The 144179-nt window shown below is 43.2% G+C and overlaps 1 protein-coding gene across 2 annotated transcripts; it reads left to right on the forward strand.

Moving 5' to 3' along the window:
- Positions 1 to 1332: 1332 nt before the first annotated feature.
- SPATA13 (spermatogenesis associated 13) lies at positions 1333 to 120684 on the forward strand. 2 transcript variants are annotated; one of them, XM_069202239.1, is made up of 13 exons: positions 1333 to 1632; positions 6371 to 8169; positions 38554 to 38910; positions 42422 to 42566; positions 67480 to 67613; positions 69446 to 69622; positions 72500 to 72685; positions 78569 to 78748; positions 80328 to 80560; positions 88117 to 88246; positions 90067 to 90439; positions 114428 to 114502; positions 116648 to 120684. In XM_069202239.1, the coding sequence occupies exons 1-13, from the start codon at positions 1596 to 1598 to the stop codon at positions 116827 to 116829; spliced, it is 4008 nt and encodes a 1335-aa protein (XP_069058340.1). In that variant the 5' UTR covers positions 1333 to 1595; the 3' UTR covers positions 116830 to 120684. The 2 variants fall into 2 exon arrangements, with proteins under 2 accessions (XP_069058340.1, XP_069058341.1); XM_069202240.1 differs by lacking the exons at positions 1333 to 1632; positions 6371 to 8169; positions 38554 to 38910; positions 42422 to 42566 and adding an exon at positions 62113 to 62460.
- Positions 120685 to 144179: the final 23495 nt, after the last annotated feature.

The following is a 144179-nucleotide window of genomic DNA, read 5'->3' on the forward strand; positions in this document are numbered from 1 at the left end:
AACAGCGTTTGAAATGAGTTCTTATTCTGTCACACATGACAGTGAAAGATGAATCTTAGACTAGGTTAAAGAAGATCTGTGTCTGATACAAAGTTGGCCTTTGTGCTAGAAGGCCTTTAGCTGGAGGCACATTTGTGCTGTTTGAACAAATGCCGGGAGTACTGGTCCCAAAAATCAGTGTGGTGCCGCCTCCCCTAGCAACAATCGGCTCAGTGTGAGCACTGATTACCTCCCCCTTCCTATTACATGGCTCTATCTTATGAATACATAGTATGCCAGTTGCATACTTACCTATACCCATCTTCTTCCTCCATTTTATGATGTTTCCCACCTCCCTCCTCCTACGGCCTTCCTCTTGAAGGAACAACATACCATTCTATTGCCTCCTCCTTCCTCCATTTTACGAACACATAGCACAACAGTTGCTAGCCCCCCTCGAACTTTCCTATCATGGACACATAGCACAGCCCTCGCTTACTTCCAGCCTCCTTTCTCCAGCGTTATCTCCTAAATACATAGCATCCCTGTCTCTTCTTCCTACCCACTACCTCCACCTTAAGAATGGATGGCAAATCAGCTTCTAACCTCCCACCCATTCCCTCTCTCCTATAACTAACTACATAGCATACTCGTCTTTTACCTCCCCCCACTGGTGAACCCGACTAACTTCACAGTGGTTGCAGAAGTGACAAACTTCGACCAGTAAAGGCACCAGATCAAGAAGCGCCATCTGTTTTTTACTGGATTTACCAGAATGGCATGCCAGTGCGCCATTATTTATAATCAGTACGAAATGCAAATTTGAGATTGTAGTAAATGCTATGATACTAAAACTAGCAAAGACTCGTTCACAAGTTGAAAAGTGTCGGTAGTCCCATTAGTTAAATCACAGTGATAGTAAGAGTCCACAATGGTTTTAAGCCGACACACGAGGGTAGCAGTTGCTACCCCTAAATTGCGTACGTCTCATTTTTTGCCATCCCCTATGGCCTGTATCTTGATGTTACTATCGTGACTGTGTGTAGCATCTCTCAGTCTCTCCACTCCTACCTCTCTCGTGACAGCATAGCGCCGCCCCGTCTCTATCACAGCCTTGGCACTACATGGTCCCTTTCGTTTTCCCACCCTCTATTTGTACGAGTATAATCTCTAATCTCCAAGTGCTAACTCTTTCATTTGCATTTACAGCCGCCTTCTAGCTCCCGCCAGTCTTGTGCCGGCGCAGCCTCATTTGCACTTGCCGGTGCGCCCCTTCCCCCTCCAGCCAGCCCCCACCTCCCTCTGGCTCTGGGCAGTGATGCTTGCAGGCGCCTCCCCTCCTGCAGCTCACTTCTCTGGCTATTGCCTCAGTGTTGCGGGCACCTTTGGACTGTGGCTGCACTTGCCGAGCTCCTGGCTGGCTCTGTGCAGGTTGTGGGCGGCTCCAGTGCCGTGTGAGAGTGGGCGGCTCCCGGACAGGTCTCTGTGTTACGGTCGCCTCTCGCCGACCGTCCCCGGGGACGTGATGTGGATCCGCCGCTGCGGGCCGGGGCACAGCCGCTCCCGGGGTAAAGCGCTGCCCGCACTGCCTCCGGTCTGACCCCCATCTCCCGGGAATGGGACCGCCCGCGGCACCGGCGGAGGACACGGCAGGTAGGGACCAAGGACGCGGATGAGGGGCGGGGGTGTGCACCTGTGCTTGGAAGGTGCGGTATTGTGCCAGATATATTTTTTACAATGTTAACGGTGAAGTTGTGTTTCATTGACTTGAGTGACGCATGATTAAAGAGGGATAAAGTTTAAAACAGTTGTCAATTCTCTACATGGCTGACTAAAAGGAAGGGGGTATTTTATTCCTTCTAAATACTGAGAATCGATAGGTCAGTTCGCATGGCTGTACCCTTGTGGAAGTTGTACAGGACCTTCAGCCACAAGCGTGGGAATCGCGATGATACCGCCTCGAAAAATATTTTGAGTATTTGTTTGTAAACTGCTACCACAAGACAGACATTTTCTCTGAAAACGTCCTTTCGAGAACAGGTGGTTTTCCGTGCAGGTGGAAGTATGTTGCAGGATTCTGGCCTAATTTAACCACACTTCATTTCTCAACGAGCCCGAAAACTTTCAACATGAATTAGGCTTGACACGGACCAAGCCCATTAAAAATGTCTTGCTGCACAGTGAGGTGAAGGTTTCAGCGAAGGATTTGGTATTACATTGGATGGCAAAAATACCTCTTATCTCAATGCATAGACACCCCAAAACTGTACAGGCACTACGTAAAACAGATTCAGTGTTTACAATGTCGTCATATTTCTGTTTTCATGCACTCACCAAAATGTAAACATCCTTACAGTTCCGACGGAATGTTGCTTCTAGCTAGTGATTTTCAGTGCTTGATAAGGACTTCCTAGTGTTTCTTGCACAATAACTGGGGCCATCACCTCTGTGGATGTGCTTAGCACAGATATTCTAACCCCTTGTCTCTGGTGGCGAACATCTCTTATTGCAGCGTTTGATACCATACCGACGTTTACAAACAACCGTTGTTCACTGTGCCCACAGTATAACTTCCGCAAATGAATTAACGAGGGTATTAAAACGGAAAAACACGACCAGAAAACATTCAGTGCTGTATTTTGTTTGTGCTTTTTGGTAATTTCATGGTTGCGCGTGCGGTGTGTGCACTTTCTGAGTGCTTGGACTACATACTAACATGTACATATGCCTATTCTGTAACTGAATTGGAAAATTTTACATTTCCCTCTCTTTTTTCACGGTGAGGCAGGCTTTAGTTGGCCATTGTCCTCTTTTCCAGTTCTCTCATAGAAACCCCAGCTCGTAAATGGCACTTGTCCACCCCATTCAGCGAAGTGCCCATTCTCGGGGTGCGTGATTTGAAAGGGCCTGTGTCTGGGCGGCTCCCCGCCCTTGGGATGTGCCCGGGGCCGAGCCTGAGAGCCGCCTCTGTCTGCTGCCCCCACGCTGCGCCGCCGCGTCCTCTCCAGGGCTTCGCTGGTTGCTAAGGGCCCGGGCTGCACTTCCGGCTTCCGCACGAGAGCCCCCAGGCGGGCTCCCGGGAGCACTGCAGGCGGGCGCCGTCACAAAGAGAGGCTGCAGGGAGGATTCCATGGGTACCACTGCCAATTAGCGTAGCCGGCTTCTCATGCAATGGGGACTTTATCCCCGAAAGATTAGCAGCCTGCTTAATAATAAAAGCAAATCTCCGTGTGCATTCAGATGCGGTCACTGGAGTGCAGGGGACACGCAGAGGTCACCCGGTGGCTTATTTATCAACAAGCTGCATGGTTCTCCCCATTGCATTTCCAGTCTGCTCATCTCTGTTCCCAGCAAACAAACATCTACAGCGAAAACTTATCTAACGTTTAGACGCTTTCAAGCCACTGCCACTTTAGTAGATACATGAACTGAGGTGCAGGGGAGCTTTATCCAGGATCACATGGTTTTAACCAAGCAGGGATTTCTGGACTCCCAAACAGAAAAGTAAAAAAAAATTCATCTTGAACCTAGTGACACTCTGCATGTGGAGGAGTAGAGATGGGAGAAAGATTTTCACGTCTATAAAATAAAATCATGTATTTAATTTACAGAGTAAATTGTAAATATTATCAAATATCCCACCACCATGCAAAGAAGACGACTCTTAAGGCACACTGACTTTTGATTCTAAAGTTTGATGGGAACAGAGTGGGTTCAAAGAAACCAAAAACACATTAAGTTTGCTTTATTTTTTGCATGCAAGGAAAAAAAACTCCCTTAATAAATAATTTCTTGAAGCCACATTTGATACACTCTTTCTTTAAGAAGGCAGTTAGGTATTGTACTCCCCTAATCTCCTCACAACATGACTTTAAGGCCAGCGCTCCCACTTGAAAAAAAAATGTTCCAACACCTCTGTCCCAAAAGGTGAAAAAATAATTTCTTGAGGTCACATTCGGTACACTCCCTCTAAGTAGCAGGTAGATTTTTCACATCCCTTATCCTTTTGTGGTGTAAAAATAGGGCCATCACTTCCACTTGCTTTTTTTTCCAGCACACCTCTCTAAGAGGATGTCAAAGTGCCTCACGTGATTTTACGGGATTTTCGGGGATGTCAGATGCAAAGATGAACGATGTTTTTGAGTTGAATATCCTGTACAGTCGTTGGGGATTACCATCAATTGTGCCTGAGAGCATATGCCAAAGATTATCAAAAACTGCTTTAAATCACTTGTGATAATTTCCACATTAAGTTCCTTTCAGGCAAAAGTCACATATTTAGTGTTCTGAAGAGATGTAATATCTCTTGAAAAGTCTGCATTTCCAGAGCTGGAGTGTTTTCACGTTACTTAAACATTTGAGGCAGCCCAACAAGATCAGCGAGTTGACTGATGAAATATAATTTTAGAACCAGATTCAATAAGTAACATAGCGTGTGTTTTTTTTTTAATGCATGTTCGTTTCCCAGGGCTTCTGAATGCTGGATAAAGCATTTCATGTTACCCAACTCAATGGTACTCATATTGGCATCAGTAGGATGAACAGCTGAGTGAACTTATGAGGTCAAACAAACATCACTAGACTTGATCCACTAGTCCACTGGCCCACCACAGCAGTTGGAGCGTCTTGTGTTTTTGAATGCACAAGGTCTATCAGAAAGGTGATAAGTGTGTTCCTCAAGAGGGCAGCATTTCAGTGCTAAGTATGGCTTAAAGAGTTAGTCTCAAGGGTACAGGAAGAGAGTTCCATAACCGGTGCATGTCCTGCTGAAGGTAGAGAAGCAGAGAATTCCATCCCAAAGCATTGGATCGGAAGGCCTTAGATTTATTTGCTTCTTACTATCCCATGAGCCCCATGAAGTGTTTAGACAGAATATCGCAAGCAAAAATATGGTGTCAAGATTATTGAAGGCAAAAATATTGTGAAGAAGAATGAAAGCAAAGTTTTACTACATATAACACCACATAAATGTACCTTGATTTTATGTGTGTGTGTAAATATGTATATATATATATCGTCGAGATACGTAAATGTGGAGTTACCTATTTGCACTTACCTTCTCAATAATTTGGTCATCGATATTTTCCACACAATATTTTTGTCTCCGATATTCTGCCAGTGATCTGCCCCCAGAGATGGTCTCAAAACCTTGCTTTGACCCTTGACAACATCACATGGTCAACCTTAGCCCCTAACATCTTTGTACTTCCTGCCAAGCTCATAGGGTAGAGCAAGGAGTGGAAACTGAAGAGAGTAAACATAGATCCTAGAAGCATGCTTACTTTCAGCTCCTGCCCCTCTCTGAGGCAAGGGATAGCACCTGTCAATTAGCAGTTCCCCAGGATACCTCTACTAGACGTCCATGTGGATTGCTGGTTTGATACAGCCTTTGTTGCAGTATTGCACTTGATATATGTTGCAATGTTCCCTCTGCCTTTGCTGCTTGGTTGGTGCTGGCAGTCACCCTCCGGAGCAGCACAAGGCTTTGTTTACATAGCAGAGCTGGCAGTTCTTGGAAAAGGTTATATTTGCTGATCTCAGAGGGGCTCCTAAAAACACAGATCACTCTCAGAATGTGCAGTAAATGCTTGACAAGAGGTTTGTTTGTTGGCTGGTCTATCTCTGGTCGTACCACCAGGAATGGGTCAGCCAATGTAGCCATTAGGAAATACTGCATTATGTTTTGTGTTTGAACGAGTGTATGTGCAGTGGAATGTGCTAAAGGTAAAGGTGATCATGCAAGGCACGTTTATGGGATAACAAAAAACGTTGGCTGCTCTTGGTCGATGAGCTGTTTTGCAGACTAATATGCTAAGAATGGTGGTGCAAAGTCCACCTACATTACTGCCTGGGCTGACTGAAGTGCAATAAGACGTGGGATATTTAGAGCCCATGCAATATTCGTCTTCAAATTCCCTATTTGGGGCCGTTAGTGGGATTTTGAGAGATCTCAGGAATGAAAGGGGATTCAGCAAGGCTACTTGTGTTTTACCAACTGATGAAAAGACAAATGGCTGCACCGTTTTATATTTGAATGTTTTTTTTTTTAATTCGTAGAATGCAAACATCCATCCTTGCATGAGCTCTGTAGATTTATTTTTGTGGCGTATGGGGGGGGGTGTCCTTTAGACCTGCAGGACCTCATGGGAAAGTTAACATTCAGGGCTTCAGGAAGCACACCGCCACTTTGAGACAAGCAGACGGGAATCTGGTTGCACATTTTGCAGACTTGACAAAGGTTAGCCGTAGTCGTTTGTACAGGTCACATGAGGCACCTTTGTTCCTTTATTACTAATGTTCCTTGGTCTTGCACAAAAGAAGCATTCACCTTTGTCTGTGACTTGTGTGAAAAAAATACTAAACTCACACTTTGTTTTCTTGTTGCAGGCAGTGCATCTCAAGGGAGATTTCCACCCTCTCAGTAGATGCGACTTCGCAATCAAAAAAGGCACAGCCATTGAGGTGACGGAACCCGGGTCCCTGGATGAAGAAGGCCTTGTGGGATCGAGCTATAGGGCCTTGTCTCCGAATGCCTGTGGTGTGGCCAACATGACAGCATTTCAAAATGTTTGCAGGAACGGGATGGCTGTCACCCCTGTATTTGCCGACAACTGTGAAGCAAAGAACACATGTAACATGGCCTATCACAGTGTAGCGGGTGACATCATCAATCTCAACCTTGCGGATAAAACCGCTCCAGATGAAAAGCTTAGCCCTTCTAGATTAGGGAACATTTTCTCAACTCCTCGAAAAAGAATGAGCCCCCAGGGTGAAAGGCCACGCTCAGTGCTTACGACGGGTCATTCTTCCACTTGGAATGCTCTTTCCTCTCTTAAAAAAATGGGATCGTTCAAAAAATTGAAATCATCTGTCCTTCAGGGGATTCAGACAAGGGATAATGCAGATGTTTTGAAAGAGGGTGAGATTGGAAGTCCAGGGCATCACATGCAGAATGGTTCGTCGGTGAATGTTAAGACACTCAACCGGCTTTCATACCCTGGCTCTTTCCAGGGCTGTGATAGTGCTTCAGACAGGCTGGCCTCTGATGGTTCTGATGCTGAGGACTCTGAAGATACTTTCTTGAGGAGCACTCACAGATCAAGAAGCATCAGACGGGCCTACGGAGTGGGACGTATAAACTTACAGGATAATGACAAATCGCGCAACCAACAGACCTGCACCCAGGCCCGGTCTCCATCTAGTCCAGAGGCGAAGATCTGTGAGATTGTTGTAAAAGACCCAGAAAACAACAGAATTATTTACAGAAGAAGCAAAAGCACAGATAATTTGAACTTTCTAAAGAAGAGCTCGTTCAAGCGGAAGTCTACCTCCAATCTCTCGGATACACCTGCCACCAATGAACGATTGACACCCCAAAGGACCACGAGCACTTCTTCTACTGACTCCGATAAAGTCAATGGGAACTCTGGGAGGCAGACAAAGAGGTGGAAAAGTCCCATTCGTGCAAAAGATTTTGACAGAGTGTTAAAAATTGTAAGCAATGTTGCAGATGTTCCTTGGAAGAGAGAGGGCTCCAAATGCACTACCCCTTCTCCTCCAAGGGCAGAAAACAACAGGACAAGGCTGAACAGTCAGTTACATGATGACTATTCACGCAGGGTTTCCAGCAGCACTGAAAACGACAGGAGGAGGGGTGTGTCACCTGCACGCAGCCAACATTCGCCTCATCCTGAATCTCCCTCCGTCGTAATTCCATCTTGTGATCAGAGTCTTGGCGTGGGCACTGTAACACAGGTACTTGCGACTGATGCCAAACTGGGTAGGACAAATGGCGAGACTGCAGCGAGCCCCTCGATTACTATGAGTTGCATGGGTCCATTTGCCAATGATGCATTCCACCCGCCCAGTGATGATCCACAATGCTGTATACGCTCCTTACAGTTTAGCACGCCAACAAAACCCTCCATGTCCAAACCTCAAAGCCCAGTTGTTGAAATATCACAGTGCAATATTCCGCGTAACTGTCCCAACCACTGCAGCACTTTGTCTCTGAGCTCAATGGAAAGTGAGGAAAGGGTCGAAGCCCCGCTTTCAAAGCTTGGGAAAATCCCCAGCTATTTCCAGGATCCTGGGACCGCTACGTACTACGATGACGCGAATGAAGATAGCGGAATCAGTAGCCACTCCCAGCTGAGCCTGAACCTCACCAATGAAGAAAAGAAGGAAGAGGTAAGGTTATATTGTCAGAGGTGGCTGTGGTTGACATAAGCTGTTATTAGTGTAGGCGGTGAGTATTTTTGTTTTTTTTGGGGCGTTCTGTGGATTTTTAGAATTCTATGAAGGAGCACATTAGTAGAAAGTTAGGGGATACAGCGTGTTGTGCTCCTTTTCCGTGGAGAAGGAGACAGGTAATTTTGAAGTGGGCACCTACCTCGACTTTCGCTTATCTGGCCTCTCCCAGAATCCATTGCTCATAGTCTAACCGAAGTCAGCAGAATTAAGTAACTCTTGGTTGAATTTCTTGAGCTCCACACAACGATTTGTACGCGAGATTCTATAGATCTTCTAGGTACGGAAGCTTTCCTTGTTAAATTTGCAAATTGATTTTAATACACTAGAATAAGAAGGAGCCTATGTGACTTGATAAGTGTATGTGTAATACCACCATAGTAGAATTGTTTTGTCTAATAAAAGGCGCGGAGAGATGGACTTTGAATGGACACAGCTGCCGCTGTTCAAATAACAGCATAGGGCTGATTCACCCGTACCATTCACGGTGACCTCGGTTTAGTGGAGTGCAAGTGGTTAACTTGCAAAGCGTGGGAAAAGGGTACTAGGGCAGAGAGCAGCCAATGGGCTCATTGATGCGAACAGCTTGTACTAAAGAAGGAAGGGCAGTTACATTAACTTTTGGGCGATGTGCCCACAGGTGGTAGAGGCAAGCACTCCATAGTGTACTTGTAAACACAGCTCTCACCCACGTGGGCAGCCATCCAGCAATTGTACGGCCCAGAGTGCTCCGGGTGGCTAATATAGAAGTGAGCAAAAAGGTCCTGCAAGCCAAGACTTACCTTTAGCTTGGATCCCTGTGCAGCACCAACAATGAAAAGAGATAGAGTTGTAAGGCCACAGGTGCAGCAAAGGCTAAGTTTCACGTGGCTCTTTTTGGGAAGCCTCCTGACACAATGACATCGGTCGTTCAGAGCCAGTCTGCACAATAATAGAGGTGCTGGCACCAGTGCTTAGTTTGTAAATTAAAAGGTGACGGTGCCCAAAGCTCTCCTGAAACACGTGGCTGCTGCAATTAAGGGGCATATTTATGAGCCCCTAGTGCCACTGAAGCATCACTTTTCATGGTGCTCCGGTGGCGCTATGTCAAGCGCCACATCTACAAGGTGGCGCTAAGCCAAATTTTGTTGCTTAACACCACCCCTCCACATGGAGCTCTTTGCGTGGAAGGGGCGTGCAATGGGTGTTACTGTGGGTGTGCAACAGCAACACCTATTGCATTTTGCCGCTGCCTCAGATTTACGAGCTTTCGCAAACCTGAGGCAGCGCCAAAATCTAACACCACACAGGGGTGGCATTAGCAAGGCCCAACGAGGAAGAATACTTTTATTCCTCCTCGTTTTTTTCTTTTTCTATGTGTGCTGCATTCTGCGGCACGCATAGAAAGAGCAAAATGCTAGAAATTATTGTTAATGTGCAGGAAGGCGACCCTTCCTGCACATAAACAATAATTTGAAGATGACGCTTTGGCACTTCTGTGTGTGCTTCATCGTGCAGCTTAAACAGAAGTGCCAAATGGCCATTATTGATTGTTTATGTGCAGGAAGGGACACCATTCCGCAAATAAACAATCACACCCCTAAACGCAGACATCCTTGGACTATGGTGCAAGGTTGCATGTGTTGGCAGTGGCAGCTCTGTTTAGTGCCAGCGCAGGGGACAACACAGGGGTGCACCATCTTCAGTTAAATATAGCGCATCTCTGCGTTGTGAAAATGACGGGGGTGGCAATGCCAATTTTGGCTTAACATCGCGCTCCGTCATTTTCCTGTAAATATGGGCCTAAAAGTGAGAGCCCTGAATGCTGAGGCAGCGTAATCCTAAAGCCATCTGGGGCCTCTTTAATCTATTTACATCCACTCCCTGCCTCCTCAGCTCACATTTGCAGCTTTCTCCCATTGAGACGCTATTCTGTCTTTCTTTCCTCTGTCTTTCTCATATGGGTTTCTGCTCGCTGTAATTGCCTGATGCACAACAATAAGTGCCGGCCTCAAAAATAAGTGCTGGTGCCCCCCCTCTGGCTCAAATTAAGCACTGGCTGGCACACAGTTTCCACCCCACAGGGTGACATTTTAGCTGCCTGTTAACGTATACCGACGCGAACGTGCTGTATTTTTAAGGAACTGGTGCCAGATGCCTGGTTTTGAGCACTGCATGGGGAGCATATTTTTAGAATGTGAGTGAAATATGCTCGGTACCCGTCTTTTCTATGATAAAGGCATATTTCAGATGAGTAGTCACGTTCTAGTTACAGTTGTGAAATGGGTGGCATTGCTTTGCACTTATTTGTGATTGTCGTTCGCAGCCATGTAGAGCAGCGATCTTAAACTTTTCTTTGGGCTTACTGTGTGCCCCTAATGAATCAATACTTGAAACTGGAGACCTCCAGACTAAGCAATTCTTACAAGCTGAACCTCAAAGCAATTCAGAAAAATACTGAAACAAGAATACATTAAACAGACACACACAATATCAAATATTTCAATTAAAAATATCCAAAAGTTTAATTTTAATGGGCTGACGGAGTGTTTTAAAATGTAGTGCTGTTTTAAAAAAAAGGCGAAGCGGTGTACTAGATTCTATCATATCACTTTGCCTTTTTTGCCCCTAATGCATGCTTTTTTGTCGGTTCTTACCAGTGATAATTGAGCTGCTAATCTTCCACACTAGATTATGTTTGCTGTAGTTGCACTGCCCCCAGGTATATATGATATGTAAGAATCCCAACTTATTTTTGACACCAGTTTCAAATCCACCAAAAGTTAAAGAACATTTTATATTTCTCAATTTTACATTTCACTTGTTATGCATAGTAGCTCCAATAATCTGCTAACCTTTACTTCTGACCAGTTGCGGGCCCACTGAGTAGGCTTCGCCGACCCCAGGTTAATAGCCACTGATCTAGAGCAAAACATCCTGTGTATGTCAACTGATATGCAATATGACCCAGTGATCGAATATGCTTATTGGACTCCACCTGATGCTCGTCGTTACAGATACCGAACTGTTCGTTGACTGAGTGCAGTGCTCTACTCCCATCTACTGGTAACGTGGGGAATGGCACAAAGAGAGCTTTGTAACGCTCATAAACACGCACAACATTCTCTGCACACGTTCCTACTGGAATTTCGTCACACGGCCTGAAAAAGCTGGAATGCAGAAATTCACAGAGTACGTCTTCCTTTTAACTTCTGCAAATTCGAATTATGACTTTGAAAATGTATTTGTCCGTGAAAGATTGTCAGCGCAATCGACTCCATCAAGGTCTAGGTAGAATATAACCCATCAAGGTCAATCACACCCCTTGATGGGTATGATATTCTACCACATCCTATAACGCGCGTTTGAGCTCTCTGGCTTTACTCCATTCTATGAATGGTCCTGTCTAGATTACCTGAACATCCAGCGATCACAACAGAGCATCCTTTTTAGTCCACGCAGCAATAAAAAAAGACCTCATACAAAAGGCTACCTGCGCATATTTAAATTTAGTGTTGTTATAAGGTATTTAGTAACGGTGGGCTGCACACTTCCAACAGACGGTGTACCAGGAGCGTCCTTTTCACATTATGGACGTAGTGGTTTGAATGAAGTTGGACCCTCACACGATCACACAGTGCCAGAGTCTTACGGAGTTTCCCCTGACCCAGTTAAGAAAAACTCCGTTCTATTTTTGTTGTGAACAAAGTTATATCTTCTCTTATAGTCAAGTCACTTAGGTGCAATACGTTAATTGCAGTTTATTGGATAAGTCACAGAAAAGTTGAATACACACACCTTGCTTAGTAACATTACTTGTGATATGCACAGTTCACAGACGTATAACGGATAGGGCAACGGAGCCTTCTTGTTTGGGTTCAAGAGGATGGGAGTTCTATTGAAGTATGTATACTTGTTTACCGCCGTCATTTTGGCCACTGGACATTTTGTAAGGTGACTGACTGGCGGAAATGGGTTACATTTTAAGGTCGCTGGTCCTCCAGTAATGGTGGTGTGAAGTGCTGCAGGGCACGTGGCACTGAGGCAGGACTTCCTGTGAGACGTCTTGGAGACAGCGCTGCTGATCGTTTTCACCTTACTCTGACACGTTGATAATGTTTGGGTTTGACTCAGCCTAGTAAACTTGGGGTACGAAAGGGGCTTCTCTGGGGTGCCTCTGCAGTGGTGTAGCTAAAGCCCCAATGAGAGAAGTTTATGGACCCCAAAGAAAATATCAAACGCTTTACACTCACAAACGCCCGCTCCCTTCAAGAGCCTCCTAAAATTACTTTAATAACAAGCCTGTAATGTGTTTAAAACGACAGATTGTAGTTCCTCTTTAAAGCTTATTATTTATATTGCATAACTGTAAATCCCACAGTTCCTGTTCCCAGGAGTGATCTGACACTCTTTTTATAAACCAACATTAAAGTCCCAGAGACTGTTTTCATTTGGAGAAAGGAAAAGTGCACAGAGCTCTGGAGAAGATTTTGAATTAGGGATTGTAGTACCTTTTTTTAAAAAGAATTTGGGTGTAAGCACTGATTTTTAGTTGTGAAGCATTGGTATCTTTCTTGTAATTTGTCTTCAATCCTCAGTGCCTTTGTCCTCCTGGTAGGCAGCATCCAGGGAAATGATGGAAAGTTCACAGCACCCCACTCCCAGCTGTGTCTCACTCCAGCAAACACCCTCTTAAGCTATTGTTGGTATGTAAATGTATTCACCTGACTCGAGATATTGTGAGCAGGGCAGGGTTAGTGGAGGGCCACCTCCTCCTGGACTGCCTATGACTTCCCCATCTTTGAACCAATTAGCCATGGTTTGGTTTCTAATTCTGTCAAGTCCAACTACCCCAGTCAGACCCAGTGGCTTACAAGGGCGGCCAGTTGCAAACAAAATAGGTGGGGTGAATGGCGAATATGTAACCCACTGCCAGGCACTAATTAAAACCAGCAGTGCCCGTAGGCTCAAAGTCAAAGTTCTCAATCATGGTCTGTTTTAAACGGTGTTTATAACGGGCCATGATTGAGCGCTCTGGAGTTGAGACTGAAGGCACTGGCGAATTTCTCACAGTGCCCATCAGTGAGTTAAATAAAATAAATAATTACTCACCCACTGCTCCTCTTCGTATCTGTGGCCCCTCCAACACTGGCAGCAAACTTTCAGAGCCTCGTCCAACTCCCCTTTCCCAGTCCTGGCGCTTCTCATGCTGCTAATGTAGCATGAGAGAAGCACCAGGATTGGCTGGAACCTGCTGGAGTGATGATTATTGAAGCACTGGGGAGCCTGTGCATTCTCTCCACCCAGCTCAGACAGCTTGGGTTGGAGTGTTTAAAGTGCGCATGTCAGGCTGGCCGTCGCAAGGCAGCTGGCCAAAGTGACATAGTGCACACTATTCCTCTCTGCTGCTGCCCCACCCTAAGACTTTGCTGCTGCCAGCACAAAAAATAAAATGGCAATAAATCTGTTTTATTACCTATGTATTTTTCGTGTTTCCTGCTCTCCAGCAGAGGGGCGACGCACCTGCGCTCTCATGGAGGCACCGCCACTGTTAAAAGCCAGAGAGAAAATGGTTCTGCTATAAGCAGGGCAAATGGGTCCCTTGTCCTCCAGACGAGGAGTAAAATACAGCCATAATCCAGGTTCAGAGTGCCCTTGTTGACCATGGGCCCCGGTTCCACTGTTGATAACTACGCCATTGGTCAGGCCCGTGTCTACTTCCTTCTTCTCAACCACCCGCCCAGACCCCTCAGGTGTACGTCTCTGTCCGGTGACAAACAAGTGTTTGGGGAAATTCATTACATTCACGAGGCTTATATATACCATTCTCTCTCTAGTTTTCTCCACTCTTCTGTCAGCTCCGACTTTCATTTTATTCTGTCTTCTTTAGCGGTTTTAAGTCACGTTAGAGCATTATGCAGAGTGACTCAAGCTCCTCGCATAACAATACATACACCACGTCGCAAGGAAAGCTGCAATACAACACACTAACACAGATTGTATTCGTTTAATTCAAGGTATTCCTCCCTTGAGGCCTGCCTCACACCTTACAGTAACGGAACTCGAGCCCCACCTTGTGGCAAGTTACGGGTACTGATCTATACAAATCTGCCTGTTAGCTGGATTCCTGGTTTAACTGTTACTCTTTAGGGTTTTCACTCTGCTTTTGTGTGGGACGTTACCTGTGCTTTATGAGGTAAACTGGCATATTGCAAATTACCACTAGACATTTCATGAACTATTAACTTTATATTAAGGAAAGGGCTATTTTCAGGATCGTATGGGTTCCTTCCCTTGTTTAATTTGTGTGTGTTTAACAGTTGTTTGAAAAGTGTTTTTCTTCTTTTCCTTAGTTTCCATGAAGCATACATCTATGTTGTTAACCTGCTTGCATTAAGGGCTATAATTACTACTTACTGTTTGCAAAATACTGGTTAGAACGTGGGACCTTTTTCTTTTGCAAATGCATTACCACCTCCTTTAAGCAGTCGGTAAAACTTCAATGTTTTGCAACCATAATTCAGTAAGAAAAACTTTGATACATAAGATACTGAATCAGTATTGGAAATCGACGTTTACAACATGCCTCTTCCACATACCAAATCCGTCTCCATTCAGGATCCCATTTTAGGAGTCAGAAAAACCTTGCTGGCTCCTAAAAAGGAATTAGTACATAAGAAAATGCATTTTAACTGTCACAACACTAAATTGGAATGGAACAGCTGTTAAAGTGCGTAGCACATCTGGCCTTAAATTCTTTATCGAGTTACATGTAGAGAAAGCTCTAGTTTCTGTGAGGGGCTCACCTTACATAACAGATTGACATTCCCCATACCTACATTGTGACAGGGTAGGTGGGCAGAGAAGCAGGTGTTACAAAAAAATATAGAGCATTGTAAGAATTCAAAGACTAATAAAATCATTAAAACGCAACAGAAAGTAAACAGAATGTAAGCTCCAGTTATCACTTCATTCAGTATTTAAAGGCTCTTTCTAATTTTTTTTCTTACTGTGGCAACTCAATCTTTTACCAAATGCAGATAGGAACATGTGATGTGTTCTTTATAATTGAATGATGTCTATTTAAAAAATATACAAATAAACACATATGCAGCCGATATGCAGATGTAGAGTATTTGTTATTGCTGTTGTCTAGTATGGAGGTGTGATCTTCAAGGCAGTAAATGGAGTTTTCTCACATTGGTTGGCTCTAGCATGGTAACATCATTGATCTGCTCTTTGAACTGTTGTAATAAATGTATGGGTGCAATTTGATCTTTGATTGGTGCACTTCAATGACATGCTTTATTGGGCCACAAGTATTGCAAGTAGCACAGTACACATATTTGTAAATATACATATATGGTGAACCCATATGAATGACACAAAAGTAATTGCATTATTCACTGCTTAAAGGGGAGTTTCAGTTATTTTTGTAAAATAATTATGAAATGCAGCTCCCCAGTGAACGCACATAAGGAAAGTGCTTCTGTTCATTTGCTATTCCTTCTTGTTATTTCCTTAAACAATGTGTTCTTTCTGGTGGCCTGCGGCCCACAATACTGCCTGTGTTTATTATGGATGGCCTTTATTGTCACTTGAACAGATTACAGAAACTACTTCAATGCTGAACTTGGAATTTGGGGCAGACTGCTCAATGCTCATGTATGTACGTAAATGGTATTTACAAGAACCTAGCCACCAGGCAGCAGAGTGCAGTGCATGTTCAGTGACAAGCAAAATTGAAATAAATGAGCAAGAGGGGATGGAGCTGTTGAGGATGGTTATTGTGATGTAGTGTTCTTTAAAGAGGTGAGTCTTCAACTCTTTCCTAAATTAGGGAAGCATTGTGGTGGCCTTGTTGGATAACACATTGTTGTTCCAGATCATGGATACATGGATGAAAAAGGCCCGCTGCCTTTTTGTTTTCTTTTTTACACTTCTTAGTCTGAAGTCTGCTGGTGTTCTGGCTGTGGGTGTGCCAAGATCCACCAGAGATGGTGAACTGGTCAGCAAGATAAGCGGAGGTGCGGGTTGTGATAACCGTGCAAATGATGCTGCTGGTTTTGAACATGGTACAGCTGACAAGGAAAACCAATGGAGTTTCATTGGGATGGGGGTGTTAATATCATATTTCTTCAGGCCCCGGATGCCCCTCAGGGTACCATTGTGGCATCTGGCAGGCCATGGAGTAGGGCATTACAGCTATCCGGAAGCAAGAGTATTGGGGCTTTAACGGCAGCTCAGAGTCGCTTTCTTGAGTAAATAATGTGACTTTCTATGGAAGAGTGAGCTGATTACTGGCCATCTTTTTATTGTTTTTAGAAATGCATTCTCTAGCTGTGAGCTTGGTGTTCAGGGTGAATCTAAGTGATTTGGCATTCTGTGAAAGTTAGCGTTCAAAGCCACCAAGGGCCATGTCATCGAACCTGGTTTGTACTTTATCATGTTTATTGTTCTTGGCAAATAACAGGAATTCTGACTTGTTTGGGTTTGCTTCAGGTAGGCGTTGGACATCCAGGTCTCGTTGATGTGCAAGCAGTGTTTGAAACAGTGGTGAGTTTCAAGTGAAGTTGTGTAGCATCAACATCCTGGTGAATCTTTTTTTTTCTGTTATCTCTGAGTAGAGCACCAAGTGGCCCCATGAATAGGTTGGAAATGACAGGAGACAGTATAGAGCTCTGGGGGACTCCACAAGTGATACTCATCTTTTGTGACCTGGACGTGCCCATGTGAAAAATATGGTGTAATTTGGGAAGGTAGGAGGTGTGCCCTAGTGGAAGGAGATGTAGTCAAGAGATAAAAATGACTTAAACACCGGGGTAATTAATTACCCCACCTCTTACACTTGTCCAAATGTTTTTTCATCCTATATGTCACTTGATTTTGTGCCGAAAAAATTGTGACATTTAACATAGCTGATAGCTGCGTACTGTAGAAATAGGAAATTACGATATTAAAAAAACAAAAACACTCATTTTATGTGACCTTGAATCATACTACAACTCCTATGGATGAAGAGCACTCTGTCTTAGGTCCATCACTAGATTAGCTTACTAGTATAATCACAAAGCTAACTACCAACACATGCCTACATACTTGTATTGATAATATGCCTTGTCTAGCAGGAATTTTGCTGCCATTGCTCAGTCCCATCATGGGTTAGTATATTTCCATGCAGGCACAATGCAGTCTTACCCAATTAAAAAACAAGCATTTAGAATGCAATAGGTCTCGCATATTTTGAACAAGTTGTCATCTTTTGACAACAGTGCCCACGAGCAAAAACAAAAAAAGAAAAACATTAGTTGCATCTGAGAAAAGACGACTTAATAAAATAGAGTTAGATTTAAAAAATAAAACTTTACAATTCTGTTTGTCCTGCTGGGCAAATTTTTCCCGTCACAAGCCTTCTGTTTGTGGGGCACTGGAAGTTAAAACAAAATAGTACCTCAATCACGGGGGGAGCACCGGACGGGCACTAATTAAGTTGAAATCAATTAGTGCTTGATCCTGGCTCCACATAGAGGAACGGAAATGATGCCAGACATGTCTTAACGAATTACGAGGCTGCAAAGAAGAGTGCCACACAAACCAACGAATGGTGAGCAACAGGCCCTTTACTGAACACAACAGCGCCTCGCAAACGAGACCCAAGTGCACTCATAGGCTCGACCCTAAAAATTGTGATATTTTGCTCACTTCCACCTAGTGTCATTTTAGATCTGACTTTGCAGCACATCTGTTTGTTTGACGCATTGTTACCAATTCTTCAGAATGTACATAAAGTGGACTTGGGCTCTTACCACAGGCGTATTTCTCCCACCTCATACTGTAGCTGTTTTTGTACCATTCTCTCTGCTATGGATTGATTGCAATGCGGAAGAGAATATTTAGGTTCTGAAAAGTACACTGAATCGTAACACATTAAATTGTTTAGCCTGTAGATGCACTGTCGACAGAAAGCAATTGTTCTTGCTTCATTTTTCACTGCGTAAGGCTTCTTAAATAAATATTTTAGACTGGCCTCAAAATGTAAGCCAGGCGGTTTGCTAGTACTTGATCTTGTCCTGTCTTCCCATTGGTTTCCTCCAATCAAGCATGATGTTTTAGTTTGGTTTGTTTATGCTTGGTATATTATTTTTTTCTTGAAGCACAGTGTGGTTTTACGTTATTGCAGTGGGTTGTTCTATTGCCACATTACAACACTAAACAAATTAGCAAGTTCTGATATGATATATATTATCTTAATCCAGTACATTGTGGTTTTGCCAATTTCTCCTATTTAACTCCTGGTCCAACATAACATATTTATGCCATGTCCCATGCCTTTGTAAGTAGTAAATCCTTCTACACATTGCCTTGACTTGTATTCATTCAGAATCTTGTCTGTAGCTAGAGCAAGGTCACCAAAGGTGCTGGGTTTACTTATGGATCAGAGCGCAGGGGTTTCTTGCCATTTTGCCCTGAAAGTGTCCGTTAGTTTCCAGAAGGATGACCACTTTGGATTTGTGTTCTTCTCGTGATTTTCAAAGAATTGATGCTGAGTTGTGTGTTGAAGGGTCTTTCCACTGCTTTACCCAGTATGTTGCCTTAGCTTTCCCTCCGATTTGTACCGTGCATGGTATCAGCATCAGTGAAGATTGGTTCAGGAGATGATTCTTGGAGCTGGGAAGAACTGAGCCAATACTTGAACTTTTAAAGCCATAGCTACAGCATCCCAAGCACTGGGACCCTCTTTGTTTCTGTAGCACTCTAGTTAGGGGTTGGCTGGGCTTTTCTTTTAGGAACGGCTGTGCTGATAGTGTTGGATATGGCTGATCTTGGGATAGGGAAAATCTGTGAATTACAAGCATAGTGAGACCCAGAGTCAAACAATTGCCAGAGATACGCTGAAAAGGGGGTGTCAGGTGGGCTTCATAAAAGGATGCAGTAGCATAGGAGTAAGGCACACAGCAGAAAATTAGAGGTGTGTGTAGGTTGAGCTAAGGGGTGTTTAGGTTGTGACTGATGCAATAAGGAAGTGGAAGTCACTGGAAAGATTTAAGATTGAAATGTCCGATCACGAGGCGGTCCATTGGACCAGAAGGAAGAGTATTAGGCGTAAAAGGTACCATGTTATTGTTTCCGGCCCAACAAATTTAATAATAATATCAGCCCGTTCTCATCAACCAAAATTCTGGAATTGAATTTATTTATATTGTAGTCAGCCCACTGTTAATTAGGGGATGCTAGCACGGGGATACAGTAAAGAACACAGATTTGTTTTCCATGTATATAATGTACCTGAGACTAAACACTATAGACGATATATGCCATCAATAACCACTATATTGTCTAGTGCAGTGTTTCCCAACCTTTTGACTTCTGAGGACCCCCACTTTATCAGTGCTGAAACCCAGAGACCCTCGCTGAATCATTATTGGAATCCGAGGACCCCCAATGAATCATTACAGAAAGCTGGGGACCTAATCTGTTAATATTATTTAATTTTCTAAGCAGTCGCGGACCCCCTTAGGAGGCTTCGTGAACCCCCAGGAGTCCCCAGACCACAGGTTGGGAACCGCTGGTCTAGCGTCACTAGCACAAAGTGATTACCAAATTATGTGACGTATAAATCGTTGCAATACCAAAACACTGAAGAGTGACTCTGAGAATACTCCAGTAATCTCAGCATGGAGAGAAGTGGCTAATTTCATACAAAAGGGCAGAACGTTAGTGCGGGGTAAAGTGGTGTTGCTGGGTAGGAACTGGGAAAAGAGGGCATAAAGAACGGTGCACAGGTGCGAGGCAGAGGGGTCAGTCCCAATAGAAGGGGGCCCTAATTACACCAAGTACAATAGAGGGTGAGTATGTGTCCCAGATCCCAGTTAAGAACCTCATAACTGCGGTGCAGTGTTAAGACGGCACTCAAGATGGTCTTAAAATTAAGCCCAGGTGAAACTTCAGTTACCCACCGTAATTTACATGGCTCAGGAATTTGCTTCATGCTTCTTATATGGAATTCACAAAATGATGCCATTATGTGCCGCCAAGCTATTACACACATTCACAGCAAAATTACAGCACAAACAACACGAATGAGCTGGTGCAGCTGTCATTCGTGTTATTTGCTTTTTCGTCACATTTTTTTTTTTTTATAGCACAAAGCGCATCCTACTGTCCAAAATGTCATAATTTCATTTTGTGTAATTCTCACAACATTTTACATGATTGCATGAATGTCATGCAGCCCTACTTAAAATATACACATTTAAGGTAGACGGGTACAACTGAGTGTGCAATATGTAGTCCTCTCCAAATTTACTGTGCCCTGCATGAAGTATAGTCCGGGCCACTGGAATTATGCAATTGTGCACCTGTGGTGATTTTCACATATTTTATGGATCTGCTGTAGTTGCCACATAATCCATCATCTGTCAAACAATCTGCTGATTTTAACAAAGAAAAATTGTTTCTAACTCAGACGGTTCAAAAGTTACTAAAAATGCAGCAACACGTGTTTGCTGCTCAGTAGAATGCCCTTTGCTAAGCTGGACTGGTTATTTTTATGTAGCTCTTTGCTACATTTGTTTGTTAAACTGGAACTAATAGGGTGTAACTAATGCCCATACAGTGTTACCAAATGTAAAAACGATAAAGTAATAAAGTTATACTATTACAAAATGTGCTGCATTATGCCGTATAATTTGGATTTACTTGCCCCATAATTTACACAACCCTGTCGCGTAATTTTGCCCTCTCCTGCCGCATAATTCCAGTGTCCCTGAGCATAGTGCTGCCTCGAGTTAAACTAAACTACATGCTTTTGAAAGTAAGAGAAGCGGAACGGGTGCAACCCTGACTGGAAGTCAGAAAGCAGGCTGGAGACTGACAGGAAGTGTCCAATTTCAGAGTGAGAGGAAACGCAGAAGCTGTGTTACTTTGATGCTGTTACTGCTCGTCGTCCCGCTCATCTGTCACGTGATTGGATCTAGGGCCGTGCTATGTTTCCGGAATACATGCCCTGCGGAAGCGCTTCATGCAATCGAGTTCTTTACTTTTTCTTTGGGGACTGTTTCTAAAACAGGCTGCCACATTTCCAGTTTAACTCATTTTGACACATATACACAGAGAGGAGTCCGTCAATTCCCCGGTTTAATTATTTCAAAGAGGGCCTTCCTTAGAGTGAACCCCAGTGCTATCAGTCATGGCTGCCGGGCTGACAGCTATTCTGTTTGACGCCATGGGGGGATGTAAAAGGGAAAGGTCCGTGTGTTGTTTCTAGGTACACACCGGACCCTGGAGCCCTACAAACCGCCATATGTAAAGTGCATTTGGTAGCATACTAGTTAGTGTTAACTTAATTTTTATGTAGACCATGAAAATAGATGCATGTAAGCTGAGTACATTATAAAAACGAAAGAATACAGATTTAAATGTCAAATGGATGGGCTCTGTATCGTCCTGCTTTTCATTTATCCCGTCATTCAGTGTATCTTCAATAAGCTGTTTTGCTTTGTCAGAGATGTGTCTCGCAGGGTCTGATAGTGTTATAGAAGAACCGAGGTACAAAAGAAGTATTCATTTCTTTTAATCCACAGAATCTTCAGAAAAGCAGATGAGAGCAGCCTGCAATCTGTTTTTATTACAACCTGTTTGTTTTCATTTATACTGCCACCTTCTTCCGGGAAGAGATTCCGGTTATGCTTCTGTTTTGTTTGGTACTTTAAGTTTCATTTTGTCTCTTTTCGTGCTTCTGTTTCTTGGCTTCCTTTCTCTGAGATTGTCATTTAATTTTACTGAAAAGTGTGAAGCTTGGGAACAGAAGTTGCGCCGTGATTCTCCAAGATTGCTCTGTGTGAGTCTCCTTAGACTGTTGTGTATTAATCCATGTGTGGTTTTTCCACACGAAGCTCCAGGCGGTGGGAAAGTGTGGGGGCATTGTCCCTAAACGTCACGCTTTTTTCAGAGTTGTCCCTCTATTGTCCTTGAAGAGCCCTGTCATGGATTCCAGCTCTTCAACCACAGCATTTTCAGTGACAGGTTCAATTTCCTTCTCTTCACAGCGTGTTAGATAAAATAGTGTCAAGTTCCACGTTTGGCTCTCGTCACACTAGTTAAGCTCCACTGGCTTGCAGCACTGTAGTTGTCTCGCTATACGTGCTCGGCTGCTTTCATTTGCAAATGTTCTGTCTGTGCTGCTTTTGCTCAACAGAGCTCATCCAGTAGGAACAATGTTCATAGCAATAAGTCAGAACAATACATCATAGGTGGTTAAAAAGTGGTTGTGATAACGAATGGGACATTATACTGACAGTGTATTATACATATATTTTCACTTAACATCACAAAATTAACAGCGTCGGGTAGATGAAGTCGTTTGCGCATACTCGCACAGTGTTTCACCAACTGTCAGTATTGTGACCCCATTTCCTGTTTCAAAGCGGTACAGCTTCTAGACCACAGCACGGATCAGGGTAGAAGCAGTTGCGGCTCGCTGCACTCTGAAGGGGCGGGGTGGTAGCAGTGTACGGGGGGGGGAAGGGGCATTTAATAAATACATTAAAAAAAAAACATACCTGCTCCGCTCCTCTTTACCTCATCACTGCAGGCAGACATAGGCTCCCGGCCTGCCCTGTGGCCAATCCTGACGCTGCTCAGAGCAGCGTCAGGATTGGCTGGGAGTGACCAGGCAGGGCGCTTCCAGGCAGACTAGGGGCCTCTGCCTTTTCTCTTCAGCCCTGCAACACAGTGCCAGGCTGGAGAGAGCACAGTGCGCATGTGTGTTTGGTCGGCCTGAGGTGGCCTACCAAACACACATGCTCATCGTCGCCATCCCACATTGTTACGCCCCTTTCACATCTGTTTGCAGCGTCTGCTGCTGGTGGGGGAAAGGGGGGGTGGAGGGGGAGGTTTTCACTCCTCCGTCATAGCAGAGGAGTCGTCGCTAGTTAGAAGTTAAAAGAGAGTGGAACCTTACAGCTGGTCAAGAGAAGCCCTGTTGCCTGCTGGGGCAGAGAAACTCTGCAGAGAGCATTTGCCAACTTTCAATACTGCTCTAAATGCTCGGAAATGCTTAAAATATGTAATACACCAATATATTTTCCAAGTATTTTGCTTGAAGGTGTGTGTGTGTCTGTGTGTGTGTATATATATATATTACAGATAACGTGCTTGTTGTCTACCCACTGACAAATAAAACAGACAGTCGTAACCAGATGCACTCCAAATTCAGCAAGTTTAGATTGTCCCTATTTACTAAACTAGTTTTGCATTTTGTTTGGTATGGGGCAAAGGGAGCGCTTATTTAGTCTTGAGTGTTTGTCTGCACCTATTAAATTGTTTTCAGAAACCATTAGCATGCGAAATAAAAACAACTTCCAACACAAGGACACAGGAAAGTAAACTTGGCATTGAATATTATAGAATGTGATTTACTGCTACAGTGCTGGCTTTGCTGGGACCCTGGTTCTGTGCTCCCCAGTGTGAGTTAACCACTGTGGAGCACAGCAGTACTCTCAGAGAGACAGTCAGTTTTACTACACATCTTATCACTCAAGTGACACCTACTGATAGTATCTTCTGGGGCAAAATTCATGTTTTTGAATCAGTAGTACTTGTTAAGCGGGAGCTTTTTACCCCGAAGAGTCTCAAGGTGCTGCGGGTGCTGCTGGCATCGTCAGGCTGCTGCTGACGGTCAAAGAGACAAGTTTTAAACTGCTTTCTGAAGTGCTTCAGGGAAGGGGAGGTGGGCAGGCGGAGGTCGTTCCAGGATCTGGCGGCTAGGCAGAAGAAGGACAGCCCTCTGGAGCTTTTGTGGCAGATGCTGGGGACATGAACTTGGACGAGGGAAACTGGCAACATTTTGCCAAATTGAAACTGGCATAACTTAGCCGCTGCCAAAAGACGAAAAGAATTAGTTATTTTTACACTAACTCCCTTTGCTTTTAACATGGGCATGTGTCAGTGCCTAATCGTAAACCCCTCATTTTCCCATATATCCACCCAGACCACTTGATACTCAGAGTGCTGGACCTGTTTTACTCTCCATAATCAGACGAATACTTCCACAGAATTTGAATACATTGGTGCTTATGCAAGCCTTTACCTGCAGTTCCCTGGTGAAACATAACCTGTTTACATAAATGAAACACATATTTCTATGTGGAATATAAATCAGACATGTCCAACATAGGTTCTCGAGAGCAGGTCACTGTTTGAGATAGTCATTCCAATTATGTATGTAAATGTATGATATTTTAGAATGATTTGTATAGCACCCCCATCTGCAATCTTATTGCGCTGCATGAGTGCTTGTACCTTCAAAGTATTATCACCCAGATTCCATTTCAGATTGTAGTCTCATTTCTGGTTGATTAAGGAGAGTCATCAGTGGTGGAGTTTGGTTTATTTGTTATTATGCAATATCTATGTGCATAATCCCTTGTGGACAAATGTGGTGTAAATCATTTATTTATTTATAATTTTCCTAGAATCAAGCAGAGGTTTATATATTTATTAATCCCTTTCTATTGCACGGCACAGTTCATGTAGACCTAAAACATGTTATTGTGGCACCTTTGCTGGAGAACATCATGTTTACTTCTCCATAATCGTGATACACCACATATCCAAATTTTGTCCAACTTTATCTGTGGAGGCTTACATATACATTGCTTGTTACCACAAACGAATGTGTGTGGCATCTCACCCCTTTGAAAACAGGACAGTTTGTATTAAAATGTGTCCGACATTAGGGAAATTGTGTTCTTCTGGGCTCACAACTCCATGTCCAATCTTCCAGAAAGTCTTGAACTGGTGGTGTCTCTGTCGGTGGCAGCGGCAAAATTATGCCAGTTACAGTTTGTTTAGAAACCAGTCTCCTAAAATATGACATCTGTGAAACCCTGCCTTTATCATATATTGGTAGTGTATTGTCACTGCACCAACATGCATTATGGTTGAATTTCAGGGTCTAACAACGAGCTAATGTCACAATGCACAATAAAATAATCCCTAATTTGTGATAAGTAAAAGTCTTCCTCTCTTTCTCACGCATTCACCCATATGCCCCCACTCCCTCACTCTCTTTCACTTTAGGTGGATGCATCATGTTTGTTGCCATTGAATAGGATGCAGTCAATGACTCACTGGAGGCGGAACCATGTTCTGCCACTCCTCCACCATCGACCAAAGATTGCATTTAAAACTATAAAAATGGTTTATGACATCACAGGGAGAGTTACTAGTGACCAAGTTAATGTTGTTGCTTAGAATGATCTGGTCTGTGTGTTACGGCGCTGCAGTGTCCTTCGCGCCCCTGGCAAATCTAAACGCTACTGCTTAGAAAAAAGCCACACACTGTGAGGTATATTTTAGACCGACATTTTATATACCCAGGTCCTCAAAACCTCTTGGAATTTTGGGATCTGATATCTGTGTGAAGGACACATTGATGGACCTACCAGTCCTATGCTGCGAATTGTGGAGAGAAAGTTTTATTTACAAAGTGTTGGTTGCAAATGTCTACAACAGTTTGGGCTGCCAAGAAGATCCTAATGCATAAACTCATCAAGTATTTATAGCATGGACTCAGGTGGTTGAAATCACAGCATACACACCCTTGTCACACTATCTCCAGTAAACCATGAAAAAACTCCAAGGTTCATGACCTACGGACTGTGCCCTCCTGCAGTACCCCAAAAAACATGAATCATGATTTCTGTCGACGCAGGTTCCTCATGTTTACCTGATGTCACTTCTCGTGGAGTTTCCATAAAAGAAAGTTCTTACTTCTGCAATACCAGACTTTGCAATCTTCAGAGGAAGCCTTCAGTTGTGAAATAGAGACATGTCACTTGGAGGCTGTCGTACACTATGAGGAGGGGGGCTGGGGGAATGCTGCTAGCAGAACATGGCAAAAAGATATGTTGAACGTGCTTTCCATATTTCATTACTCTAGTGGAATATGATTGATAAGGAATGTAGGACTGACACGCAATGTATGTGGCCCTGTCATGTAGATGCCATATGTTTACAGATTGTATTGTTCAATGATGTTTTAACATGTTTTATGTCCGTGGAATCTGTTTGATTTCAGATCCCCTAAATCAGTGCCTGGCGCAGGTTGCACTTAAAACCAGAATCACACATAAATTATCTGATTTATAGAGAACAGGCGCTCCCCGAACCAAAGAAATGCAGCTACACAGAGCCGTTCAAGTTTTTTGTTGTATATCGCAGACAGGTTTCTTAATACGCAAACCACTCACTTGAACAACGATGCCATGCACAGTAAACACGCACCCAGTGCCCATTCACCTATCTCCATTTCATTTAAGAAGCACAGCGGAAAAGCCAGGCTCATTCCCCACATACACTCAGCTTTTCTTATAACTGGTAAATGCAAACACTGCCTTTTTACTACTGAAACCGAGACACAATTTATCAGGTAATTGAACCCAGCTTTCATATTCAGAGACGCATAACATTAACTCAACCGTACTCAAATGTAGAAACAACCTCACAGGCAAACAAAACTTCTCCTTGGGGAAAGTTTTGTTGCAAAGCTTTTTCACAATGCATAGAACGCCGCCCCCATATTTTATTGTAATAGAATTTTTATAGCGCTTACTACCCCTGACGAGGCGTCGAAGCGCTTTTTGGCGAGTAGCAGGCTACTCTGGAACCCAAAAGGAATTAGTGGTGCAACCACCACCAAAGGCCATCTGGCTTGTAAATGAATGTAGAAATGTAAATGTTGTTTCTCGATTTAATGCTGTAACCGATGCGACAAAGTACACCAGAAGTTTTTCGCTGTATTAGTTAATTGACCCACAAGAGTACTTTTAAATACACTCTTAATTGCCTTTGTAAATTAGCTCCACAACGTCGAACTCCTTAACATGAAGTGCCAAAATGCTGTAGTTCTTTCTGCTGGTGTCCTGACTTAGAGAGCTGTGCAGAGGAGGGGATGTGCAAAATGTGTATAAATTGCTTTTATGTTATAACTCAAAATTAAAAAAAAAAATAGATGTAATTACGTGAAATGCAAATACGTAATTTAGAACAATTTTAGAATGAAAGGCTGCCTCATATCAGGTTTTGACATGAAGAAACATTTGGTGCTAAGAAATAGCGCACAAAACACAAGCGCCACAGCCACTCAAGCTGTGTTGTTCCTGTGGTATCATTTTGGCACAAATGGGTGCATAAGTACTCAATGTGGCATAATGCCATAATTTCAGGAATTTTGCATAACAAGCATATCACGAAATTACTGAATTTACATAGGCTTAAATTACTTACATTTGATCAGTGCCCTGTATAGCTGCTGTGTTGGCACCGGCTAATACCAAAATGCATCTACGAAGAGAAAGAAAAACACTATTCTGTACCTGAAGTTGTGTACATACAATGAACATCCCACAGGGAAATCTAGTTGAAAGATCTTAGTCACCAGGGATTAATTATTTTCAAACAGTTGACATCAAATATCCCATAGCTGCTTGACTGTGGGGGTTAACAGAAGTTGGCAAGTGGACCATCCTCCGTTTTCCATCCACACTTTACTCATGCACCATGCATTATTATTGAGCCTTGCCACAGGTTAAAATGGAAAATGATTGGGCAGTGACAACCGAGAGGAACACTGCACTAGTATATCACTAAATATCATGCTTTATTCACTTTTTTTATAAAGCATCACTGCTAGTCTCTTATTCTGCTAGTATTCTAACAACAAATCGATCAGTATATATTCTGTGCATTATGTGCATGATGGTTCTGCATATGTTTTATGTGTATCTTGTTTCTTTTGTTGGCTGAGTGTGTTAGGAACAACAGAGGCCAACCTATTTTGCACTGAAAAGCATTCTTGCTCTTGCTGGGTGCAGAGCACATACCAGTATTCAATAAAGAGGCCAACTCTGGTTGAGGCATACATGATTCCAGAGATTGCATAAGTGCAGAAAACGTTGTACCTTGACCTGCCTTAAATAGTCTTTCTTGACCCCTCTGAATTAATGGCACACAGCTGAGAAGAGAATTGAAAAAACAGAAAATCCAATTACAACTTTGCCACGTTTTGAGAAATGGTAATATCATGCATGGCAGTTTGTGTCTCCTTTACTATAGACATCACTATAATATCTGAGACATTTATTTCACTAGCAGTTACTGTATAGCTGTGATAAACAACACAGTGCTCCAACTTTGTGCTGCGGTTTGCGCTAAAGCACTGCTTAATTTGTCCTTGTGCAGAGCACCAACACTTATTTTTGGGGGAGGCAACACTTATTTTTCTGCCTCAAGCATTTACTGCGAGCAAAAGACACATATGGGAAAGACAGAGGAAGAGAATATTGACAAAAAGCGTCACAACTGGGGAAAGCAGAAAGCTGCAAGAGTGAGCTGAAGGGGCAGGGAGTGGCTTTAAATGGGTTGAAGAAGCCCGAGATGGCTTCAGGATTACGCTGCATCAGTATTCCGTGTTTGCACATTTAATTGAAGCAGCCGTGTGTTTAAGAGAAGGGCTTTGGGCACCAGCACGTTTTTATTTACAAATTAAGCACTGCGCTAACGTGTTGATCTGCGATGTAGTTAGCTCGTGATGCATTCACAACAGTGCCATTTGCCTTGAGTGTTGTCAGTGTATGAAGCTATAATGACTCTTGATGTACTGGTTGACAAAAAAATAAATTATTGATGTTCTCCAGCAAGACTTTAAAGATATTCACCTATTTAAACTGATGAGCTGTCTTACATGATATGCTGTTAATTAGGAACCAAAGACAACAGAAAAACAGTGACCAGCCTACACACCAAAAACTGTGTACTTTGATCTCCTTTTACCAACTAGCACCAATGAGTAGTGCTATAAATACATTCTTATTGAGAATTAATTGTGTTCTCTTGTATGAGTACAGTGCAAACCACCAATTGCTGTGTACGACATAATAGGGGTGATAGTAGATTTCAGGTTCACCCCTGAGGAACTCCTGATAGAAAGCAAATGTATATTATTAACCCAGTGGTACTCAATTCATCGATCTATCTTAGAAGGATGGAAGGCTGAGTGGATCTAACGAGATTCAATCCTTTGCCCGTGCTGGTGGAGCAAACACAGATCTCTGGGGGTGAAACATTGATCCAGTGAGCCACCAGACCTACTTGTTAGGGAGGTAGAGTTCAATCGAGAAAACGGCTGAAGCCTATGTGTGGAGGTGGAAAAGAGCATCTCTGGTACATCAATTTATCACCTCATCACTGAAAATGTACATGCTTGTTCTATAGGAAATTGTTTCTCTCATCTGTTGTGATTCGCTGAGACCAGACCTGTAGGTCCAAGCATATGCACTGTGTGAAAGATGAAAGGCACTGCGGCATCAGTGTGACTTACCGCTCCGAGTTCCCTGCTGTGATTAAGTACTCCTCTCTCAAGGGCCTTGCAATTTGCAGATGGCTATTTAACTACTTTGTGCACAAAGAATAACAGAACACATGTAGCGGGGGCAGATTGCAATACTGCTTCTATGGGAACATCGTCAGGCTCCCTCTGGCACATGCAGCACCGTTTGCTGAGCTGCTGCCAACGTAAACTGATTTTGAATGCCCTTTCCCTCTCTAAATATCTTGTTCTGCAAATTACCAGTGTCGAATTTGTTCCCCGCTGCCTACTTTCCTTCTGTTCCTTTTTTTCCTATCATCGTCATATTGCATTTATTATTGATCATGCCACCTCTTTCAAATGCTGGAGACTGCTTGTGTGGAAGTTATAGAGAAGGTATAGATTTTATGAAAAAAGATGTAAATGATGGGACCTAGATGATAGCAATTTTTTTTTGTGAAAGCAAAGCACACACCTTCAAAAGTATTTTTCTCCAGCACTGAAATGAGTGCCAAGGGCGAGTTTCCGTTTCAACAGCCTCACACCTGCAGACCTTTCTGTAAGACGATGCCACATCTCTGGGCATATGTTTGCAGTCATAAGTTCTTAGTTCTGACATTCATCAATGGCTTCCAACAGTACTGACCCTGACTTTGGGGTGGTAATCCTAATAAAGAGATAGCAGAGGGATGAGTGGTGTGTTAGCAACGAAGAGTCTTTCCTTTATTGTTTATTGTATGACAATTTGAAATATGAGTTATTGGTACGTTTGTGGCTCCAAGAGGACCCGTAGCTGGATTTTAGTGAACGATGCATGAAGCAATGTTGTAGCACAGCTCAGCGGGTTAACGAGTCCCTGCTAAATCAGTGATGACCAATGCCAACAAGGTCGACTCTGCCTTCCATCTCTGATGTTAGGCTGATAAATCGAATACCAGGAAATTGGGCTATAATAATACCAGCCATTTGAAGAGTTTAGAAAAAGAAAAGAGATGTGTAAAGGAGTTTTTAGTATAATGTTTGCGTGCCGACATCTCATCATGCTTGCCAAACACTACCTTTGCGTTGTGTTGAGTGTCTAAAGCGACAGCTGGGGAAGTGTGGGCTACAAAAAGGCTAATAAAATAAGGAACGCTCCTTCCGAAGCCCTGTGCACGTCTGGGGCAGGGTCTTACCAAGATGTGCGGGAGAGCAGTGGCCGTACGCTTAGTGCTTGATGGCACAATGTCATTTGCTGTAACCAGGCTGGCGCTAGTTAGGAAAGAAGAACACGTGGGTGGCAAACATGGTGGCGGTGCCTGTGTTCATACTAACTATTGCCCTTGGGCATCTATACCAGATAACGTAGAAACACCAAACACAGAGTTCCGCGAGTGGAAAGCTGCCTGTGTGTGTGGGAGTATCTACACGTGGATGTTTCCATACATACTTTAATATGAACATTATAATTGGCTGTTTTGTGGCTCCTTTGAAGTCGAGGAGGGTATTGCAGCTGACCTGAGCACGTCTCAGCTTCAGAGTGTAAAATTCACACCCAGTGAATAAAAGTACATCCCTGGACTAGAGATTTAATTGAGTGACGTAGTAGATGACATCAGCAGATCTTTTCAAAGCAAATATGCCTCTGTGAGCCCCTCTCCCGACAAATGTCCCTTGGGTCACGCTAAAGCTTGGTCACGTGTGCCCATTGTCCCTATTTTTAAACAAGCATTTGCAATGCAGTGGGCCTCGTGTTTGCTTGAGTTAGAGTTATTAGCGTTGTAAATTTTGAACTGGACTTTTCTTGCAACATAAATTGAAAATAAAATGTAAACAGTTGACATAAGCAAACCGATTCAAAGGGTCACCGTTGCCATGAGCAAAGGAGAGACACAAAAGGAAAAAGAAGTTTGCTCACAGTCAAATTTATTGGCAAAAGTGCAATTATCCATGTAACAGGATCGGTGGCCAAGGCACAGAACCACCCCAAGGAGGGACAAACATAAAACATTTACCAACTAAAACAAATGATTTTAAAAGCCCAGATACATACCAACACGTCGGAAAAGCAGCGCTTATGCGCTTCTATGCTGGACCTAAAAAGGCTCCAAGGGAAATACACAATGGTATTGTCCTGTGTCACTAATATATTCCACTGCCAAAATAATGACAGAATTGTGTTGGAGCGCTTACAAACTTGTGCGAGTGAAGAAACATGCTGTCAGAGTTGTAGTTTGGTTTGCTCACTGGTCTTGGGACAATTGAGCAGCGCCTAAATTTATATTTTTCAATTAATAAATACAGAGTGGCAAGGGAAGGTATATTTAGCCTTCATAGACTTGAATTTGACGTTTGATTCTGTTAACAGGTCAAAGCTTTTTAGTATTATGATGGGCCTTGAGGTAGAGACTAGTATTGTAAATGTTTAAAGGAAGCTTCATTCAGATGTGACCACTAGTGTAAGATTCAGTACAGCTGGGAAGACCACTGAAGACTTTAGGCTTGATAGAGGTATCCGCCAGGGCTGTGTTCTGGCCCTTTTTCTTCTCTCATTACATCTCAAAGGACTGAAGAAACATTTGCTGGATCTCAGTGTTGACTCCCCACAGGTAGGCAATTGCAGCACACTAGCACTGATCTATGCTGATGGTACAGTTTTATTGGCCAGAACCTCAATTGCTTTGCAGTGATTGTTATATCAGGGATGTGCTTTTATGGGCAGTTTGGATTTGAGGGTTAATCAGGCAAAAACACATACAATAGTCTTTGCACATCGGAGTAAGAAAAACAAGGTTTTTAGTGTGGATAGCTCAAAAATTAGTAAAGTTCCTTTGCATCCTTATTGGGAGTACTGTTTGATGACAGCCTTACCTGGGGCCTTTTGAAAGGCTCTAGCGCAGCTGCTTTGGCGAGAAGCACAGAGGCAGTCCTTAGCTTCATGACTGGGTTGGGCAGCAAACCTGTTAAAGAATTATTGAAAAACTATAAGGCAAAGTATTGCCCAATCGCCACCTACGGGGCTAGTATATGGACATTATTGAGAACCCAGGGCTGGAGAGGGTCGAGAACAGGTTTATAACAAGCCTTTTCAATGCAACGGGTCTCGCATTCGCTTTAATTTAGAGCTATTACCGTTGTAAACTCCTAACTGGACTTTTATTGCCACACAAATTAAACAGAAAATAAACAGATAAAGTAGTCCGGAAATCATGCTGAAAACATCAAGCCTCGTAGGTTTTTAGTAGTTTACCGGTGCTATGTAGGTGAGTTAAACACCGGAAATGCATGACGTATGCATGCCTTTCACAAATGAAAGCAAGCGGATTTTAAAAGGCAAGTCCATGAACCAATGAAAGTGACTGACGTGACATAGGTGTGGTTGGAAGCCCAAAGAGAGATTACAGGATGGGACGGAGTGTTTTGCGCTCGCCCATAAAAAGACTATTAGCCAGTCTGAAATCCACCAGTACCTATATTTGACACACTGATGGTGGGTTAGGGGATGTAAATTAGCTGGTGAAACTACAACCGCTCTTGTTATGGTTGAAGATATGGACCAATGATGAATCCTCAGTTAATGGGACAGTAACAGCTGATTGTCTGAAATTGGAACAAAGGCTTAAAAATACCCTGGATTTCATATATACATAAGATCTGTACCAGCTTGGAATTAATCAGTCTTTTTGAGAACCTGGGCAATTACTTGGCCAGATTCTCCAAATGATTGAAATAAATGCATTTAGCTAAATGTGCTGATGTGAGAATATGTAATAATTCTGGCAAGACCACCGTTTTGGCACATGCCCATATTTGTGCTAGTCCTGGTACTGAGTCTTATTTAAACTGGGTCAGCACTACATATCATAGATTCTTGTTGAACACTGTACATTTCCTTGTGGGTTACACCACACAGGGTTTGTGGCCAATTTACCTGTTTACCCATGTGAAAGTCATTCTGCACAAAGCAGGTTGCACTGTATGCTCTTTTGCAAGTTTTATTCTTGACTGAGAAAGCTGCTATTTTTAAAGCAGGCCAATCTTATACAATGCAGGGCTGCTGTATAATTTTTACAGTCGTTGCTAACAGAAAGGATACATGTTCAACTGCAACTTTCATACAGTGTGCTATAAGCACATGGATAGCAAAAGTATTCTGAATTATCAACTTTTTATGAGTATGCCTGTCCTACTATTTTTTTATGTTTTACATTTATAAATTATGCATCTTTTCAGTCATGGTTAAAAGCGAGGATATGTTCTTCAATTGCAGTTTTCATATGGCGTGCTAACTGCAAATGTCATGAATTATTAACTATTTTTATTAATATGCTTGTCTTATGATTCTATTAATGTTTTTAAAACTGTGCTGTACATTATGCATATTTTATTGTGCATTATGTACATTTTAAGGTGCACTTTTATGGTCATTGTATGATAAAGATTTATGACGGACTGAACGAAACTCTGTCCTCAAAGAATATCAGCATGCTTTCAGGTGGTGTAGCCATCATTTGTGCAGCAGGCGCACTACCAATGAGGCCATTGCTGTCAATTATGTCCCAACCAAAGGGGAAGCGGCCCATCAGTTAAATCAGGAGTAAGCCTCATCCTGTCAGGAAGAATATAATGGAATGGAAGGTGTCATTCATCTTCTTTATTTGATTAAACATTGCTTCTCTGCTTCTATTCTCCTTTTCGTTTGTTCTTTTGTATACGGATAGTTTACAAGAAGTGTCAGGTTAATTTTGGTCTGCATTCAGTGTTCTGCTTGGTTGAATAGACCGTAATGGTCCAATTAGTTCAATGCAATCAAAAGCACTACAACCCAGTGCTTAATTTGTAAATAAAAACGTGCCGGTGCCGAAAGCTCTCCTGAAACGCGGCTGCTGCAATTAAATGTACGAGCACAGACTACTGAGGCAGCGTAATCCTGAAATCATCTCGGACAACTTTAATCCATTTACGGCCACTCCCTACCCCTTAAACTCACTCTTGCTATTGTCTCCCTTTGTGGTGCTTTTTTCGCTTTTTCTCTTCCTACGTCTGTCTATATGCATTTTGCTCGCAGTAAATGCTTGAGGCAGACAAATAAGTACCGGCCCTCAAAAATAAGTGCCCGTGCCCCACACCGGAGTCAACAAGCACAAATTAAACCCTGCTACAACCCAAAATGCATTAACCTATCACACGCTATGTGGGAACGGATCACCTTCACCTCAAAATGCCCAAGGGCAGGCTGCTGGAGTCCAGCAGGACTGTGGAAAGAGAAGACGGTGTCAGCTGATGTTTATACCCGCTCTCGTGCTGCCCGAGACAAGACCAACACCTGGGTGCTCGGTGCACCGCTCAGCGGCTGGCGCGAGGCTCACACAGCGCGCGAGCTCAGAGTGCAGGGTCAAAGTACCAGTCGAGCTCAGTTAATGAATGCTTCTCAGGCAAACGTCACCTCCTCCTAGGTGCGGGGTCGTCCTTTACCAGGAAAGGCAGAAAAACATCGAATGCAGGAACCCCAATATGCCTTCAGTTTCCTGCTTGCTCTTTCAGTGTGTGTGCGGGACACCAGTTCCGGTCTCCGAAGGCGAGGTGGGTGATTTCAAGGATACTATAAGCCGGTTAAGAGTTTCTTCTGGATATAGCGGAAGGGTTTACAATAGATTTGACAAAGACAGTAAGTGTTCTTTTTTTCAAGTGCGTTGGCGTTTGGGAACTTGTAGCAGCTTTTATAAAGGCTGTCTTTTTTTTCGCCATGTACTCTGTGGCCCACCAAGTCACGGAATTGTCTCTTGGTCCCGAATTATCAGATGCTAGTACCTCACTTAATTGATTCATAACAGGAGCCTGGCCATGCCGATGTCAGGCAGTGCTCAGCCCCCTGACCGGTTCTGTTTTTTTCACCTGACTGCTTTACTTTCATGGAACCAGCACAACGAATGCCTGGACCTGAATGTCATCTTTCCGTGAAAGGCGAAAAATCGTATAAAAAAATTGTAAGCATCCATTCCCCACAAGACATTTCATGCTTTGGCCTGTTTTATTGGAAGGCTGTCTAGATTGTCACACTTTGAATATTGGCAATTGAGGAGGGAAAAGTAATTGTGGTTTTTGCATCGGAGATATGGATGCTATTCTTTGTCAGTGATTGATTTGCTGAAAGTTTATATCCTGGTTAATGTATAAGTAGGTTATCTCCCTCCAGTAATCTGATTTTTATAGAAGGCCAGAGTCCTGGTCTTCTTTAATTTGTTCGCGGTATGCACCCACGGGCACAGAGATGAGTCACGAAGTGTGCTTTTACTGTGAGGTAATGTTTGCATCTACACACAGACGCCCACACGCATAAGCTTTCGTATAGAGGAGGCACACATGCATCTCCTCTCCATATAACCATGCGGAAGTACATTCCGTTAGGAAATAGGAGATTTTAACGATTTTCAGATTGTGGAACCAGTATTAAAACAATTGAACGAGTGTGTGGCTCACACCACGGTTGTCTTCCATGTTGCCTCTAATTCCGTTTTTGCACTCAAAAGTAGCCCCTGCGGGGGTTTACCTCGTGTAATCTGACACTGGTAGCTTGCCGCACACACATCACAAACATACTTCTCCTGTGCATCCACAAACCTAGGATAGATTCACCAGGCCCACTCGCAACACAATTATTCTCTTATGGGTCCACAATCATCCAATCACAGTCATTCGAAAATTGCCAGCTTTCCTAAATTGTCCAGAAACTTCATATCTAACGGTAGAGTTGAATAAAACCACAAGGAGGGTGTGGGAAAAGTGGGCCTTGAACTCTTTTATCCACTTTCAGTTTCCAGGAAAAACTCTTTCTCGCTGTCTCCCCGCTCTCTCCAACACCCACAAACCTAATAAAGTGTCCACAGTGACAAGAACAGACACGTAGTATTCTGATTACTTTATGCACTCACTTTCCTGGAAAAGGGTTTATCAGTTACTTTATGTTGTGACATTATCTGTTGTGTTTTCCGACGTCACAGGATGATCGTACAAGTCCCGTCAGTAGTACAATTAGTCGCCTACAGTTTAGTCGGGCTTCTGACCCGGAGCTGTTCCTCTGTAGTTATCTGGGCCTGTTTACTTTGCTGCTGTTTCCAAACAGTGAAAGGCACCATGCTAAGCCCCACCTGTGAGATATGATGATGGGATTACTTCATGCATCTCCTCGGGTCTCTAGACTGATTAGGACTTTGAGGAGGGCCAGCCTTTGTTTTTAGTGGATGCAGTAGTTTCATTCCTCAGAAGGGCCCAGGGTTCTTTCTGGCTGTTCAGGTTAGCTCATCACAAAAACATCAGTATCTAAGTCCATGTCCAGTGTACGGTTTCAGAAGAAAAGGGGCATTTGTGTAATGCCATTTTACAGTAACCCATAACGGAATGAGGCTCCCCTCCAATCTGAATTTACATTTGGAGTGCCGCATTGTAATTCAGAAGGCTGTACCAAGAATGCGACTACCCTGGAAATGGTTCGAGGTGTATTCCATCTCAGTGTAACCTCCCTTTCAGGGCAGAAAGGAGAACATAGCACCGCAGTATTTTGTGTAGATTTTGGTGAAGGTGTTTCTCCTCAGGAAAAAAAAAAGAAAAAAATGTTCCTTTGCGCCGGGGAATTCACTCCCACTGTAGGTATTTCTCAGCCATTGATTCAAAATTGGAAACCATGTGATTGCCCAAGGAATTGGATTGTAAACCTGCCCCAGGTGCAACTTTCTATTTTGTTTCCTTGAGGAGTTGGTAAATTCCAAAAAGTAGTAAATCTGCACCATCAGGTACAAGTAAATCTTCAGGAGCAAATTTATTATTTTGTCACGAATAGGGCCCGTTCAATTGCTACCTTTTCGTCCTTCTGTATTTGCTGCACATCCTTTCACACTAGTGTAGAATGTGTTTCAACCAGTAGCTGGCCACTTTGTCTAAGGAGTTAAAGTACACACTAGTTACGTTACTTCAATTTTTATTGCATTGTTAATGGAAAAATAAACCAACCGGTAACAGAATGCCAAGTGATACGAGTTGAAGGGCAAAGTCTTGCAGCGCAAGACACCTGACGTGGGACATCATGAGTGCTCTGCATGGAGAGCTGTACAAACCATCCTCTTCCAAAGCTCCTTCAGGAGCGAACGCGCAATGCATGTGTCAGGAAATCCAAAGGGTTTTTTTATCCCAGAACTTTTTTTTTTTACTGGTGATTGGAGCAGATTTTGTCAGCAACTAAGTAATGCTGCGCGTTTTCCCTGTGATACACTGCATTTTAGAACCTCTATTAAGGACGTATCAGTTGTATTCTTTTAATAACATATGTTTTGTAGCATATGTTTTTGCAACAATGTGTGACTATTCTGATTTGTGGATGAGTACAAATTATGAACATACCATTTTGTGGCTCTTAGACATTATGTTTCATAGACATTTTTAGAGAAGCAAACATAGTTGAGTCATGCTGCAGCTCCCAACATACCTCTTGGTATAAAAGCCACATTTGACCTAAGAGTTCATTATTCTTGTTGATGTCAGGGTTTTTGGGCAAAATGAGTATCATTCCGGCCCCTCGTCATTCTTGAGAAAAAAAGATACATATCAACATTTTTGAATGTTGTTCTTACTTTCCAAAGGAGACTTTGTTCTTATGTGTATTGGCCGTTGACTGCCCAGTATGGTGCTGGAGAGAAACTTCTAGAAGCATTCATACCACCATATCTTAAATGAAATAACTGAAGGAGCAATATCTACAGAACCTTTACCATTTGTTCAGAATATTAAACAGCACATAGCCTCTACATTTTCGAGTACTGACCTCCAGGAAGCAAGATTTTTCATGAGTTTTATTTTTAAAAGGGAAATGGTTGTATGTTTTCTCATTTGTTTTGCAGTTATGTTTGCCTTACAGCTTTACATACATTAGCACATAAACTAATCCTAAATGTCTGAATTGCAAATAGCAGTGTCTCGTCTGACGTGTCTGCATTTACAATAAGGTTACCAGTGAAGACTGGAGGAAATCCTCATCTCAGGATGAAGAAGGAAGCGATGCAACCAGGATCGCACCAAGAAGGTGGAGCTCGGGTAAAAGCCGTCCTCGGCCTCGACCCCTCTCAGACTATGGACAGCTGGCCTGCAGAAGCTTCTCCATCCCAGAAGATGCAATTGCTGCTAAGTGCCAAGAAATGGACAGTGTGGACAGTGAAAATCCTCTCAGGTCAAATGTATGCGGAGCCCACGTTTCTTCAGGGGGCAACCAAAGACTCTGGAAAAGACGTCCAATCTCTGTCATAGGTGGAGTCAGTTTTTATGGAACTATCCAGTCGGAAGAAATTGACGAGCTGCTTACACAAGTAAGATCTACGTGGCAGCAATAAATCGTACTTCTACTTATCTCTACCAGCTTGTAAGATTCTCTGGATGTCTTTCCCGTTTTTCTACTTCGACTGTTTAATCATCATCTTAAACCTCATAATAAAATTTGCACGGTTTAATCAAACTAATATCTGATCTTCAACTTTCTCTTTCTGACAGTGAAAACTAACACACTAATTATATTTTGCATGGTACTGTTGTTACATTTCAAGTTGACATTATCAGAACTTTTTTTATTTCTTCCTACTTTTTAAAAAGGTGAACTTCATTTTAGTTTTGTCACAAATGATAGTTCGTGAACATTACTTAAGTTCGGTGTCTACAGTTTAATGTATATCCCACAATCCTTGCATCTATCAGTGTATAGAATTCAAATATATTTTTAGCTTGATGTCCATGACAGATATGATTTTAGGATCAGGGCAGGATAAGTACAAATATTTATGAAAGCTTTGAAGTAGGAAAGGCCATATGCTGTGCTTTCTAGAAAATGCTTGAAACAAACATTGGGACAAGATTAGTGGCCGGAAAAGATGACCACTTCAGATGGATCATTGCAGTTACAAGTTGAGCACCTTCTATATATTCTCGTATTACGATATGTAAAAGTAACTGGTAATGTGCACACAGATCACTTTATAGTTGAATACTTTCTTAGACATTTATCTTGGTTTGTCATTTGTTGACATTGTAAGCTTAGTCGTCACCACCTGATTTATGTCACTGAAGTTCCCCAATTTTATCGAAAAGATGCCTTTAAGTTAATATTTCTGTGTCTTTAGAAATAAGACAGATACATATAAGAAACACAGTTTACTTGACGAATCCAAACAAAAGACCCTTGCATAGTAATCAGCAATTCACTGTTTTTCTGTTTTTGTATTCACTTATACACAAATAGTAGATTGGTTTCAGATTAAAAGTAGCCAGAATTTTAGTCTAGGCCGACATTGTTTTTCAGACACAGGTTAGCCAAACCCACAAGGACTTTGCAGTTCAGAATCCTGTATTAAACATCTAGGTCCCTTGTTATAAATTATGCCTCTAAGTACAGCTGAGCAGTATCTCACCCCTTCCTTGACGTCTCTCTAGTATCCCCATCACCAAAGGGGAAGCATAAGTGACAATATCCTTTCCTTACCAAGTCTTCCACGGTCAGTGTACTTCATTCTTCATCTGGACATTCAAACAATATTGTCCCACTGACCCCTCCGCTTCTCCATGACAACCCTTTTGCATATTGACTGCAACAACAAGACACAGAAGGTAGTCAACAACATTTCCATTCTTGCAGCGCCCCTGTGAAACTCCATGTTCAAGGCACCCTTCTCTGTTGGGATGCAGATACCATAATACAAAGATGTTAAGTTTGGGAAGAAGCCTTGAACATTAGGAATTTTCCTGGTCATTTGAGTGAATATCAGCCACTGTGGGCAGTTGCTGTTAATGGAATTGTCCATTGAGAGAAAATCGTCTAGGAGGCACTCTTGAACTATGCTTTGCTAAAAAATACGATTTTTGTCTTGTAGTCAATTAAATGAGGATCGTATCCATGATCTTAGATGGAGTTTTTGTGAAGGGAAATACATATGATACGCACTAGCATCTGGTGCTTTAAGTTTCCTTAATGTAGAAGTAGTAGGATTTTAGGATCCTATGGAACATGCAAGCATAGTGTGTATAAAAACAACCAAAACCTGGTGTTAGAGCTTAAAAGTAAAAAAAAATAGCACATATAGCGTTTGTGTCACCCTAATGGCAAGACTGTTTGTAAAATGGCACAAAAGCCTCTTATAGTACACTGTAGAACTTTCTTTGGGGCAAAATTAAGTCCTTTCAGACACTTGTCGGTTCTGAAAAGCCAAAACAACAAGCCACAATTCATTGGCTTCCATAGATTACATTGTTTTTAAATTATGACTTCCAGCATTGGACATACTCTAAACATATCAAGCATTGAGATTTTTACCTTCTCTGTCTCTTTAATATCTCGGTCCCAGTTCTCTCCTGTCTGTACTGGGAGTCATTCAAAATCCCTCAGTAATCCATTTTTCTCTAAGAATTACAAAAACATGAATCTGGACGATTAACTATTACATCACTGTTAACTCCTAATTGTTTATTATGTGAGCCATTTACACCCAAAATTATACACAAGTAAATGAAGCGACTTGCAGTGGAATTTGATGTCTTTGATCACAAAAAGGGTGAGTGAAGCTCAGGGGTAGTGTTGTTAGTAACTCAGATGACGTCCCACTCCATCAGTCTTCGGGCTGTGGTTGTTCACCCTTCTCGTGAGCCTCTATGATGAGGGATTCCCTGGCACTGTTATGTCTAGTAACCTTCAGGATAAAGCAGCAATGAATTTCTGCTGCACTGTGGTGTACAGTGTCGGCTTGATACATGTTCACTAAAAAGAATCAGATACAGGGGCTTCTGATGTTAGCATATTCAGTGTCCCAAGCCTCTTATCAGTGTCATTATTCCAGGTGGTACGGAAAGGCTTATAAATGACTGTCCACGTCTCTTGAGTGGCGTTGCTCATTGGTGAAGATCTGGAATCCAGCCTGTGCTGCCTCTATCCTTAAGTGCCGCTGACTATAAAGAACACGTCTTCCTGTCCTGGGTGTATGGAAAGCCCCTGACTCTACAGTGTCAGTGATCATTTGATTGGAAAAGTGAACTGTCCCTCTAAAACCTAAAAATGTGCCTGTGGTGGTATGTGTCATCTGTTTTATTTTCATGCCACCAAACACATTTGTTAAAACCATGCATGGCACGATTTGGCAGCACATATTAATGGGAAGCCAACATGTTTCAGTGCCTGATGGCATATTCCTCAGTGCCTGTGGACCAAACGTATCAATATGGTATATCCCCGGCTAGGATTTCTTGGACCTGCAAAGTTGCAAATAAGACGGACATTCTAAATTCCCTCTTCCAGCTAAAACACCATCTTAATCAAAAGACAAAAACATTATAGCACAGTATTACTTTACCTGCTCACACCAACAATAAGACATACCACTAGGCAGCAGTGTGTGAGTAACTGAGATGTTGTGCATTCACTCTTGATAAAGAACTCCTGGTTAAGAAAAGCAAAAAACAAGATAAATAATTAAAGACAAATTGGGACAATTGTTTTTGTGAAAAAGAAGAACAGTAACTCGGAATACCTTACCTTAATAATACCCATTTTTTCGACATTTGAAGCACAAAAAAACATGACCTAGCTCACATTGAATAACAAGGCTTTCAGTTTACATATGGAGCTCACGATCAGGTGCATTAACCACTAAGCTGCATTACCGCTTGAAGATTGCCACTTAGTGTTATACACATGGTGATACTTAACCTTTGTCATCATGGGAGACCAAATAAGTCCCATTTATCAGTGTTGTTATCTCTGGATGGCCATGCGACTTTGTGGGAACTCCCACTGTTTATGTTTTTTAATGCTGTCTTTTTTGACACTTTTTGTTCCTGTAGCCAGCAACACGGCCTCCTGTCCCAGCCCATCAGGTGCCACCATATAAGGCTATTTCTGCTCGATTCCGGCCCGTCGCCTTCTCTCAGAGCACACCCATTGGCTTGGACCGAGTAGGTCGAAAACGACAAATGAGAGCTTCCAACTGTAAGTGTTGCTGATCTGAATACACGGTCTTTGCTTTCTGTTCAAATGCTTCCACTGTCAAAATCACTTGCAATATTCTTGTACTGCAGGTGTTAAAGTGTATGCGTACTTCAGAGAAAATTCACGTTCATGTTCAGAGGCCATCATTCGCTTATTTACTTAATTATTTAGAAGTTTCACAAAGTTTTGTACATCATACTTTGGGCAGTTTTAGTGTGCGGAATCAGTGAGACTTGCAGTTTCCTATCATGGAATGGGATATATAAACATAGAGGGAGATGATGGGATCAGAAAGGATGTAAATAAAGGGCAGAAATGGGAACCTTACATCTTAGGTCAGGACCACAGTGTGCTTGCATTCACCGTCAGACTCCAACGTGCCTTCATCCCTCCAGATATCCCTCACAAATGATGTGGTTTAACCCCTCACTTGCTTTAAGACGGGAATGTGGAGCCATTACGTTAAAGAGAGACATGCAGGGGGTGGAGACTTGAAAGAATCTGTGACGATTGATGCTTCGACCATGGCAGCAAAAACTGATCCAAAAAGTCTGTATTTCTTCAATAATGCAGTAGGATTGCATCTCTCAAACCCCTCAAAGGCAACTGATTCATTCTTGAGTGAAAAAAACAACTTTAGTGCAAGGTTAGATCTTGAAAATCACATATAGCTTGTTTTGGACATTTACCCAATTCAGTGGCACTCATGCTATACAACCAGGATGGAAGTGCTGACTCAAGTTGTTTGGGGCATGATTCTGTGAACTGTTGGTCTCTAAGCGAACATTGCACTCACTCACCTGTCTTACCTTGCCAATGGAATTGTGCTCTTTGTCTAAACCCCTTAGGACATGGATACTCAAAGTACGGCCCGCGAGCTGCATGCGGCCCCCGACCTTTACATGTGGTCCCCTGGGCAACAACAGGAGCACTGGGCAGCTGTTTACTCGACTCAGCACTAACAATACAAAATATTAAATAGACAGTAATTTATGTCAAGCATAATTGGTGTTACAGAAAGAAAGTAAATAAGGAGTCCCGTGCTTAACTTTGGAAACACTTTCTTTAAGGCATCTTGCAGCAAAAGTGTCAAAATATGACAGTCTCTTCAAAATTCAAAAAGTGTATAACCTTTTTAACTTAGTACAGTTTATTAAATCAGAACTTTGAGAAGTATTCATTTAAAAGTGAGTTTCCAAACATGAATTTAGAAACATTAAATCTTCTACCTACCCTGGCAACACCGCCAATAGTAAACTAAAGAGGCGAATCAGTTGTTATGTGCACTTTTTTGGGTGGCCTGAGTTCCTATTATACACAAACAACATTAGAGTTTACACTGGAGCAGGTTTTGTACAGCGCACACCATGACATGTATTTCCAGGTCCTCTTAAATGTGATAAGGAAGAAAAAAGTTGGAAAGAGAAATAAGACAATTGCCTAGGATCACACGTTGGGAAAGCGGGGAAGCCAGGGTTAATCCTAGGTTTTCTGGTTTGAAATTGTTCAATTCAACCACTAGATGTATATCCTACACTTTGCCTACACCTACCATACCTCCCGTCCCCCCCAGCCCCTCAGGCACATCACAGACTAAAATGTTTGGCCCCATGTAAAATGTTTGCGAGTACCCATGCTTTAGATTAAGAAATAGTTCACCTCTGCCAATTTCCAGAATAGGATTGGGATTCTAATGTCTATTGATGCAGCTCTTATTCATGTTTACAAATTATTTAAAACAGGTATGTGCAGCTACAAAAATCAAAAGCAGCTGTAGAATTGAAAAACCAAAAGAACAAAAATGTAAAAAATTTACATGTAGTTGTTTTAAAGCACAGATCCAAAGTAACAATTATTATGTGCTCAACAAAAGCTAAAGCAAAGAGATTGCTCTGAGTTGGCCTACAACCAAAATCAGCACAGAAGGCTTGCTGAGCTAGGTGTTTCATCTCTTGATGCACTATAATGTAATTCCATGGGTCTACTAAGCATTATAATTAGCATATCTATAACAAGGATGTGCAATGCAATAGGTGTTGCATTTTCTTGAGTTAGAGCTATTGACATTGTAAATTTATGACTGGACCTTTCTTGCCACATACATTGTTCAACCTTGTCTCATAATTTTGTATTTTACTGCCATGTTTTGGTGGTCACTGGCAGCTACTGACATCCAAAATCACAAGCCCTTGAGGAGAGATGATGGAAAATAAGTTTGGAAAAGTATTTTATTTTTATTTTAACAGAATGTAGTCTTGCAAGCATTCTTGCCTCCTATTTCAACAAAGCGCTAATGAAGTTAACAATAGCAGAGCAGACTGAGAAGATTTATGTCCCCAATAAAGGAGATAAGCAATGCTCTGTGTGTGATATTGTGAGTGCTGGCAGGGAGGGACCCTGGAGGAGAGACTCCAGATGTGAGGCTAAGCAGGTTTCACACCATTGCTTCTAGGTTTAGCTGCATTATACCAGAAAGAGTTTATTGTGGTTTTTGTGAGCAGTGAGCTAAATGACCGGGTGTTTCTTTTGTAAAGTAGGCTTATTTTAGGAGCCAGAGATGAGGACAGCACTGGAATAAAGCCAAAACGTATGTCGGCGACATGGGAGTAGGTGGGAGGAATGGAAAGCTGCAATAAAACGCAGGCAGCTACCAGCCCAAAAAAGGGAGCACCAAAGAAATGCCAAAGCAGTCTGTCACAGCCACAGAAAAAGAAACTCAAGTGGAATAATACAGTAGTTGGTCACTGCTCTGAAGCAGGAAAAGGAGGGGGAAAAAGGAAGAACTGACCACTAGCGAGCAAGATTTTTTAAAGGACACTGCAACAAATGAAATCGCTTTAAGCCATAAAAGGTATATTAAAAGTATACTTAAGGTTGAACGCTTAAGTTCGACCTAAACATATATACAAATTGGTCCCTATGTGGGACAAAAATTGTGAAATGAAAGGTATATGTGAAGAAAATTATTACTGTTACCATGCTCATGTCTGCTGGATGGGAGCTAGAGCTGAAATAGCCACTACGAAGTCATATTACTGGCATGGTTAGCCATCTGAATAATCTCCCCTCCCTGCACCGGTAGAGGCAATTCATGAAGTCCATTGATCACCACTCATCTCTCTGCTTAATGCACAGTCTAAATTCAATAGTATTAGCATTGTGCAAAGATAAATTATAACTCTGGGTGTTTAGCTATCTGAATATCCTCCCCTACCTGCACCAGCAGAGACAATTCATAAAGTCCATCTATCATTACTACTGGATGCATAGTCTAAATTCAGTGATAGTAGCAGCACCTCCCCTCTTTTCCCCCTTCACTCCTGGGCGCCTTGAGACACTCACGGGGGAGTAGTGCGCTTTACAAACTCCTGATTGATTAATTGGTAATAGTGGTGTACAAAGATTAATTATAACTCAGACTACTGAGCTATCTGAATAATCCCCCGCACTACGCAGTAGAAACAGTTCATTAAGTCTATGTATCATATCACTACTGGATGCATGGAGTAAATTCAGTGGTAAGGAATTCTTCTAGGCATTGAGTGGTTGTTCTGTTTGCAATTGTTTGACTGGTGCCGGAAATTACATGTCATAGAGCTGCAGCTCTGGAATTGGTCCTTATGTAGATATAGACTGTGAAAATATTGTTCTATGAATGCACTGACCACCTCATATCTATCTGCAAACTTTATGCTACAAAGTTTGTCCTGCCTTCTGAGGTGTGCGTTTGAATGTTGACGTCTTCTCTTGTGTGCTGCTTCTCCTGCAAACCTGACCACTGTTCTAATCAGCCCACAGCATTAGTGAAGCGAAGAGTGTCACTTTCCCTTTTGCTGGTAAAAATATTGTGCCCATACAGTCCATATCTGTTATTGTTCAAAATGATTTAGGCTCAGGTTTGGTTTGCCAGGAATAGGGCTTTTTGACCTTTGCTGGCATACAGCACCTGCCTCCTGCAGCTTTTAGCACTCTTATTCAGAGGTTGAACAGGCCAGGGATCTTATATTGGTTACATTAAGTAATTTGTTATAAACATTTCTTATTTGTGCTTCTTTTCCAAATTAAGATCGCAAAGTATGGCAACAGTTTGCAAAGGGAGAACACTTTGTTTTACAGTGAAATTTGAGATGGCATCTGTTCCCTCCACTCATGCTCTCTGCTAAATTTTACAGAAAAACAAAGTTTTTCAGATGATATGATCAGATGGCTCTACCAGCTAAATGCAGTATGCACGGAGAAAGCCACTGGTAAATGATCATAAAGAATTTGATTGACAAATCTTACCAAAAATGCAAACGTTTGGAAAGTGCTGCACTCTGCTGTTTGGGGGACCCTAGGATCACTATAGGAAAATAATATTTTCTTCATTAACATCTTTTTCTTTTGAAAAAACAAGGTGATTGATGGAATTAATCTCATCCACCAGCAATTGCTCAGGCGGCATCCCAATCCATGGTTTATCACCACCATGCCACCTTAGTTTGGACCGAGCCATATGCAAATCAGTCTTGATCCTAGTCCTCATGGGAAGAATACAGCCCAAACTGCCAGGCCAGGTCCTCCCTGATCCGGAACACAAGAAACTCAGGACTGGTTTCATCCTTGTTATAGGCTCTTCAGCCAGGTATAGCTTGGTTCCAGTGGCACAATGATCCTGGGACCCAGATCTAGGCACACCTGGTGCACTTAGGGCACCAAATGCAAAAATGACAAGATGACAGATGGAATGCTTGACTTAATCGTAGCCACTGACAATTGTTCAGTCTGCATCCTAATCCACCATTATTTGCGCACTATTCAGCCTTTGTACCTAGCCATATGCAGATCAGTCTTGACCCTGTTACTCATTGGAGCAGTACAGCCTGAACTGCCAGGTCAAGTCCTCCCTGAACTAGAACACAAGCAACCCAGGGCCAATTTTGCCCATGTCATGAGCTCTTGAGCCAGGCATAGCTTGGTTCCAGTGGCACAGTAAGCCCGGGACCCACGTCTGGGCATAACCAGTGCACCTAGGACGTTAAAGCAAAAACAACAAGGTGATTAATGGAATGCTTGAAATAATCTCAGCCACTAGCAGTCGCTTGGGGCACATCCCAGTCCATTGTTTTTTACCCACCTTGCCACCTCAGTTTGGACGTAGTCTTATGCAAATCAGTCTTGACCCTGTTTGTCATGTCAACAGTCCAGCCAAACTGCCAAACCAGGTCCTCCCTGAACTGGAACACAAGAGTGATCATGTCTTATAGTGGTTTCCTCTGTTGGTAGGGTTGAGTAAAATTGCACTTTTTGAGGCAGATATTGTTTAATTGCTTGAAGAACTTGAGCACATGCCAGAATAAAAGTCTATATATATCGAGATTTACAGGCTTCCAGTGCACACTTGAATCACAGATGAAGAATGGTTGCAATATGCATCTATGGTTGTAGCAAGTTTTTGTAAGGATGGATTTAAAATTTCAGCTGTTGGAGAGCTCTTGTTTGATGAGGTGATGGCTGGTTCTTCTTTGAGTTTGAGCAAGAACTGTGGAAATCTTTGATAGGCACTAAGTAACGAGTTGATATCCTTCGATCCCATGCACCCGTTCAATCAAGAAAATCTTTAACCAGAGCAGAGTTCAGTCCAGACCAGATAAAGTATTTGATGCACATTAACTACAGGGAGTGCAGAATTATTAGGCAAATTAGTATTTTGACCACATCATCCTCTTTATGCATGTTGTCTTACTCCAAGCTGTATAGGCTCGAAAGCCTACTACCAATTAAGCATATTAGGTGATGTGCATCTCTGTAATGAGAAGGGGTGTGGTCTAATGACATCAACACCCTATATCAGGTGTGCATAATTATTAGGCAACTTCCTTTCCTTTGGCAAAATGGGTCAAAAGAAGGACTTGACAGGCTCAGAAAAGTCAAAAATAGTGAGATATCTTGCAGAGGGATGCAGCACTCTTAAAATTGCAAAGCTTCTGAAGCGTGATCATCGAACAATCAAGCGTTTCATTCAAAATAGTCAACAGGGTCGCAAGAAGCGTGTGGAAAAACCAAGGCGCAAAATAACTGCCCATGAACTGAGAAAAGTCAAGCGTGCAGCTGCCACGATGCCACTTGCCACCAGTTTGGCCATATTTCAGAACTGCAACATCACTGGAGTGCCCAAAAGCACAAGGTGTGCAATACTCAGAGACATGGCCAAGGTAAGAAAGGCTGAAAGACGACCACCACTGAACAAGACACACAAGCTGAAACGTCAAGACTGGGCCAAGAAATATCTCAAGACTGATTTTTCTAAGGTTTTATGGACTGATGAAATGAGAGTGAGTCTTGATGGGCCAGATGGATGGGCCCGTGGCTGGATTGGTAAAGGGCAGAGAGCTCCAGTCCGACTCAGACGCCAGCAAGGTGGAGGTGGAGTACTGGTTTGGGCTGGTATCATCAAAGATGAGGTTGTGGGGCCTTTTCGGGTTGAGGATGGAGTCAAGCTCAACTCCCAGTCCTACTGCCAGTTCCTGGAAGACACCTTCTTCAAGCAGTAGTACAGGAAGAAGTCTGCATCCTTCAAGAAAAACATGATTTTCATGCAGGACAATGCTCCATCACACGCGTCCAAGTACTCCACAGCGTGGCTGGCAAGAAAGGGTATAAAAGAAGGAAATCTAATGACATGGCCTCCTTGTTCACCTGATCTGAACCCCATTGAGAACCTGTGGTCCATCATCAAATGTGAGATTTACAAGGAGGGAAAACAGTACACCTCTCTAAACAGTGTCTGGGAGGCTGTGGTTGCTGCTGCACGCAATGTTGATGGTGAACAGATCAAAACACTGACAGAATCCATGGATGGCAGGCTTTTGAGTGTCCTTGCAAAGAAAGGTGGCTATATTGGTCACTGATTTGTTTTTGTTTTGTTTTTGAATGTCAGAAATGTATATTTGTGAATGTTGAGATGTTATATTGGTTTCACTGGTAATAATAAATCATTGAAATGGGTATATATTTTTTTTTGTTAAGTTGCCTAATAATTATGCACAGTAATAGTCACCTGCACACACAGATATCCCCCTAACATAGCTAAAACTAAAAACAAACTAAAAACTACTTCCAAATATATTCAGCTTTGATATTAATGAGTTTTTTGGGTTCATTGAGAACATGGTTGTTGTTCAATAATAAAATTAATCCTCAAAAATACAACTTGCCTAATAATTCTGCACTCCCTGTAGAAGAAAGATCACATTGGCTGGAGCAGCTGTTATTGGCTGCATATCATAGTTCTAAGCCTGTAGCTTATTTTTCAAGCAAAGGTGTTTTTTTATGCAGCTAGTGTAGCTTTGATTGTTGACAGTTATTCTTCAAATGTACAACAAAAAATACTTTTGAGTTTATCTGGCAGGATTTCAAGCTAAAGCATCCCTGATTCTCGAGATTGGGAGGAAACCTGCTGCAGTTGTTGTGGCAGAATCTCCCCTTTTGTTGCGGACTGGCTGCATTGGCATCAGTGGGGACCTTGTTATATCAAGTTATATGGCACAACAGAGGTGCTTGGCCTGGAAATACTGCTGGCTGTTTACAGTTTGCATAGGTGAGTTTCAATTATGTGGTCTTGATAACGAATAGATAATTGGTATGACTTGTTTAGGCCAACAGAAGGGGTTTGGGAGGTTTTGTTGAACTTTCTGGTAGAATCATCAGATTAATTTCTTGTATGAGTCTTTTGATGTAGTCAGTAGTCCTCTGTGTCAGAGGGAAGCTGATGGGAAAAGAGTGAAGTTGTGAATATCTATCCAAAATATGAAGTTGTCTAGTATAAAAGTTGTTCAGCTTTCTTGACCTATGTCCTAAGGAGTTTAGTAAACAAATCTCAGAATGCCCAATATGTTCCCACGCAGCAGTAATAATACGGACTGGGGTTTGAGGGAGTTGCAATCTGAAAGCCGAGGCTGAGGTCATCAGTGTCATGAAGCGGAAGGCTGAGTGCAGTCCAGAGATAAGAAAGTTGGGTTTGCATAACACAGAGGAACGGACCACTTCTCATAATGGCTATTTGTAGTCGTTAACTATATTAGCCCTGTGGTATTACTTGGTTTATCAAAGTGGCACAGTTGGGGGTTTAGTCAAGTTTCATACTAGAAGAAGCAGTCATGGTTGTGTTAGAGATTGGTACAACTTTTGAGAGAGGTGCACTCATAGGGAGGGGCTGCTACACACGTCGTGTCGGTTTGTAAACGCATCTCCTGATTTCAGATCAGAATAAAAAAATAAGTGAAGTCAAAGCTTGAGAATGCTTGGAAAAGTTCACATTTGATAGAGTTATTGGTCTTTCTCCAATGTATTTTGCTTTTCGACGAGCAGCTGGCAACAAAATATGTTCTTGTGTACCTAGTGTGGGAGTTCTCTACGATGAGGCAGTGCCGTTTAAAGAACAAAATGTCCTCTGGTGTTTATCGCTTTAAATATTCTGTACCCTGCCTGGAACAGCACGGCATAGGCATGGATAGGCAGCTATACTGCATTGCGGCTGCATTCAAACGCATCACAGAAAAGCTCTTTTTAAGTGTTTAACTCGATAGCCTTCCAGCCTCCCGTTTTCCACTGTGTGATGTGTTCACATTACCTCGCTCATCATATTCCTTAGTAACCCGAAAGGACGTGTTGAAGTGAAATAGCAAAAATACTAATTATGTTCAGAATAATGCCAGTGTGGGGTCTGGGAATCACGTGGGAGAAGTAATTATTGTCCTGTTCACTTGAATGTAATTATACATTTATGCCTACGTTCGTTTAAAAATATTGATAAATGGTTAACATGCCACAGAGCCTTGGTTCCCTGTTCATTCTCCCCAGTGAAGTGGTTTAGTTGTTTAAGTGAACAGACCTTGCATAGTATTACTGTAATTATTTTTATAAAGTAAAAATGCTCAGAACAATTCCCCTTCCTGTAATTCTTGCTTCTTGACATTCTCATAAGGAAGAGCACCGTATCCCATTGAGCTGAAAAGGTGGTTTAATCTGAACAGTAAGACCTATAGTCTAAAGAAAGGAGGGGAATGTTGGCAAACTCATGTTTTTCTGTGCTTCATGTTTTATATACTTTACTATTTATAGTGTTTCCAAAAAATGTACAGGAGTTATGGAATGTACAACCATTTGCTCCTATTTTTGCACATGGGCTGAAAATATGAAAGTCCTTACTTTTAAGTGGTTTGATTGCTACCTTAATGAATGTTTAGGGGCTGGACACGTGCACTACTAATGGGTATTCACTGGCGACCCTGCCTCAGGTGATGCTGGAGTGGACTATGGTCTGCAGAAGACCATCACTCTCCATCAAAAAGCATAGTAGTCAAAATCGTAACCCAGGCCTTGAAGACGGTGGTATGGTACAATGATGTGTGCAGATTTAGTAACTTTCTCTATGTGTGCACTACTCTCACCCTGGGCATCAGTCTTCAACACAACCTTAACTACTTATGATACTGTAGCAGCAATATAACGTGAACAGAAGTACACATTTTTAGGTATAGATGCCGCTGCCCTTAAAGAGCCCTACTCACGAATTACAATTACTTTTGGCATTTTTTATATTTATTTTTACCCCTTTGTAATAGATGCACATGTATTCTAAAGTGCAGTGTTCGTAGTGATAATGAGTGCACATCAAGGCTGGTGGTGCAAAGCATTCAAGGGTCAGTATTGATTTGGTGCAAGTTGATTGTAGATGCATTGTCTGGACCTCTTTTACATCAGGGATGCATAGCGATTTTTATTGAATTGTATTTTAGGATTTATTTAGCTTTTTTTTTAACTCCGCTGTGGATAACCATATCACATTTTTGGATGGATAGCACATTAGATCTTCAGGAGTGTTGCTTTTGTTATAATTCTAATTGGGAATCAATTAGGTGTTGTGCAGGAGAGACAAGATAGGTGCTCTTATCTAGTGGCTCAGTCACTGCCACTGCTTGAGAGTGAGGTTTGAAAGCCAGACATGCTATAGTTATAATTACCTGGCTTTCGTATTTTACTTTGCAGGTCCCACCTAGTGTTTCACTGATTCTGTTATGCTAGTGGGCCGGGCGAACGAGGCAGGCATATACCTGAATGTTCTGTATTATAAGTAGTCCAGTTGAAAGCCAGTGTACAGGGGTACTCCCAATATATACGCAGCTACACAATACTAACGTAGCCAGAGGGGCAGCAGGCTGCTTTGTGTACAACAAAAAAGAGAAGCAATCAGAGAGGCCCCATTAATATATATGTCAGTGTGCATCAGTCATAGATCGTGGCACATGAGTGAAATGATTCCCAGTGGGCAAGAGTGGGAGTTGACCAGTAGCCGTATACAATTATAAACACAGGCATGCTGCCTACTGCTGGTCAATTACACTTCGTAAGCAAGAAAACACCTCGAGGAGTGTGAGCAAGGAAAAACCTTGAGGAGCAATCCAGGTGGGCAACCTGAGGAAAAACTGCACAATATTTAAAAGATTCGGATTCCACCTACTCATGCTAGGCCAAAGGAGGCCACAGAGTTGAGCAGGGGTTTTCACCCCAAACGCCTCTCATGTTTCCAAAGGTTTCAAGATATAGATGAGCACCAGTTGGTCTAGCCCAGGGGTCTCCAACCTATTCTGGAGTGAGAGCTACTCCTGATCAGTGAAAATCATTGTGAGCTACCGATGGCTAAACAACTTGTGCCTTATTACCAAGCAACCCCTCGCCCAGCTTCATTGACTTTAAGTCCATAGGGCCAGATACTATGGTTCAAATAAGATAATTTGACATATGGCACTATGACCTGGCAGCCGTGTGTCAGTGAGAGCGTAGTCTGTGGGGATGTATGAACGTGTGCATATGAATGGGATATATTTGTGTGGGTGACTGAGAGCCTGTGTCATATGTACTTGTGGCATAGGACATACTTTCCACCATATGTGTCATGTTACATGTGTGATACAAACATACAACCATTTTGTTTAAATAGGACACATTTAAAATGCCAAAATGTTCATAATGTGGAACATTTTTCTGCACTTTAAATTTCTCCCATATGAAAAATGAATGTATTTTCAGTAAGAAATATGGCACAGTGCTTCTACTGGACACTGGGAGCAAAAGGCTTTCCGTTTGTAAATGCAACACTTGAAAAAATGAGAAAATTGAAATGATAAGTACATTTAATCATAAGGTAATTTTTCATTTTAAGTTTCTCAGATGTAAAAGCATTGAGAAAAATAATTTTGTTCTCACCTCCAATATTGAGTTGCGAAGGACTTTTATTTAACAGTTAAATACCTGGGTGCTCAGTTGTTCACCTCTGTGCCCTGGATCATAAATCTGACTCCAGCACTGCTTATCAGGTCCTGCTATCTGCAGCCTGATGATAATAATGTAAATTAAACACAGCCTTTCCTTAACTTTAAAAGGAAAAATGTGACCCTGTGTTTATTTGAAAATGAACTCCAGGCTGTGGACTACTCTGAAGGGGTCTGAAAGCTATGTATGGATAGCTGGGGAATGACTGATTATAGACACCTGGTCTAGCCAGACTGGCAACCTGCGTGTGCAGGGAGGTGGGGGTTAGAGACAAGTACTTGGAAAGTGGCTGCTCTGACAGCACAAGAACAAATCAGCAAACCTGTGTTACCCTTCTGGCCTAACCCCTCCCTGCAAGCCCAATATGTTATTTTTTATACTAGAGATTCTTGCTGTTTCTCCTTTACAGGAAGAGGTATCCTCCTGCTTTTATGAATTTCCTCTCAGGCAGTGGCCTTTGATGTAGTCAAATGTAGCCAAACGTGTCTGTTGCAATTGTAACCATTGAGCCACTCTGACTATTGGCCTGAAGCAGCAAAAAGTGTTTACTGAATCTGCTAGACACTGCAGATCACATCCGCCGAGGGAAAGTGGAGCATTTGCTTGCCTTGTTCATGTGAGAATTGTATTCTTGTGTTCTTGTAGTTAATATTTTTAGGAAAAATCAAGCTACCACTCCTACTTTATAGCTGGTCGCATGTTTCAGACTTGCCTTTCTAAGGGACTGATTTAGATCTGGGCGGTGTTACCACCAAGCCGCGCTAGCGGTAGGCCCGAGGAGACAGTCAAGTCGGCAGTGTTCTACCCGCCGTATTTAGATGTTACAGTCTTGCAGGCAGTGTACTGGCGGGGTTTGCTGACGGGGGGAGACAGCGGCCGCACTCAATGGACTTCATACAAAGGCAGCAGCTATCAAAGGGACACATACACACACACTGTCCCTTAGCCATGGGTGCACCCCAGCACTAAACACTGCACAACTCAAAGACACAATTAGTCATTGTTAGTCTAAACAACACAACCCGTAAATGCCAAAAATACACATTGACACACATCCATGACACAACATACACACACACACACCATTGACACCACAACCAAACACCACACAGGCACAACAAACAACACAACTTAACACTCAGCTATAAAAACACCCTCTCACACCCCCACACCTCAATCAGCCAATTGCATCGCATACACACATACATGTACTGACTCTCACACACAACTCGCAGCACAGCATGACCGGTACGGGTCCCTGCCAATGTGCACACATAACACAGCTAATAGGTGTGAATGGACCGTCATTGTGGTGCCAGCATTAACTTGCCAAAGAATACTAGCACCATAATGACAGTTGTGTATGTGTGTGATATGTGTGTCTACCAGTGCGTCCCCACCCGTGTCTATCCCACTCATGCCCTGACCTATGCATTTCACAGTGATTAAAAAGGCTACTGTGACATGTATATGTATCTAGTGGTCCCCACCTCCAGTGAAGTGTCCACCCAGCATAGCCTGGAAATGCAATGTCCCAACCTTGTAGTCTGTCGATGGGGGGAGGAAGGGGCATTCATTTTTTCTCCATGGGTCGGTGGCAGCAGTGAGGGTAGGTGTTGTCCAGTCAAAGACAGGGGTGGAGGAGTGGGGAAAAAGGTGTGTTTTTATCCCCTTTCCCCTCAATCTGCCAACTATGGACTGGAAGTCGGACCACCTTGGTGTGATAAGGCACATCTAAATATGCACGGCAGGAAGGCTGCCTGTAGGCACGCCAGTATCCCCTTTTCCATTCCCCACCATCGACGCAGTCGAGGTTTCTTGGAGGAGGCAGCAGTTCAAATGCAGTCTTTCTTCTGTGGGACCGCCAACATCTAAATACGGCAGGCAGACCATTGCGGCGACGAGCGGGTTTACAGTTGAAAAGCCGCCAATATCTAATCAGGCCCCTAATTTCTTTGCACGTAGTCTTATCCTGCTAACCTTTACTGTTGCAGAGATATCACCCACAGTCACCATCGGAAGTTCAAGAAGGTTTTGTCATGGAAGAAATAACTTTACTTACTCGTAACTTTTACTAGAAATGCCTTGGTTTCAAGATTGTTAGTTGGCGCACCATGAACTACAGCAAAATAATGGAGCAAGATTTTGCACTAAACTATCCCTGGTTGTAGGCCCTTGACGATATTGATCCGTGAGTCAGATGTAGTGAAAAGTCCGTGATTTTTTGTTGTTGTCATAGTTCATATTGGCACCTTCTCTTCTAATTTACCACTTAGACGCTCACAGAGCTAGTGGGATTTGTCAAGATCACGTGGTGAGCCATTGGAGAACATCCAAGCTCAAAGCACAAGGCTTGAACCACTACAAAGCGTTTCATATTTTACGAAAACTAATCACTGTGTACTTTGTGAAGTACCATAATGATAGCTTTGAAAATGCTTTCCTGCATGTTGTACGACACTTACGAATCAGTCCACGATAAATTGAGAAGGTATCATTAAGTGGTCAGAAAATTGGTATACAGACGTTTGAACTGAAACCCCAGCTTTCCCACTTGACCTGCAGGTGCATATTTTGAATATGTCACTGCAAGACTACATGCCTGTTTTTGTATTCATTGTTTTTCTTTGCACGAAGTGACATGCAGCAGTTATGAAAATTAAGACATGTTGATACTTCCAGAGTTTTGTGCCTGCCCGTTTTTGAATATTCACAGATATTTGAATCAAGAGCCAGCCATAGATGAAATTCAAGGCAAACTTTTTTCAGTTTTGTGTTGAGCAGAAGGGCAGGCTGCTAAATCATTCAAACTCCATGCCCCTGGCTCTGGCAGACATACTGCGACAGTGAATTAGTTGTAGTCAAGCTCCTGGTCATTAGGACCAATGCATAGCTGTTATAAGGGAGCACATTATAATTTAGGATGCAGGCGTGTAACAAAACCTAAGCATCCCCTGCATTTTAATTTGGAATCACCCCTCACACCCATGCGGACTTTCAAGGCAAAATTAAAGGTAGCTGAGGGCCTTCCTCCACCAGGAACCCCTTTGTCGAGGGGCATCCAGGGCCCAGTGTTACACCGCTGTTTGGATCCAATATTGTCCATTGTAAATCAGGGTGCTGTACATTACCAAAATGCTGCATTTTGATGGGCTTCTAGCTAGTTATTTGCTACACAAGAAACAAATAGCTAGTACCTGAGACAATTCTCATTGCAGTATCAACCTGTGTATCACGATGCCTTCTTTCCACAATAGTTGCCTGTGGATAAAGAATAAGAGCGTTTCCCTAGCTCATAGAATGTGCCTGAACTGGGAGCCAAGCTGCTGGAGAAGACAGCTTTAAAAGCATTCTCTTTCCTGCAAAGAAGCATAATGCACACATGAATTGTTCACAAGTTATCAAAAAATCCCTTTCCATGACTTCGGTTATACATTTAAAAAGCTGCCAGCCTGTGAAAATTGTGTAGTCCTTTGCATTTTTTACTGTGATTAAAATAGCTACCTGATTGTTTTGTCTTATTTACAGTGCAACTTGTTTTTAAAAATATCTTTGACTGTCGTCGTTTTAAAAGTCAACAGGAAGCCATGTTTAAAGACAATGATTATATATTTGTAAACGTGGTTTATTGTTTCCTTATACTTACCGCACGCTAAAATTGATTTTGAAGCCAGTAGAGAGAGATGAAACCATGGACAAAATCCAATGAGAGAAGTAAAAAGAAAAATGAAATTTCCAAACGGCAGCTGGATAGCTTCACTGTCCATCTGTTTATTTTAAATATGCGATATATCTGCACATTGCTTTCTGTGCCTTTAACAATTCTATACCCACACATTTAAATGAAAGATTAAAAAGTTTTCTCTATCTACCTAAAAGTTTCAGGTTTACCAATAATGGGTTTTCAAGCGACAGAAATCAAAGATAGTCTTTGGAAACAGATGTGTAATGTGAATTGGGGACTTAGATTGGGCTATCTCTAACTATTTTTATCACTTTGAAAATATATTATGCCATAAATGACTAAAACCTTGTACATTTTTAAGCAGCTGTTATCATATCTGCACTAGCCCCTCAATGTCTATTTAATTCATGTTGCGCCTTACAAACGTTTAAAATCTAACAGCTATTTTTCCACCAACATGTCGCCTAGGACTACCTCATTTTTTTATTTGAATATAGAATGTTGACACTCTAGCCTTTTATTACATCTCTGTGGTGAACCCACAGTGGAACAATGACGGGTTGCTGCTGTACTTAAAAATGCATATTTCAATCAGCATGATAGACTCTTTTTTTTCTCAGATGGGCAAGGAACATTTTTGAGGATTAACAGAAATTGTGTCCTAATTTTAGCATTCTGGAGTACTAACCATAACTTCTACAACAAAATGATACCCCTTATTGTATTAATTTACTGCAGACTCTACCTTAAGAAATTATGGACTACATTACGAGGTTGGCGGGCCAACCATCAGCCCGCCAGCCCCATGGAGAGGAGACCGCCGCAGAGCTGGCAGTCTGCCCCTCCCACGCCGATTATTAGGTTTCTACTGGGCTGACCAGGCGAACATCTGAAATCAGAGGTTTCTGCCAGTCAGCCCAGTGGAAACTGAGTGGCGACAATCTCGTTGCATAGAGGGTGCTCCCAGCACCCTCTGAAGACACTGTCTGCCATAGCAGACAGTGTGCATTCTGAGGGTGCTGGACGGAGGGCCCCTGCACTGACTTTCTGCCAGCCTTTTCATGGTGGAGTCTCCACCATGGAAAGGCTGGTAGAAACTGGACTCGTGATCAGCATGGCAGTGCTGAAGCGGCGCTGAACTCATCACCTCCGTGGCTGAGCATGACTCCAACCGCCGCCGCCCCCACCATCGGGAACCTTGTTCCTGGTGGTGCAGCGGTTCCCTGGCGGTCTGGCTAGGGTTGTAATGTGGCGATGGGCAGCCGCACTACAGGCGGTCCAAACCGCCCCCACAAGGCTAACCGCCAGCCTCGTAATGAGGCCATGTGTCTTTCTACAGCTCTGGTTGTAGCAATATGTCATCCATTGGTGCTTCATTTTTGTAGTTGCTCATTCAAAGACTGCAAAGATACAATACCAGACTTCCAGGTCACCTCAATGAAGCTCAGCTTTGTTTGCTCATTTCCAAGCAGGTGCTTTTACTGTACTTTTACAGGTAGTGAAAGTAGTGTTCTATAACAATAACAGGGCTGTCACCACCACAGCTGCTTTAAAAGCACTCGTGCCCATTTTCTCTGCATCTTCCCATGACGGAATTAGTTGCTGGCTCATTGTCTACTAGCTACTTTTGTAGAAGTTACATTGGCTTAGTGTCTCCAGGTTACTTAGATTACTTAGCTATATAATAAGAAGGTGAGGGGGAAGTGGTTAAAAAGAGCTCATGGAGCCAAGGCAGGTCGCGGGGACTGCGCATGCCAGTGCAGTTCATGAGATGCAGGAAGGAGGCTCACAGCATCATGCATGACTACTCGTAAGCTACACCTCAACAAAACCTCTGTTTCTGAGATAGGCTGTGCATTATGTGTAAGAAGTAGAGGCTAGGGTCCCGAGCACATAACTGACGCTGCACTGACCTTTCCTCAAAACATGTGCACAGGGGCTTTAACCGAGTGGTGCAGCTGCATTTTCATGCACTACCAGCAGGGGTGTAATAAGGAGCAGATCACCACTTCTTAAAAGGCATTTTCTCCTACCTCAGACTCACCCTATATATTTTTTTTAAAAAAGGCCTTTTGAAGGTCCTTTTGAGTGGGATAGTCACTCACAAAAAATATAAAATGCCCTGAAACTGTACATTTAAAGCTGTATACAATGTATAGTCCTTACAACTGTCGGCTCTACATTCCAGTTCCCAAAAGGGTGATGTTCTTGTTAAATATGAAGAGGAATCCATTGGTTTCTGGGCTTTGTCGGCTGTGTTTTGTATCTATTCTTTGTGTTTTCACAGTTCAGACAATATTGGTGCATGTCTCAGGTTTGAGTTTGCGTCTGTGATATTGAACAGCTGGTGTGCCCATTGTTTACAGCAATGGCTGTCATTTTGCCAAGTAATTAGAATTACCTAATGCAGTCTAAACACTTGCTAGTTGGTGATCTAACACACTCTAAACACTGGTTGTGCCCCCTAACTGTAGGTACTAATATATTTACCTATAACTGCAGCCATCTACACTATTTGTGAGTCTTGGCTTGGGTTATCACTGTTCATATAATAGTTAAATCAGCCATTAAATCGTCATAGGTCAGGTGTTAGTAGAGTATTGTAAAGCTGTATGTTTAACAGACTACCATGTGGAGGGAGGTGTCATTGTCAATAGTAACAACAGAAGAACGAAGTGTTGAGTTTTTCATGTAGCTGGCAAGGTAAGGCGCTAGGGCTAGCTGAATTCTCTTTTCTTGTTTTATGGAAAGAAGCTGATGTTGGAAGTTTTCTTTTCTTCTTTAATTAGGTTTTGCCCAGGAAGTGAATAGTCACGCATTTTCTAATGCCTCGTATGCAAGCCGTGAGCTGAGATTGTTTTGCCTCTGATTACTCTGCAGTTAAGTTGCTTTCCTCCTGCCTCCTGCCATGGCAACTGTATTCCCAAAGATTTCTTATCTTCGTTAAAAAGGAAGGAATTTGTAGAAACCCTGCAGACAAAATTAAAAAGGTCATTGTTGGTTTTTTGAGATGCGTTTCCTGCTCATTGCCTTTGGGTGCCGCCTTCTAGGAAAGATATGAGTCTGTTCCTCCTACGACTTCCATCTGTTCAAGCAGGATTTTAAGCAGCACATCGTGGTTCGTGTTGTCGCGTCTGCAAAATGAGTAGGAACGTTTCCAGATCTCCAAGAAGTGCAGCAAGTCTATGACACTTCTGGTGTGGACTTTTCTGTAACAGGCGGGTACTAGAAGCCAAGCTATATTGGGCCAGGAATGTTGGCCTAAGTCTAGGAGATAGAATGATAAAGTTTGATTACCTCATTACTGCTTATTTTACTCATGTAGCACAGTCCTCTTTGATGATTCAGAATCCAGATTAAATGATACTCACGGTGCAGAACGTGCAGCCGTAAATGATGTGCAACGACCAATCTCATGCTGTGCCTGAGAAGGTGCAGCTGTATTTTAGGAGTATTCCTGCAGAACCGTTCGCACGTTGTGTCGTGAACGCGAGGGGATTTGTGAGCAACGCCACTGACGCCCTTTCTGATTTCATCAAACTGAAACCAAGTGACTTTGCAGAGATTGGTCACACACACTTTGTGAGCAAGGAACTTTTCTGCACATAGGGGACTTTGCACTGGAGGATAGTTGTTAGGGGTCACATAAACACTATCCACTTCCACCAATTCCAGGTGCCAAATTGTAGCCATATTTTTCCTTTTTATGGGCATTGCATGTAAGTGGCCTTAAGCGCTCTGCAGTTAAAACATATATTTATACCTACTGTAGAGAAGTTTTATGAAGCGCTACAGATCATCTAATGCCACAAAACCTGCACTACTAAAACCTGAGTTACTGGCCTCTGAAAAGTTTTACCACTGAAACAAATTTTTATGTCTGGAATTAGCCAAGGCCTTTTGAGTTTATTTAAATGACATGCATAACATAGGGCTTTCATCTAACTCCCTTCATTCCTTGTTCTGCTTTTGTGTCATTCACATTTGTATTCCGCCCATTACAACATGCGCAAGATGGCCCACTATGGGGCAGTGGGCCAGTCTACAACCTGTGGCTATCTTCACTCGAACTTCATTCTGCCATGTCTCAAGGGGCACACCCACATGCAAAGCAGGTCCCTTCTGGTGCGGAGGTTACTTTGGCAAGGTGTGTTTTATAAGATGAAAATAAAATTTGCGATTTTAGCCAATTTGTTTTGGATTTTAAGATTGACAAAAGCCTGGTAGCTTGAGTAATAATGACATTTTACAAAAAAATGACAAAGCAGGCATTGACAATCGAAAGATTGCCAGCCAGCGCCAGACGTGTTGGTTTTACCAATGCTTCTTAAATTTGCATATAAACCTCATCAAATTAAAATTGTTTTTTATGAGCTTTTGTTATAAGAAGACTTTCAGTCATTTGACCAGAAACCTAAAGCATGAGCTTCCAGACGTTTTTTTCAGTCTCTAATAAAGTTGTTCGAATGTTCTCTTCGGAGAGCAGCGTGCAGATGGTCCTTCTGGCAGGGGAATAGCCCACGCCCTGGCTGCCTTTTCACTGATGGTGAAATGGTGAGTGCACATAGACGCGGATTGTGCTCGCGCTTCCTCCCTCGGGGCGCCCCACGCTGTCGTCACAGATGTCACCAAAGCTCTCAGGCTGTGCCGAGCGTCGAGCTGTCACTTCCCGAGCAGCCTGCGAAGCGCAGAGGCGGCGCGCGGCAGAGCCCTGCGCGAGCTGTGCGCGAGCTGTGCGCGCGGCTGGGCTAGTCACAAAGCCTCTCTTCGTGCCGCGCGGGGACGCTGCCAGCTGAGCTGCTGCTGCCCGAGCCTGCTTCGTGGGCATCTGCGACGGCACCATGGTGGCCCGGGGGGAGATGGCGCGGTTTTGGAGCTTGGAGAGCCTGCAAACGGGTACGTGAGAAAAGTGGAAAAAGCAGAGTGGGTCGTGCGGTGGTGGTTCTGATCCAGGTAGATGTTCTGTAGCGAACCCACATGTTTTTGTTAGCAGGGTCGGTCGGTTTTCAGACGTGCTGCCCTCGCTGTCAGTGTTGGTTGCAGCCGGTGGGGGCGAACCGGATGCCTACCGAGGATGGTGCCGTCTGGGTTACCGCAGTACTGAAAATATGAATCCGCGTCCTCTGAGCCGGACATGTGTTGTGCATTTTTGAAGTACCTGGGAGACCCTCGGGTGAAAACTGGTTTGCCTGCTGGACGCTTTATCAAGCGATGTGGCCATTGCCTTTCAGCTCAACTCTAGTCTGAAAGCATTAACAGGAAAGGTCATCAGACCCTTACATGGCGCCAGGGATGTAGAGCTTCAGTCCTGGGGTTTCGTTTAACAACCTCTAATGACTTCGGGGAGATGTAGTCCTTTTAAATTTACATCTCGCGCTCTAATGCTGAAGTGAACTGAACACTTTCACAAAATTGTTTCCAAGCACACAAACACCCAAACTGCGCCCTCACCCCGTGGAAGTGTTCAGCGGTGAGGAAATTTGTCTTCAAGAAGCACAGTGTGATCACTGTTTGCTACTTCTGGTCGACCCAGACACTTTGACTTGGGGGACGTGCACACTGCTTGTTTTGTACAGCTGTGCCTGCTGTTCTATTTTTGGAGGACTTTTCAAGTCGCTGGTAATGAGCTAAACCGCACGGCACCGCCCAGCCCCCTACATAAACCTAACCTCTCCTTAAGACACAGGGGTGTAACTTCTTTATTTTGAAAGTGCCATACAAGGCAACACTTTTAATCATGAGTTTCAGAAATGTGAACACGGGCATGTGGTTTTTTGCTCCCACGTGTCTTTCCATACACGGGTCATGGGCGTCCATCGTAGGTCCAGGGCATCCAGTTTCAGCTTAGAATTTCAGGATGGCCACTGGCAATGTAATAATTCTTGTTTTTATCCATTGTAAGTGTACGTTCAAAACCTGCAAGCCTGTTTTGGGTCCGACACCCATGGAGCTGGGCTAGACACGACACAGATGTGTGAGCCACAAGGTCTTTGGATCAACGGCTGGCTGGCGACACTTTGTACCACTAGAATCGGTGTTCATAGGATTACTGGTCCCACTTGTCTCTGAGTAGAAATGTGGTGATGACAGGTTGAGAGATGGTTTCAGTGGTTACATGTTCTAAGGATAGTTATTCAAAAACCCATTTCCGTTTAAGTTTCCGAGAAAACACTATAGACGTCTTCACCAAATGCCTGTGTTGTTTCTTTGCTAGCTCCATCTCTCTAAGTTCGTGCAAATACCATTATTTTTTCCTTAATATAAAAGCTGCACGTATTGTAGTCTGACCCTGTCCCTTTGTTGAACTAATTGTGACTTCAAGGCCACTCTCTGTGGACTGCATGCACTAAGTGTATCTTCTACTCAGTAATAACTCGCTGCAGCAGAATGTTTCACGTTCATTATGTGGGGGTATTGATTTAGCATGCTTTTACATCCTATTTACATTTTATTTGTTTTGCACAGCACTCAGACATCCCCAAGATTGCTTCTGAGCGCTGTAAGAGAGACACTAACTTTTGAAACAAACAAGCGGGGAACAAGGCAGCCTTTAGTCCGAACATCTGTATAAATGGAAAGGTCTTCAGCTCTTATCTGTATTTCCTGAAGGCCGCCTCTGGGAGACAGAGAACACTGCAGGCATTGGAACAGATTTACTCAGAGAACCCATACATTGGGGGCCAATGTGTGACAGAGGAAAGGGGGTGGAGTCATGAAGGGCGGAGATTGAAAAGCAGAGTCTGACAGTCAACATATTTAAAAAAAGTCTGCTGTAAAGAAATTGCCAGCAAGGACATATGTGACAGTAAATGTGTTCTTACTTACTTTTAATTGGCCACAAAGAGGCAGCATTATAAATTATCCTGCAGAGTTAAGACAACTGCTGCAGAGATCTTTTTGTGCCCATCAATTTTTGAGAAGATTATAATAGTGGTAAGATAACTATGGTGATTAACGCAGGTCTGGGAAAGTTCTGTGTTTTGTGCAGTCACAGTTTTGACTCCTAAAGTAGCATAGAGGGTTAATGTACCTGCTGCAAAGCACATCATGTAACATTCAGATCACAGATTTGTATGTTATGTATGGAAATAAGTAAGCTAGTTCTGTTGACACTGAGATCCTTTCGTTACTGGGATCAAGGAACTGCATTTAAACTGTAAGTCATGGTTTTAGATCCTTATTGTGTTATTTTCTCAAAGTGTTATTCTAAGATTGCAAAGAAGGATTTCTCTCTGAAGTAATAACATATTGTGAGTACAGACAACCCTAATTACTCCGATATGTTTTATGTACTGACTTTGTGTTTCTCCTAACCATTCACTCTTAACATATGTCTACAAGTATAGACAATGTGTGGTTTCTTACCCTTATAATGCTCATTGTCTTAGTACATTAATTTGCACACTTGTATGATTTATTGTGCCTCTGTGTGAGATGTAAAGTGCTCCGGCACCCTATACCTGTATGAGTAGTACTGTAAAATAATTAAATTAAAAACTGAGTAAGTGCCACTTAAATCATTATTTGTGTAATTACTCATACACACAGATAAATCGTGCATTCTTCTAGTGCATGCAAACTATTAAATAGCGGAGTTGAACAAAGTAAAAAACCCATATCCATGTCATAGTTTCTCTAAAGTACTTGTGAAGTAATAAGCCTTAGTTTCCTTCCTTTGTATTGGCATCTAGGTAACAGGCTTAATGTTGCTCTCAGTCAGGATGATACTTGAACAAAAGAAGGGCTGATGCCCCTTAAAATCAGTCCTTTGTTTTGGGCCCTGCTGGAAGTGGGGGAAAAAAGAATGCTGGTCAGTCAAAATCTTCCAGCAGGAAGATGGTTCAAAGGATGGTGCACTGTGAACACTTGGTTCGTCCTCCACACCACTTAAATCTTCTTGCAAGGCTCAAGTGACAAATATTTTACTTTGGTTTTGGGTTGTAGATAGATTTCATTGACACCTGGATTATAGTGTACGTAGTATGATGCTACAGTCACATCTGTAAAAGTGTATTCGACTTTGTTTGAGAATGCTTACCAATAGAGTTTTCCTGGTATTATTATGTTGCTTTACAAAAATAGAGAAAGGCATGGTGCTTCATTGAGTGGAAATGTGGATATTCTTTTATGTTAAAAGAAGCTTAAAGTAGTAATGCGCTCTAGTTCATCTGTTTTATTCATTAAGCAGGTGCCAATGTGTGCATCATGTAACCATAACTAGACAACTTGTGTATTTTGGACTGGTCACAGATAGGAACATTCAATATATTACGATTGGTTAGTGGGTTTTTCACTCTAAATTTTGCAAAATTCACATCAGTCAATTTAACATTGTAAACAAGCTGTCCCTGCATTGGAAGGAGTGGCTGTGGTCTCTTCTACATCCGTCACATAAGGGTTTGGAGGACTCATTGAAGCTGTCCTCTGGTGGGAGAACATAGCTTGGCATTTGCATTGTTGTGTGCCACATTCAAATAGTACCCTATGCCTGCATGCCACACAAAAGTATCCCTGAATGCGGACAGGTGGAGAATGGGGGGAGCCCCTCGCTGCACCTCCCTTCATCACGGTAGCATCATTAACACCCAGCATTCCTGTTGAGCGGAAATGACACGGTCAAGCAGATGCTCAGTGCAGCTCTTCCTTTTTTGTGGCCTGTCTTAAGCGGAGAAAGGGTGCTTTATGTAATACCCATCCACTGCAAAGTGGCCAGCTGACGTCTAATTAAGTTTTGCTAACAATTGTCCAAAACATGTATGATGTTTGGATGTAGGCGGAGCTTGTTTATAAATGAGACAGAAATGGGTCATTTCTGATGTAGGTGAATGCCAATATGTTGGTGGCTCAATAAAGCATTAAGATATGGTGGAAAGTTGGTCAAAAGCTAAGCAGGACTGAAGACTGCCCCAATGATGAGTAGACTGAAAGAGTTTAAGAAAAAATTAGCAAGCCCCAGGCTGAATGGGCTTGCAGCTAGATATGAAAATTTGAAATGGAGCAGTTGATGATCTAGGTGTGCAGCCCATTTATCATCATTAGAAGAGTCTAGAAATATAGTTCTCGATAAACTAGTGTGCCAGTTGGCCGTGGGATGTGCAGTTTTGCAGATGGGCCAAAAAGTCGAGTAAGGTTGCTATTTTGATTGAGTGTGTCTGTGTCCTGAAGGTGGTTATACTTGAGTAGTCGGGTCATAGTCAAGGTTGGGTGTCTCCACTTTCTCCAGATGGAGATTCTGGAAGTAGGAAAGGATACCACAAGGTGGCAGGATTCTATCTTGTAGAGTTAGTTGGATACAGGCCTTTGTCCTCTAAGTCCGAGTGCATGGGAGTCTACTTTGAAATCCAATTGGCTGTGTTTCTAAAGATTATATATATATATATTATGGTATTGAGAAATCCCTCCTGGCATCACACCTTCAGCACTAATCCAGGGTAGGTGCCTTCATTGTAAATCACATTTATCTATTATTCACCAGGTTTGGTGTGTCCTTATGTCCCCAACTCTCTCTCTTGGTACAAACTCAGTGAGTTTCTATCTGTCTTTTAGGATGGCCTTAAAAGTTTTTTTTTTTAACTTTATTAATCCGCAGATTGTCTCTTTGAGTGTCCTTATTGATTTATAATCTCTACCAGAAGGGGTGTATTTTAATGGGAGAAATGGCGCACCAAAGAAATGGGATTGGATTAATTCAACATCGAAATCTTATTGATTTATGTTTGAAGGCCACTGATATTGTCTATTGGGAAGATCTGATTTTTCTTTATAATATTGCACTATATGCAGTTCTAATCGCCCCAAAATATTAACTTTACTTTCAAATATTTCTTTGATGTTGGGTAAGTGGTGTTGAGGGTTGTGTGATTTTATATACCGAAATCTTAATATTTTACTTATGTCTTGTTCTTTAAAAAAAAGTTTCTTCAGATGGTGTGGCTGAGTCGTCTGCCTTGGTGGATGATAACGGCAGTGAAGAGGATTACAGCTTTGAGGAGGTCTGCCAGGCAAACCCTCGATTTCTACACCCTGTAGAACATTTGACTATTGACAAGGTAATCGAGTTCAGTGATGTGCAACATGTGTTAATAAAAATACTATTTTTTTTCTTTTTTTTTTAGTTCAACATTTTTGGAATCCATTGTTCAAGCAAATTACTAGTAACGCTATGTATTCTAGAAATTGATGTACCATAATGGCATGATATTGTTTAGATCATTGATACTCACAAACATTGTTTCAGGGGCCGCAAAGGTTCGTCTGTGATGCGACGAGGGCCGCATTGATGCCAGCAAAGTGGCAGTCTTGGAGGGGGGGGAGAGCGGGGAAGGCGGTAAGGTGGGTGTTGTTCATGTGTAATAGGAACCCAGGCCACCCTATGAGTGCAAATAACAACAGACCTGCCTCTTAGTTCACTATTGGCAATGTTGTCAGTGTGTGGACAAGACCTCAATCAACCTTTAAAGAATTACTTGCCTGTTCATTTTTATTTTTTATGCCGAAGTGAGTAAACAGCTGCCGGGTGCTGCTGTTGATCAGGGGGCCTCATATAAAGGTCAAGAGGGCCGCATGCGGCCCCCGGGCCGTACTTTGAGTATCACTGGTTTAGATCAACATGCTCTTTTGGCCGTAGATAGCCGCTCTGGTTAGGTTTTGCCTACAAATAGGCTTTTAACTGTCTGTTGTTCAAGGAATACCTATTTTGGGCAGTACCAATACTTGCAGCGGGCTTTGAGCCAGCCTCTTACTTACCATTGGTTGGCTTTCTTACTACTCTTATTTTCTTCCTTCTTATTGGATGCCCCATTCCTCTTCTTCCTCCCCAGTAGCACAGCTTATTTGCAGTTTTTGATTGAATGACTTGTAGCATTTCACTGCTTACCTTAAAGGAACTACTTATATATTTCTCTTTCAGCAATGCTTTTTTCTTGCACTCTCCCAGGTGTGCTGCTTCCCCCTCAAAAACCCACTCTCCCTGAACCGCATGCTCCGCGTTGCTGTCACTTTTCCCACCCCTCCTGACATTTTTCCTTCTTTTTAAAAATGTTTTCTTCCCTGCCTTAAGCTCCTCCATGGCTTGCCTGCCTCTCCAGACCCCTTTCCTCCTCTGTCTCTGCTCTCATCCACGTCTCTGTTGCTCCCTTGCCCCTTCTGGCGCTTTCATTAAAATGTTTTTGGTGTTTTCTTTTTGCACGACCTGACTGCTGCAGTTTGCTGGGGTGCTATTCCTGTTTTTTTAAGTATATGCTTTTACCTACATTTGATGTGTTTTCGTACTTATCCCTCCATCTTGGAGCGCTATGTAAAAAAATCAAATTGATGGAAGTGTCAATCATGAATGTGTGTGCCTGTGTGGTGACGCCTGCCTGAGTATATGTCATTATGTTAAGCTCAATTAGCATTATGATGTAGATGCACCCACACATGATTACATATCGGCAATCACGCGTCATTTCATTTTTAATTTTTTTTATTTATTTAGTCGATGCTGCATGGAATCAGCAAACAGGATTTTTCCCTTCTATTTGTCGATGATGAACAGTGTCAGTAAATATCATTGGCAAAACCAGTAGATCTGCTAAATCCGAGTCCTATTATCTTTGCAATTGTTTGTTTTTGGAATGATGTGTTGTTATCAAGTCTGTTCCATAAGAATGGGTGCAAGATTTATCTGGTGTCTATAGTTTTGTTCATTCATCTCCTGTTTAAAGGTGATACCCAAATGTCAGTACCCATACTAAATATATTAGGGTTTGTATTGAGTTGCAGTGCAAGCACCACTAATTCTCAAAGTATTTGAAGTCAGATCTGGCTGCAATTTGAAGAACATGCTGCTTTGTATCAGATGGTGTTATTTATGTTAACTCTCTGCTTTTGCTTTTTCCAGTTTACTGGTGATGGTGTGATCTACGCAGAGGCATTATGGGACCATGTGACTATGGATGATCAAGAGCTGGCCTTTAAAGCTGGCGATGTAATTCAGGTTCTTGACAAACAGCATGACGACTGGTGGTGGGGGCGGATTGATGACCATGAAGCCTGGTTTCCTGCCAGCTTTGTCAGGGTATGTAAACTGAGGTTTGTGCGAACCTCTTCAAAATAGATCTGTGCGCAATAGAATTATCTGCAGTATAATTGCAGGACATTGGTGCAAGTGGGGCATCAATCACAGATTTAACTGCATCAAGGCAGTTTTCAAGGCTAATTCATCTTCGCTTTACCTGGTGTTTATATTTTTATGTATTTAACCTACATGGGACAAGCATGACTGCAAAGTAGAGAGGCTCTTCTCAGTTGAGGGTTACAGCAGGTAGCGCAGAAGAAAGTGGAAAGATGAGGCAGTGGGGAGACCTCAGTGATCAGTGGAAGGGTGCTGATGCGATGCATACATGGGTCAGTTTAGCAAAGGCAGTGGCAGAGTTGAGGATGAGAGAAAGCATAGAGTGACAAGGATGAGGGTGAAACTCTTAAGGAATGGTCTAGCATCTGTGTAATCAACGTGTGGTGAGGTCTTGCTTGAAGAGGTGGCTTTTCTGCTCCTTGCAGGAATGGAGATATGGATCACAAGGAGATTCCACATATGAAGGCAGTAACTAGCACTTGCAGAGCACTATAGTATTGCGTTTTTGCTCAGGTTAGCATTGACTGTTATCATCTAAATGCTTCAAAAGCTCTGCAGTTTTATCTGAAAGTCTTCCGCAGTAGAAGTACAAAAGATGACAGGCAGCTCATGTCAGTGCACTTTTTCTCACTGATGACTGCTTGCACTCAGATTCAAGTCACCAGAATGTCTTACCCTGAAACTGTGAAGTGCTCTGCTAAAGGGAAAATACCTTAATTCTAGGATCAGCCCTGGAGTGTGGAATTATACTTCACAAAGTCATTATTTTGACACATCATTAGGCATGAAAGGAATATAAGGTCCTTGAGCTAATAACTGTAACTCCTCTTCCTTAAACACTCTGATGTAAATTGTGAGCATCAAGCAGCTACTTTACAGTGGCACAAAGAAGCTATATACATATGCTTTTTTTGCAGTTTTATGCAAGGCAAATTTGACCCAGAGGGACTGAAACATTTTACTTGAGAGCTAGATTACGTCACACATTTATAGGCAAGGGGGGATAAGTGATTTGCCCAGAATCACAATAAGTTGAGTCAAGGCCAGGACTCAAACATTCCCTATTTCCAAAGTCGGCAGCTCTGGCCATTAGGTCACATCTCCTCTCTTTTTGCTCACTCCTCCTTTCATTCACTCCACGCTCTTAAAATGAGCAGTTTAAAATAATCAGGCTGGTGCTAACCTCGTCATGTTTCTATGGTGTTGCACGTTCATTTTATCCGTACCTTCCACAGATATATTAGAGAAGTCTGTTGGTTGGTTATGGTGATTTGTGCAGCTCTAGCAGCCACCAACCCTCTCCACCAAAAACCACAAATGCATTCATGAATGCATGGGAGGACAGCACGCTTAATGCCTCTGTGAAGGTTCAGATGTCAAATGACATTAAATTGGCTTCAACTGCCTAATAGACATCGTCTCCACTCCTATAACAAGTTCCCATTAAGTCCCAATACTCTGCTCACATAGAGCTTAACTAGAGCTCCTTATAATATAACAGAAGGTCTTTAGAGCGCCCGTACACCCCCAGCCATCTTCTGACCCTGTTGACACTAATTGAATCAGATCATTATAATTACCCAGTGTCACACACTTCATCAACCAGGTCAACAATGACCGTGAGGTCAAATCCAGTTCATTGGTCCACTGAGCCTCAGGCCTAGCTTACTTTTTGTGAGGCAAGAAATGGGTCACAAGAAAGATTAAAAAATTTGGCATATAATCTGATACTCACTTGCTGTTTTCAAACAACTTGCTACAACTGTTGTGTTCATACTTCCTGATGACGCGCAGCTTCAAATGCTTGCTTTTATTCACTGAGATTTACAAAAAGGTTATGGATGGTATGCTTCAATTAATCTCAGCCAGTGGTAATTACTTGGGCCTCATCCAAATCAGCCGTTATTCACTGTGCCACTGGAACCAAGCTATAACAGACTGAAGAGCCCTTACAGGGGCAAAACTGGTCCTCAGTTACTTGTGTTCCAGTTCAGGGAGGACCTGCCCTTGCAGTTCTTGCTGAACTGTTCCCATGAGGAACAGGGTCAAGACTGATCTGCATATGGCTGGGTCCAAACTGAGGTCGTATGGTAGGTGAAAAAAGATTTATTTAGATGCAGCCCAAGTGATTGCCAGTGACTGATATTAATCTGAGTATTCCACCCATCACCTTGTTGTTTTTGCATTATTTTATTTACTGCCAGAATCCAGCATCTTTAATTTCCAACAGTCACCCGCTGCCACCGAGTGGATGCCCTTGTGTTCATCATTTGCAATATTGCTGAGTGCAAGTGCTGGCACAGATGAGGATTTTCATGAGCAGCAAAATATCTTTGACCCAGTGTCGGAAACTCATTTGCAGAGTAGGATTTCGAAGAATTACTAGCTTAGTGTTGCTGCACACCAAATACAAGCTTAATTTGTGAAGCTTCGGGAAAACGCTAAAATGCTTTGTATCTTACCACAGTGGACTAAATACTACTCTGACTGCTGAATGCATTTCCAGTACGCCAGCATTACTCAATTATGGTTTTGATGATGCACCGAACCCAATTGTGGAAAAAGTGGAATGTAGCGGTTTAATACTGTTGCAGTGAAATGTGTGGCAATTAGGCACTATACGAAAAAATAGACTAAAAAAACAAACTCAGGATCAAAGGGAAGGAGGTGGTAGGGGGCTAATGCTGAATTGCAGTGTTTTTACTCTGTATATTAACTGATAACTGATGTACTCAATGAACCTCAATTGAATACAGTGATTCTGTGTATGGTTGCGTCTGTGTGTGCTCTCGCTCATCTGTCTTTTCTGTCTGCTTGCAGTTACGTGTCAATCAGGATGACGGTCTAGAAAGTTCCAGCAGTAGTCAGGACGGAGACCATGATTCTGACGTGAGCAAGCACCGCCACAAGAATGCAGAGAACAAAGATCAGATGCGGACAAACGTCATACAGGAAATAATGAACACAGAGCGAGTCTACATCAAGCATCTTAAAGACATCTGCGAGGTAATTATCCAGGCATCTGTAGAATAATATAAAATTGAAAAGAGATTTTCGTCTCTTTTGCATTTGTGTAGTACATTAGACCATCTTACCAGGGTATTATGAATATCTGATGGTCACAAATTTAGAACATGGGTGCCCAGAAGGGCCAGCTCTGTGACAATATTACAGGATAACCACTGATCATGTAAATGAGTTCCAGTTATATTAATTATATCTATATATATGTATCTCAGGTCGGTACCCTGAAAATCTAGCATTGGTTCGGTGTGATTCCAACTTTGTTTGGATACCCCTAATATACACCATTGTGGAATAATCACAGTTACTGCCCATATCCATCAATTAACTTAGACATACTAATCAGTAATGAAAGAGGCATATCATTTGCTTTCTCAGATTCAATCAACATGTCGGATGGCCTTGATTAACTGTATGTTTCAGATATGGTTCTCTTAATAGCTTTATTATGTGGTCTCAGCAATAAAGGAATTGCTCAATCTACATTTGGAATTGTATACATTGCAGGGTCAAACTAGGTTGGAAACCTGGCCTATGCACCAAAATAAGTGCCCTCCCTTTGGCATTTACATTTATTTAAAAAATGGCCCACACCTGGAAATTAGGGCTGTTATGAGCTTGTAAAGATATGCTATGGAGGTGTTTTGAAAGGTATGAGGGACCGCATTATTTTGTGCTTGCTTCAGGCAATGTTTGTGATAATATCAAGGAAATCCACGGTGAAAATCAATCAGTCCATAAGACCATAAACAAACCGCCCTAACAACAGGCCCACTGTAGGAAGTTGGCTCTGTATGTGCTATTTCAAAGTAAGGAATAGCATGCACAGAGTCCAAGGGTTCCCCTTAGAGGTAAAATAGTGGTAAAAAGAGATAATACTAATGCTCTATTTTGTGGTAGTGTGGTCGAGCAGTAGGCTTATCCAAGGAGTAGTGTTAAGCATTTGTTGTACATACACATAGACAATAAATGAGGTACACACACTCAGAGACAAATCCAGCCAATAGGTTTTGTTATAGAAAAATATATTTTCTTAGTTTATTTTTAGGAACCACAGGCTCAAATTTAACATGTAATATCTTGTTTGAAAGGTATTGCAGGTAAGTACATTAGGAACTTTGAATTATTTCAATTGCATGTATACTTTTCAAGTTATTCACAAATAGCTATTTTAAAAGTGGACACTTAGTGCAATTTTCACAGTTCCTGGGGGAGGTAAGTATTTGTTAGTTTTACCAGGTAAGTAAGACACTTACAGGGTTCAGTTCTTGGTCCAAGGTAGCCCACCGTTGGGGGTTCAGAGCAACCCCAAAGTTACCACACCAGCAGCTCAGGGCCGGTCAGGTGCAGAGTTCAAAGTGGTGCCCAAAACGCATAGGCTTCAATGGAGAGAAGGGGGTGCCCCGGTTCCAGTCTGCCAGCAGGTAAGTACCCGCGTCTTCGGAGGGCAGACCAGGGGGGTTTTGTAGGGCACCGGGGGGGGACACAAGCCCACACAGAAATTTCACCCTCAGCGGCTCGGGGGCGGCCGGGTGCAGTGTTAGAACAAGCGTCGGGTTCGCAATGGAAGTCAATGAGAGATCAAGGGATCTCTTCAGCGCTGCAGGCAGGCAAGGGGGGGCTTCCTCGGGGAAACCTCCACTTGGGCAAGGGAGAGTGACTCCTGGGGGTCACTTCTGCAGTGAAAGTCCGGTCCTTCAGGTCCTGGGGGCTGCGGGTGCAGGGTCTTTTCCAGGCGTCGGGACTTAGGTTTCAGAGAGTCGCGGTCAGGGGAAGCCTCGGGATTCCCTCTGCAGGCGGCGCTGTGGGGGCTCAGGGGGGACAGGTTTTGGTACTCACAGTCGTAGAGTAGTCCGGGGGTCCTCCCTGGGGTGTTGGTTCTCCACCAGCCGAGTCGGGGTCGCCGGGTGCAGTGTTGCAAGTCTCACGCTTCTTGCGGGGAGATTGCAGGGTTTTTAAAGCTGCTCCTTTGGATAAAGTTGCAGTCTTTTTGGAGCAGGTCCGCTGTCCTCGGGAGTTTCTTGTCGTCGTCGAAGCAGGGCAGTCCTCAGAGGATTCAGAGGTCGCTGGTCCCTTTGGAAGGCGTCGCTGGAGCAGAGTTCTTTGGAAGGCAGGAGACAGGCCGGTGAGTTTCTGGAGCCAAGGCAGTTGTTGTCTTCTGGTCTTCCTCTGCAGGGGTTTTCAGCTAGGCAATCCTTCTTCTTGTTGTTGCAGGAATCTAATTTTCTAGGGTTCAGGGTAGCCCTTAAATACTAAATTTAAGGGCGTGTTTAGGTCTGGGGGGTTAGTAGCCAATGGCTACTAGCCCTGAGGGTGGGTACACCCTCTTTGTGCCTCCTCCCAAGGGGAGGGGGTCACAATCCTAACCCTATTGGGGGAATCCTCCATCTGCAAGATGGAGGATTTCTAAAAGTTAGAGTCACCTCAGCTCAGGACACCTTAGGGGCTGTCCTGACTGGCCAGTGACTCCTCCTTGTTATTCTCATTATTTTCTCCGGCCTTGCCGCCAAAAGTGGGGGCCGGGGCCGGAGGGGGCGGGCAACTCCACTAGCTGGAGTGTCCTGCGGTGCTGTGACAAAGGGGTGAGCCTTTGAGGCTCACCGCCAGGTGTTACAGCTCCTGCCTGGGGGAGGTGTTAGCATCTCCACCCAGTGCAGGCTTTGTTACTGGCCTCAGAGTGACAAAGGCACTCTCCCCATGGGGCCAGCAACATGTCTCTAGTGTGGCAGGCTGCTGGAACTAGTCAGCCTACACAGACAGTCGGTTAGGTTTCAGGGGGCACCTCTAAGGTGCCCTCTGGGGTGTATTTTGCAATAAAATGTACACTGGCATCAGTGTGCATTTATTGTGCTGAGAAGTTTGATACCAAACTTCCCAGTTTTCAGTGTAGCCATTATGGTGCTGTGGAGTTCGTGTTTGACAAACTCCCAGACCATATACTCTTATGGCTACCCTGCACTTACAATGTCTAAGGTTTTGTTTAGACACTGTAGGGGTACCATGCTCATGCACTGGTACCCTCACCTATGGTATAGTGCACCCTGCCTTAGGGCTGTAAGGCCTGCTAGAGGGGTGACTGACCTATACTTGCATAGGCAGTGAGAGGCTGGCATGGCACCCTGAGGGGAGTGCCATGTCGACTTACTCGTTTTGTTCTCACTAGCACACACAAGCTGGCAAGCAGTGTGTCTGTGCTGAGTGAGAGGTCTCCAGGGTGGCATAAGACATGCTGCAGCCCTTAGAGACCTTCCTTGGCATCAGGGCCCTTGGTACTAGAAGTACCAGTTACAAGGGACTTATCTGGATGCCAGGGTCTGCCAATTGTGGATACAAAAGTACAGGTTAGGGAAAGAACACTGGTGCTGGGGCCTGGTTAGCAGGCCTCAGCACACTTTCAATTGTAAACATAGCATCAGCAAAGGCAAAAAGTCAGGGGGCAACCATGCCAAGGAGGCATTTCCTTACACCCACCCACTGACCTACCAGCCCAGCCCCTCAGGCACTGCCTTATTGCCCTATAGAGCAGTCCCTTCCTGATAGATTGACACCAGTATCAATACATTGTGAGCCGCTGTGATCCATAGTGACTATGCCCCTAACCCTTAGCTGTCGAATTTCGATGGGTGCTGTCTGTCTATCACGGTACTGCCTTGCTGCGGGGCTGTAGCACATGGTAATACTGTAAACACTGCTGCAAATACGCGCTTGCCTTTTCACTTATTAACATGACAGGATGGCTAAATATGTCTGACGCTTCTCCGAAATGATTGCACAATGGGAAGCATCATAGAAGACGGCAAAGGATATTGCAACACTTAGCCTATTCACAGACACTGAAATCAGAAATGTATTTGAAAATCCCGATCTTGCATTGAAGTGAAAAGGGAACTATGCAAATTATTTTCCTTTTGAAAAAAATCACATAATTACATTTCACTACTATTATGGTTTGTTACCAACCCTTACTTTGATTTATTCTAGCCATAAAGATGGAGTTCCTAAGTGTTTCATAACATAATCAGCTTTCCTATTAGAAGTGTTGCCAAAGGCAATAGGTGTTGCCATTGAGGCCTATTAGCTTTGCGATGCTGTACAGCATCCCTGATGCTGTCTGTGTCTTTGTGTAGGCAAGTGCACACCTACAGAATGACGCAGGTGCTTCTTTTTTATTTAATTTAATTTTATTGTATATTTCTTTTAACACCAATCCATCTTTGTAAAAGAAAAGTAGAAGTAAAGCTTTTTTTGTTTGTTTTTTGGAAAGGGGGAGATATAACACAGTGGGCTAGTGAGTAGAAACAAAGCAGGAAGCAAAGCATAAGCATAAGCAACATGAAGGTTGTGGGTGTGGAGAACCGACACAGAGGGCAGGGAGAACTGCAAAGCAGGGTGAGGGAACAACCTGGTGCCAAGGAACAGGAAAGAAATGCATGGGTGACAGAGAACTAGTTGGAGCTGGGGCAGAATCATACAAGTGAGAAAGCAATGCGAGGGGAGAAGCACATGAGGGATAGTGCCTCACTGAGTGGGGAGGGTAGAAGTGCATTGGTGAGAGAGACCAACATGAAGTGTGCCAGAAGGCTGAAGAGACATACAGGAGAGAGACAGCTGGAAAACACATGCACTCTCACAGAGTGCTTCACTAAAAAGAAAACGATAGTGCTTGACATGTAAACTGTGGAAGGGCACAAGAAATGAGGCAATGCTCCATGGGCAGGACAAACACAAGAAGAGAAGTGAAAGCTCAAACAAATATAAAGCAAGGAAATGAGAGTGACATTAAAGCAAAACTATGGTATGTAATGAGCAGTAGATCTTTTCTCAAACTAATAGCTTATGCTGTGTAGTAGGCGAGACCTAAAATTGGGAGAAATCCCTCCAGATTGTGCTGGGAATTATTCAGTCACACTTGGATCAGGCTTTTAGACTCTGCCACATCTTCATGAGAGGAGTCACCCTGTTGGGAATTCTTTCAGTGTTTCCAGTAGGCAAATGTGCCCCAGTTCCACAATACATCTTATAGAGTGGGGCCTCAGCTTCTTCATAGGGCAGGGTCGGACTCAGTTTGGCATTTTCTTCCACTTTGAAGAAAGGCTAAACCTACCTCTGTGGCCACAGCTTTCCTAGTACACAGCGTTGATTTTTAGCTATGACAATAAATGTGTTTTATCAATTTACAACTATGCAGCATAAAATCTGAAATGACCAAACACACGTGCACCCACAGACGTATCAGGTAATATTTCGCTCATGTGAACATTTTTATTAATACATTTGTCATTGGGAAATGTGTATTTTCTTTTTTGAAAGATGAGCAAAGTGGGTTCCAAATAGAAGATAGAATAATGAAAGTGGCTTGCTATCTTTCCTTCAGTGGTTATGAATTTTTGTATTTTCCCATGCGCCATCCCTTACAGACATACATCTTCCATCGATTTTAATGGTTTTGTAAATTCTAGGAAGGCACTGTTGCTGAAGTGGCAATTCGATTCACCAACTGAATAAGGAAAAAAAACACAAAATAAAAATGATGCCTCAATATGCATAACTTGACTATCCACGTGTATTCATAATTAGGGTGGCGTGTCTGGAGGTGAACGGAATCTTCAGGTCGCAGACATTATTTTAGATTTCAAGTGTCTGTTTTCCATGCCATGTGCATTAACTGCTGCAGGGGTGGAATGTGTGTGCCCTCTTAAATGGACTGTAGTATTGTTATTATGATAAATTGAATCATTTTATCTATTGATGTTAAATAGACCGCACTGTGCTCTCCTTGAAAATTAGTGACATGCATCATGTTGCTTTAAAAATGTGTTTTTTTAATCCAAACGTTTTAACTGGTTTCTGCGTTTTTTCGTGTAGGGTTACATTCGGCAGTGCAAAAAACATACTGTCATGTTCACCGAGGCCCAATTGAGCACCATTTTTGGAAACATTGAAGATATTTATAAGTTCCAGCGGAAGTTTTTGAAGGACCTCGAGAAGCAATACAATAAAGAAGAGCCTCACTTGAGTGAAATCGGAACCTGCTTTCTCCAACACGTATGTCTATCGCTTCTGTGTTTTTTTTTTTTTTGCTGCTTCTTCACAACACAGCAGGGGTTGTCCCTTGATTAAATGAACGTCTAGTGGTGTAACAAAGGCCCCCGCAGCCCTTGAGCTCCAGGGAGCCCACTCAGCACAGTACCCAGGCTTGAGGTGTCCTGAGTGCACCAAGAACGGAATCCCTCCATGTACTTTGCACGGGGCCCCCTCAAGTTTTGTTACGCCACTGTGAATACCTACAGCAGGGCATATGAGGGCATTCTTTTTAGGGACGAGTGCAAAGTGCTCCGTCCCTCTTCTAATCTCTTTTTAGGGTGATTTTAACCACGCCCATGTTACATCAGTCACTTTCATTGGTTCGTGGTCTTGCCTTTTAAAATCCGCTTGTTTTCATTTGTGAAAGGCATGCATATGTCATGCCTTTTCCTCCTTGAGAGCACCGGTAACCTACTGGAAACGTACGAGGTTCCCTGTTTTCCATATGGTTTCTGGACTACTTTTTCTCTTTATTTCGCAGCACGATTTTGCTCATTTTTGTTTATTTTTTCATTTAATGTGGCAAGAAAAGACCCGCTGAGAGTTTACAACGCTTATAGCTCTAACTCAACATAATGCGAGACACGTTGCATTGCAAATGCTTGTTTATCTTATCAGTGTACTTGAATATCTCCTACTCATTAGGTGGTGCCCATGTAGCAAACACAAGGGAGAAAGAGGGCACTTACTGACCACTATACGAATATACACCATGCCCCCTCTCCAAAGATCTACTGAGGGCGTGGCATTTTAAAGTATGGATGGGAGTGCAATGCAACTAAGACCTGGGCTAGCAGGGTTTCTCCATGTAGACCTTATTTTGTTGCTTTGCTTGTGATTCAGTGTCTTAGGGTCACCTTGTGTACACAGTGTGGACCCTCCTTCTCCCTTGCACGGGCCTTCACATTCTCCCCAGTAGTTAGGGAGGTCTGCATCTGTGCTGTGACTCGCTCACAGGCTTCTTTTGGCCTCGCGTATATGAACAGGAGGCCGCCTGACCCCTTTAAAAAGCCGACATGCACCAGCACTTTGCACAATGTTGTTATTACTGCATGGACTTGCACATGCTTGTGCTCCATTCTTCCTGCCTTAAATACAACTCTTAGGTAAAAAGCAATCTGGTTATTTATGTACGTAACTATTTGTAGTCAAATCATTCATTTAAGCAAGAGTGCCTTACAAAAATGTATTTGAAATTAATAAAAACGAAATGTTCAAATCTAATTTTGCGTCTTGCTATCACAACACATTCAGTTCTAAATAAATCACGTTTCGCTGCTGATTGTGTGCCCCTATTTTATGATCCCAAGCAGTAACGACACCGATGCTGATAATTATGAACTTGTGCTCATAACGTGGAATGGAATGTTTTAATCAGGATCCTTTCATCCTATTGCCAAATACTGTTTTGTTGACTGTTCAAACAAGCTGTAACAGCACGTCAAGTTGCTTGGTGGTAACATTATAATCAACGTCGCTCAGATATCATTTCTCTTCGTACCAGTGCTTGGAGTTTAGACTGTCTTTCATTCCTTTCCAGCAAGAAGGGTTTGACATCTACTCCGAGTATTGCAACAATCACCCCAGTGCGTGTGTTGAGCTTTCGAAGCTGATGAAGCAGGGAAAATACCGCCACTTCTTCGAGGCCTGCCGGCTGCTGCAGCAGATGATTGACATCGCCATCGATGGCTTCCTGCTCACTCCGGTGCAGAAGATCTGCAAATACCCCCTGCAGTTAGGAGAGCTGCTGAAGTACACGACTCCAGAGCACAGGTGAGTGCTGACTCGCCCCCTCTCGGGCTGCAAATGAGAGTTCTGTTCAGTGGAACCTTACACATTCTAACTCTGGTAGGTGCGCAGAGAAGGTGTTTGAGATGTTAGAGCAAAAGCGAGATTTCCATGAAGCCACACTCGATTCAACTAAATAGTATTGCATTTAATGCTGAAGGTTATAGAGGCACTTAGTCAAAAACATATTTAATTCCTTTACCAGGTTTAGACAAATTGGTGCTCGTTATTTGTCTAATATACACAAACGAGAATGTTGTCCAACATTTGCAAACAAGCTACCTTTTCTAGATCCTTACAGAAGAGACCCTTACAGTAACAGGAGTCCAAATAGAGACCGTCTACAAATAGAGACCGTCTACAAATAGAGAGTGTTCATGTACAGACTGTTTCCGTATTCAGGAGTAGATGCACCCACAGAGAGGTAGAGGCCAATGTGCACATCACACAGAGGTCGTGGTGACTGATGTGCTATTCAGGTAAAGACTCAAACACGGGCTTACTCCTCGCCAGACTGGTGCTGCAATGCCTGGCGGGCCGCCCAGCATTCTGGGTGGCACTCAACCATAATAAAATTGCTAACAACGGTGGTCTGGGAAAAGAATTGAATCAAAGATGGAGAGTGTAGAACAAAAGACAAGACTCTAAAATTAGCTCTGAACCTAAGCCACTGTTTTAATGCGATAGAAATTGGGTTCAGGCCAATATTAAAAACAAAAATATCAGAGTGTTACTGGGAATAATGTACCGTTACACTCTATAATCAGGGAAGGTAGTTCTACCAGGCGCGCAGCAGAGGGCAGGTTCCCGGACATACCAAGGACGTGATACATTCGTTTTCCTTGGTTGATGCTAGCGCAGACCTAGGGAGCCCAATCTCTAATATGGGATGGGCGACTATACTGACCGATTGACTTAGGCATATTCTGTCTTCCACTCTGTAAGTGACTGTACGTGCACTTGATAATATTACTGATATATAGGAGAAGTAGTTTTATAATCACAGGCTTTTTTTGTGGGTCCTGAAGAAGCGTCACTGGATCACTTTGTGACCAAACATAGACGCGAAACATGTTGACCATGCAGGATTAGGTGAACTACCTTCCCTGATTATAGAGTGTAACGGTACATTATTCCCAGTAACACTCTGATATTTTTGTTTTTAATATTGGCCTGAACCCAATTTCTATCGCATTAAAACAGTGGCTTAGGTTCAGAGCTAATTTTAGAGTCTTGTCTTTTGTTCTACACTCTCCATCTTTGATTCAATTCTTTTCCCAGACCACCGTTGTTAGCAATTTTATTATGGTTGAGTGCCACCCAGAATGCTGGGCGGCCCGCCAGGCATTGCAGCACCAGTCTGGCGAGGAGTAAGCCCGATGATGATACCTGTCACCCAAAAGGGTGCTTGAGGGCTCTCCTAAGTATACTCAGTATAGTTTCGCCACCTCTGATCTCTTTCTTGTTTTCTCTCTGTCGTGGAACAGTGCACTTATTTTGATATTATAGGTTCAGGTCGGGAGACTGTGCACTGGACCAGTAATCTCCCAGTCCCCACTTTTGTTTATAAAGACTCAAACACAACACCCAATTCACAGAACAGGAGTAAATGTGCCAGTTTAAAGCTCGGCTCACGCCTTTTCTACATGGGCTAGGCACACAAATGTACAAAAAACTGTGAATACTCACATGGTTAGAAAAAGGGAGAGTGTGTGCGTGTGTGTGTTTTCTCACCTTCTTGATTGCCATAACTTTACCCTGGGTTCACACATCTTCCTACCTCTAACAGTTTGGCCGCAAAAAACTGGTTTAGGAAATTCTGCACACATTTTGTTAGTGAGTCAGGATTTTAGAACGTAAAACAAAATCAAACGTTTTGTGGTTGTGAATGTAGCTTACCACTGCAATATGTTTGTGAATGAAACACGCAGAGACTATTCTGCTCTAAAGTACTAGCACTGGCAAAGCTGTTTTATATGTTTTATGTACATTTTTCATGCTAGCTTTGTTTATTCATTAATGTGATCCACAGAATCACTAAAGGAGAAAATGAACCTTTGTATTCAGCCAGAGTGGAGATGAGAATCAGCTGACAGTACAGTGAAATGTCAGATAGAAAAAAGCAATATATAGTTCTGTGCACCAGCAGAGAATAGTAACATGCTGGACGTAGCATGTGGCATTCCAGGTTTGCCTCGGACAAGATTATTTCTTTCATACAGTCTTAAATATTTGCTGATTGTCCTTCTGCTGACTCAGTCTACCATTCAAGACTTCCACTATCCAAATCCATGAGATACAAAGCATGTAATTGACCCAACATAGTGCAGACGTTTGGGGATCATCTTCATGGATACCCTAAGAGCTATTGCTTTGCAGATTAACGAGGCACTGAAATGTGGATCAACACGCTTGATCTGAAACAGTATAAAGTATTCTTTCTTGCATATGACCTATCGCCTGAAATACAAATGACATTAAAAGAGGTCTTCCTGTTGCAAAAGGGGTATTGCTGTTACCCAGTTGATGATTGCTTTTGTAGCAAAAGCTGTGATGGAGAGGTTACAAATTGATTTTTGTTGTCATAGATAAGTGAACATTGACACTATGGTGAGTGTTATCTGCACTGTGTAGTAATATGTTTATTTGTGCTGTGCATGTTAGTACGTCAGGAGAATCGCATAATAATGTATTATGAAGTGTGCATTCAGTTGAAGCGGTAAGCACTTACTAAGAATTTCAGCACATCTGGAGGTCCGCTCACCTGTACCAGGAACGTTAGTGATGTTCCGTGCAAAGGATTAGATGAGCGCACCCACATCAGTGACCAAAACTTCTGTTCTGTGAATATGCGATATAACAACCCTCAGCTTTGTTTGTCTCAGGCAGCCACAGGGCCCAGTTTGTGTTCAAGATGACATAATAGTTTTTGGGACAACAGTTGAAGAACAAAATAGAGTTTTAATGGAAGTGTTGGAAATATTGAGGATGGCTGGCCTTACTTTACGCAAAGAGAAGTGTCTGTTTCTGTTGAGACAGATTGAGTACTTTGGGTGCACCATTTCAGAGCAAGGGACTGTACCTAAGGGAGATTGGGTGAATGCAATCAGGTTGATCCCTACTCCCCAAGGGAAAGACCAATTGCATTCCTTCATTGGACTAAGTGAATATTACTACAAACATGCCTGCAGCATTAAAGAATTGTGTCAATTGTCGCTCACAGTAGCACTCCCCCAAACAAGAGTCCCATGAATGCTACAGGAGATGTAAGGGTCATGCAGCACCCTGCTTTTCTTGTGCTGAAAACAACATCCACCCCGCCCGACCTCAAAGAGATCAAGAGGCTGAGACGCTGCGCTGGCCAAAATTGTTGCACCACTTACCTCCTTCTCTGTCCCCATCCATTCATGCTGTGCTCAACTGCTGGGCAGCTTGGTGATCCAGGCAGGTGCTAGTCACCAAACTGTAGTGATTGGACGGATTAATTTTAATCCAACAAAAGACTGTTTACAGGAGCGCCCCCATCTGCTCTATCCAGGAACTGTCAACCGTCCCTGAGACCTCATGACCTCCTGAGTGTTGATCACTGCGGTAACCGAGAATGCTCATGGAATCCGGACATCAGCAGGGGTGAAAAAGTAAACATTGTAGCACCATCATCTCTAGTGAGCCAGGCCACGTGATGAGGAATGCGCTTACTCCACCTTTCGCATACAATCGGGGCAATACACTTTACGAGTTTGCTGCACATACCATAGTTCAGAAGATAACCACTTTATGTATTTGTTAAATATAGTGAACATTTACTGCTTGTTTATTAAATCAGGAGTAATCTATTCCTACCTTCATTTTCTTGCTTAGTTATAATTTTAGCTATCCCAATTGCACATTACAACTCCCCAATACATCCGTGTCTCAGAGTTCCATTTGTAATGTATCATATATTCTACTGATCAACAGAAGTCGCCGTATTCTATTGTGTATGAATTGACAATGTAAGTTGTAAACAGTTGGAGCATGTGCAAGTCTGATGACATTTTCAGTAACCCTTGCTCCGCTTCTCAACCTTTTTCGGGGCAAAGCACTGGAGCAAGAACGAATTTGCTGTTTCTGAAGATCACTGAGTTAGAATTGGCAAGAGGCACAATACAAAGAGCATGACAAATAACCTGTTCTGAGCAGTGCCCGCACAATGGCAGTGCTGTGCTACACACTGCAAGGCATTCAGTTGCCGTGGTATTTCTTCTATGCTCATGTTTATTTCGCAGTGATTGGTTGCTGGCCATGCCCTGCCTAAACTCTATTCTGAAAATGCGCCTCCTCACTGCGGTATCCTCTTGTGGAATGTGGGGTCTGGGAGTTCCCCTGATCTGTTCACTTGTGTGTGGCAAACGTACAACAGAACCACTGTTCAGGCATTTTCTCAGCCAAGCAGGGTGATTTCTTTTTTCCCACTCAATGAGTGAAAAATTGCCTGAGTCAAGGGTCAGAATACACGTCCTTTTCTTTGGGGACTGGCACTTCTGCCTGCAATGTCCAAGCCCTGCCTTTACAAATCACAGAGAAAGAGCTCTAAATAATTCAGAAATACGGTTCTTTTGAAAGTTTTAAATCAGGGACACGCAATAGGAATTGTACACAATTGCCACCAGGATTCTTCTGCAGTGCTCATTGTTCACGCTGCAGGGAACTTGATATTCTGAAAATACTGACATACTAAGCAATTGAATCCACCTTTAAAACGAGGAGCACAAACACAATTGCAACAAATATTGTTGAAATCAGGTAACCACTACATTTGTCTTAAACATTCAGACCCCAGCCATCCAGTTTGCACCTTGAAGATAAGGCACACCCAAATTTCCATTAGATCGGGCCAGTACAGCTTTCTACACTGTGAGCAGAGGCAGCACCGTGGCCGGTGCCTTGTGGCATGGGTGTGCATACTCAAAATGTACAGAGAGGTGGGGCCCACTGGCATGTTAAGTGATGAAAATACCTCTTTCATGGTGAGCACTGGTCACATAAGGAAGCCCAGGGTGACTAATGCATTTATTACAAAGAGTTGTGTGTAACGTGCTCGTCCCAGGCTTGAATTATTATAAAATGGTTAGAGGATTGCTGCAGCAGCACTGCGTGAACCGTGCAGATTACAGCTCAAGTTCTAGCAAGAATCCACCCATTTAACTAGCTCCATGGGTTATGCATATGCTGCAAATGTGTGCCTGCAACCTGCAAGGCATTTGTTTGAATGCCTGTAGGTTTTAACTCCGTCTGTCATTAGTGTCCGTGCCCTTGGTCATTTTTTGCATAATCAAAGAGGTTAAACAGTATCCAACGTAAATGGTTGGCCTTTGTTGTTTTACACGTATCATCACACACATTTTCTTCACATTTTCTTTAACTTTAGATTGAAAAATTGTCTCATTTCTCTGTTTAATGACTTCACACCTTGCTCCCAGCCAGACGACAACACAGACACAAAGAGTGGACAGTTGTTGCATCTAGAAACAGTCATTCTTAAGTGAATTAAGGTTTGTAAGGGATCACCTTGTAACCCGAAGCTCCTGTGCAGAAAACTCTTCAGCTTGGCGCAGTGTATGAGTGCTGCAGAACCTGCAGTTGCCAGGGCCCCTTTTCTGCTGAATACCCTTAGTTCGCCAGCAGCAGATCGGGGAGGGCAGGACAGTGGCGGCACATGCTGCCAGTGCTGCCTTAAAAGAGCTGCCAGTGGGTTGACCAGCAACCACAAACACCAGCCCTGCGCATATACTTCTGCAAAAAACATAAGAAAGCAGACTCTCTGCAAAGCCTTCGAAGCCTGGTGGTACTGACTGCTGTGAGATGGCACTGTAGAACACCACATCCTGTTGTTCACAGGCCTAGTACAGCACTTCTCTGCAAGACATCAGAAAGAGATCATACAAATTGCTTTGCAGATCTCAGCTAACGGATCAGTGCATCTTTTTCTTAAAACAAGTTATTCCTTACAACTTTGTAGCAAAACTTGAAAGAGCCGGTACATCTAAATCTCTCAAACCTACTTTAACATTCATTTTTGTAGACTGTAAAGGTGGCTATTAGATAGTTCAGTCGATTACGGAACCCATCATAGAGTTGTGTGTGAAAACTGATGGCGACAAATTCAAGCCCTGGTGTGTACACTTAGCCTCTCATAGATTAAATCAGTACCACCAGATTGAGCAGTTATAAGCAGCTAGAGTTTAATTAGTCTGAATAGTGTTCTTTATAAATATAATAAACATTATCAATGAACAAGTGAAAATAAAAAAACAATTAGAGGAAAAAAGATTAAATTTTTATTGTACTTTAGGGAGAATAAGCATACTTCCCTTTTGACTGTGACACAGCATCTGAATCAGCCAATTTGTGAACTTCTAATTCAGCTCTAAAGGGAGACCTGATGCCTGATTTAGAGTTTGAAAGATGAAAGACAGGCAGAGTGTACACTCCAAATAGGACAACCAAGACATTTAACACCTTGTGGCGGATGTCCTGCCTCTTCCAAACTCTAAATCAGGTCAATAGTAATTAAATCAAGGTCTGTGGATTTATCTTGGTTTGGTAGTACCCTGTGTGATACATGTGAGTAAAGAGCCTGCACTCTTCCCATAAGTGTTTAATGTTCAGATACACAAACGTAGGAACTCAGGTTCATACAATCATTGCAGCAGGTTAATATGCTATGTTATGCTGGACGTTGTTCTTGAAAGGGGATTTTATTTAGTAGTAACCGTACTGTGGTAATTCAAACTACACCCTTACATTTTTTTTTGAATGATTTACAAGGACTGCTGAATAAACATCAAATGCTACAATATGCAGTCTAGTCACTGAAGCATTCGGAGAAAGCTCAACATATGAAACTAATTTCAAGACTTTTACATTGATTCCTATAGCAACTACCATCTTAAGTAACACAGTTTAAGACATAAAGCCACAAATGGCAAAATCCCAAAAGATCTCAGAAGATACTAAATTGGATTACTGGGGTATCTGGATTACAAATTGCCAGTAGTTAGTGACGATCCAGAAGTTTAGATGTAGCATGCTCGAACAGAAGGTTTTTGTAGTTAGAGGCCCAGTGTTTAGAACAGCCTTTCACAGAAGCTAAGGGAGGTCAAGCTTCTGTTTCCCTTTCAGAGCAGCAAAGACCTGGACATTTAGGAAAACCTTTTCATGAAATTAGTTAGACTTAAGAGGTGCTGGCTAGGGTAGTGACATGGGTCTAATATATTCAGAACTTTGAAACTTCAATATGTTAGCTTTCTACAAGAATCCATAATAGATTTTAGATGTACAGAGGCTAAAAAGTGCAGCTGAGTCAAGACTGGAAAAACACTGTGTTCAAGGCCCTTTGTTTTCCACCATTGTGACAAGAGAGTTGCTCGTTCAGTTTTAGGTAGTATTGATTGGCTTTCTCAGTCGCGAACAAGGATTGCAAAGCAATCTGCTCTATTGTTCTTTGCTCTTGTTGGCATTGTGAATGAAGTTGTCAGTAATCATTTGTACTTTTGCAGTGATTATGAAAATGTGAAGGCAGCCTACGAGGCCATGAAGAATGTTGCATGTCTGATCAATGAGCGCAAGCGAAGGCTGGAGAGTATAAACAAGATTGCACAGTGGCAAGTGTCAATTGTGGGCTGGGAGGTGAGTGCTGCCCTTTTTTTAATTCATGAGGTATGGTGTCTGAAATGGATTTTCCCATTCCTTGTTTTCTGTTGGTCCCCAACATAACTGGTTGGCTTTCATTGCTTAACACATATCCTCACACAGACTGACTTCACATTTGCTTTAACTTTATAATATAAATTGTCTTGTTTCCCAATTTAATGACTTTACGCCTTGCTGCCAGCTAGAAGACAACTCTATCACAAAGAGCTGGCAGTTGTCACACCTGGAAACAGTTATTTTAAGTGATTAGGGGCTTCATTAAGGATCACCCTGTAATCCCCCAGCTCCTCTGCAGAAAACTGCTTAGCTTGGTGCAGACTGAAATGTTTGAGTGCTGCAGTACTTGTAGCTGTTAGTGCCCCTTTCTTCTGAATATCCGACAAGTGTAGAAACATTGTCTTTATCCAAATGGCATTTACAGTTAAAGTTTGATATAATGACAATTTTTAATGCAGGATTTTAAGGAATATAGCAGGTGGAGAATTTTTGCATGCACTTTGTGGGTGTAAACCTGTTAAAAATAAACACTTTTAAATTCTGCTCCTTAGCTTACACAATATTTCTGGAGGTTGTTAAGAGGTGCCATAGATAACAGTGAAGAGGAATCCCAGTACGTGTTGAGACCGCTTTACAGTCAAGCAGTGTGAAAAATAAGCACATTTCGTTACCTGTAATTACAATGAGAGCACCCCAGAGAGACCTGTTCATATACATATTACAGCAGAATATTTAATACTGTAAAAATAGTTATGGTTTATGCAAATCATATACACATACATAAACTACACATATTTAATACATATGTAAACACCCATCAACGTTAAAGTACATCAAGTCAATAGATAATCACATTTCAGTAATCATTAGTATAATCAGTCTATGTTTGTGACTCATTCCATACCTGGTTCAGAAGGTATTGCCCAATGCATCCACCTGAAGAGCACCCCCAAAGAACACACACCATGTCCAGCAGAATGGATGTGTCCGAGGTTACCTCCCCCTTCCAGCATCCACCCTGCTTCGTATTAGTAGTAGTATGTTTTTATTTAACCATCTTAGCCTTTGTGGTTGATAGCGTACTGATTTATTTTTCAGTCAGTTTCCTAGGATTGGCTATAAACTCAGAAATGTTTCTAATCCAGGTAATCTATTGATCAGAGTTGCTAAACAATTATCCACACTTTCTTTTCTGAAACGTGGGCCTGATGGTTAAACCTTATATGACATGTCAATAAAAAAAAGTGGCTCAATTAACCATGTAATTTCGAACTAGTGCACTAAAATACAGATTTACACATTTAATAGTACAAAACAAATGTGACCTTTCATGTCATTACAATTATATTGTACTACCACAACTGACCATTAGCTTGATCATGTTAGCAAATCCCTGCTTTTCTGCTTCACGTAGTTCATGTTGTAATCACTTTACAAGGGAAATTACTTGACCCTCATCATTTGATGTGTCTGATCTGGTTAGCTATGCCTCTTGTGGGTTATGGTCACACTTAATGACGCTACCCACATTTTTTGGTTTGCTTATTGTTCTGAGTTTGCTAACTTACATTATTTCACATATGTATTTATTGCCTCAGATAGCTACAAACAAGGTAACACATTGATTGGCACTAATAAAGAGCAAACCTTATAACCTTTTCCCCCGTCTTAAACTAGCTTCATGCATACACGCCACATATGTTTAAAGTTAGCCTTTAGCTATGTTTGCTTATGGATTCCACCACTAAAAAAACTCTTCTTTGGCATGAAGTCTAATTGTGAACCCTTTTACACTTCAGGGTCTAGACATTTTAGCCAGAAGCTCTGAACTCATCCATTCAGGAGAACTCACCAATATCTCAAAGCAAGGCAAGAGCCAGCAGCGGACGTTTTTTCTGTTTGACCACCAGTTGGTGTTTTGCAAGAAGGACCTGTTGCGTAGGGACATCCTGTACTACAAGGGCCGAGTGGACATGGACGAGGTGGAGCTCCTGGACACCAAAGATGGAAAGGATAAAGACTTCAACTTCAATGTGAAGAATGCTTTTAAAATCTTGAACCAAGCCACTGAGGAGGTTTATTTGTTTTGTGCAAAAAAGCAAGAAGACAAGAAGCGATGGCTGCAGGCCTGCTCGGCTGAGAGGAAACGGGTCCAGGAGGACAAAGAAATGGGTGAGTCACATTGTGAGAAATGGTCAATGTACGTTAAGTGAATGTGAATTACTATATAGAGAACCAAGAAAAGCACTGTTTGGATACTTGTATGTGTGCCATATAGTGTCGCCTTCAGATGCGGAATGTTGAAATGGTTGTTACAGTAATAGCAGCATGAGATGCCTACAAACTTCTGTTTAGGCTATTTCCAAGAAATGTTATAGAGTATTATATCGTGAACACTCAGTTTGGCTTGTTATAGTATGAACATTTTGACTTTCTGTTTTCAAGTTTTAGTATTCAACCATCAAGTGTTGGTACCCCGCTATGATTTATGTTTGGGAGTAGGGGGGCTATGGTGGGCAAGTACAGTAGCAGTTTGGCACAGTTGCAATAATCAGTCAAGGGAAAGGTGAATCTGTTAAATTATAATAACTTCACAAATACTATGATGTCTACAGACATCTTGCTTTACAGTGTCAGGGACAGAAGCGAGATCCCCTGACAAACTTGAGCTGGTTGTTTTTGGCTATAGAGATGGGTGAAACACGGGCATACGCTCTTAGTGAATTCATCTCATACTAGGCCAAAACATAATTTTTCTTCTGAAACACATATTTTACAATGTACATTCTTTAACATGGCACAATTTTAGAAGTCCTTGTGTCCTCCTGAGAATATATGGCAATTTTTGCCAGCACACTGCCTCACATTAGTCATCCACTGAAAATGCTGAGCATAAAAGCTACTTCTGATCCCAAAAAAGAGAGATAATGAATAGAAAAAAAAATCCTACAGTGTCAACTAGGTGTACTCTCTCAGGCATATGTTAATTTATTAAGTTATGAAACAATTTTACATCAATGTGGATGTTTACTCCAGCTTTGTAGCCTGCAATTAATAAGCCAGTGCTAGACTCCCTAAATGTACCTTTTCAACTAAGGACCCAAAAGAGTTAACTCTACAAACAAAGATCATTACAGTCCTGACTGTACACTACACCACTGTGCTGTCATGCATGGTGAAATTTTAAAATGCCTGATTTGAAATGTAAATGGTCGCCGTACAAAATACTATGTTCTGGCCTCTGCTTGTAAACAGAAACGCCTTCTCCCTTGTTCCTCTGCCAGACATTCTGTGAACTCTAGCGTGCATGCCACAGTGGGGCAGCATTGTAGGTGGTGGGGTGGAATGCACATACTAAGCAGATTACATTCTTATATTCAGCCATGCAGCACAAAGAGCCAATTCTCTCCACAGTACCAGGCGCCAAAGGACAACTGCAAAAAATCAGTTTCGTGACACATTATAGATGGGGAGGAGAAAGCACAGTTTGTGATGAATCAAAGTTAAATGAGATAACTAAGTAATTGTTTCTCTGATATACTTACAAGGAAGCACTGTTTTGTGATAAAAGACCCCTCATTGCAGTTCGGCTATTAATGCATCTCCTTATTCTTTTGAATAGTTGTATTTTTGTGTGCTTGGCGTTGTACTTTATTTCATGTATTAAGTATCCCAGTCAGAAAAGCTGTACATAACATGGGGACGCCAGCTGTGTGTTTAGGATTGTGGATGCATGTGGAGAGCTCCAGTTAGAGATAGTGCATTATGGAAGGCGATAATGTACATGTCAAAGTCACAGAGTTGTTGAACCATGGGGACAAGGAAGGGAGATGATCTGATACAGCCTTAACGTATTGTGTTCTCAATGGGTTATTCCTCGTGTTGGGCGAGGTGCTTTGGCCATCCTGGCATGTTCAAGGATGTGATGTATCCGATTCCCAGGAGGAGGATATTCCAGGGCTGTGCAGCCAGACAGCGGTGCAGCCAGAGTTTGATGAAGAGAGGTGTTAAAGGGCCAGAGGTCTGTATGTGGGTGTGATATAGAAAGTAGCAGGCCTTGCTTGTGCAGAAAGCTGATCCTCTTTTGGAGCAGTTTATAGATGACATACAGCCTACCCACGGAAGGAAGCTCTACCTTCAGTTTAGATATGGGACCCTTCCTCTTGCATCGTTCACTACCAGGTGGGGCCATCCAGATAACCATCAAATGGTCACTGCCAATTTTGTAATGTTTGGCAAGCAACCATCGAGCATGTTCTATTTTTCTGTCCTGTCTATCACAGAATTAGGATGAAATTGCTGGCGCCACCTTGCCGAAACTTCGGTGTAAGGGAATTCAGAGTTGCCCTGAGAATCATAATGACACCGGGAATCTGTTGTTTTTGCGGTGTCGAGATTTTTGATGGCGATTTTGCAGGACTAGGCAAAGATTACTTTAACGGGAACAATGGAATGTATTTGTAAGGAATTTATTCAGCTGTTCAAACTACTGCTCCTTATAATGTATTTTATTTTATGAAATGCTATGGATCTTATAATTCGTTCGTTAAACTTTATTTCGGCAAATATTGCCATAAAAGTCAAGACAAGAGATAAATACAACATACATATATACATTTCACAATTAAATATAAGATACAACACATACAGTTGGCAAGAAATATATGGATGTCTCCATTATTAAGCAGTACCGCGTATAAAAATATAAATAACAATTTATAAATTAGTTAAAAGCCCAAACTAAAAAATGAATTAACTTGGATCGAAGAAATAGTGCATCGTATACCTTTACAAGGAGGGGGAAGAGCGGGCCACCTAACAAAGTATTAAAGTTTGTGACCAAGTCGTTTTCTGATAAGGTACACATTAAATAAAAATCTACTCGTGCCAAGCACCACTAATTGTGAAGAATTAGACTGAAATATGCGCTCTGCTTCTTTGTAGGATCTAACCCCCACATATTTACAAACAGGTTTGATCCAACAATCCCTTGGTTTCTTGTATACTGGGCAAAAGAAGAGTAGATGAACAACATCTTCTTTAGCCCCTGAAGTACAGAGGGTGCACAATTCACAACCTTTTACCCCTCCCCAATTGCATGTGTAAGCATTAATCTGTAAGACCCCATACCTAAACTGTAGATATAGTGTTTTTGCCAGTGGAGGACCGACCTCATCCAAAAATTGTTCGAATTTAGGTGTATCTTTTATGTTCAAAAAATTCAAAGTCAGAATACCAATCGATGAATTATGCAATAGCTCTCCGTTGACATAAGACCAAAAAGTGTCCTTTACATATTTCTTGGTACATGTTGTCATATTCTGAGGAACTTCCCATAGGTGTGATAAACCTAATCTCTCAAACCACTTAGATACATATTTTAACCAAGGGGTATTCATATGACCATCTATCTGAATTAATTCAGTCAATCCACTCTTGTAATCACTCAACTCCGGGGTTACCCATAACCTGACCCAATACAGCAGTGGTCTTAATAATGCTTGATAGTCTGCTCTTTTAAGATTAATATCGAGGAAAACAGGGACTAGAGGAGTTCTTGTCGGTATTTTAAGTAGCCTTCGTACAAAGTGGTTTTCCGTTTTTCCAAAGTTGCTGTTACAATAGTAGCCCCAGAGTTCAGCACCATAAAGGGCGGCCGATTGGGCCTTCGCTTTATATACTTCAAGTGCCGGTGAGATTGCTTTAGAATAACTAGCTCCGTGTACTTTTAAAATAGGCATTGAGTTTTGTTTAAGGGATAAGATGCTTTTATCCATCTGTCCTTTCCAGGACAGGTTACTATCCAGCATTAACCCCAAGTAATTAAAACTCCCTACCTGTTCCAGTTTTTGATTCTCCAAGGACAGATTTTTCCTAAGGGATTTCTTGGGGTTTATGGACATATACTTAGTTTTGGTAGGATTTATTTCTAGCCCCTTCCCCACACAATACTTCTGGAAAGAATCCACCAAATTTTGCAAACCTCTCGGAGTTTGAGAAATAAGGATGGTATCATCAGCAAATAATAATGCCGTAACCGGCTCACCACCTAGCTTCGGGGAGTCATGTACACAATTCCTTAAATAGCTCGGAATATCATTAACATATAATGAGAAGAGTGTAGGTGCTAACACGCAACCTTGGCGCACACCACGGTCTACAGGTATGGCCCTTGAGGTTTCACCTTCTTTTCCCCATCTAATTTTTGCATAGTTCCCTGTGTGAAGCTTGATAAGTTCTTTAAGTAGTTCCCCAGGGACCGCCATGTTCCTTAATGTAATCCACAACAAATTGCGCGGAACAAGATCAAAGGCGGCCCTGAGATCCACAAATGCCACATAGAGACTACCCTTCCTTATGTTTATATACTTCCAACAGATGCACATAAACCTAAACACCTGGTCAACCGTACTGATTTTTATTCTAAAACCAGCCTGATATTTGGTTAATATTTTAGTCTCTTCAATCCAATCTAAAAGCCTATTTAAAATATGTCTGGCATATATCTTTTGAAAAATGTCTATTAAACTTATTGGGCGGTAATTACTTGGATCATAGCGATCACCTTTTTTAAAAATTGTTATGATTTCTGCCCCTTTCCATGAATCGGGGATCGGTGTGCCTGCCACAATGGAATTACTCAGGTAATTTATATAAGGCCCCCACACATCCACATCATATTTTAGTAGATCGCCGGGAATTTTATCAGGGCCTGGGGCTTTGCCCATTTTCACAGCTAATAAAGCCTTATTAGTTTCTTCTAAACTAAAAGTTAATGGAGCAATACTCATTTCTAAGTTTGTCTCATAGTCCCCGAAGGGCAAACTCTCCTTTTTGTTAGCATAGAGCTTAGTGAAGTGATCACACCAAGTATTTTCATCTAGAAAAATATCCTTTGTTGATCTACCCTGCTTATTTCCCTTAGCGATTAAATTCCAAAACATGCTCTGATCCCGTAATTTAGCTGCATTCAAGAGATCCTCCCAAAAGCTTTCATCCCATGCTTTTTTAGCTTGGGCCATAGTGTTTTTGTAGGCTAGTCTACCGCTTTTTATATCCAAACAATTCCCGGATTTTACTGCCTGGATCAGTCTTGATTTTGCTATTCGACAATCTTTATTATACCATGGGTTCGCTGTCTCAAGATGGTTCCTTATCCTATTACCATCTTTTTTATAGATTTTACTCAATAGTGGAGTTAGTGCATCTACCAGCTTAAGATGTAAATCAAGAACACCTTGTGTTCCCACTAATGCTGACTGTAAGTCTCCTACCGTTTCAGTAAATGCATTGTAAATATTTATCAGCGTCTTTTCTGTTCCCAAGATATATGGCCATCTTAGAGCACGCCTGTTATTGGTTACCTCTAGCTCCGCGACCGTGGTATTTAGCAGGGTCACTTCTTCAGATCTAATAATAAATGATTGAGAGTCTAGCCATAGTTGGAGGGGGAAATGGTCACTCTCCGTCCTATGGTCTATCTTGAAATCGATTATTTGGTCCCATATATTCCGGGTAGCCATTACAAAATCTATATGTGACCTGGAATTTCCCTTATAATAGGTTGGAGCTGCTGGTCTGTCTGATCGAAATCGACCATTACAAGCCCTTAGATCATGTACCACAGTCAACTGTAAAATCTGTAAGGCGGCTTTTGTGCTTTTAGCTGAATTTGCAGATTCTAAGGGCAGGATATCATTAGCAGCATCTTGTTCATCAAGTAATTTTTCCAACCCCAAGACAGGCTCATATTTACAGTTAAAATCCCCACCAACTAACACCTTTACATTATCTCCTAATGAATCCAAGAAGGAATCCAGGAGTTCTACCACCTCTGATTCCTTGTTAGATGGGGACGGTCTATTGTATATATTTATTAAATGTATAGTTTCTTTCCCTCTTGTATCAATTTTAAGGCCTAGTAGGTCCGGAGAGGGGATGGATAACTGGGTGACATCTATTTCTAGAGTCACTTTAACCCAGATAACCAGTCCCCCTGAGGCTCTACCTCTAGTTGATGGAATAGCATAAGAACAGTATGTTTTATACCCCAACCTATGGGGGGTTTCTACCATCCAAGTTTCCTGTAGGAATATATCGTAATTCTCAATATAGGAGCACCATACCACATCCTCAAGGTTCCTAGCTAAGCCAGCTATATTCCAAGATATCAGTCTAATATTTGTTATCCCTTTTACACAGGGTGAATCTAATACTATAGGTAAGTTGTCTTTTTCTGTAACATCCTCTAGTTCAACTAAAGGATTTAACTCTTTGTCTTGATTATAGTCTTTGCTAACGTCATTACCCTCCCTAGTCACTGTGAGGCACTTATCAGGTACGCCCAAACTGATTACCTCACTCAAAATAGAATAAGGGGATTTAATGCTGTTTACCAATTTAACTGTCCATGAATTTCTGGGGCTCGAAGGCACTATAAGTTTCGGTTCTAAGTATTCTATACTCTGTTTTTGTTCCCACGTCTGGGTAAATACTAACATTTCTGTGATAAATTCCCCTGCTCGTGGGAGTCAATCGTTTTCATCCAAAGTACTCAGTACCGAAAATCTATTTTCAGTTGGAGTATAAAAATTTGTGTTTCTTCTATTAGTCAAGAGTCTGTGTTTTTTAGAAAATTCTGACTAAATGTCTATAAAAATAACCCAGAGGGTGCACACCCACGTCAGACTCCTCTACATCCAAAGACGCTGCTCTAAGAAGAACAGTCGCAACATGTTGAGGGAGCCTAAAATTAACAATTACACAATCCCCCTTACATTTTTTCCTCGCGTTTCCAATCCATGGTACCCGTCTAGTAGACAGTATATGATCGGATAGATGTGGGGGGAAACCACAATTTTTATTTAACCAAGCAACTGATTTCCGTTTGAGAGAATCATGTGATTCCTCACGGAAATTCATTTCTGTTGGGTCTAAGGGAGGAACATTCGAAAGGACTATGACATATGGTTCACAATCAGGTAGAAGATTAATATGATTTGGTCTGTTCACTGGAGTAGTGTACCTCGCAATATTAGATGCAGCTGCTTTCATATGAGAGGTACTATCCACCATACATGGTGGCTCCCTAGGTTCTGGTAAACATGACCTCTGTGCTACAACCAATTATGCAGAGTTACTGGATTGGACGGGTAGCTCAGACTGTTTCATAGTCTGTTCCTTACACATCTTATCTAAAAGACCACCCAACCTAGATACCACCGTAGATAACAATTCAATTGTTTTCCATAAGAGGCTTAGTCATATGGTCTAGTTTTTCCTCAAATAGCTTAGCGATGTAACCCAAGAGATCACAATTCACATCATCCTTATTAATTGTAATCTCGTTATTAGCTACATTACTTCTATGACCATATTCTATCGTTGGTTTAAGATGTATGTTCCCCCGCTTAATTTGCGTTTTTCTGCATTTTCTAACAGCTCTCTTAGGAGGAGAGAGAGACAATACAGACTCACTCGGGGGCTCCAATGGGTCTTGAATTGGTGGTTCTAAAACTAAGGGTAAAATGGCTGAGTTTTCCAAAGGGAAAGCTTCAATATTAAGGGGATCCACCATGATAGAACCGCTACCATCGTCAACAGAAGAAAACATTTCTGAGGTGGGCTCCTTCCCTAAGGATTTCCTTCTATCAATGTTTATCTTGCTCACCATTTTAACCAAGTAATTATCCAGGGTGGAAATATTTTTAGCCATTCTACACCACCCTCACGTATATAACAACCACTACTAGTATTAATAAAATACTCGATGGACTGTCTAATTTTTTAGCCCTGCCCTACACAGAGCTTTTATATCGTAACAAAGTATAGGGCACCTACATATATCAGCAATAACACAGAACAACAAGTGTATATGACCCAGAAGACACAATAACTCAATTAAATGGAGCCCAAGTATACAGCTTACTAAAGCGTTATCGGATTAAATAGAAGCAATTAACAGTTTAGCGAAAAGGCCCAACCCGACCCCTTCCGGCCCCCTAACGGCCACACAACGGCCCGACCTTCGCCCGCTCAGCCAGAGACAGGATCAGTTTAATAGCGCTTTCGGGCGCGCAAAATGCGTTGGCTCCGCTTCCGGGGTGCAAGGAGACCTGGGTAATGTAGTCCTGTCCTGTCCCGTCAAACGCTCCCCCCACGCAGCGGTCGCGATGTCAGGAGACGGCGGGGGGGAGACGTGGAGGCCAGCAGAGGGAACAGCACCCCCGAGGACGACAGGGGCACACAGGTATGCAACACAATGCGGGCGTAGGTAAATTCGCTGTAATCTCTAACTTGGCCTCGTGACGTAAATGACCAGCCAAGACGTTTCCAATTCCGTTGCTTACAAAAAGGAGAGGCGTGAAAAGAGACTTGGGGTTTTAGGTAACCAAAAGTGAGGATGGAGACAGTTCCAAATGTGTAGGGACGACAAGCTGATAGGCTGTAGTTTCAACCAGACTGCGCCTTTGCGCCTTTGGCAGACGTGGTAATCGCTCCTCCTATAGGACAGTAAGGCCCTCATTCTGACCTTGGCGGTCGGCGGAGAGGCGGCGGTCGGACCGCGAACAGACCGGCGGTCCGAAAAATGGCATTCTGACCGCGGCGGTCACCGCCGCGATCGACCGCTACTTTCCCACTCCGACCGCCACGGCGGTCATGACCGACGGGCTGGAGTTTGCGCACTCCGGCCCGGCGGTCGACCCAAGACCGCCAACCGTATCATGACCCTGCTTACCGCCGCGGTTTTTGGCGGTCGGGAACCGCCATGCGAACCATGGCGGTAGGCACTATCGGGGCCAGGGAATTCCTTCCCTGGCACTGATAGGGGTCTCCCCCACCCTCCACTACCCCCCACGAGTCCTCCCCCCACACCCTCCACCCCCCCAGAGGTGGTACGAACCCCCTGCCCCCCCACCCCGACATGCACATACACGCACCCCGACATGCACGCACCCCCAACATGCACATATGCACACCCCCTACACACACACATACACAACGGGGGCACATACCCGCACACATACATGCCAACATGCGCACCCGCCGAACTACACACATTGCCCATAGGCACAGCAGCACCCCCGCCCGCATGCACGCACTCACACACCCCCTCTACACACCCCCATGCACGCACACATCACACAACACCCCCCCCACCCCCTCCCCTCACAGACGATCAACTTACCTTGTGACGGGAGCCATAGGGACGTGACCGCCAACAGAAGACCGCCAACAGAAGACCGCCACACAGAAATGTGGGTCGTAATTCTGGGGGCGGTGTTCTGCTGGCGTGGCGGTGGAGGTTGGCCAGTCTCCACTTTCCCGCCGACCGCCAGTGTGGCTGCTGGCGGTTTTCCGGCAGAACGCTCCCAGCGGTCGGAATACGCGCAGCGGCATACCGCCGCGGTCGGCGGTCTTTACCGCGGCGGTAACTCAGCGGTCTTGCGAAAAGACCGCCAAGGTCAGAATGAGGGCCTAAATGTCTTACTTACTCGTCTGTCCAGACGCGCAGGCTACCAAGCCCAGCGCAGGGACCATCCACAGGGTGGCGGCGCTTCCTCTGCTCCCTGCACTCTGAAGGCTCCCGCTCCACACTGGCTGCCAAAGGGAGCGGCCTCCCCCTCTGCTCACACCTGTCTCCCATCCCCCTTGGGCGACTGCTTCTCTCTGGCGACCCGCTTTTCCCGATGTTATAATTGTTATTCCGTACCATCATTTTGTAAGTTTACACCTGTCTTTTTATATGAATTAATGGCAAGATTCGCCAAATAAAGATATTGGATTGGCAAAGGATATGAGGTCTGTATGTGGTTGTGATTCAGACAGTACCCTTTGAAGGATGCTGGGGCACTGATCATTGAAGAATTTCAGTACCGATGCTAGGCCCTAGTAGATGGGTCTGTGAGCCAGGCAGCATGGGAAGGGTGCCGTGGAGTGCCGAAAGCTGAGACGAACTTGTTGCACTGTTGAGGATGTTGGCCATTGGTTGGAATGAGTGCCTAATGAAGAGCAAGTTTGCTAAGTGCTGGGGTGTAAATAAGGGTTTTGGTAATGAGATGGGGGATATTCTGCCGATCAGATTGGCTGGTAATGGATAGAAGTGACTGTTACTTTTTCACTGAGTGACCGTCAGAAAGTGGATGGCGAGTGTTTGAAAAAGATGTCAAACAGTGATCCATACTCTGCAGGTCCCTTCATCATTTTGAGCCCCCAGTTATCATGAAGGCTGCCTCAACACATTTCACAGTTTTGCCCCTTTCCAAATTAACCTGACCCCTAGAACTCTCTCTTTATCAGTAGTGCAGCAGATCCAGGCTAAACACGCAGCCTGTATGTACAAATTACGGTTGCCTACTTAATATCACCATATGTATTCATTTATTCATAAATGTCACAAAGTACGCTGTCACCTCAAAAGGTAGCAGGGGTTCTGTGCACAAAAAAATTCAGCTGTTGCAAAAAAGCTTTCAGTGTGCCCACAAATTAAAGTGGACTAAAAATATAATAAAATAATCAAAATAATAGAAAACAAGAGGCAATACAAAACCCTTTAAAAATGTCACTTTGAAATGAACATCGGACCAAAAGATAATTTTTTACCAATTAACAAAATCTGAGGCGTTCTAGGCAGAGGCAGGCAGTGTAGGAGAGACACTGTGCTAGAAGCCCAGGCATGGGAAGTTCTGAGTCAGACTGCGAGCCGAACTAGATGGATCCTCCAGACAGGCAGAGTTTGGGCAATAAATAAGCAAGTAATAAGCACCTGTATGCTACGCATGTAAATTTAAATTGAGGAGGAAAGTATAAAGCCAATGAAGGAAAATTAAAAAAAAATGAAGGACAGGATTGAATCTCTGGAGACCCACAGCAAACTAAGCAACTAGGTTAAAAACGGATCTAAGAGCCACGAGGGTAGACACAAAAATACCCACAAAAAATTCAGCAGCGCTATCCAGCCAGGAAATAACTGGAGCTGAGACAGGGCAAAAAGGTTTTAGGTCAAAATGAAAGGCTTCTAATGCGTGTGAAGGCACAGCTGATACTTGCAGTATTCTGCTGTTCCCAAGGTCATGTCCTTTCAAGGGTGACACAGGCCTCCATCCTTCTAGGGCAGGTACATTAAATACCATTGTAGTGGGTAATAGTATTACCTGTAATTTACAGCGCATTGAAACGACCGAAGTGTGTTATGAAGCACTATCTAAAACATATAAGTTGCCTGGGGGACACATTTAAACCCCCCTTCTAGTACGAATGAGGGTTTGACACCCTTAACACCATGCCCCAGTTACCCACATGGCCTGCCAGAAGTATCACTGGAATCATGCGATTGTCTGACCATGGCATTTTTCGGTTATTTGTGAATTTGACACCTGTGTCACATAATCCATCATCTACATAATCTGCAGATTTTAACAAATAAATTGTTTCTAACTCAAACTGTTCAAAAGTTACTAAAAACTTAGCAGCACATGTTGCCACGCAGTGGAAGGCCCTTTGCAAAAGTTGACCAGTCTCCTTTTTAGGGTCGAGCCTGCGTCGCATGCGCTCGCGCATGCGTATTGCAGCGAGACGCTTTAGGTATTAGAAAAGGGCTCGGAGCCCTGTCGACGTCACGTCAGTGTTTTTCATTGGTTCGTGGGCTTGCCTATTAAAATCTGCTTGCTTTCATTAGTCAAAGGCATGCATACGACATGCCTTTTCCGGTGTCTAGCCCTCCTCGAGCGCATCGACCAAGTACAGAAAACATGCGAGGCTCGCTGTTCTCTGTCCGGCCCGTGGACTACTTTTTCTCTATTTTCGTAGCACGATTTCGCTGGCAGAAGTCGCGCGTTTTACACAGTTAATTGCACATTTCCGGGTTACGTACATAAATGCACTTTTGCCGATAGGTGAAAAGTCGGGTTAGGAGTTTACAATGCTATCAGCTCTAACATGAGCAAACGCGAGACCCGTTGCATTGCAAATGCTTGTTGTTGCTTGTTGCTGTATTTGTATATGAAACTGGTACTAAAGAGGTGCAACCAATGCCCAGACAGTGTTAACAAGTGTTAAAATTACAAAATAATGAAGCAGTACTATTGCATAATGTGCCACATTACGCCACATAATTTAGCCCTCCCCTGCCGCATGATTCCAGTAGCCCCGAGTATAAGAGAGCTTTGTGGCTGAAAGTGCCAAAGCTATCCTCCTTACAGTCGGGCGAGACCATTACTTTGTGCACTCCCTTAGGAGAGGCTATCTACCAGCGCTGAAACAGAAACACGACTGGTATGTGCGGAAAAAGATGTCAAGAAGAAAAATTAGAAATAAGAGTACTGAAATGGATTTCTCTAAGGACTTACCAGGAATGAAAACCATATGGCAATATGACTGTATAAGACCTTGCTCAACTTCCTGCATATTTCTAGTGAGATGACCCCCTCCCTCGGTCAAGCAAGCTCTAACCTAGTCCAGGCACCAGACATGATTCTCTGAGCAGGAGCTGCCTTCAGTGAGCGAGCATTTTAATATGGTGCTTCTTATTGAGTAATGAAAGGGGAAATGATACTTCACTAAGCTACTTTTAAATGATTAAAAATACGCTTGATAATAAGTGAGCGAATGGTTAGCAGCTTTGTTTTGGGCTGATTTCCTCTTTAGGGACTGTAAATGCCAAAGCAGAAATTTGCTTCTTCTATTGCATAATTCCTTGTATATTTTTTAATGGCCATTATAGGACTTCTACATACACATTTAAGCTCTTTTATGGGAATTCTCATGTGGGCAGTTTAAGGTAACATTGAGTGTGTATGTTGGTAAACCCCAGTTATTTCAGAGAATCAAATTGAGCTCCTATACTGGGAACTTTTGAAATCCTAAACGTTTTGCTCTTAACCCCTTCCGGTCTGAGGATGGAATGGTTTGGTCCTCAGCCACTGTGGTCGTGTGGTGAGGACGGAACCTGTAGGAAGGTAGCCTCTTTCTAGCCTTGTTACCCCCACTTCTGGCCTGTTTGTGAGTGTATGCCAGGGTGTTTTTACTGTCTCACTGGGATCGTGCTAGCCAGGGCCCAGTGCTCATAGTGAAAACCCTCTGTTGTCAGTGTGTTTGATATGTGTCACTGGGATCCTGCTAGCCAGGACCCCAGTGCTCAAAAGTTTGTGGCCTATATGTGTTACCTGTGTGGTGCCTAACTGTATCACTGAGGCTGTGCTAACCAGAACCTCAGTGTTTATGCTCTCGCTGCTTTTCACAATTGTCACTGCAGGCTAGTGACTATCTTCACCAATTCTCATTGGCACACTGGAACACCCTTATAATTCCCTTGTATATGGTACCCAGGGTATTGGGGTTCCAGGAGATCCCTATGGGCTGCAGCATTTCTTTTGCCACCCATGGAGAGCTCAGACAATTCTTACACAGAACATTATTTCACAGCCATTTTTCACTGCACATAAGTAACTTATAAGTCACCTATATGTCTAACCCTGACTTGGTGATGGTTAGGTGCCAAGTTACTTAGTGTGTGTGCACCCTGGCACTAGCCAAGGTACCCCCACATTGTTCAGGGCAAATTCCCCGGACTTTGTGAGTGTGGGGACACCATTACACGCGTGCACTACATATAGGTCACTACCTATATGTAGCGTCACAATGGTAACTCCAAACATGGCCATGTAACATGTCTAGGATCATGGAATTGTCACCCCAATACCATTATGGTATTGGGGGGACCATTCCATGCATCCCCGGGTCTCTAGCACAGAACCCGGATACTGCCAAACTGCCGTTCCGGGGTTTCCACTGCAGCTGCTGCAAACCCCTCAGACAGGTTTCTGCCCCCCCTGGGGTCTGGGCAGCCCAGTCCCAGGAAGGCAGAACAAAGGATTTCCTCTCAGAGAGGGTGTTACACCCTGTCCCTTTGGAAATAGGTGTGAAGGGCTGGGGAGGAGTAGCCTCCCCCAGCCTCTGGAAATGCTTTGATGGGCACAGATGGTGCCCATCTCTGCATAAGCCAGTCTACACCGGTTCAGGGATCCCCCAGCCTGCTCTGGCACGAAACTTGACAAAGGAAAGTGGAGTGACCACTCCCCTGACCTGCACCTCCCAGGGGAGGTGCACATAGCTCCTCCAGTGTGTCCCAGACCTCTGCCATCTTGGATTCAGAGGTGTTGGGGCACAATGGACTGCTCTGAGTGGCCAGTGCCAGCAGGTGACGTCAGAGACCCCTCCTGATAGGTGCTTACCTCTTTCAGTAGCCAAGCCTCCTTTCCTAGTAGCCAAACCTCCTTTTCTGGCTATTTAGGGTCTCTCCTGTGGGCTGTTCCTCAGATAACGAATGCAAAAGCTCACCAGAGTTCCTCTGCACTTCCCTCTTCGACTTCTGCCAAGGATCGACCGCTGATTGCTCCAGGACGCCTGCAAAACCGCAACAAAGTAGCAAGACGACTACCAGCAACATTGTAGTGCCTCATCCTGACAGCTTTCTCAACTGTTTCCTGGTGGTGCATGCTCTTAGGGCTGTCTGCCTTCACACTGCAAGGGATGACATCCTGGTCCTTCCTGGTCCCCAGCAGCACCCAAAATCCTCAACTGCGACTCTTGCAGCTAGCAAGGCTTGTTCGCAGTATTTCTGCTTGGAAACACTTCTCCAACCTCCAGCACGCCATGGGACATCTTCCGTCCAAAGGAGAAGTTCCTAGCCCTTTTCGTTGTTTCAGAATCTTCGGCTTCTTCCACCCGGAGGCAGCCCTTTTGCACCTTCATCTGGGGTTTGGTGGGCTCCTGCCCCCCCTGGACATCTTTGTGACTCTTGGACTTGGTCGTCTTCCTTTACAGGTCCTCAGGTCCAGGAATCCATCTTCAGTGTTTTGCTGGTGCTTGTGGTTCTTGCAGAATCCCCTATCACGACTATTCTGTCTTTCTGGGGTAGTAGGGTAACTTTACTCCTACTTTTCAGGGTCTTGGGGTGGAGTATTTTGGACACCCTTACTGTTTTCTTACAGTCCCAGCACCCCCCTACAACTTCCCATAGGCCTGGGGTCCATTCGTGATTCGCATTCCACTTTTGGAGTATATGGTTTGTGTTGCCCCTAGGCTTATGCCTACCTATTGCATCCTATTGTGATTCTACATTGTTTGCACTACTTTTCTTACTGTTACTTACCTGTTTTGGGTTTGTGTACCTATAATTTGTGTATATTACCTCCTAAGTGAGGGTATCCTCTGAGATACTTTTGGCATATTGTCACTAAAATAAAGTATTGTGTTTTCTTATGATATTGTGCTATATGATACAAGTGGTATAGTAGGAGCTTTGCATATCTCCTAGTTCAGCCTAAGCTGCTTTGCCATAGCTACCTCTAACAGCCTAAGCTGCTAGAAACACCTCTATTCTACTAATAAGGGATAACTGGACCTAGCACAAGGTGTAAGTATCACAAGGTACCCACTATAAGCCAGGCCAGCCTCCTACAGAACCGTTCCACTAGACACCTGGGATGGGGGGAGTGGACCTTTGGGCAAGGGCTTTTGCTTCCCTCAATGTTTCAGGGTAAATTCAGTCTTTCTCCCCACCCCCGCACCCCCAGGGGGCGAAAGGCCAATTGGAGCCAGAAATTCATTTTTTAATTACATGTAAAGGTGTGGGGGCTGCCCTAAAAGGTGATTGTCATGCCTCTGCCCCTCCCAAAATTTGGCACAGTTCCCCCATGGGGGGGCAGATGGGAGCAATAGCCCCTGACCTTGTGTGGGTGGGCAAAGCGCCTGCGACAGGGATGGGCCAAAAGCGAGTAGATTGCCCTTTTGGACCCACTTTAGTTCCCCCTCAGTTTTTCATTTTATATGTTTTTAGATTGACTCTGCTTTGGGCACCCACACAAGTGAGGTCGGGAGACCGAGGGGAATGCTGGGTGGTAGGAAATTTGTGCCAGTGCAGTGCCCAAAGGAGAGTCACATCTCCCTGGACTCCCCCAGGTGTCTAGTTGTCAGAAATATCTGGGTTTGGTAGGTTTCCCTAGATGGCCGCAAAGCTGGGACCAAAATCGCAGGTGGCCCCCTACCTATAACAAAAGTACCTGTTTTTGCCAGGGGAGGTACCTGCGTTTTTGGTCCTGGGCCCTTTTTTTTAGACACATTTTGATGTTTGCAAAAGATTCTGGGTGACAGAATCTGATGAGATTCCACTAGGTGTTTTGTTTTTTAAAATGTACTTGTTTGCTAGGTATCCCTAGGTGCCAGGTGAGCCAGAGCCCAAAATCCACAGCTAGGCACTTTGCAAAAAACTCACTCGTTTTCAGTAGAAAAATGTGATGTGTCCACGTTGCGTTTTGGGGAGTTTCCTATCATGGGCACTAGGCCTGCCCACACAAGTGAGGTACCATTTTTGTCAGGAGACTTGGGGGATTGTATGTCCAAAGAACGCATGCCTTTATATTGTATGCCATTATTCTGCAGTCATTACAATGAATGTGTCTTTAACACGCATTCCTTTACCACTCATATCATCACAGCGACATGCTGTAGGGAAAGCGCTGGATTTTGGGGCAGAATAATTTGCTATTCCAACTCCAGCATAGGCAACAGTAGGGAAAGCGTTGGACTTTAAAGTCCAATGCTGCTGTCTCTAAAACATGTTGTTGTAATGACATGCATGGTAAAGGAATGCGTGCTAAAGATGCATCCGATGTAATGACCGCGTTGTAAGTGCATCGCGTGGTCCGGCCCTCGCGGTAAAGGTTGTTTCCTGGCTTGGGGGAATGCTGGGTGGAAGGAAGTTTGTGGCTCCCCTCAAATTACAGAACTTTGCATCAGCGAAATGTGAGGAAAATGTGTTTTTTGTAGACAAATTTTGTGGTTTGCAAAGGATTCTGGGTGACAGAACCTGATGAGGAACCCACAAGTCACCCCATCCTGGATTCCCCTAGGTATCTAGTTTTTAAAAATGTACAGGTTGTCAGGTTTCCCTAGGTGCCGGCTGAGCTACAGCCCAAAATTCACAGCTAGTCACTTTGCAAAAAACGTATCAGTTTTCAGTGGAAAAATGTGATGTGTCCACATTGTGTATGGGGCATTCCTGTGGCGGGCACTAGACCTACACACACAAGTGAGGTACCATTTTTATAGGGATGTTCAGGCCCATAGTGGTTGCTCTTTCACATAGCTGTGTGATTCTTTTTTCGTTGAATGCGGGGGTAGAAAGTTCTTTCGTTTCTGTTAATATTTACTTCCTGTTTTCCACATATTTTTCTTATTTCCCTAGACCTGCTATTCCCTTATAGATTTTTTTTTCTGCAGCCATACACTGTGTCTCTCTTCTGATCCGATATTCTTGGGAGTTCTGGACCTGTCCATTTCTTTTATATGTTTCGCTTTTATTGCAAATCTCTGATTAATCATCAATTTTTGATATCTAATTAGATCTGTGTCCTTCAGTATTCTCAAACAGTACAGAAGCTGTTTCTAGCCAAAGTGGGATTTCGGTGTTCTTTCTATCCTTATTGGTATGTTTGATCAGTATTTGTTTACCATGTTGCTCTTTCATAACCTACATATAAAACTTCCCCGTTTTCCATATCAGCGGTGTGATAGTATTTTTACGGTCAAAACTAGTGAAAAGTTAAAAATAATTCAGATTAAGCCCGATTTCTTCCTAAAGCAGGGAACCTTTTGAAATCTGGGAATTTCCCTGATGTTGATTTAACTGTCGAAAGGTAAGTATATTTCCGGTCAGAATGATTAGTTGTGTGAGACGCCTGCTGTGAGCAACGTCAGTGAGTATAAAAACAGAAAACAGAGAACTGCCAGTCAGACTGCACCTGGACCTGTTTTATATGGTGCGGCTGAGGCACACTCGTCCTGTATGTTTGTGGCTGTGCTTCTCTGGTAGCAGACGAATTCATGCTCGGGAAACAAGGTAATATATCTTGGTTGTTTCTCTCACTCATTCTCCAGAGATGCTGCTATTGTAAATGGTTATTGCTGTATTGAAGAATTCTGAAATTTTATTCGCGCCACTGTTGCTGGAAAACATGGTAGCTATCTTTAGGATGTTGTACAGGAGTTTGCACTTGTCGTGAATGGTTCCGCGCAAACATGAGACGTCAGTGGGGCACTCTTTGAGCATCTTTTGCTGATGCACCCAGGAGAGCTTATTGCTGTCATGTCACCATTACTTCTAGATTTATTTTCTGTTTATCAGTGTTTGATTACTGCACTTCGGACTTTTAGATCCATTTTGTCTTCAGTTTTTTTTTTTTTTTTAACCCTTTCAATCAATTCTCCTCAGTTGTGGCCTTAGTTAAATTAAGTTAGTATACTTTGTTTTTTTGTGGTGAGAAATCAGTGAGATGCCGATTCCAGGAGAACTTCTATAGAAGTCAATTAACAGTGTTGAAAGTTAAAAGGTCACTATATTAATATTCCAGTGCCATTAGTTCCAGTACTATATTGATAAACCCTGGGCTAACGCACGGCCCAAGAGGGATGAATACATTTATGTCTTGCAATAGGACATGGCACAGCACTAATGGCACAGGTTCATAATTATGTATATATCTGTGTTTTACAATGGCAAATGCACAGCACCATAATGATGCATATGTGCTTGTTTTAGAATCTGATATGGCAGTGGAATCCATCTATGTCTATTTGCCAGTGGTATACAGCACAGTCATTTACGGTGGCTTAAAGAAACCCCAGCCCCCGCAAAGAATGGTAAGAGGGTGCCTTGCAAGACCCATATCTTTGAGCTGACAAGCTGAGGGGGGCCACCTTTTTGTATGGAAAGCTGGGGGCCCACCACACTGCGGGGGTGTCCAGCATGCCGCTGGCCATTTAGTGATATCAGTATTAACAAAGCATGCTACATCTGAACCCACATTCAAGATACAGGGCCGATTATAAGTTTGGCAGACTAGAACACCCGTCCGCCAAACTCCAGACGAGGTGGTTGTCACCATGCTGTCTACCTCCCCACCAGCCTCATTACGACTGTCCTGCTGGGCTGCCTGGCGTAAATCAAGGTTTATGCCTGGCAGCCCAGCAGGAAAGTGGTGGCAGCATTGTTGCTGGCTCGTAATCGACCCAGCGGCAATGCTGCCGCCCACAGACAGCACCAGCACCCTCATAATGCGCACTGTCTGCACAGCAGACAGTGCTCATTACGAGGCTGCTAGGCAGGAGGAGCCTTGCACTGCCCATGCTAGAGACATGGGCAGTGCATGGCCCCCCCTGTGGCCCCCTGCGCCTGCTTTCTGCCAGCCTTTTCATGGCGTTCACCGCTATGAAAGAGCTGGTGGGGAACCAGGTTGTAATCAGGAGGGCAGTGCTGCGTTCAGAGCCACCCTGGCTCATTGCAACCTGCAGCCACTGTCAGCTCGTCGGGCTCTCTGTTCCCGGCTAAGACAGCAGTAGGTTGGTGTGCTGCATCTATAAATCGGTGTGCTTCTTGATAAATGTATTTACGTGAAGTTTATCGCAGTGGGGTCTGTTAGCACTTCCTAATTTGCTTATTGTACAGTATATGAATGTATGGCAGCTTAGGTCTTATACACACTTCTAACAGTGATCAAAACAACCTCGCTGTTGCATAAGAAAAACTATGTCCAGCCCCGCTGAGTCAGAAAGACAATTACAATCTACAGTTAAGAAAACCAAGACAGTTGATAAAATATGTAAATTAAGAATACTGTTTAATTTATGTTTTTGAGTCACAGTCTGTCATTTGCCGCCTCATTGCATTGAAAGACTAAGCCGAAGACTGGAAGAGTGTTGTCCTCTAGCCAGGGACAGATACAATAAATCTATTGTATATGACCCTTGGAGTTGAGGGGAGTTTACTTTTCTAACCTCAGCCCATGCTCAAAAAAGGAAAAATATGGATAGCAGAACCCATCTACCTATTTAGGAAGAACTAGAAGCCTTGGTAAAAAAATAAAAAAAAGCCCATTCTTGCATACAAACACAACTCTGTGCCACTCAAAAGAGCAAGTACTTGAATAGCTATGGGCTTGGAAAGACACAAATAAATAGCGCAGCATAATAGAAATACGTGTCTACTCCTGTTTTTGTTAGAAATGTTAAACATGATATTACAGCTTGCAGTGGTGTGTTCCATGTCACAATATAACTATTATTATTTTTCTGTATTCCGGATGAATGGATACACTTCCTTGTCCTCTTGGGTGGGATTATCTTTGGACATTTGTTCTGACAGCATATTTAGTGTGAAGGATAATGCAGATAATTTTGCTGTTTAATGTCCTGGTTTACAGTGATGTACATATTGATCTGTAGGCTTTATTTCATTACATCTACCTCAAAAGATGAATGGGAAATGTATCCATTTTAGAATAAGAGTTTCATGTACCTATAGACAGACACCTAACACACTGAACTATCATGCTAATTTGCACATAAATTAATTATTCTAAAGGAACCATTTGTGTTTGTTTCTGTGACCAATTTCATTTGATAGCTTGCTCCACCTTTTAGATGTCAGATCCCAACAACGAAAAGTAGGACTTTTTTAGTTCTTCCTAAAGAGATCAGAAACAGGTCCTGCAATGGTGTCCTCTGATATTTATATAGTTTCATTGTTTGAAGGGGCTTCTTAAGAGATGAATTCTGATGATATCCTACCACCTCTGAGAGTGTCATATGACCAAGGTTTATTTGCCCCACTGATACAGGTTCAACTGAAAATGTAAAAGTGGATGATACAGAGTTGTATTCAGCTACACAGTAACATGGAAGGGGTAAACTCTGGTGGAAAATGGAAACACCATGAAACATTCTTCCAGTTATCCATTCTAGTGGGAGCAGATACTTTCTAAGCAAAAAAAAGTCAGTGACCCTTAAGCTGGAGGCTCTACCTTGTAATTTTTTAGGACCTGAATCTTTCAATTTCTCCTCCTCAAGAGCAGACACAAAATTATAGTTGAAATAGAAGCTAATCCACAGCTGGTTTACTTTACCACCTTCTGTGCTGGACCATCCAAGATGTAAATGTTTCAAGATTGTCTTAAACGCTAGAATCATTTAAAAATTTGGCCTTAACAGGCAGAACTACATCATAATTGACTAGGATAGGACGTCGTTGGCTTCCATTTGCCACCAGCAAATTATTCAAACTACCATTGCACAGCTTTAGGTGCAAACAAAATCTAGCTAATGGAAAAACAAAGGGGATCCTGGTAGGCATATAAGAACCTTTCCATCAACTAGTCAACACAGACCACTTCCTGCAAGGTACAAGCATCTGTCTAGAGGCGCATGATCATTTCCTGTCCAAGTCATAAAGCCTAGAGCACTCTACTTAATATTGCCTTTCTGGCCGTCCAGCCAATCCTTCTCTTTGAACTACAATTAAAATATGCCTCTTCAAAATATAGTGTGCTATGCAAATGTTCTTAACCAGCTATTAGAGATTACAACATGAAATAAGGGAGAGATCAGACCTGAAAATTAGATGACCAACGCTACTGACTACTGTGAAAAGCTCTGCTGTACTTAATGATGGATAAAAGCCTTGATAAAGCTCTATTGCTGATTGTTGGTGTGAACCATGTGTCAACCCTATGTTCCATGCTAAACGAATAAAACAGGATTATACTTGCAGAAGTAATATTGTATTGTATTGTATTGTATTGTATTGTATTAGTATTTATATAGCGCATACTACCCCTGACGAGGCGTCAAAGCACTTTTCGGTGAGTAGCATGCTACCCCGGAACCCACCAAGAATTAGTGATGGATTGGTATAGGGAAATAGGAGTACAGTTTTAATATTATGAGTTAATTTGAGCTGTGGATATGAGAGTTTGTTAGTTAGATTGACTGGAGTAATGGACGGGTGGAGGAGGAAAGAATCCAGAAGTGTTAATTGGGAGTTCATGGTAATAGGATTTAGGCTTGGGTTGAGTAAAGGGAGGATGGAGGAGAGAATAGTTTGTGGAAGGGGCTAGGGAGATCATAGTAGCAGGCTGAGATAAATGAGGGAGAATATAGTAGGGTTGTTTGGGAGATCATGGTAGTAAAGTGCGGTTTAGTGATTTAGATGTGGAAGCGGAGGGAAGAGCTTAGGCAGAGTTATTTAGGAGCTGAAAGTAGTAGAATGGATTTGGGATGAGTCAGAGTGGGAATGGAGGATAGATTGATAGAGACATGACATATGGTGATGGGTAGATAAGTGTGATATAAGATGAGAGCAGGGATTCATAAGTATCTAGTATAACAACTTATCTAGGAGTTATGCAATGACCTATGAACATGTTAAGCATAGAATAACATATATATATATATATATATATATACATACACACACATAAACACATACACACATATATGTACATACATATACATATTTAAACCATGAGTAAATATACTTAGTTAAACAGGTTTAAAGAGTGTGTGTGTAGTTTATTGTTATGACATAGTAGCAATACATATTTTCTAAAGAACTATATATAACTAGAATATACACATAATCAGAAAAAATATTTATCAACATAGGCATATGAAGTCCATAGTTGTTAGAAAATGGTGGTTATGAAGGAAAGAGACAACTCTTGAGTAGTTTTCTGAAGACAAGAAAGTTATCTGTCGCTCTTATAGTTGGGGGTAATGAATTCCATAGTTTGGTTGCTTGAACAGAGAAGTATGTACCACCTATAGTCTTTTTTTTGTATGGTGGTGTTCTAAGGCGGGGTGCCAATCTTGAGAGGAGGTTTCTTTGTTGAATCTATTTGGTTATTTTGTTTCTGATAAAAAGCGGTCCTGTTCCATGTATACCTTTGTGGGTGATGCAAAGCAGCTTGAAAGTGCATCTTCTGGCAACGGGTAACCAGTGTAGTGCTCTCAAGGCAGGGGAGATGTGGGCTTGTGGCTTTACATGTAATAGTAGCCTGGCTGCGGAGTTCTGAAAACGTTGTAGTTTTTTCATAATAGATAGAGATGATTCATGATAGAGGCCATTGACATAATCCAGTTTGGATAGTACAAGCGAGATAGTAGCTTGCACCTTGTGTGGAAATACGAGGTGGGGGAACATGTGTTGTAGAGTCTTCAAGGTGATGAAGCTTGTTTGTGCTAATTTGTCCACTTGGGCATTCATAGTTAACTTGGAGTCCATGGTGATTCCAAGGTTTTTAACTTCCTAATTGCGGAGGTGATCCGAGATCGTCAGGCCAGGTGCACAGTGGGTCATAACTTTTTCAGTCACTACATACGAGTATTTCTGTTCTCGAGGCATTTCGTTTGAGATAGCTCCAGGTCATCCACTGATCAACAGCTCTGGGTCAACTGAAGATTTCTGAGTTTTCAATGTTTTTGGGGCATTCTAATTTAAGTAGTATTTGTGTGCCTTCTGCATAGTTGTAGCAAGTGAGATGAAAATCATTGATCAGTTCTGGTAATGCTATCATGTAGATGTTGAAAAGCAAAGGTGAGATGATTGATCCTTGGGGGACCCCTGCCTTTGAACCCATACTCCCATTATTGAATCTCTCTAACCAATAAGAGTGGTGTGCTAGCATTCCTACAACTGTACCTTAATTTCTGTACATACCCGCTAGTTTAAATACGTGCTGTGAGTTTAGCCATTCAACTGTCTGTTCCTACCAGTCAAACTTGTAATTTAATTGTTCAGTGATTATATGTAATGCAGTAAATATTACTGTTTCTTTGGAATAGTATATTATTATCCTGAAAAATTGAGCAGCTTCTGTCACTGATGTACTGGTGTGTGACCTATTCACAGTCAATTAAGCGGTCATGTACTGTTCTCTTATGCCACTTCTCTTACACACTCTTTGAAGGCAGATGACCTAACTCATCAGCCAAAGATGCAACATCCTAAAGAAAAGAGTTGAGAGGTCTAATCTGTCCATTGTTTACTCATTTTGATGGTGTATTGGGCTGACTAGTATCTCCCATTACACTTCCTTTATTGAGACATTGCCTTGTATTTGCACCAGAGGCCTAGGAGATGTCCTTGGATCTTCTTTCTGTTGGGCACAGACTATTTCTCATTCACCACCTGACAAAACAATTGGTGGTGTTTTTGTGCTTGTATGTAAGCCCCCAATGCAAATATAACATTTATAACCATAAGATTAATAAGCACTATTAGGATAACTCATTCAACTATACTTACAGTCTATTTTTAATATTTAGGGATGGAAATTTCGGAAAACCAGAAGAAGCAAGCCATGCAAAATGCAAAGAAGTCTCGTAATGGAAAGATGAAAGGTAAGAACGAGTAAAATGCTGATTTTGACAAATACTTTTGATTACCTTATTCTTGTATTGAGGCCTGCCTCTCGTGCTAACATAATCACTCACATTATTTATCAACTTTCCTGGCTTGCCCATGATTATTGCTAATTTGCACCTATGTGCTAAGAAACAGATACACAAAGGCCAAGCGACAGACAGTAGTAACATATTGGGCACTTACGTCACATATTGGGCTTGAGTATGCACTAACGGAGTGCGTTAATACAATAAAAATGCTTTGATTGGGTACTGATATCACAAATGTAGTCACTCTACAACAACAGAGGTGGCAACAACGTTACAAATAAGAATCTACGTGCTTCCCAGGCATAGGCAGTAATGTAATTTATTGGTATTGTGGGGAACACACATGTAGTAATACAATTAAGCAATAGTAGAATCTGTGGTCTTTGTGCAATAATATCACAGGCATGGTGAATTTGGCACTGATCAAGTGCGCTTCCGCTCTTTCTGTTGTTTATACCTATGTTTATATGTTTAAACACCTGTATAGACTACCTAATCTATTGCGACAACTATTCTCCTGTGCTTAGGGGTATTAAGGTTCCGACATTGTTGTTCGCAGATGACACCCTGCTGGTATCTAAAGCCTGTAAAGGCTTTGGGACTGTTCTAGGCCATAGCCTGGTAACTAATGCTAGCAAAACAAAATATATGGCCATCCACCATCATAGAGGATTTAGAGGGACAATCACCCTAGATAGGAAATAATTGGAAAGAGTGTTTGATTTCGATTATCTTGGCATCCATTTATCCAGCACAAATACCTGGTCTAATCAAGTCATAAAAACACCCTGATACTGAACCACAGAGCAGCCACCATCTTAAAATGTGCTAGTAAGAACTCCCTTCTTCCTATCTCCCCACTTCTTGAAGTTTGGAGTGCCCAAACGGTAGCTGCCGCAGCATACGGTGCGGAACTTTGGGGCATTAGCAACATAAATGCATTTGAAAGTAACAGAAAACACATTTTTGAGAGTGGCACTCAAACTTCCCCAAAGCTCCCTACTCGTCTTCAAACAGGATTTGGATTTGGTTATTCGGTCCATAGCCCCTTTAATCCACCTCAAACCAATTTTATGTTGGTTGCGAGTTTGGCATACTCCTAAGTTAGTGCACTGCAGGGTGGGTTAAAAAGATGTTCTGGACAGGCAGCAAGGAGGAGTGATGTTACTATAGTTGAAGCATGCTAAACAGTTCCTCTGTTCTCTGGGGTTGCAAGAATACTGACTAGACACAAATGCAGTTACATCCTCTGTAGCAAATAAGCTGAACTCCATTATTTGGGAGCATGGGGAGAAAATAAATATCTAACCTGGCAGGTTTGGGACAAATGACCAAATGCTTCCTAGAGTTCAAGCCTTTTCCTTCCTTTGAGGCGTTCATGGATGAGATAGATTCTCTCCATACAAAACCCCTCTGTGAAGTTTAGATTGGGCTCCCTTCCACTTGCCACACTCTCAACCAAATGGAAAGGTGGCAAAGGGGATAGCAAAGTTTGTCATGCTTGTAGTTGGGGAGAAGAAACTGTCGATCACTTACTGTTCTTTTGCCCCACATATCTCAAGCAGCGAAAGCGTTGGATTGTCCCCTTATGGCACCTCTTGGGATTCTCCAAATACAGAGTCACTCTAAGAAGCTGTAGAGCAGACATGTCCCCTGTATTTGTCTTCTCTGTTGCTAAGTACCTTGAGAACATCTGGCCTCTATGGCATAAGATCATGTCTTCTGTGGTTCCAAAAGCTTAACACCAGTGTTAGACATCAGCAAGCTTGGATCTGGGAGTTCTATATACATTTCTTTTAATTTCGTATTGTATGGCTTTATTGTTCTTATTCATGACACAACTGTGATGCTGTTCCATGACTTTGAAATTTTTTCGTTTTTCATGAATTATTATTTTTAATGATTTTAATGATGTCATATTTGTATGTATTATTGATTGATTATTACTTTTATGGTCAACTACCGGAGTAAAGTATTCAAATTGAATTGAGTGCTTGTTAGAAGTTGCAAGCCTTTGACCCTATTGTTTTGTACAGTGATTGTGGTGAAATGTTCATATTGATCTAACACAACTTTCAACTTCTGCTGCAGGTGTCAACTGTAACGGGTGCGCTGTACCGCCTCCACACCAGAACTTGCACCCAATTCACCAGCGACATATTACTGTACCTACCAGTATCCCGCAGCAGCAGGTCTTTGCACTGGCTGAACCCAAGTGTAAACCGACACCCTTCTGGCACACCTTCACCAAACTTGCACCATTCAAGAAGTGATGGTTGAAAGCTTTTAACTTGTGTGAATTATACGCTGACCTCAGCAGGAGTTTCGCTCCTACGGATTGTGAGGTGAAACAAAAAATCCTAGGATAGAAAACATGCATTCTTTCTGCAAGAAAGCAGTCGCCAGTCTCAAGCAGGAACTTGATGATTTGGTCGATTTCTGATGTAAGGTGTGAATAGTGGCCCTGTGGAAGGAAACAGCCATCAGCGGTCGTCATCGGTGGAGAATGTGGACTAAGGTGCATGAGCCAGGCCCACGTTCCTCAGTAAAATATACACCTGTATCTGTTGTCATTTCAAAAACATTTGGGTCTAGTAAGCTGTTTTACAGATTTCTGCTTGCCCAGGTTCTATTCAGCCAAAACATTTTTGAGTATATGGTACAGTCAGCTTTAATGAATGAGGAAGATGCAGATTTTTGCGCTAAATGTGCTAGTAGCTCAAATGTTTTAGAAGGCATTTGATGCTACACATCTACTTTGCCCGGCACCAGTATCCGAAGGAACATATTTAGAGACTATTTGTTTTGTCTTTGAGGGCAGACATCTCTGACTGAACTGTGGCAATCACATGAATGCAAAGAATCAAAGAGACTTAATGGATCTGTCAAGCACTTCCCACACGATGAACGTTGTAAACCTTATTTGCAGAACTAAGATGAGTTGCTGTTTTCTCTTATTTAAGCACAACTTCACTGTACTAAAGTTTGTCTGTTTTTCATAATGAAAAAAACTAAATTTAGTATAAAAGTGGGATCAATGTGAATGCACGCAGGTGGTACCACGATTAATGTGAAACTGGATGATACCCTAGCTATGCAGATGGGACACCCAAAAACCTGTGGTATAAACTTTTAAGAGGTTCAGGACAGCTCCTGTGTCTGGCATTGAGTGGAAGTTCAGCTTCCTGATAGCATTCAAAGCACCGTGCCTGATACAAAGCTCTCGTTGAGGTAGTCAGGCGCCGTCCTTTGGCAGCAGGGTGTTCTGCAGTCCTGCTTCTTACATTTGTTGCTGCACCTGGACTTGTAGGATGAGGAGTCCAAGAATGAGTCGGAAAGTCCCTTGGTGATACATTCCCCTTCATCATAAGCTGCAAGCTACCTTCTCCCTCTCTATGGTCGAATTTTGAGGATTATGGTTTCTGTTCAATTCATCCCCTCTCTCTGACTTTGTCTGAACTGGTCTGACCACAACAGGGCCAGCAGTGGTTTACGTCTAATGTAAGCTCTGTAACCTGTCACTGGTATGAAGGCTGGTTTAGACTAAACTTGAAACTCTGTTCGTTTTTACTGTCTTGTCTTAATAACATTACAAAGAAATGCTAAATAAACGTCCTTCAAATTAATTGTTCCCATCATTTCCAATAAGCAACATACTCATGTAGCAAATAAAACTGACAGTAGAGAAGTTATGATTATTATACCACTTTAATTTACCTGTTTTGCGTGTACAAAAAAAAGCATTTCTAGTTTTCATTGAAGCAGAGACATTGTTTATCTATGGGCATTAACTACACTTATTTCTAGTACTGCCCCTATAATGATATCATAATATATTTCAGAAAGGTCTGGGTACAGACTCTGTACTTTCCCGGTATTCTGTTTATGCTATCTAGTAAATTAGGGACCATGGACCTCTTGCACGGTCTTGGAGATAGCTGCTCTTTAGGGAGCTTATAATGTACAGTTGTGTGTGTGCATGAGATACGTTTGTAAAATATGAAGAACAAATCTATTTTAAGGGTACTTGACTTATGAGTTGCTTTTTTACAGTTTTGTAATGTTGTTTTCGTGGCTGTAGTACTTTTATGTTTATTTATGATTTACTGTAGATCCTGCAAGTTGGTATTGTTTAATGGGTCGGCATCATATTGAAGGTTTTTAGAAAAACAAAACAATTGATCAAGTTCTGTTTAAGGGACTGGTCAAAATAATGAGGTTTCATATTAGTCCAGTGTGTGCATGAAGGTGAAAGGTTTCGACCTCAGTAACTACCAGGTGAATTTTTGTGTGTGTACATGTTGAATTGTGAAAACAAAAGTGTTAATGATCCTCTCTGTGTGGCTTGGGAGTAAGTGCAAAGGCCTCTTGAATGATGCTACACTGAATTGCTAAGTATGACATAGCTACAATGCTATTTTCATTGGGCTTTATACGTACAGACAGTGTGTGCTGTCCTTTGCTATAGAGATCACTGACTTTCCTACATATGATATTCACGGTTATTTTAAGGCTACATAATAAGTGTAGAATTGGGGAGCTGGGGTCATTCATGTTTTATCACTATGTTGCGATCACATTTATCATGAAAACTATTTATAATACCATTTTGCAAATATTTTCAGAAGCACAAAAACTCTGTCTTCAGGTTGGTGTTAGTTCGATTGCGGAAATTTATCATCATAAATAGCTGAACTGTTTTGGAACCTTTTGAAGACTGAGACTCGGATACCAATGTTAACTAATAGGTATTACTTAAAGACGTTTCACTCTGGCCTCCTGAAATGTATATGTTAACTGCTGCCCAGTTCAACAGATATGTGAGCTGTTCTGAACTGTGTTAGTACAAAATATGGTACGATCTTTACTGACTGTGTAAGAAGGTTAATGGTTAAGTAACACAAGTACAAACAAGTTTAAAACGAGGCAACCATTATATCCCAAAATCTAATCAGACACATTGATGAGCCTAATTCATTGCTTTGCATAGTTGCAAGGGAAGGCCTGACAAATAAGTCTTTCATCTGAGGGTCACGTATGTGAAAGTCAGGTGCAAGATTAAAGTCAGGTTCTGTGTTCAGATTCATATAACAATCCAATAATTCAGATGTCAGGTTTCATTGTTGTAAAGATTTTAAATTGTTTTAAGGCAACTATTTACAGTTGCTCTTATGGGCAGATTTTATAGCTATAGAATAATAGCTGAAAATGTTGTGTTCACTTGTTGATGCCTATTATCGAACTTCACATTTTAAATAACAACTCGTATTGGGTTATTCTGTTTTTTGGATCTTGCAAAATAGCACCCCTTTGGCAATAAGTGGGAAATTCTGCAAACAGTGGTGACTCTCAGGTATGCGGCAACATATTGAGTCTTGGTGCCTAAAACTGATGCTCGTACAATTCATATTGTTTGGAAATCTGCACTATATTTCAAGTCATATCTAGCAAAATGTGTTTCACACACTCTGAATTTGTAACCCATTACCTGCATGATAAAGATCAAATCATTTAGAAGACTTTTGCCAAAAAAGCACAGAACTTCTTCTGAGTGGCCTTTAAAAATAATTCACTGGCCAAAAATTTGAAGCCAAAGGACCTTAGCCAATTTAACTCCTTTTCATTGCCTTCCCCTCTTCTACTTCTGTATCTGGCATTTATATTCAGGACATGCCTTATGAAGGATTTTGTAACTTAAGAACTATGTTTTGTATATATTAGTAATTTGTTCTGTATCACGTGTATAAAAATGGTGTGTGTATATAAATATATATATACATATATATATTTGTATCTATATTATTTTGTCAGGCCATTTGATAACCTGTTATGTATTTTTGTATGTGCGGCAACATCACAAAAATGCTAATCGTATGTAATTGATTAATGATTACATGGCTATGAGACACAATAATTGGCTGTTGACAGCTGCAGAATGATGTACACTATGGGACCACTAAAACTTGATGTAAATGTGTTGAAATAATCTATATGGCACAAGACAGATTTCCTGTCTATATTTTTGTCGGATTGTGAAAATTGTTATTTTTACTCAAAAAAGATGTCAAGTCTGAATCCTTTGTTTGTATAAATTTCCATTAAACAAAGTGCAATGCACCTTACACCTACCACTCTATCCTTTGTTGAATGCCACTGTGTGCTTCTCATTCCTTAGTGTTACCAGTGTGGGTGTAAGCTTTTGCACCAATATTATTGTATGTTTAAACAAAATGTGTGAATGTGGTCATGCTATGCTGCTCTTCACAGAATTACAACAAGGCTACAAATGGAAAGTAGAATATTGAATCATGTTGGGTTGTTGATAACAGATGCAGGAGTCCAGATAGAATGCAAATGTAGTCCATTTTTCATTCAATTACATACTTTAGGCCGGGGCCTCCAAACCTTTTTCTAATAAGAGTTACTTATGTTCAATGAAACTCATCCTGAGCTACTAATATCATTGGTGTTTCATCAAAGAAGATTACATTAGTGCCTACTTTATGCAGCGCCACCAGCAACAATCACCTCAGGGCATCCGGCAGGAGTGCCAGCAATGAAGTAAAAACGTTTTGTCAGTTTGCACGGCCCCTGGCAACAAGGTAATAATTATTAGTAACAAGTCGCACTAAAGCCACGAGTTATCACTCAAATATCCGCTTTAAATATATTTTGGAAATTCAACCATTTTTCTCCAATGAGCTTAAGAGTTATGAAAATATGCAAATTTTTCCGCAAATACACGTGTTTCAAATTTGGTATATGTAAGAAATTGGATTATTTGAGAGTGGGTGACTTCCCGCATCAAGGAATAATTATATCCCTTGTTAGGGTAGTCTCTTAAACTCACTACATTAACGTTTGCTCAACCTCTGGTAACTGTGAAAAAGAGCAGGACAGGTATTTATGCAGTACCAAACCAGCAACAAAGTACAAGTACAAAACAATAAAAATGGAGTAAAATTTAATAAACAAAATGACACCTAAATGAAAAAATACAAGGGGAACCGGAGATATGAATATGTTAAGTTTTTAGTAGAAAGAGAGCCAAAAAGCATTAAGTGCCAATGATTGTCAATGGTCACAGTGGAACGGGACCAAGGCACACCTTGAGGCTGACTAAGATGGAGTGCGGGTTGAACACACCAGCTAGATTTGTCCTGGTCAAAGACTTTACCTTCTTAATCTTTTAAGTCCCAGTCAACAACAGGAGTACATTTCTAAGGCCCACAGGGCCTCAGGGTAGGCACTTAGAGACTCACAGTGTGTCAGCAGAGGCCAACAGTAGGGTCCAGTCCACACTCGTCAGCTGGGTACATCCAGGAAAAGGCATCTTGCAGCTTGTTGTCTCCCTGTAGCCACACAGAATGTCAGCCGTATGACCCTTGCAGTCCACTTCTTTTTCCTGATTACAAGAGGGTGCACGTCCAGTCCTTCAGGCCTCCTTTGAGGTTACTAACAGCAGTTCCCGACTTCTTCTGATCTTCCACAGGTTCAGAAAGTGTTCTCGAGGGTGCCTGGAGATACCACATTTATGTATGGCCTAACTAGCAGGTGGGTGTGCGCCAATAGGGTGAAAGTTCCCAGGCCGTAATCCGGCTACTTTTGTAATAGTTCTTACTGCAAATAGGTCCAAAATGCAATGTGTCAGGGCAAATCCAATATGGCAAAGTTCCACACTAAACTTGGGCTCTGAGGCTGTTGGAGGAAGTGAGGAGTGTTGTATGGTAATTTGTGTGTCCTGCGACATCTAACACAAAAATCCAGTTTGAAGAAGGTGCTGTGCCCACAAAAACCCAGACAGAAGTCTGGTAGGACAAAAGCAGAATCCTTTAGCAAAAAGGCAGCAACTCCACAAGATTTGTATTGGCATCCCACTCCTCCCACCCCTTTCAAGTGCACCACAAGTACTACATGTAGCTCAAAAAACCTATCAAGTAGGATTTGACACTCGGCTGTCAGAATGATGCCCCTCCACCCTGTGTGTTCTGTTAAGCACAGAGGAGTCATCTCTGCCTATTCAGGTCGGCCTAATGTTTTCTCGGGGAATTCCACACCTCTTTCACACTTATTCAAGGATAATCACTTACTGGGCTACTGCTGGAAACTAGTTTCCAGGAGCTTCGGGCGGGGAAAAGGCAGGTTTGTAAATGTTAACTCTTGCTTAATATTTAATGAAAATCGGATTTCACCATTTAATTGGATCTGTGATAACTATTAAAATACTTGTTTAATTATTTTTCTAGCTGGCCCCTTGAGTTACCAGGGTTCGTATTTGAATCTGCACTCTGGTTTTCTACATAGTAGAGCTAGGCTTGCCACAGTTAAAATAGCTTCATGGGCTTTGTCACTGTAGGGACATAGTAATATTGATTTACTACATGCCCCACTTTTAAATACCATGTACCTTACCTTGTGGGTAACAAGGTTTACATAGGGGTGGCTTACTAATTTTTTAAGTGTGAATTTTACCTGTCAAAAAAGGGTTATTTTGACCAGTCACATAGCAGAGATAATACTGTAGGAGTCCGGTTACAGAGAATAGGCCTTAAGTCATGTTTGTTTTGCCACTGTAGTGGATGGGGCAATAGGTGCTGGAGTAGACTGGTGGCACTTAACTTCCAGGCCTGTGGTATAATTTGTACACCATTTTCTAGGGACTTGTAGGCAAGTTAAATATAACAATTAGGAATAGGTCAATCCAACCATTTAAAAAAAGAGGGCACAGCCCCTTTACCCCTGGATAGGAGTGGTAAAGGCGACAGGCTTCTAAAGCCAGCAAAACAGATAGGGCATAAATTTGAGGGGACATTGTGCAAAAGATGGTAATTTCCTACAGTATACATTTATCAAGTCAGACAAGCAAAAGCTTCTTATCTAGTATACTGGGCTGCACAGAGGAGTACTACTTGCAGGTAGCTGGAGAGCTCCTAGTAACTCTCAAGCTACTCGTTAGATGACCCTGATTTAGGCTAAGTGTTTGCAGGTAAAACTGCAAAATGGACACTGCTCTTTCAAGGGCCGCTCTAGCATGGGGGCTCTTCCCCTTCAAAGAATGTCAAGTTTCTCCCCTTGGTCGCAGCGGAGGTCCTCCTATTGAATAGTATACCTTGACCTGCAAAGGGGAGTGGAGTCATTTGCAGTTTCTTGGGGTCTCCACCCACTTGACCCCTTCTTACGAGCTACGCCGGCCTAAAGTATATAAAAGCATGGAATGGAATGTTCCTCAATGCTACAACACTGATGTTCTATAAAATTAGAAACAAGGAAACAACACTTTGGGAGGGGTAGATCATGTTAGAAGGTGTGATAGGCTTTAAATCAGAAGGGGGTGAAAATAAGTGAGGGATATCACCTACTTTAGATAATTATTTGGCTCAGAATGCATAAGTGAGTTTGGCAGTGACACCTGTTATCCACACGGTAAGTAGCAATATAGTGTAAGGAGAAGGCTATATACATAATATTTTCTTACAGTAGGTGACCTCTGGTTTAGTGCCTATTTCAACAATTTTATTATGACTTTCAGAGGACAGGTAGCCGGCTCTGGAAGTTTTGTGTTGGTATAACCCCTTTGTTCTTCAAGCTTTCCAATAATTAATTGGTTTCCAAGGAGATTTGAGGGCCAACTCATCATATAACAGTTTGCTTAGTTAACACAATATACAAAGTACTAAAATCTACAGTGGTATGATCTGGAAAATTACCTGTCAACCCCCATTCAATGGTGCACAGGGCAAGCAGGATCTTCTAGATCTCAGCCATGATGGCAGAGATTGTTTGCCTCTGATACCCCACGGTTTATACTATAATGGCTCTGCAAGTACAACTCTTGCAGCACTTGTCTTTCAATGGTAGAGAAGGCGAGCAGTCACAGGATTCTCAGGGAGGCAGTGTGAAGTGCTTCAAGCTCAGACCTCAACAATTATCCAGCAGAACTGTAACTGGGTGTCCAAGCCAGTGCTTGTCTTTGTTAAAAGAAAGTAATACAGGAAACTGAACACAACACCCTACAAGTCATAGATACAGATTCTTCACTGTTGAGGAGCAGCGGTTCTTGTGGCTGGTCATCCCCTCTTCCTTCTTCTCAATCCCGACCTTCTACCGGATTTGAGTTTTATTTTGTTCAAGTATAAAGCACAGTTGAATTACACCCTCTATTGAATTTCTGCACTCACTCTTAGCAGTCCCACTTGTCCTCATCTCACCACTGCAGAGCTTTCTCTACTCTTCAGCCTTGGCAGGTACCTGTAGCATGAATCAGGCTTTCTCTTTCCTGGGAGGAGGTGTGCTGACTGCGAGTGCTTGAGCACTCAGGTCAAGTTTGTGGAAGGTAGCAGCAGAGCCTTCAACCCAGAGTCTGTTCAGGTTATGATATCCCAGATCTTTGGCTGGTTGCAAGCAGGCTTCTATTCTTAGGGTGAGTTGGGATGGTGGATTGTGGGGTCACCTCAAAGCACTCTTTCTGGCAGCAGCATGGTCTGCCCAAGCACAACATGATGACTCTGCAGCAACAAGGACCAGCAAGTCTCAATTTTAAATTGTAGTAGCGCACTATTTTTGGGCACAACTTCACAATGTTGCAGCAGCACTGTCTGCTCCGGTCACAGCTCGTGATATTGCAACAGCACCCTTCAGTTGATGTTGCCCCATTGCCAGCTGATAGTTGGGAGAGATTGCTCCATGGACCCTGGAGCATGCAAATTACCCTCTATCTTTCTGGATTGATAAATCCTCAAGCTCTGGTGTCAGTTACTTCTAGCTTGCCCAGGACAATTGCACCTCCTGTAAGGTTGAGCTGTTCCTTCCTTTTTGCAACAGGCAAGTTGGCCTCCAGGTGCTTCAGCACAGGTAGACAACTTCTTCCTTCATAGACTCCAAGTGATGTCCCTCATCTACTTGAAGGTGGCAGTCAGGCAGATACCAGCTCTGGTTGCACAGCAGTTCTCTGAGTACTCTGCAGAGCATTTCCTTCCTTGGTTAAAGAGAATTTGGAACTGGAACACGTGGGTCAGTGGCTCCCACCTTCATACAGTGAAAGTAGGTATAGTGTGCATCTTATGTCTGCATTTCACGATCAGGTTGTGGTGTTTTTTTTTCTTTCAAGTCCCTATTCCAGGCACAGGCTTTGTATAAATATATGCACCTGAAGGCAAAGCAGTCTCCAACCCGGAGTATGCACAAAAGAATTATAAAGAGGTGTGAGCTTTCCGCACCTGGCTATCAACAGGCGCACTGAAGAGTAATCAGGGAAGAGACAAAAGGCTTGCATCGCCTAAAGGACCCTTCAACCTCTGAACAATAGATGTTGCAGTCTTACGCTTCATCCCCACCATCCAGTAATGGCAGTGCTCAGGAAAAGTAATCCGTTGCCCCACAGCAAAATCACTGATTGAAGTTCCAAAGGGAGCCCTGTCTCCTCTTTGAATTTCTGAAGGGAGCCATGCTTCCTCTTACCTCGCTTCATTGTCTAGGTCTCCCTTCAGCTTTCGGAATGCCAGCAGTACACTTCCACTGTCCGAAAACAATAACTTCACCTCCATCCTGTGCAGGCTAGAGGTTTTCAAATGGAACCCTCAGGTGTCTGCTACTCTGGTGTTCTCATACACACTATGTATTTTCCACACAGGCCACACACACATCCATCGCATATACTTGATATGTTAGCGGTAGGATCTGCATTACCTCATAAAACCTGAACTTTTCACAGTTGGGCCTGTAGGCCTCCACTCTATTGATTAAGAAAGCTGTGTTCACAACAGCTGATTTACACTGCCACCACTGACCTAAGTACTAAACTCATGTCAGTCAAATGAGAGCACATTTGGTACACCTCTCTATGACACAGTACAGGTGCAGGACCTCGCTCATATTAAAGGCTAGGCCTAGCCTATGGCATGCACTCTACATTAGTGTGAGACTGTCAAAACTAGGATATTGGATACTCACAGTCAGGCACTCGGGGTTTGGAAACACAACTGTACACCATGCAGGGGACATTCCCATGCCAACAGTACCACTGTCTAAAATGTACCCTAAATGCACTTTTAACCAACTCTATCTCAAATATATCTCATTATTAAACAGTAATGAAAGGTATATATTGTGGATTATTTCCAAACAATCAGAAACAGGACAAAAGACAATATCAACACTTCAGTTTGATTCTATCCAAGGAGCATCCCTGAACCATAAGAGGCTCCTAGATTCGGAAGCACTTTGAGGCCATACCACTAATGGGAATACACTTTACAAATGTGTTTAAATTAATATAACATTAGTCTGAAGGTAGAGTGTCTGGGGTTCTGGGACCCCTTGTAACTGTTGATAATAGGGCCAAAGACGAGAGCGCTACCAATCACTAGTTGGAAAAAATAGTGGCCAATAAAAACTTTACAATGACTTTGACTCAAACACGTCAGTGACAGTAGCACTGGTCCCAAAGGCAGTTCTATGAATTTAGATACCAGTAATCACATTTTATCTGGTATACATTAAAGCTAACTCTCAACAGAAGATCTCATCATCCAAGCTAATTACCTGGAGCATCTCTACAGAACCCCAGACTGTCTGCAATACACCGTTTGTTACATCCTTGTATTTTCCACAGTGCTAGAATGATACACTCCCCCTCAATTATAAAGCTCACAACCAATCTTGAGTCAGCAAGTAACACAAGACAAACATAAATAAGTAATGGAAAATATGAAATAGAAAATAGCAATAGACGGTCATTAATTATTTCCGGAATGTGCTTCATTGGACAAAGAAAGCTCTGCAAACGAAGCATCAGGAAGGAGACAGGACCTACACTTTTACACAACTTCAGAGCATGGACCGATTGAACAACATGTCTTACCCCAGGACATCTAAGCGCAGCAAGCCATCCTGTAAATGTCTGTTGCTGCAGCACCCATATAGTTAGCATGCAGGGTGGTGTGGTGCAGAAGAGGCCCAACCAAATAATGCCCCAAAAAGACATCATAAATCGCCCCAAATGGCTCGGGCAGTTCTTCTATATGAGCATAAATGCCAACCAATTATCTGCCGAGAAACTTATATCTGTTTGATAAGCTGATTTCCTGAGACGTCACTATAGTTTAACTTGTTTTTAAAAAAAGAGTCTGGGTTGTTACTTTACTATCACAAAAATGATGTCGCCTTTAAAGGTCATCAGCCACGGGGATGAGGTGAAGTTGATGCTCAGTTCTGTGCTAAGCTTTGCTGGCAAAATATTTCAGATACTTCATGATAGATGACGATAGGAGCTAATATGACAAGGTGGAGACAATCCCACCAACAATTAGGGGTAGGATGCGGTACTCATGGTCATACGTCTTGCAGACCTCCCGCTAGGGTATCCTTTAGGCGATAGTACATCCGAGTCCTAAGCATTTCATAAGGTCAATCCTAATAGGTATCTTCCTGATTCGTTGATGCTCCCTGAATATGCTTATTCCTAAATTACTATTTGGTGATAAATATTCAGTAATAGAAAGGGATTCCTGGAACCAAACTTGCGTCCTCCGATATCCTAGGTATCAGACCTACTTTGAATATTGTGCTTCTGTGAGTGACACTGACTTTCAGGAGCCTGGGCAGCTCACAGCCTGCTCGTTATTTGCATTCCTTCTTCTGACTTGGGCCCTGACCAACTCGCTACGCCTAATAAAATCCTTCTATAGCTGGCAGTGTTTAACCAGGATATGGTTGGCAGAATATTGTACGACCTAAAGTTTGTGTCCTAAATCTCTTGTACAAAAATATTGCTCCATTGCAGTTAATAATAGAAAATGTACACCCAGTTTGACGATGTGTTCCTAATCTATATTTAAGACACCATGTTTATGTCGAATGGTATTTCTGACATCAGTAATCTCTCATAGAACCACGAGACCTCAAAAATGCGATACGTACTCTCCAACCTACCTCTCCTCTGTTGATACAAATACTCTGCTTACATTGTTTTTGTATTTATATGTTATAAGTACTAGTCTGGGTTGATTCAATCTGCTCACCAAATGTCAAGCCTTACAACCGTTGCACTCTAACTTTATTTATGTGGAGCAATAATCTACTATTTTAGTTATCACCAGTGCTCAATTTGTAAAAACAGACGTGGCACAGTTTTTCTTAGAAGCCCCTCTACAGTCACTGTAAGCACCACCCGCCACCACCACCCGTGTCACCCGCTTTGACCGATATTGAGAGACGAAATGCGTTTTCCAATGGCTAGTTGCCGCATCATGGCTACATAGTCCCATCTTTCCACAACTGTATCCTCAGACTGACTACACCGTTTATAGTGCATGGTATGTCTAGATTAAACTATCCAGCTGTGTGCCAACATGATTTATATCCAAAAGTTGCTCTTTTACGGACTTCCCAGGGCCTCGTGCATTCTCTCTCTTTCTGTGCTGTCATGGATGGAGGTGCATTTTCTGCATCATGATGGATTACATTCAACATTAGAGTGACAGTATTTTTAATAAGACATTTAAATGATCAAACAGTTCCATATTGCAAAATAGTTTGGTCACAGAAAAAAATAGCTTTAACGTATTGCACCTGATTAATAAAGGTGATCTTACACTTGGTAGTAGGTTTACTAGTTGCTCGGAATGCACAAACCATGTGCGGAGTTTTCGGAGTCTGCACTCCCTATACTTATTTGTGCGGAGTTCTCTGCACACAGAGAACCTGCAGATGGGGGCAAAGCATTCCTCTAATGTGTAGGAAGTGACGAGTCACAAAACTCTGCACGCAGTTTGTGAATAACATTTTGCAGTATGTTTTGTGTGTATGCTTTTGTGACTTAGGTCCAATGTGTTTATAACGGTGGTGTTTTTGTACTTCTTTGGACAACTGGTGTTAAGTAGAGTGCCCCAAGTCCAACTCAACTGCATGTGCATCAGTAAGTCAGGGTGGGCTTAGCTTCTCGGTTTTACATATTGTTAGAAATGGGGTCTTTGTTTGGCAGTCAGGTTGCTTGGACAGGTTACCCCCTGTCCAAGCAAGGACCCTCACACTAGCTAGGGTGAGTCACAAACAATCCAAATTATCTTGTGCCCACCCTCTGGTAGCTTGGCACTGAGCAGTCAGGCTTAACTTAGAAGGCAATGTGTAAAGTATTTGTGCCAATAAAGCATGCAATAACACAGTATAGCACCACACAAATACACCACACAATGTTTAGAAAAACATATAATATTTATCTGATAAAATGCAGGTCAAAACGATTAAAATGCAATAAGTATATGTTGAGATATCACTGTAAAAGTGATAGAAAGTGTCTTTAGTCTTTTAAAAGCAATAAATGTCTCTTTCAAGCACAAAGTACCTGGTTTGCGTTCAAAATCTCTGCAGAAAAACGCAGAGGAGGAGATGCGTGGAAAACAGGGAGGTATGCGTCGATTTCTCGGGCCGCACACAGCGATGTGTTGTTTAGTTTTCACGCAGGGAAGGCTTTGCATCGATTTCCTGCGCTCAGTCTTGGATCCTCTTCGGGTTGTGGGGTTTTCAGACGTGCCGGGGACGATGCGTGGATTTCCGGCACTGACAGGACGAAGTCGCAGGGGCTGCGTCGATCCTGTGAGCATTGCGTGGAAATGTTTACTGCACGGCAGGTGCTGCGTTGATTCCTCTCTGGAAGTCGGGCTGCATCGTTCTGGCTCGGCTGTGCATCGATCCAGTGGGCCGTGCATCGAATTTCCGGTCGCTACGCTGGCGCTGCATCGATCTTCTCGTTGCGAAGTCGGGCTGCGTCGTTGTGGTTCGGAGTGCCGTGAACTTTTCACCGCGATGCAGGCTGTGTGTCGTTTTTTGCCACACAAGGAGTCCTTCTTGTAGAGATGAAGGGGCATATTTATACTCCGTTTGCGCCGAATTTGCGTCGTTTTTTTCGACGCAAATTCGGCGCAAAACTAACGCCATATTTATACTTTGGCGTTAGACGCGTCTAGCGCCAAAGTATGAGGAATGAGCGTCATTTTTTTGCGTGAACGCCTTCCTTGCGTTAATGAGATGCAAGGTAGGCGTTCCCGTCTAGAAAAATGACTGCGACGCAAATGCGTCGTATTTATACTCCCGGGCAAAAATCACGCCCGGGAGTGGGCGGGGCAAAAAACCCTGCATTTGCGCCTCTTTTTAACGCCTGGGTCAGGGCAGGCGTTAAGGGACCTGTGGGCTCAAAATTAGCCCACAGCTGCCCTCCCATGCCCCCAGGGACCCCCCCTGCCACCCTTGCCCACCCTAGGAGGACACCCAAGGATGGAGGGACCCATCCCAGGGACATTCAGGTAAGTTCAGGTAGGTATTTTTTTTTTTTTTTATATATTTTTTTGGCATAGGGGGGCCTGATTTGTGCCCCCCTACATGCCACAATGCCCAATGACCATGCCCAGGGGACATAAGTCCCCTGGGCATGGCCATTGGGCAAGGGGGCATGACTCCTGTCTTTACTAAGACAGGAGTCATGTAAATGGCGTCTGGGCGTCGTTAAAAATGGCGCAAATCGGGTTGAGGTGATTTTTTTGCCTCAACCTGACTTGCCCCATTTTAAGACGCCCTAACGCCATTTTCCCCAACGCCGGCGCTGCCTGGTGTACGTGGTTTTTTTCCACGCACACCAGGCAGCGCCGGTCTGCTAGCGCCGGCTAACGGCATTCAATAAATACGGCGCCCGCATGGCGCTTCAGAATGGCGTTAGCCGGCGCCAAACTTTTTGACGCTAAACTGCGTTAGCGCAGTTTAGCGTCAAAAAGTTTAAATACGGGCCGAAGTCTTTTTGGTCCTGAGACTTCAGGGAACAGGAGGCAAGCTCTATCCAAGTCCTTGGAGAGCACTTCTCAGCACAGCCAGAGAGCAGCAAGGTAGCAGGGCAATAGCACGGCAGCAGTCCTTCACAGAAAGCAGTCAGGAGAGTCCTTTGGGCAGCCAGGCAGTTCTTCTGGGAAGGTTGTAGATTCTGGTCCAGGTTCTCTTCTCCAGGAAGTGTCTGAGTTGGTAGGGGCAGAGGCCCTGTTTAAATACCCAAATGTGCCTTTGAAGTGGGGGAGACTTGAAAGAGTGGCTTAGAAGCACACAAGGTCCCCTTTCAGTTCAATCCTGTCTGCCAGGGTCCCAGTAGGGGTGTGGCCGTCCTTTGTGTGAGGGCAGGCTACTGTCCTTTGACATGTAAGGGTCAGGCCTTCCACCCTCCCAGCCCAGGAAGACCCATTTAAAATGAAGATGTTTGCAAGTGAGGCTGAGTATCCTGTGTTTGGGGTGTGTCTGAGTGAATGCGCAAGGGAGCTGCCAACTGAACCCAGCCAGACGTGGATTGTAAGGCACAGAAGGACTTAAGTGCAGAGAAATGCTCACTTTCTAATAGTGGCATTTCTAAAATAGTAGTATTAAATCCAACTTCACCAGCCAGCTGGATTTTGTATCACTGTTCTGGCCATACTAAATATGACCTTCCTATTCCTTTCAGATCAGCAGCTACCACTCAAACAGTATATGGGCATAGCCCCAGTGTTAGCCTGTGAAAGGAGCAGGCCTCACAGCAGTGTAAAAGTGAATTTAGGAGTTTTACACTACCAGGACATGTAAACTACATAGGTACATGGCCTGCCTTTTGCCTACACAGCACCCTGCTCTATGGATTACCTAGGGCATACCTTAGGGGTGACGTAAATGTAGAAAAAAGTGGAGTTTCAGGCTTGGCAAGTACTTTTAAATGCCAAGTCGAATTGGCAGTGAAAATGCACACTCAGTCCTTTCAATGGCAGGCCGGGGACAAGGTTAAGGAGCTACTTAAGTGGGTGGCACAATCAGTGCTGCAGGACCACTAGTAGAAATCTACAAGCCCTAGGCAAATATAGTGCACTTTACTAGGGGCTTATAAGTAAATTAAATAATCCAGTTGGGTATGATACAATGTCATCATGTTTAAAGGGAGAGAGCATATGCACTTTAGCACTGGTTAGCAGTGGTAAACTGCACAGTCTTAAAACCAGCAAAAACAGTATCCAAAAAGTGGAGGGAGACAGGCAAAAAGTTAGGGGTGACCACCTTAACCCCTTCGCTGCCAGGCCTTTTCCCCCTCCTGTGCCAGGCCTTTTTTTGCCTATTTGGGGCAGTTCGCGCTTAGGCCCTCATAACTTTTTGTCCACATAAGCTAACCAAGCCAAATTTGCGTCCTTTTTTTCCAACATCCTAGGGATTCTAGAGGTACCCAGACTTTGTGGGTTCCCCTGAAGGAGGCCAAGAAATAGGCCAAAATACAGGGAAAATTTCATTTTTATAAAAAAAAATTGAAAAAGTGGCTGCAGAAGAAGGCTTGTGGTTTTTCCCCTGAAAATGGCATCAACAAAGGGTTTGCCGTGCTAAACTCAGCAGCTTCCCAGCTTTCAGGAACAGGCAGACTTGAATCAGAAAACCCAATTTTTCAACACAATTTTGGCATTTTACTGGGACATACCCCATTTTTGCAATTTTTTGTGCTTTCAGCCTCCTTCCAGTCAGTGACAGAAATGGGCATGAAACCAATGCTGGATCCCAGAAACCTAAACATTTCTGAAAAGTAGACAAAATTCTGAATTCAGCAAGGGGTCACTTGTGTAGATCCTACAAGGGTTTCCTACAGAAAATAACAACTGAAAAAGAAAAATATTGAAATTGAGGTGAAAAAAACATAAATTTTTCTCTACGTTTTACTCTGTAACTTTTCCCTGCAACGTCAGATTATCGAAAGCAATATACCGTTACGTCTGCTGGACTCCTCTGGTTGCGGGGATATATAGGGCTTGTAGGTTCATCAAGAACCCGAGGAACCCAGAGCCAATAAATGAGCTGCACCCTGCAGTGCGTTTTCATTCTATACCGGGTATACAGCAATTCATTTGCTGAAATATAAAGAGTAAAAAATTGCTATCAAGAAAACCTTTGTATTTCCAAAAGGGGCACAAGATAAGGTGTTGAGGAGCAGTGGTTATTTGCACATCTCTGAATTCCGGGGTGACCATACTAGCATGTGAATTACAGGGCATTTCTCAAATAGATGTCTTTTTTACACACTCTCCTATATTTGGAAGGAAAAAATGTAGAGAAAGACAAAGGGCAATAACACTTGTTTTGCTAATCTATGTTCCCCCAAGTCTCCCGATAAAAATGATACCTCACTTGTGTGGGTAGGCCTAGCGCCCGCGACAGGAAACGCCCCAAAGCGCAACGTGGACACATCCAAATTTTTGGAAGAAAACAGAGGTGTTTTTTGCGAAGTGCCTACCTGTAGATTTTGGCCTCTAGCTCAGCCGGCACCTAGGTAAACCTACCAAACCTGTGCATTTCTGAAAACTAGAGACCTAGGGGAATCCAAGGAGGGGTGACTTGCGGGGCTCGGACCAGGTTCTGTTACCCAGAATCCTTTGCAAACCTCAAAATTTGGCTAAAAAAACGCATGTTCCTCACATTTCTGTGGCAGAAAGTTCGGGAATCTGAGAGGAGCCAAAAATTTCCTTCCACCCAGCGTTCCCCCAAGTCTCCCGATAAAAATGATACCTCACTTGTGTAGGTAGGCCTAGCGCCCGTGACAGGAAACGCCCCAAAGCGCAACGTGGACACATCCAAATTTTTGGAAGAAAACAGAGGTGTTTTTTGTGAAGTGCCTACCTGTAGATTTTGGCCTCTAGCTCAGCCGGCACCTAGGGAAACCTACCAAACCTGTGCATTTCTGAAAACTAGAGACCTGGGGGAATGAAAGGAGGGGTGACTTGCGGGGCTCGGACCAGGTTCTGTTACCCAGAATCCTTTGCAAACCTCAAAATTTGGCTAAAAAAACGCATGTTCCTCACATTTCTGTGGCAGAAAGTTCGGGAATCTGAGAGGAGCCAAAAATTTCCTTCCACCCAGCGTTCCCCCAAGTCTCCCGATAAAAATGATACCTCACTTGTGTAGGTAGGCCTAGCGCCCGTGACAGGAAACGCCCCAAAGCGCAACGTGGACACATCCAAATTTTTGGAAGAAAACAGAGGTGTTTTTTGCGAAGTGCCTACCTGTAGATTTTGGCCTCTAGCTCAGCCGGCACCTAGGGAAACCTACCAAACCTGTGCATTTCTGAAAACTAGAGACCTAGGAGAATCAAAGGAGGGGTGACTTGCGGGGCTCGGACCAGGTTCTGTTACCCAGAATCCTTTGCAAACCTCAAAATTTAGCTAAAAAAACACATGTTCCTCACATTTCTGTGGCAGAAAGTTCTGGAATCTGAGAGGAGCCACAAATTTCCTTCCACCCAGCGTTTCCCCAAGTCTCCCGATAAAAATGATACCTCACTTGTGTGGGTAGGCCTAGCGCCCGCGACAGGAAACGCCCCAAAGCGCAACGTGGACACATCCACATTTTTGGAAGAAAACAGAGGTGTTTTTTGCGAAGTGCCTACCTGTAGATTTTGGCCTCTAGCTCAGCCGGCACCTAGGGAATCCTACCAAACCTGTGCATTTCTGAAAACTAGAGACCTAGGGGAATCCAAGGAGGGGTGACTTGCGGGGCTCGGACCAGGTTCTGTTACCCAGAATCCTTTGCAAACCTCAAAATTTGGCTAAAAAAACACATGTTCCTCACATTTCTCTGGCAGAAAGTTCGGGAATCTGAGAGGAGCCACAAATTTCCTTTCACCCAGCGTTCCCCCAAGTCTCCCGATAAAAATGATACCTCACTTGTGTGGGTAGGCCTAGCGCCCGCGACAGGAAACGCCCCAAAGCGCAACATGGACACATCCAAATATTTGGAAGAAAACAGAGGTGTTTTTTGCGAAGTGCCTACCTGTAGATTTTGGCCTCTAGCTCAGCCGGCACCTAGGGAAACCTACCAAACCTGTGCATTTCTGAAAACTAGAGACCTAGGGGAATCCAAGGAGGGGTGACTTGCGGGGCTCGGACCAGGTTCTGTTACCCAGAATCCTTTGCAAACCTCAAAATTTGGCTAAAAAAACACATGTTCCTCACATTTCTGTGGCAGAAAGTTCGGGAATCTGAGAGGAGCCACAAATTTCCTTCCACCCAGCGTTCCCCCAAGTCTCCCGATAAAAATGATACCTCACTTGTGTGGGTAGGCCTAGCGCCCGCGACAGGAAACGCCCCAAAGCGCAACGTGGACACATCCAAATTTTTGGAAGAAAACAGAGGTGTTTTTTGTGAAGTGCCTACCTGTAGATTTTGGCCTCTAGCTCAGCCGGCACCTAGGGAAACCTACCAAAACTGTGCATTTCTGAAAACTAGAGACCTAGGGGAATCCAAGGAGGGGTGACTTGCGGGGCTCGGACCAGGTTCTGTTACCCAGAATCCTTTGCAAACCTCAAAATTTGGCTACAAAAACGCATGTTCCTCACATTTCTGTGGCAGAAAGTTCGGGAATCTGAGAGGAGCCAAAAATTTCCTTCCACCCAGCGTTCCCCCAAGTCTCCCGATAAAAATGATACCTCACTTGTGTAGGTAGGCCTAGCGCCCGTGACAGGAAACGCCCCAAAGCGCAACGTGGACACATCCAAATTTTTGGAAGAAAACAGAGGTGTTTTTTGCGAAGTGCCTACCTGTAGATTTTGGCCTCTAGCTCAGCCGGCACCTAGGGAAACCTACCAAACCTGTGCATTTCTGAAAACTAGAGACCTAGGAGAATACAAGGAGGGGTGACTTGCGGGGCTCGGACCAGGTTCTGTTACCCAGAATCCTTTGCAAACCTCAAAATTTGGCTAAAAAAACACATGTTCCTCACATTTCTGTGGCAGAAAGTTCTGGAATCTGAGAGGAGCCACAAATTTCCTTCCACCCAGCGTTTCCCCAAGTCTCCCGATAAAAATGATACCTCACTTGTGTGGGTAGGCCTAGCGCCCGCGACAGGAAACGCCCCAAAGCGCAACGTGGACACATCCACATTTTTGGAAGAAAACAGAGGTGTTTTTTGTGAAGTGCCTACCTGTAGATTTTGGCCTCTAGCTCAGCCGGCACCTAGGGAATCCTACCAAACCTGTGCATTTCTGAAAACTAGAGACCTAGGGGAATCCAAGGAGGGGTGACTTGCGGGGCTCGGACCAGGTTCTGTTACCCAGAATCCTTTGCAAACCTCAAAATTTGGCTAAAAAAACACATGTTCCTCACATTTCTCTGGCAGAAAGTTCGGGAATCTGAGAGGAGCCACAAATTTCCTTTCACCCAGCGTTCCCCCAAGTCTCCCGATAAAAATGATACCTCACTTGTGTGGGTAGGCCTAGCGCCCGCAACAGGAAACGCCCCAAAGCGCAACATGGACACATCCAAATATTTGGAAGAAAACAGAGGTGTTTTTTGCGAAGTGCCTACCTGTAGATTTTGGCCTCTAGCTCAGCCGGCACCTAGGGAAACCTACCAAACCTGTGCATTTCTGAAAACTAGAGACCTAGGGGAATCCAAGGAGGGGTGACTTGCGGGGCTCGGACCAGGTTCTGTTACCCAGAATCCTTTGCAAACCTCAAAATTTGGCTAAAAAAACACATGTTCCTCACATTTCTGTGGCAGAAAGTTCGGGAATCTGAGAGGAGCCACAAATTTCCTTCCACCCAGCGTTCCCCCAAGTCTCCCGATAAAAATGATACCTCACTTGTGTGGGTAGGCCTAGCGCCCGCGACAGGAAACGCCCCAAAGCGCAACGTGGACACATCCAAATTTTTGGAAGAAAACAGAGGTGTTTTTTGTGAAGTGCCTACCTGTAGATTTTGGCCTCTAGCTCAGCCGGCACCTAGGGAAACCTACCAAACCTGTGCATTTCTGAAAACTAGAGACCTGGGGGAATCAAAGGAGGGGTGACTTGCGGGGCTCGGACCAGGTTCTGTTACCCAGAATCCTTTGCAAACCTCAAAATTTGGCTAAAAAAACACATGTTCCTCACATTTCTGTGGTAGAAAGTTCGGGAATCTGAGAGGAGCCACAAATTTCCTTCCACCCAGCGTTCCCCCAAGTCTCCCGATAAAAATGATACCTCACTTGTGTAGGTAGGCCTAGCGCCCGTGACAGGAAACGCCCCAAAGCGCAACGTGGACACATCCAAATTTTTGGAAGAAAACAGAGGTGTTTTTTGCGAAGTGCCTACCTGTAGATTTTGGCCTCTAGCTCAGCCGGCACCTAGGGAAACCTACCAAACCTGTGCATTTCTGAAAACTAGAGACCTAGGAGAATCAAAGGAGGGGTGACTTGCGGGGCTCGGACCAGGTTCTGTTACCCAGAATCCTTTGCAAACCTCAAAATTTGGCTAAAAAAACACATGTTCCTCACATTTCTGTGGCAGAAAGTTCTGGAATCTGAGAGGAGCCACAAATTTCCTTCCACCCAGCGTTTCCCCAAGTCTCCCGATAAAAATGATACCTCACTTGTGTGGGTAGGCCTAGCGCCCGCGACAGGAAACGCCCCAAAGCGCAACGTGGACACATCCACATTTTTGGAAGAAAACAGAGGTGTTTTTTGCGAAGTGCCTACCTGTAGATTTTGGCCTCTAGCTCAGCCGGCACCTAGGGAATCCTACCAAACCTGTGCATTTCTGAAAACTAGAGACCTAGGGGAATCCAAGGAGGGGTGACTTGCGGGGCTCGGACCAGGTTCTGTTACCCAGAATCCTTTGCAAACCTCAAAATTTGGCTAAAAAAACACATGTTCCTCACATTTCTCTGGCAGAAAGTTCGGGAATCTGAGAGGAGCCACAAATTTCCTTTCACCCAGCGTTCCCCCAAGTCTCCCGATAAAAATGATACCTCACTTGTGTGGGTAGGCCTAGCGCCCGCGACAGGAAACGCCCCAAAGCACAACATGGACACATCCAAATATTTGGAAGAAAACAGAGGTGTTTTTTGCGAAGTGCCTACCTGTAGATTTTGGCCTCTAGCTCAGCCGGCACCTAGGGAAACCTACCAAACCTGTGCATTTCTGAAAACTAGAGACCTAGGGGAATCCAAGGAGGGGTGACTTGCGGGGCTCGGACCAGGTTCTGTTACCCAGAATCCTTTGCAAACCTCAAAATTTGGCTAAAAAAACACATGTTCCTCACATTTCTGTGGCAGAAAGTTCGGGAATCTGAGAGGAGCCACAAATTTCCTTCCACCCAGCGTTCCCCCAAGTCTCCCGATAAAAATGATACCTCACTTGTGTGGGTAGGCCTAGCGCCCGCGACAGGAAACGCCCCAAAGCGCAACGTGGACACATCCAAATTTTTGGAAGAAAACAGAGGTGTTTTTTGTGAAGTGCCTACCTGTAGATTTTGGCCTCTAGCTCAGCCGGCACCTAGGGAAACCTACCAAACCTGTGCATTTCTGAAAACTAGAGACCTAGGGGAATCCAAGGAGGGGTGACTTGCGGGGCTCGGACCAGGTTCTGTTACCCAGAATCCTTTGCAAACCTCAAAATTTGGCTAAAAAAACGCATGTTCCTCACATTTCTGTGGCAGAAAGTTCGGGAATCTGAGAGGAGCCAAAAATTTCCTTCCACCCAGCGTTCCCCCAAGTCTCCCGATAAAAATGATACCTCACTTGTGTAGGTAGGCCTAGCGCCCGTGACAGGAAACGCCCCAAAGCGCAACGTGGACACATCCAAATTTTTGGAAGAAAACAGAGGTGTTTTTTGCGAAGTGCCTACCTGTAGATTTTGGCCTCTAGCTCAGCCGGCACCTAGGGAAACCTACCAAACCTGTGCATTTCTGAAAACTAGAGACCTAGGAGAATCCAAGGAGGGGTGACTTGCGGGGCTCGGACCAGGTTCTGTTACCCAGAATCCTTTGCAAACCTCAAAATTTGGCTAAAAAAACACATGTTCCTCACATTTCTGTGGCAGAAAGTTCTGGAATCTGAGAGGAGCCACAAATTTCCTTCCACCCAGCGTTTCCCCAAGTCTCCCGATAAAAATGATACCTCACTTGTGTGGGTAGGCCTAGCGCCCGCGACAGGAAACGCCCCAAAGCGCAACGTGGACACATCCACATTTTTGGAAGAAAACAGAGGTGTTTTTTGTGAAGTGCCTACCTGTAGATTTTGGCCTCTAGCTCAGCCGGCACCTATTGAATCCTACCAAACCTGTGCATTTCTGAAAACTAGAGACCTAGGGGAATCCAAGGAGGGGTGACTTGCGGGGCTCGGACCAGGTTCTGTTACCCAGAATCCTTTGCAAACCTCAAAATTTGGCTAAAAAAACACATGTTCCTCACATTTCTCTGGCAGAAAGTTCGGGAATCTGAGAGGAGCCACAAATTTCCTTTCACCCAGCGTTCCCCCAAGTCTCCCGATAAAAATGATACCTCACTTGTGTGGGTAGGCCTAGCGCCCGCAACAGGAAACGCCCCAAAGCGCAACATGGACACATCCAAATATTTGGAAGAAAACAGAGGTGTTTTTTGCGAAGTGCCTACCTGTAGATTTTGGCCTCTAGCTCAGCCGGCACCTAGGGAAACCTACCAAACCTGTGCATTTCTGAAAACTAGAGACCTGGGGGAATCAAAGGAGGGGTGACTTGCGGGGCTCGGACCAGGTTCTGTTACCCAGAATCCTTTGCAAACCTCAAAATTTGGCTAAAAAAACACATGTTCCTCACATTTCTGTGGTAGAAAGTTCGGGAATCTGAGAGGAGCCACAAATTTCCTTCCACCCAGCGTTCCCCCAAGTCTCCCGATAAAAATGATACCTCACTTGTGTAGGTAGGCCTAGCGCCCGTGACAGGAAACGCCCCAAAGCGCAACGTGGACACATCCAAATTTTTGGAAGAAAACAGAGGTGTTTTTTGCGAAGTGCCTACCTGTAGATTTTGGCCTCTAGCTCAGCCGGCACCTAGGGAAACCTACCAAACCTGTGCATTTCTGAAAACTAGAGACCTAGGAGAATCAAAGGAGGGGTGACTTGCGGGGCTCGGACCAGGTTCTGTTACCCAGAATCCTTTGCAAACCTCAAAATTTGGCTAAAAAAACACATGTTCCTCACATTTCTGTGGCAGAAAGTTCTGGAATCTGAGAGGAGCCACAAATTTCCTTCCACCCAGCGTTTCCCCAAGTCTCCCGATAAAAATGATACCTCACTTGTGTGGGTAGGCCTAGCGCCCGCGACAGGAAACGCCCCAAAGCGCAACGTGGACACATCCACATTTTTGGAAGAAAACAGAGGTGTTTTTTGCGAAGTGCCTACCTGTAGATTTTGGCCTCTAGCTCAGCCGGCACCTAGGGAATCCTACCAAACCTGTGCATTTCTGAAAACTAGAGACCTAGGGGAATCCAAGGAGGGGTGACTTGCGGGGCTCGGACCAGGTTCTGTTACCCAGAATCCTTTGCAAACCTCAAAATTTGGCTAAAAAAACACATGTTCCTCACATTTCTCTGGCAGAAAGTTCGGGAATCTGAGAGGAGCCACAAATTTCCTTTCACCCAGCGTTCCCCCAAGTCTCCCGATAAAAATGATACCTCACTTGTGTGGGTAGGCCTAGCGCCCGCGACAGGAAACGCCCCAAAGCACAACATGGACACATCCAAATATTTGGAAGAAAACAGAGGTGTTTTTTGCGAAGTGCCTACCTGTAGATTTTGGCCTCTAGCTCAGCCGGCACCTAGGGAAACCTACCAAACCTGTGCATTTCTGAAAACTAGAGACCTAGGGGAATCCAAGGAGGGGTGACTTGCGGGGCTCGGACCAGGTTCTGTTACCCAGAATCCTTTGCAAACCTCAAAATTTGGCTAAAAAAACACATGTTCCTCACATTTCTGTGGCAGAAAGTTCGGGAATCTGAGAGGAGCCACAAATTTCCTTCCACCCAGCGTTCCCCCAAGTCTCCCGATAAAAATGATACCTCACTTGTGTGGGTAGGCCTAGCGCCCGCGACAGGAAACGCCCCAAAGCGCAACGTGGACACATCCAAATTTTTGGAAGAAAACAGAGGTGTTTTTTGTGAAGTGCCTACCTGTAGATTTTGGCCTCTAGCTCAGCCGGCACCTAGGGAAACCTACCAAACCTGTGCATTTCTGAAAACTAGAGACCTAGGGGAATCCAAGGAGGGGTGACTTGCGGGGCTCGGACCAGGTTCTGTTACCCAGAATCCTTTGCAAACCTCAAAATTTGGCTAAAAAAACGCATGTTCCTCACATTTCTGTGGCAGAAAGTTCGGGAATCTGAGAGGAGCCAAAAATTTCCTTCCACCCAGCGTTCCCCCAAGTCTCCCGATAAAAATGATACCTCACTTGTGTAGGTAGGCCTAGCGCCCGTGACAGGAAACGCCCCAAAGCGCAACGTGGACACATCCAAATTTTTGGAAGAAAACAGAGGTGTTTTTTGCGAAGTGCCTACCTGTAGATTTTGGCCTCTAGCTCAGCCGGCACCTAGGGAAACCTACCAAACCTGTGCATTTCTGAAAACTAGAGACCTAGGAGAATCCAAGGAGGGGTGACTTGCGGGGCTCGGACCAGGTTCTGTTACCCAGAATCCTTTGCAAACCTCAAAATTTGGCTAAAAAAACACATGTTCCTCACATTTCTGTGGCAGAAAGTTCTGGAATCTGAGAGGAGCCACAAATTTCCTTCCACCCAGCGTTTCCCCAAGTCTCCCGATAAAAATGATACCTCACTTGTGTGGGTAGGCCTAGCGCCCGCGACAGGAAACGCCCCAAAGCGCAACGTGGACACATCCACATTTTTGGAAGAAAACAGAGGTGTTTTTTGTGAAGTGCCTACCTGTAGATTTTGGCCTCTAGCTCAGCCGGCACCTATTGAATCCTACCAAACCTGTGCATTTCTGAAAACTAGAGACCTAGGGGAATCCAAGGAGGGGTGACTTGCGGGGCTCGGACCAGGTTCTGTTACCCAGAATCCTTTGCAAACCTCAAAATTTGGCTAAAAAAACACATGTTCCTCACATTTCTCTGGCAGAAAGTTCGGGAATCTGAGAGGAGCCACAAATTTCCTTTCACCCAGCGTTCCCCCAAGTCTCCCGATAAAAATGATACCTCACTTGTGTGGGTAGGCCTAGCGCCCGCAACAGGAAACGCCCCAAAGCGCAACATGGACACATCCAAATATTTGGAAGAAAACAGAGGTGTTTTTTGCGAAGTGCCTACCTGTAGATTTTGGCCTCTAGCTCAGCCGGCACCTAGGGAAACCTACCAAACCTGTGCATTTCTGAAAACTAGAGACCTAGGGGAATCCAAGGAGGGGTGACTTGCGGGGCTCGGACCAGGTTCTGTTACCCAGAATCCTTTGCAAACCTCAAAATTTGGCTAAAAAAACACATGTTCCTCACATTTCTGTGGCAGAAAGTTCGGGAATCTGAGAGGAGCCACAAATTTCCTTCCACCCAGCGTTCCCCCAAGTCTCCCGATAAAAATGATACCTCACTTGTGTGGGTAGGCCTAGCGCCCGCGACAGGAAACGCCCCAAAGCGCAACGTGGACACATCCAAATTTTTGGAAGAAAACAGAGGTGTTTTTTGTGAAGTGCCTACCTGTAGATTTTGGCCTCTAGCTCAGCCGGCACCTAGGGAAACCTACCAAACCTGTGCATTTCTGAAAACTAGAGACCTGGGGGAATCAAAGGAGGGGTGACTTGCGGGGCTCGGACCAGGTTCTGTTACCCAGAATCCTTTGCAAACCTCAAAATTTGGCTAAAAAAACACATGTTCCTCACATTTCTGTGGTAGAAAGTTCGGGAATCTGAGAGGAGCCACAAATTTCCTTCCACCCAGCGTTCCCCCAAGTCTCCCGATAAAAATGATACCTCACTTGTGTGGGTAGGCCTAGCGCCCGCGACAGGAAACGCCCCAAAGCGCAACGTGGACACATCCAAATTTTTGGAAGAAAACAGAGGTTTTTTTTGCGAAGTGCCTACCTGTAGATTGTGGCCTCTAGCTCAGCCGGCACCTAGGGAAACCTACCAAACCTGTGCATTTCTGAAAACTAGAGACCTAGGGGAATCCAAGGAGGGGTGACTTGCGGGGCTCGGACCAGGTTCTGTTACCCAGAATCCTTTGCAAACCTCAAAATTTGGCTAAAAAAACACATGTTCCTCATATTTCTGTGGCAGAAAGTTCGGGAATCTGAGAGGAGCCACAAATTTCCTTCCACCCAGCGTTCCCCCAAGTCTCCCGATAAAAATGATACCTCACTTGTGTGGGTAGGCCTAGCGCCCGCGACAGGAAATGCCCCAAAGCGCAACATGGACACATCCAAATATTTGGAAGAAAACAGAGGTGTTTTTTGCGAAGTGCCTACCTGTAGATTTTGGCCTCTAGCTCAGCCGGCACCTAGGGAAACCTACCAAACCTGTGCATTTCTGAAAACTAGAGACCTAGGGGAATCCAAGGAGGGGTGACTTGCGGGGCTCGGACCAGGTTCTGTTACCCAGAATCCTTTGCAAACCTCAAAATTTGGCTAAAAAAACACATGTTCCTCACATTTCTGTGGCAGAAAGTTCGGGAATCTGAGAGGAGCCACAAATTTCCTTCCACCCAGCGTTCCCCCAAGTCTCCCGATAAAAATGATACCTCACTTGTGTGGGTAGGCCTAGCGCCCGCGACAGGAAACGCCCCAAAGCGCAACGTGGACACATCCAAATTTTTGGAATGAAACAGAGGTGTTTTTTGCGAAGTGCCTACCTGTAGATTGTG

Source organism: Pleurodeles waltl, chromosome 8 (genome assembly GCF_031143425.1).
Source record: "Pleurodeles waltl isolate 20211129_DDA chromosome 8, aPleWal1.hap1.20221129, whole genome shotgun sequence".
NCBI lineage: Eukaryota > Metazoa > Chordata > Amphibia > Caudata > Salamandridae > Pleurodeles > Pleurodeles waltl.

Coding starts and splice junctions, on each gene's coding strand:
- SPATA13 (XM_069202239.1), top strand. CDS start 1,596: ATGGGACCGCCCGCGGCACCGGCGGAGGACACGGCAG. Junction 42,567..67,479: donor ACAAATGAGAGCTTCCAACT/GTAAGTGTTGCT, acceptor TTTAAAAAAAAG/TTTCTTCAGATGGTGTGGCT. Junction 80,561..88,116: donor TACACGACTCCAGAGCACAG/GTGAGTGCTGAC, acceptor GTACTTTTGCAG/TGATTATGAAAATGTGAAGG.